Genomic DNA, 121,896 nt, shown 5'->3' with positions numbered 1-121,896 from the left:
ATTATTTATTTACATATTAAAATCATCTTTACATCGTCGTACTTCGTTCTGTCAACTCTTTCAATTATTTATTTAAAAATAAAACTTATGTATTAGGTCCTTACATGTAAAATTAACGTTTTGTCGTAGTGGCCACTTTGATTTCAAATATCTCCTCTTTGGTTATGAATTCCAATTTCAAAATTGTGAAAGTTCCATTAAAATCGGTCAATCGTTTCAGAGATTAGCAAGAACAAACATACGGACATTTTTTTAATGTTTGTATCGAATTTGTTTTTTTTTAGACGTTCATCAGGTTATTTTTTTTGTAGATGTGTGACGAATATGAAATTTTAGAATTTTTGGAGCTGGATTACCAAATGGAGAGAAGAAGAAGACTACGTCGTAAAAGGAAAATGAATGATGCCTTAAAAAATAGACAACTGACTGCATATGGGTAGGTATATCTTTTATATGAGCCAAGGTTCGAACTCCTAGCTGTGCCCTCAGACTAAAGTCGTATCCGTCAGGCGGGAGTTGGCCTTCAACCGCTCCATAAGTCCTTCCTTTGGTTTGGAGTGCCATCTGTACGGGGGCGTGTGCTGTAAACAGCATTACAGTACTCCGAAATAAATAAAATATAAATCTTATTTTAGTACTAGCTTTTGCCCGCGGCGTCGCTGGCATTAATTTATCCCCTTAGGGGAGGAATTTATCAAAATCCTTTCTTAGGGGATGTCTACGTCATAGTAGCTATATGCATGCAAAGTCTCAGCCCGATCGGTTTAAAATTGACAAAGTTTCATACAAACTTTCATCCCCTATTTTATCCCCTTGGGGGTAAATATAATCAAAATCCTTTCTTAGCGGATGCCTACGTCATAACATCTACCTGCATGCCAAATTTCAGCTCGATCCGTTTAGTGGTTTGGGCTGTGCGTTGATAGATTACTATATCAGTCACCTTTGAGTTATATATATTTAGATATTATAACTAATACTAAAGTGCAAGCTATAAAAAAGAAAAATAAACTATAGTTTAGTTCTAAAAAAGTATAAACAATGAGACCAAAACAGTTGGGAATCTATTGAATAACATTATACACATTTGTTGTCCAAATGTATTAAAATAATACAGAAAGTGAAATAAAATTAATGGAAAAAAAAACGAGTACAAAAAATGTGCTGTCAATCTTATGAAAAGTAACTAACGACTACTACTTAGTTTAATAACTAGCCTGTTCATCCGTTTTGTTAAGTTGTTCTTTGTGATTGAACGATTAAACTACTTTATAGTTCACAGTTACAACTAGTTTTTTATTTGTCGACTGGTTGATGTATCTGTTACATCACGTTGATCGCCGACGATCGTGACGTGTCGGTCGATACGGTCGCTCCGACAACGTCAATTGATAATCAAGATTTTTATTAGTTTACATTTACCAATTCTGTTTGTTAAGAAATAGTCTTTTCGTCGATATAAACTAAGGGACTTGCGACTCTGAAGTGGCAATGGGCAGGGCACATAGCTCGTAGGACAGATGGCCGTTGGGGCAGTAAAGTCCTCGAGTGGCGACCACGGACCGGAAGACGCAGCGTGGGAAGGCCTCCAGCAAGGTGGACCGACGATCTGGTCAAGATCGCTGGAAGGCATTGGATGCGAGCAGCGCAGGACCGATCGTCGTGGAGATCTTTGTGGGAGGCCTATGTCCAGCAGTGGACGTCTTCCGAGCTGCGATGATGGTGATGATGATGAATAATAATAATAATAACACACACACACCGAAAACCAGCAAAAGCTGAGAAAATGTAGTGTAACTATAATAATAATGATAAAAATGTAGTATACGTCGCTGGGGCCCATTGCTAGCAATGGTAAAGACAGTGAAATGACATATAATTTTATTTTATAGTGTTTGATTTGAGAATACAAAGAAATAAGAAACAGAATGCTGTAGTGACTAGCATATATTAAAAGAATATTACAAAATATAGACTGTTTTTTAAACTAGTTCATCGTTGACGGTAAACAGTCGTCTTGAGTCGACTAAAATCGTCAAACCAACACTATTGTACAGTGCGCTGTCACTGCAGTCATTTTGACTTTGACATTATTGACATTGGGCATTATATTTTTTTTATACATCAGACACAGCAGGTCAGTATATAACCTATTTTATAAATATGTATTAGCAGTTATAATTAACTTCTTATCAGTTAGAAATACATTTTTATCTTAATAGAACATAAGTACCAATCATAAATTCATAATAGTCCACTCCGTGATACGGGTAACTTTTTTTTTTATTAATTTATTTTTTATTTGGATTGGATGATGAAATTTGTAATAAATTGTTACTAAGATTTTCCAAATTTCAATAATAAAGGTATATGCTTTTCTAATTCATTGTGTGATTTATCGTAACACCGTGATTTTTTAAAATAGGATGGTTATATTTGGTTAAAAGAATAGGTTAAGTTTATAATAACATCACTGTTCGTACTATTATTTAAATATTATTTGTGTATCCAGTTTTGTTAGGAACTTAATTTTATCATACTTATACATACTTTTATTCATACAATTTTTTTTTTCATACAAAAAATTTTTTTATTGGGTATTGGCGGGAAGGCTACGGTTAGCCGTAGCCTTCCCGCCAATACCCAATAAAAAAATTTTTTTTACTGTGAGATAATAAATAAAAAAGCAATAATGTTTTATTGAATAGTGTACATATTTATTGTCTTTTCTATGGTAATTTGGTTTTATTTTCTGTGGTTTCATTATATTTTCTGTGGTAAAATTCTTTCTCTAACTTAAATCTATTTTATCCGGAGAGGTAAGCTGATGAGAGTGTGCCAGAAATATTACATGTGTAATGTTCTCAGGTTAACTTTGATCTCTTTGCAGATCTTCCAATATGGTTGTATCAGAGACACCAGTACAGGTGGAGGGCGACACAGCCGCCAGTAAAAAGGCGGCCAAGAAGGCTGCCAAAGCGGCTGAGAAACAACAGAAGAAGGCAGAACATAAGGTAGACTTTATACAAATTTATCTACATGGGTACTAAAGTGGGGTAATAAGTGAGATAGATAGGTAGCTCTCTCTGTCTCATATATTTCAGACACCAAGCAACTTGTTTTGTAAGTTGTATTTTTTTATGATAATGGGATAGTGCATTGTTTGCATTGTTATTCTGACATGTAGCACTGCAACCTACATAGATCTATTGTGCTTGCCCTGATCAGACTCATCAGGGACAACAATTGAAGGATATTCTTAGATGCGATGGTTTTTATCTCCTCAAGATAGTGTTAATGTGTCCTTAATATATAGTATTATGAAATATGTGATGATGATGAAATGTGTGTATAGTGTATGAAATATTATAACAATATGCTATGTAGGTTGTATCACTTTATGTAAAGAACATATAGTGCCTTCCTACATTAATACACTTTATTAATAAACTAAGTATAAAAGTAAGTACCCACAGCTATATCATTTTGTTCATACATGAGTGGGCTATGACCACATAGGATGTGTGTATAGGTGTGTGTGGAGTTTCCTCTTAGCTAAGGTCTAATTTTGCCAAGTGGTTATTCAATTTACAGTGTCCAATGAGGGCCCGTTCCGTATTTCGTTTATGCATACATGGGCTATAATCACATACAGTGTGTAGTGGAGTTACCTCTTCAACTTGGCTTTTACTATATATTTCCAGGCAGCGTCTGCTCAGCCACAAAATGAATCAGAACCAGATACCTCCGAAGGGCGGTATGGGGTGCTCAAGTTGATTCAGTCATCTGGAGACCACAGGGGCCGAGTCTACACTGATGTCCAGGACTTAGGGGTGAAGATTGATAGCCAAGAAGTTTGGGTCAGAGGTACTTATTTATAAAGTATTCATTGCCCTAAACATTTTACACAAAAATTATACAGAAAAGAGATATAGATGTACCAAAGGCGGTCTTATCGCAGCAAGCTGTCTCTTCCAGACAACTTTAAGATAGAGAAAAAATGACAGAAGTGGTAGGTGGTGCATGAATAGCATAGAAAAATAATATAGGTACAATAATTATAATGTCTCTGAATTATTCACACATCGCCATATAGTCCCAAACTAGGCATGGCTTGGGTTATAGGTACTAGACAACTGATATAAATACATAAATAATTTTTTTTTTAACCCAGACATTAGATGATTAGAAATTATCATACTCATGAATACAAATGTTTGTACCCGCTACCATCTGAAGTAAGGTGGTGTGCTAAACTGCTACACAATCGAGGCTGTATAGGCGTTACCACTTAGCATCAAGTGCACTTTCAAAGTCAGAAAAAAAAATATGTTCACACCTTCCTTCCTTCCCTGTCGCCTCACATTCAAGGTGGTCACTTTAAAATTCCAAATTGTTATCTGTGCAGAGCAGCTTTTTTGATACTACTAGCATACCTGGCCACGTGTTGCTGTAGCAAAGGCAATAAAATAATATTGCGACTATAATTTGAGATGTAAGCTATTCTGTCTTTCAAGTTGGATCAAATTACACACAATGTGCAAATCAAATTTGCAATCGGTTCAGAAGTTTAGGAGTCCATCGCGAATGGACACACGTGACACGTAATTTTTAAAGATTTTTTTATTATCTATTATTTGATATAGAAAAATGTTATATTGTCATTACTATTCTTCTGTTCTATTCTGTTATTTGCTTTACTTTTTATACATACAATTATACAAATCTTATTCTAAAAACAGTATTTCCATAATTATATTTACAATACCAAATATATATACAACCTTACCCTCACAGTTATCAATTAATTTGCTACCATGATTGCAGCACGACTTCAAACGTCAAGGGCAAAGGGGAAGCAATGCTTCGCCGTGCTTCGACAGAGCTCGAGCACAGTGCAGCTTCTGGTCAGCGTGAATGAAGAGCGCGCTATCAGCAAGCAAATGGTCAAGTTCGCGGGCAAGTAAGTGATTTTCAATATTTATTTATTTTACTTCAGGTAATTTAATAGTTTATATAACAACTAGCAGACCCGGCCACGCGTTACTGTAGCTAAGGTAACTATAAATTGAGATGTAAGCTATCCTTTCAATTTTGATTTGCAAATTGTGTGCAATGTGTGCAATGTGCAAAAAGATATTGGACAATATGTATACAAATACCTTAAGTAACATATATAAGGAATATAAAATAAGAACAAGAGTACAGCAACATATATAACAACATAAACTTGACGTTCATAAGCGGCTAAAATGTCCTACATGAATAAATGATTTTTGAACTTGAATTTGAATTGGAATAGAAATAGTTTTTCTTTTGTGTCTATCCTGCAATCAGTCGAAGACTATGAACAGATATGGTAAAGGTGTTACGTCGTGGGTAGAGTGTGATTCCCAGCAGGATCATCGTCTCTTTTGGTGGTCCTGATTAATCATCAGGTCCCAGTAGCCTACGCCTTTTAAGTCAACGTATGTTGTCAGCGACTATCAGTCGGTTAGCCAGCACATTAGGATGGTTTACTAGCCGTGTCTTGTACTTGGAGTAGTGGTGTTTTATCTCTTCGGCTACTGTGTTTGTGTTGAGATACTCATGAATAATATTTTTACAAAGCATGGCACATTTCTAAGCTGTTTCAAGATGTTATTTTGAGCCCTCTGTATTATGCTTATGTTGGAATTTGCAACAGAACCCCATAATTGAAGCCATAGGTCAAAATTTTCAATATAGAGTTGTAGAGGAGAAGTTTGTTGTCAAGAGATAATTTTGAATTTCTGCCTGGCAACCAATACATCCCACAAAGAAATAGTGAATATATATATCACTATTTCTCTGACGGCCTCGGTGGTCTAGCGGTTTAGCACGCCGCCTTACTACCGATGGTCGCGGGTTCGATTCTTCGCACGGCACAAACACTTGTATTCATGAGTATGATTGTTTGTATCGGTCTGGGTGTTTTCTATGTACAATATGTATGTATTTACGAAAAAAAAATCTATGTATTTGTATCAGTTGTCTAGTACCCATAACACAAGCTTTAGCTAGCTTAACTTGGGTCTAGATGGTGCTGTGTGAATTGTCCCGACCTTATTATTATATATTTTTTTATAATTGTTCTAAGTGTGTATGTATGTATGTGTATATGTATATATGTATATGAGTGTGCGTGTGCATATGTATATATATGTAAAATGTACCTTAGTCAAATGTGTAAATGTAATAATGGTTGTCAATAATTGTTTTTCTTTCTTTCTTTCATATATACATACATATTCTTCAAAAATATATTCTATCCTATTGATGATTTTGTTTTTTACATTTGCAGTATTACAAAAGAATCCATAATTGATGTACGAGCGACCGTCGTGAAGACAGCATCACCAGTGGAATCATGCACAGTACGGAATGTGGAACTGCTGGCAGTAGAAATATGGACAGTGTCCGCCGCCCGTCCGCAGCTCCCGCTCCAGATCGAAGATGCTGCGAGGCCCGAGAAAAGCGACGTGAGTGCTATGTTTTGTAATTGTAAACTAAAAGAAGTTACCTGGGATTATCTATATATTAATACGCGAAAACTTTTAATGTTATATTTGTATATTTTTGATAAAATAAAAATAAATATGACTTCAAAAATTTCGTAAAATTTTAGCCTAAAAAAATAAGTTTCAAGAGGCTTTAAAATAAACGATCCTTCCATACACCTCGTATTCTCCCTTTTCAACCCTTTTTCGCATTATAAAAGTAGCCTATGTTCTTTCTCTGGGTCTAGACTATCTGTACCAAATTTCATTTAAATCGGTTCCATAGTTTTGGTGTGAAAGCGCGACTGACAGATAGACTTACTTTTGTATTTATAATATTAGTAAGGAAGTAAGGATAAGCGCGTCGTCTCACGCTCACGCAAAATACCGGTACCTACGTGGATATCACTTTTAGTAAGTTTATAAAAAAAAATGCAAATTTTAAATGCGTGCTCCATACACTTTCGCATTTTGTTTGTACTATCCTTTTGTTCTTGTGAAAATAAAACAAAATTTTATAAAGTCAAATAATGAAAAAATCTTGTATTTTCCCTGCAATGATTCAGCTCAGAATGTCAAATTCAAAATTGGAATATTCTATGTTTTTTTAAAGTTATATAATATAACTAGCTTTTGCCCGCGGTTTCGCTCGCGTGGTAGTAAGTATTATTATTAATTAGGTCTAGTTTTTGCGGCTTTACTTTCGTTTAGCGTATGTAACAAATTAGGCCCTACAAAATCTAAAAAGATTTATACAAACTTTCATCCCCTATTTTATCCCCTTAGGGGTGGAATTTATCAAAATACTTTCTTAGGAGATGCCTACGTCATAGTAGCTTTATGCATGTAAAGTCTCAGCCCGATCAGTTTAAAATTGACAGTTTCATACAAACTTTCATCCCCTATTTAATCCCCTTGGGGGTGGAATTAATCAAAATCCTTTCTTAGCGGATGCCTACGTCATAACATCTACCTACATGCCAAATTTCAGCCCGATCCATCCAGTGGTTTGGGCGGTGCGTTGATAGATCTCTATGTCAGTCATCACCTTTGAGTTATATATATTTAGATGTAGCAAAGAGGTTACATACACTTATAAGTAACAACACCTAACGTATTAAACACGTTTGTAATATTAGTAAGGATTGTTTCAGGACCCTGAAGCGCTGAGAATCCGAGTAAACCAAGACACACGACTGGACAACCGCGTGCTGGATTTGCGTACTCCGGCCAACCAGGCCATATTCAGACTCGAGGCCGGCGTGTGCAGACTGTTCCGTGATATACTCACTAGAAAAGGTATTATGTTTATAATTAACTATCAACCTGTCCCGACTTTTCATGGATGCATTACAAATCTTTGTATTTCTCGGCTTGTTCTATACTAGAGCTGTCCAAACCATGACCCGCAGATTGAATTGATGCAGCCAGCTAAATAACTTTTTTTCTTTATTCAAATAGCAAAAGGCTTTAATTGATGCGGCCCAGCTAAATAGCAGCAATTTTTTCTTAGTTTAAATTACAAAATTTTTTTTTTAATCCCAAATGTTTAATGTTGAAATTATTTTTTCTTCTACTCTTATAAGTATGCACTGCGTACACTACTACTACAAACATTGATAGAATTGTAAATGATTAATTTAATGAAAAAGTAATGCAATAATGAAATTATATTATACCTGCAATTTGTTTTTACAAATATAACGGCCTCGGTGGTCTAGCGGTTTAGCACACCGCTTTATTTCCAAAGGTCGCGGGTTCGCTCCTCGCACGGTGCAAACATTTGTATTCATGAGCATGATAGTTTGTAACGATCTCGATGTTTTCTATGTAATTACAAAAAAATGTGTTTAAATATTTCTATTAGGTGTATAGTATCCATATAAGGGGGAAAGGGATTGTTAGTAATGTGGATTAATAACCCCCTTGCTAGCAATGTCAGGTTGACCTCCATGTGGAAACCATGTTGATAAATTCATGCTGAATTTGTCACTGGGCTAACTGACCCGACCTCAGGTTCATCTTATCATTCTTCACTGGTGCCCCGCCAGCGTAAACCGTTAGCGCAGGCGGGTGCACCATTCCATTATCATCCATAAAAAACATACGTAGAGATATATTATAGAAACTTATCTGTCTGATTAAGATTCAGTAGATATATATACCTACCTAGGTAGCAATAAATACAATTTATCCTTGACTAGCTGTTTCTGCGACTTCGTCCGCGTGGAATATAACTTTATTTTTCTAAAATAAAAGTAGCCTTTAGGCTACTTTTATTCTAGAAAGTAAAGTAAAAGTTCTTTAGAACTAAAAATTATTTTGTTCGTCTTAATTTATTCGTTCCATTAGGTAGGTACCTACCTACTGATAGGTTCAAACTAATACATTTACATCCTGCATCATCCCTTATTTTATCACATTATTTACGAACGGTTCCGAAATAGCCGTGATAGCTTTCTGTATTATATATTGTCTTAATAAGACAATACTAATTCATTAATTCCTTTCCTTCGGTTTCGGTTAAGACAAAGGGAATGAAAAAGTTGGTCTGTTACCGATCTATCACCTAAGACGCTCTTTTCTACTTAAACTTGAAATAATTGTCTTTCGACCCACTCCGTAACAGTGCATCATTCCATAACTATCCATACCACAATCTCGGCTTATCTGTTGTCTCTCTACAGGTTTTGTTGAAATTCACACACCAAAAATCATACCCGCTGCATCGGAAGGCGGCGCTAATGTTTTCACCGTGTCATACTTCAAGTCCTCGGCCTATTTGGCTCAGAGTCCGCAGCTGTACAAGCAGATGGCAATAGCGGCAGACTTCGATAAGGTGTGTGGTCAAGAAGTTGAGACTAAGTGTGGTTATTTTTCAGAGAGAGTGGTAAATTTTGAGAGAGTGTGGTAATTTTTGTGAGTCTGGTAATTTTGACAAAATGTATCTATGTATATCAGTTGTCTAGTATTCATACCACAAGTTCTATAGTAGTTAGTTTGGGATTTTGATAAAACTTTACAGTAATATAATTTATGCATCAGTATAACACATAGGCTATATTTTTTATTGAAGTTTAACGCAGATGAAACTGCGGGCACAGATAGTTATTAATAAAAAAAAATTACCACTCTGATTACAGGTGTTCACCGTGGGTGCAGTATTCAGAGCTGAGGATTCAAACACACATAGACATCTGACGGAGTTCGTCGGTTTGGATCTGGAGATGTCGTTCAAGCATCATTATCACGAAGTACTGGACACTATTGGGACCACGTTCACTGAAATATTCAAAGGACTGAGAGACGAGTGAGTATAGTTAATATTAACAAGAAAGAAAGAACATTTATTGATAAATCATCATCATTATCATCGCAGCCCGGAAGACGTCCACTGCTGGACATAGGGATCCCCCAAAGATCTCCACCACAATCGGTCCTACGTTGCTCGCATCCAATGCCTTCCAGCGATGTTGATAAATATTACATTCAAATATTCATATAATATACAATATTTAAATTTCAGTTAGTATGTCATTTTAATTTATATTTGGTTTATTCTATTTAACTTTAAAATTATGTATGTAGTTTATGTAAGTGTATCTAGTTTAATATATGAATATTATTATGTACATAAATTTTAATTCATATAATATTTATTATTATTTTCCTTCATCATCATTATAATTATATTTGTTACCCTTTAGTTTTCTCCTGTTCATGTAATTTTACCTACCTGTTCGATATTTCAATCCGTTTCCTTAGGGTTGCCTTGAAAAGATTGCTTTTAGCAATAAGGCCGCCTTATTGTAACGATACATGTGTCCTTTGTTATATTGTTTGTGCTTCTTCTTTACTGTATGTTGCAAATAAAGTATATTCTATCTATCTAAATATTCATATAACAACATTCATTCATTCATTTATTCATAATTTGACGACCTCGTTGATATAGCGGTTTAGCACGCAGTCTTTATTATTATTATTACACGCAGTCCTACTTCCAATAATTAGTGAGTAAGGCTTCGCTCAATAAATATGATTTCACTGATGTTTTAATTTTATTTAAAAGTACTTGCAGTTGGTATCTTTTTTGTAAATTTTTATACACATTCTCATAAAAGACACATTGACTTTTCTAAACGATGCTTCATAATAATAACTCAGGACAATTCACACAGCGCCATCTAGACCCAAGTTAAGCTAGCTAAAGCTTGTGCTAAGGGTACTAGATTACTGATACAAATACATAGATTTTTTCGTAAATACATACATATTATACATAGAAAACATTCAGACTGATATAAACAATCATACTCATGAATACAAATGTTTGTACCGTGCGAGGAATCGAAACCGCGACCATCGGTGCTAAACCTCTAGACCACTAAGTTCGTCAAACACACTTAAGAACAGCAAGTTAGTCTTTAAATCTAGTATTAATGTTATCAATCAAAAAATACAAACAGATACGCGGCAGAGATAGCGACAGTCGGCCAGCAGTACCGAGTGGAGCCCTTCAAGTATCTGGACCCTCCATTGCGCCTCGAGTTCCCGCAAGCAATACAAATGTTGAAAGAAGCGGGTATGTAAAACTGGTTTTCTTGTTTCAACGGTTTATGATGGCGGGGCACCAGTTTGTATTTTAGCAGAATCATTAAAACGGTCTACCTATCTATTAAATGTGAGTCAAATAAAAAATCACTGGTATAACAAATTGTGATCTCCCCAGGAGTAACGTTGGGGGAAGAAGACGACCTGTCCACGCCTGATGAGAAGCTGTTAGGAAGACTGGTCCGCGCGAAGTATGATACAGACTTCTACATCCTCGACAAGTACCCGTTAGCTGTGAGGCCCTTCTACACCATGCCGGACCCTAAGAACCCGGTAAGTACCCAGTAATTATACAGACTTTATATTCCTTATTAAGTACCCGTTAGCTGTGAGGCCCTTCTACACCATGCCGGACCCTAAGAACCTGGTAAGTACCCAGTAATAATACAGACTTTTATATTCCTTATTAAGTACCTGTTAGTTATGAGCCCTTTTACACCATGCCGGACCCTAAGAACCCGGTAAGTACCCAGTAATAATACAGACTTAATTCCTAATTAAGTACCCGTTAGCTGTGAGGCCCATCTACACCATGCCGGACCCTAAGAACCCGGTAAGTACCCAGTAATTATACAGACTTTTATATCCCTAATTAAGTACCTGTTAGCTATGAGACCCTTCTATACATACCGGACCCTAAGAACCCAGTAAGTACCCAGTAATAATACAGACTTTTATATCCCTCACAAGTACCCCTTGAGATACATCGTAGAAGGGCTAACAAATACCCCGTAGAAGGGCTATGCCATGCCGGATCCTATAAACCCGGTAAGTACCTAATAAAATTTATTCACAGTACAATTTACACAGCGCCATCTAGTCATAAGTGAAGCAAAGCTGTGAGACCCTTCTATAGTAAGTACCCAGTGATAATACAGACTTTTATATCTTTGACAAGTACCCGTTAGCTTGAAGACACCCTTCTATACCACGCCGGACCTTAAGAAGCCGGGAACTAGCCGGTAAATAATATATGCGGAGAATTCCCACAGCGCCATCTAGTCCCCAGCTAAGCAAAATTTTGAAACCTTTCTACACCATGTCATGGTGGAATGGCCTTTCAGAAATGGTATTTTTGAACCGATACGATATTGAAACCTTCAAGAAAAGAGCTTATTCCTTCTTAAAAGGCCGGCAACACACTTGCAATTCCCCTGGCGTCGCTCCTCATGGGCGGCCACTCGTTTGTCCCCTATGCTATAAACATGTTTTTTGTTTGTTAATTTTTTGTCTTGAACTATAATTGGTGTTTTCAGAAAACGTCTAACTCATACGACATGTTTATGCGAGGCGAGGAAATCCTGAGCGGGGCGCAGCGTATACACGATCCGGACTACTTGATAGAGCGGGCCAAACACCACGCGATAGGTACGTATCAACACTGAATTTATTATTTATTATAGAATAAACAGAGCTATGCTTACACACACTATAAAACGCACTAAGCCTCTGACAGGCTGTCACAAATAATAACAGAATAATTATTATATTAATACGTGAATAAACTTTGCCCATAGTAACTTTATAATGTTCAAATTACATAATATAAATTGTTACAGAATAAATAAATATTAAATATCAAAATTTATAGGAATTTCGATCACTAGTACATATGATGACGTATTCAGGCCACGAACAAAAAAACTTGATTTGTTAAGGATAACTCAAAAACAACTGATCACATTTTGTTCAAATTTATATGAGACCATCCGAGAAACAGCAAAAATTTACAAATTCAGAATCGGATCACATAGAAAATAGTTGTGCAGTAACACAGATCAAAAATGCAGTTTATATCGGCTGAAAACACTTGTAATTGCAAATTAGCTTTCTCGAAGTACTAACAGTATGCAGACACAAAGTCCGTAGCATCGTCATCATAGTATCTATATATATATATATATATTATTAAAGATAATGGAATGGTGCACCCGCCTGCGCTAACGGTTTACGCTGGCGAGTGATAAGATTAGTATGAGGTCAGGTCAGTTAGCACATCGTGACAGATTCACCAGGAATTTATCACGATGGTTTCCAGTAGGGACCGCGTGGAGGTCAACCTGACATGGTACATTGCTAATAATGGGGTTATAAGTCCACATTACTAACAATATCCTTCCGTATCGTAGTATATTAAAAAAACGACTCTTTACAGATATTAACAAAATCGCGGCTTACATCGAATCGTTCAGACTGGGCTGCCCTCCGCATGCAGGTAAATAATAATTTTCTTTATCTTTACATATTATTGCAATAAAATCGTGAATAGAATGAAATTAGCTTGAAATTTTAACTATAGTCTCTTTTTAATTCTCGGAGACTTTGAATTGACATGTGTAAATGTAAAATTTTCACATAATGGTACCACTTATAGCGGGGTAGTGCTGTACCTGACATACCCATTTGTTGTTTTTGTTTTTTATATATAAAACTTCCCAGGCAGAGTCCACAATACATTTTTATTTTTTTACGTACACTGTACACATGTTTCCATTACTGTGTTTGTATTAAACATAACAAAAACGTTTTTTGTAGTTTACGGATATATTATTGTGCTATTAAGCTACAAATCAACTGCTTTTTCTTTGAAACAGTTAAATATTTTAAATAGGTGTATGTTATAAAATATAACACCCTACGAAGATTATTTGTTTTATAAAAAAAGCAGTCTTTGATTTGTGAAATGTCAATAAAAAATACATTTTAATACAACAATTCTATACATATTATTACCTTATAAATACTTTATCAATTTTGTGTTAATATTTGTTTTAAATAAACATCCACATTGTATTAGTGAAACCGATATAAATCGGTAATTCATATTAATTTCCGATTGTGCCACAACACTATATAAGAATCTCAAAAAGCTGCCAACATAGGTAATGTCAAAGTTGTCTCTAAGATATAAAGACAGACTATAGTAAGCAGATAGACACCTCCAGTGCCCATTACTTACAATCACACTAAAATAATTAAGTAGGGGTGCTACTTAATTATTTTATTAAATCCTATTGTAAGATACGATTGTGTTTGCAGGTGGTGGTATCGGCTTAGAGAGAGTAGTAATGTTGTACTTGGGTCTAGACAACATTCGCAAAACATCCATGTTCCCAAGAGACCCGAAGCGAGTCACACCTTAAATTAATACAAAAAGACTAACAAATAAATATATATTGTAAAATTGATATTCTAAGTTATTTCTGTATCCATTTTGTATATTATAAAATTAATAAAATTGTATTTCGGATTAATTTCTTAACTTTATTTTCTTTATCCTGTCTTTGGCAAGCATATTTGATTTTATATGAGTGTGACTATATATATTAAGTATTTACTGAAATTAAAGTATATATGTATTTTTATAACAGTTGTCTAGTACCCATAACACAAGCTCTGCTTGGGACTAGATGGCGCTGTGTGATTGTCCTGAGATATCGTTATTATAATCTGCACCCTTACAATCGTACCACAGACTATAAAGCAAGCTGCTTGGCGGCTGAAATAAGTGATACAGGGTTACCCATAATGACTTCTCTGTACGATAAAATAAAACAAAACGATGCAGTGTAACATAAAATATATTTCTTAAATTACATTTAGATTTAATATTAGATTCGTAAAACTACTCAATTAAAATTGCCACGTGCTTTAACAATGCTACTGCGTAATGAAAGAAATAAACAGATCCTTAACAAGCAACTGTAGTTGGCTGTATTTTTAGGCAATTATGCGTAATTAATAATAATAACTCTTTATTGCGCACAGACGAACAAAGAACAATAAAGAAATGAAGAGTCTTAAACATTCTTCTAACAACCGACTTTTTAATAAAAGCTCTACATTATCAGGCTGTATTTATTGTTATTAGTCATCGACGGTTTCCTTTGATCTATCCACTGATCTACATACACGAGGCTCGAACCCCTAGCGGTGCCCTCAGACTAAAGTTGTATCCGTCAGGCAGGAGTTGGCCTTCAGCCGCTCTATAAATCATTCCGCGGGTTTGGAGTGCCGCCTGCACTCGCCCCCTATCGTCTAGTAATGACACTTTTACTTATATATAATTATAAATTATATGTAATAGTCCCATACAAAATGTTGAACGGTAGAAGTCGGTTGTTTTGTGAAATAGATTATTCCTTTACTTATAATATAGCGTGATAAGATTTTACATAGCCAATATTTCTAATATATATATATATAATTTTGAATGGAATGCAATTTTTTTATTTGATGATCTCGGTAGTCCAGTAATTTAACACACTTTACTTACGAGGGTCGCAGGTTCGTTTCCTCGCACGGTACAAACATTTATATTCATGAGTATGATTGTATCAATCTAATGTGGAGATCAAACTAATTATAATCCATTTGCTAGCAATGGAGACAGTTTTGTCAGATCAAAGAGAGGTTTCTCATAAATGTGACAAACTGTGATAAGAGGGAGTGTGACTATGAAATTTATTGGACAAAATTTATCGAATTTTCAAAATTTTGTCCCTTTTGATTTGTCAAAAAATACCCCCTTAATATCAAGTTGGAGAATTTACTGATAAGCCTTCCCTTGCCGTTTCTTCTTCTTTTTCTTTCTCCTCACTTCTGCAGACTCGTATTCCATAGTATTCCCACTCAAATCCTGATACCCATCAGTTTTATGAGTCTCATAATTTGGAAAATTCACACCATCCGTCTGTTGGTAGTTCTCTGTAAATGATTCTGAAAATTTTGTACTTAGGGTCTCCGAACCGAAAAACTTGCTGTGGAAATTCTCGGTTTTGTGGAGGTTCTGGTATTTCTCGTTCTGTGGGTAGATTGTGTTGAGGATATTGGTCGCTATGGCAACGGGCGTGGCGGGGTATGCGCCCTGCTGTAGCGGTCAGAATTTCAGGTCCTGAAAGTAAAATAATTATTTATTTTTTGACGGCCTCAATGGGGTAACGTTTAGCACACAGCTTTACTTCTGATGGTATAATATGTATGTATTTACGAAAAAAAAGCTATGTATTCGTATCAGTTGTCTAGTACCCATAAGACAAGAATTGTCCTGAGATTATTATTATTTTTTATATATGTATATTTTATATATCTCCCTTTGACGGGGTGATAGACTTGTTATTGCGGTTGAAAATCACCAAAAAATGACAACTATAAAATAAATGATGATGACAAAAATTTGCAAACTATTCTACATGTGTTCAAAACTACAGCCTTCTGGAGAAATATGAAAATAAGTGGAAGAAGATGTAATATTTTGAGGCTAGTGTGTAAGGATGTTGGAATGACACCTGTAGATGAGAATGGATAAAAAGAATGAGATGGGAGAATTTTCACTGCTTTTGTTTTATTATTATTATTATTTTATATATATTTTATACATCTCCTTTTTTACGGGGGTATTACGTTCAAAAATGCGGGCCTTAGCCAAGCGTGGACGAGTTTCAAAGTTATACGAGGATGATAAAAGTGATGACTAAAGAAATTTCCTTTGCAATACAGCATGTGTTGAGAATGACGGCTTTTTGTAACAGTTCTATTGTAGAGAAGGGGATTTGAAAATTTGCTAAGACTTCTTGGAATAATTTCTGTAGATGACAGAACTATTAGTACTTTATCATTATTATTATACCTTGATGGCTTGCGGCAGGTCTGGTAGTTTCATGTCTCGCAGTTGCTGCGGTAGGTTCATGCTCTTGACTGCAGACACGGCGCGAGCAGGCGCTGCCGATATACCCGCCTGGAGACAACATATTTATAATTTTTTAAGGCTAAAAACAGTAAATAAATTGAGTTTCATGCCAGTTCTTCATCCCAACTTCATGCCATCTGCACTCGCTCTTTATCGTCCGGTGAAACTGTAAAGGCCAGCTGCGGCTAACAGCATTAGAGAAGTCCTAAAGAAGGTGGTTTGTAAATTTTTTTTAATTAATAATTTTTTAAATGACGTGTGTCATAAATTGTAATTCAATAATTACATTATAAGCAAGTATACATTAATTGCAATAAAAAAAAATCCTCACCTCGGCCTTCTGCATCTTGTTCTGCTCCTGCAGCCGGCACAGTATATCAGCCATATTAGTCTGTAGCACCATGCCGCCCATCACCAGCTCATCCAGCACCTGGTGAGCTGCGTCAGCATGGAATATCAGGTCCAACTCACACACGTTCTCGAAACACTTGTCTAATGTCTCCACGAATACCTGTATAAAACAAATACAGTTCACATACTGGAATATAAAATAATCTACATGAATTTTAATTTAGATTTCAATAAGTCTGTAAGACATTGCTTTAAACAAAAATATATAGTATTTTTTTGTGTGACAAAAAATATATTATTATTACATTGTCAACAGTATCATGGCCTAGTTTTTTTTTAATAACCGGACATTTCAGACATCGGGGTCTAGTCCCAAGCTAAGCAGAGCTTGTGTTATGGGTACTAAACAACTGTTACAAATACTTAGATATTGTTTTTTTGTAAAAACGTACATAACATACATAGAAAACATTCAGAGTGATACAAACAACCATACACATGAATACAAATGCACCATATGAAGAATCGAACCTCCGACCATCGGAAATAAAACGGTGTGCTAAACCGCTAGACCACCGAGGCTGTGGTCAAAAACAGTTATAAGCCTATGACATGTAAATTTTTAATACCTGAATGAGATCTAAGATGCCCAGCTCACTTTCCGAGGAGTCGACGCAAAACACGAAGTACAGTGTTGCATAGTGTCTATAAATTAGTTTGTAGTCCGACCCACCAATAAGGCTGAAATATTAGTAACGTTATTTATAAATTAATAGTATATAGTTGAATTTACTCATTTTTAGGCTTCTGCCTAAAAAACTTTGCTGTATTCTGGATGACAAAGTAATTGGAGTAGACATTGGACGAGTTGCAGCTTATGATTTAGTTTGTTTTATACTAATCTTAAAAGATTACATATTAAAAAGTTATAGGCGTACAAAGTTGTGGGCTCAGACAGTAATAAAAAAATATATTACCTGCCACCTTCGAGGAAATTACAGACATTGTCATCCCTCTTGGAGACGAGCTGGAATGTCTCCTTAATGATCTGCTGCTGCATATCCTCATTCTGAAAATATTCAATAGCAATACATGTATAATGAAGTCCTTTTTGGAGGTTCAGATTAAGTGATAGAATCACAAACTTTTTTTTTGGAATATCTGCAATCAGTACCATAAGCAGGTGAGTTGTTGGAAATTGGCATGGGAGGATCTATATCCATTGACAAATTCACCATACATCAGCTAGGTAGGTGAATCATGAACTGGGAGATAAAAAGGAAGACTACAGTAAAAAAGTAAAAGATATACTATTAACTTTTATGAACATATTCAAGAAAACCCTAAACATACCACAGTATCTCATTAATCAAGACTTGACAAAATCATCTACTGCATTTGGTGGAAATCATTCAAATTAAGTGCAAATATGAGATGGATAAAAACTGTAACCGAGTGGATTCCCCACTATAAAATGAAGCAAAGAAGCAGAAGACAATACAAAAGATGGTCAGATGACATTAGAAATATTGTCATCTCACTGTGGCTCCAATTATGAAAAAATATATGGAAAATGCTAGCAGAGGCCTTTGTGTCTAAAGGACACATTAACTCAGAGACTGATGTGCAGAATTACTAATAATATACATATATACATATATTGTATCTATTTAAACTTAAATAAATATTTCTTAAGATTATATGTCAATTAATAAAGGCTTTAAAATTAAAATTTGAATTTAAATTAAAAAAAGATATACCATTGTGAACAGATCATTCTAAATGCAGTTGGACAGGGCATATGTTAAGATGCAAAATGAACAAATAGAGCATATAAGTGCCTCTGATATCCTAGAAATTGAACCAGAAGACAGGGACACCAGAGAACATGTTGGAAAGATGACAATCTGGCTCTGGGTTAAATATTTTATAACTAACCATAGTTGGTATGTAATAAACTTAATTCCAATAGATAAGGTGAGGGGATTGTTAGTAATGGGTATTAAGGACACAGATAGCTATGTTCCATGGCAACTTGACTTCCACTAGGTAATTCCTGGTGAATTCATTATGAGCTAACTGGCCTGACTCAGCCTATCATCCTCCACTGGTGCCCCGTCAGCGTATACCTTTAACGCAGGCGGGTGCACTCTATCATTATCAGATTTAAAAACAGAAATAGTCATATTCATGCCATATTATAGTAACATTAAATAATTTATTACAGATATAAATTCATTTTAAAAAGACTTTCACTCACGAAATATTGATAGAATTTTGATAGCCGTGGTTTTCCATGGTTGTTGAACACTAAAATTGCCTTAATCATTATTAAGTGGTGTTTTTGATTAATTTCTTAAACAATGAACGTAATCAATACATTGATTTATTTTATAAATTACAACTTTAAGAAAATATTAAAAATAAGAATATGTCTATGATATTTCAAATTAAATAGGGCTACCAACACCTTGGAATATTTACCCTACAGCCCGTTTTTAATTTTTAGTCACACTTTTTTCACAGTGTTTATACCAGTATAACTTGTACAATCACAAATTATGTATATAAAAATAATAGTTTCACAGTTTTAACTGAGTGTAATTTAACTCATGGTATTATATATTCACGGTCCGAAAGACGCAGCGTGGCAAGGCCTCCAGCAAGGTGGACCGACGATCTGGTCAAGATCGATGGAAGCCATTGGATGCGAGCAGCGCAGGACCGATCGTCGGGGAGATCTTTGGGCCTATGTCCTGCAGTGGACGTCTTCCAGGCTGAGATGATGATTATATATTCAGTTTTATATGAAGGTGGTTCTGTAGTAGCATATAAAATAATATTACAGATTAGTAGATTCTTTTCAAGTTATGTGCTATTCCATGCCACTTTAAACAGATACATTTATTTTATTCGTATTAGTCTCTGTACGATTTATAATATACTTAATTTCACCAAAAAATTATGTTTGAATTAAATTATATCATAATTTATGACATATTTTAAGGAAATTGAAGTAGTGACTGCTTACCTTGAATGATAATTATTTAATCACTATGGCATGAATAGAAATAGAATTTGATTTTTGTATTGGCAAACCTAATAAGGAATAGAAAAGTTAAATATGCAGCCGAGTCGATATCCCTTTCGAAGTTGGTTACAATTAAAACGTGATATGGTGCATTATATAAGCAGCTAGGAAGAAAAAGAATTTATTTTCTATTTATATCTTTTTTATTTCATAAATTAACAATTGAAAAATAGAATTAGACCTAAATGTGCATTGAATAAACACGGAAATATTGGACAATCATAATAATAAGCGTAAATAAGTTATTACAGAGTTTTATCCAAGTGCGCGCTTTTGAAAAATAAATGTGAAATGTTATATTTTTCTCTATAAGATTTGAAAGCCAAAAATAAGGGTAAATACTTACGAGTTGTGAACCCTACGTCAAAGTCATTTTTGATTTGACGTTCCAAATCCATTCCATTCAATTTCGTTTCATTTCATCCAGAAATATTCAATGGACTCTTAGGAAATGTAAAGTAACTGAAAACCAGGATATAATAATAAAATATAATTTCCATTATTACTTTCCTATTTAAATCATGAATTCCTACCCTTAGTGATATATATAATTCATTATAATATTATACATTTACATTTTGAAATGGTAATTTAGTTACATGGTAACATTGTCAATCGTGGGAGACTTGGGACTGGAAATGGAATGAAATTATGAAAATATCAAAATATAGGAATGAAACGCGTTCCGTGCTTGCGTCCGCTGGTTTCATGAATGTCACAAAATAAAATCGTGAATACTAAACATTTTAATGTCTGAAATAAACTGTGTTTATAGTTGTTAAAAATATTTGTTGTGTGAACTCTCAGATGGAATCTCATTTTTATAGCACAGGCATCGTGAAGTCTATAAACAGGTCAGTAAATGTTCCTAATGTCATTTGTTGTCTTTATTTGGATGCCGGGCTATTCTCCAGCGGTGTCGTATGGCAGCATATTATAATGTCTTTTCATTTAGTAATTAAAAAAAAAAGATGCACGTAATTATTTCCCGCGTTACATCAACAAAATTACTTTCGGTTTCTATCTTTATGATGAATAATTTTATTTTATTAGAGCACTATGCTGTTGGTTATTTGTGTATCGTAATTGAATGAAGATCAATTTGAGACTGCTTTAGAGGTCAATGGGCATAAATCGCTTCTCTAAAGAAGGAAATAAGATGCTTTTTGTCTAAATAACAATTAACTGAAAGTGTTTTTATTTCCTATCAACATAATAGTTTCCTAATTTTTTACAAATATAGATACCATATGGAATTTAATTAACTAGATAGTAGTTAGTAATATAATATATAATATGTAAGATTTGCAAATTTTTTAATTAGCATTAAAGATATTGTGTACAATGTTTTTTTTACATTCAGCTTTGAATATTAAACTTATTTTGTATATTAAAATGTTTCTGAGTCAATACAATTGTTGGTAACTTTATTTGTGCCTTAGGTTTTCCATTATGGTATCATGCCAACATGTTTGTTTTACAAATTAGTTGTAAGAAGTGAAAGTGCTATGTTATGTCTAGATTCTCTATATAGGGGGGGATTGGATTGTTGATAATGGTGATATATATATTATTAAATTAATAATATATCTATCACCATTGATACTGTATTAAATAATGAAATCAAAATATTTTTATTCATGTAGGTCCTATACAAAATGAACCTATCCTCAGTACACAATGTACTGTTAAAACAAACATTATTTGCATGAAACTCTTCTTTTCAAATGATATTGTATTTTATCATAATACAGTTTAATGTTTAAATTAAAGTAGGGCATTTGGAAAAGGGAAAGGAAGGGACTTGGGATAAGATGGACAGCAATATGATGAACATGAGGTCAGGTTAGTTGGCACATTGTGACAAATTCACCTAGAATTTATCACAATGGTTTCCAAGGGGAACCACATGGAGGTCAACTTGCACTACATTGCTAGCACTGGAATCATCAGTCCACATTACTAACAATCCCATTTCTCTCCGCTGCAGAGGAGTTTTAACTATGCTCTTTTTGTCTACAATTTTTATTTTTATATATTATTTATATAATTTTTATGTTCCATATGATTACAATTTAAAATATATATTTTAAGTTTATTATATATGGTCCCATGAGTAAAATCATCCTCCAACTTGCTCTATGATTTTATATTCATAGCTAAACTCCATCCATCCCTGCTATTTCTTTGATGTCATCGGACCATCTTCGATATCTACCTGCTCTCCTTTTGCCTACCAGTCCTAGCTATTTTGTTGATTGGTTTTATCTTCAATATGGCAGTGTAATTACAGGGTATGGAGGCATAATAGTCCTCTGCAATGGTCATATATGTACCCTGGGGACCACATGACAATTTTATGTCCTACAAAGTTCAAATCAAATCAAAAATAGTTTATATTTCATTCATATAGGATATTTTTGCCCCCTATGAATGTCAAGTTTTTAAGTATATTTTTTCCCCTATCATCCTGTTCAGTGTACAGATTCAATTCAGAAGAACTGGTACAAAACAATTATATTTAATTTTTTTTAAAGCTAGCTTTTTCTTTTTTTTTATGTGTATATATGATGATTACCATATACCGCCAGAAGGGTCGTCAGCTTGTTTGCTCTACCTTATATAAAAAATGCTCTAGGAGTTTCGTTATATATAGTACATAAAAAAATGCTGTTCAATAATTACATCCTGTTTTCGCGAACGTAGACGCGCTATGAGCTAGTACGGGATAAATTAAGACTGCACTGAGTATTTATTTTTAGACGTGAATCGCATGTATTTTCATGTATTTATAGACCACCAGGTGTGGGTTCTATTCTCAGGAGTGCTACTATCTTTTTATACACAATGACAAGTACAGCAAGACTGAAGAGTAATGATTTTTTAATGGATTAATAATAATAATAATAATAACAACCTAGAACAATTCACACAGTGTCATCTAGCTCTAATCTCAGGTAAATTCCTGGTGAATTTGTCACGATGAGCTAACTGACCTGATCTCATGCTCATCCGATCATCCTACACTGGTGCCCCGCCAGCGTAAACTGTTAATGCAGTCGGGAGAATAGTTCCATTATCATCCTTTAAAAAAAAATCTAAGCAAAGCTTGTGTATTGGGTTACCTACTAGATAACTGATATAAATACTTAAATGCATTTTTTTTGTCAATACATATATAATAAACACCTAAATCAATACAATCATACTTATTAATACGAACGTTGGTTTTCTGCTATAATCGAATCTGTGACCATCCGAAGTAAAGCGGTGCGCTAAACCGTTAGACAACGGAGGCCGTCAATTATAATGTATGTATTATAATAGAATGGTGCACCTGCGCTAACGGTTTACACTAGCGGGGCACCAGCGGAGGATGATAAAATGAGCATGAAGTTATTATCTTGCTTCTTACTAATGTTATGAACTTGAATGTTTGTGAGTATAGATGAGAGATGAAGATGGATGCATGTTTTTTACTCTTTCACGCAATAAATATTAAATGGATTTTGATGAAACTATAGTATACTAGCTGTCCCGGCAAACGTTGTTTTGCCTTAAAATAAAATAAATAAAATTAGGGGTGGACTACCCCTAACATTTAGGGGGATGAAAAATAGATGTTGGCCGATTCTCAGACCTACTCAATACGCTCACAAAATTTCATGAGAATCTGTCAAGCCGTTTCGGAGGAGTATGGGAACGAAAACTGTGACACGAGAATTTTATATATAAGATATAGCTTATACACCAGAATAACACATACGCTATGTTCATACTCATACTACTATAGTATTAACATCGCTATACAGCTATAACGCGGTCGTCGTCCAGATGCAGTAATCTGTGCACCGCGCAATATTGCGCATCTGTGGTGCATTACGTATTACCGCGGGAAAAATAAATAGATAACAAAATGGCATCTTCTGCACACATACTGATTAATTGTTGTGCCTTTATTATTAATTATTTTATACTATTTATGGTTGCAATTTACTCTTATTATAATAATATACATAACCAACCTGAATATAAAAGAGCCCCTACTATCATACCAAATCACTATAATTTAAAAAGATATTACGTAAATTGGGCGAAATGCAATGATAGTCAGTCTAAGACGAACTATTAAAGTAATTAGTACATTATTAAAGCTATTACGATGTCCTGCCTCTGATTCTGTAATTTCACTGCCTAGTCTGCACCCTACAACCGAAACAGCTTACAAAGCAAGCTGCTTGGCGGCTGAAATAGGTGAGACTGAGGTTACACACGCAGACGAGTTTTTACACAGTTTGGTAGTTATTTTTTATACCCCAATGATGGCAATCAAGCATATCTCCCATTTGATGGTAAACAGTACCGTAGCCTATGAAATCCTGAAACACCAGGAGTGTCACGTGCACGTTGCCGACCCTTAAGTAACCTAAATGTACTCTTCTTGAAAAACCCCATGCTGTAGTCTCTAGAGAAAACGTCCGTACACGTAGACGACTTTTTTGCTACTGCGATCCGTCCCCCGTCCAATTCAACACCCCTAGCGAGGTCAGAACCCCTAGCGGTGCCCTCAGACTAAAGTCATCCATCAGGCGGGACTTGATCTTCAGCCGCTCAATAAGTCCTTCCTTTGGTTTGGAGTGTCATCTGCACTTGTCCCATGAAGCTGTAAAGGCCAGCTGCGGCCAACAGCATTAGAGAAGTCCGAAAAAGACGACTTTTTCACTCTAGTTAGTGTATACGTAACTAAACAATTTAAATATATATAACTCAAAGGTGACTGACATAGTGATCTATCAACGCACAGCCCAAACCACTGGACGGATCGGGCTGAAATTTGAAATGCAGGTAGATGTTATGACGTAGGCATCCGCTAAGAAAGAATTTTGATTAATTGTACCACCAAGGGGATAAAATAGGGGATGAAAGTTTGTATGAAACTTTGTCAATTTTAATCCGATCGGGCTGAGACTTTGCATACATAAAGCTACTATGACGTAGGCATCCCCTAAGGAAGGATTTTGAAAAATTCAATCCCTAAGGGGATAAAATAGGTGATGAAAGTACTGTAAAGCCGCAAAAACTATACCTAATAATAATATTTCTTAACGCGAGCAAAGCCGCGGGCAAAAGCTAGTCTAGATACAAAACCTAACGATTGCTCCACGTATTATGTAGTAATGATAGTATTATTTGAATAAGAATGACCGACATTGACGCCGACCCTGACCGCGCAAGGTCACCGGTTCGATTCCGAAAGCGATATATATTATCGCGATAAGATGTATACAGTACACTAGACAGTTAAATATTTAGTGAACGAGGATTTTTTTATATATCTAATTGGAATGGTAAGCAAGTGGATGGTCCATGGATGGTAAACGGTAACAGTCTATATACATTAGGGTTGCCAAGCACATATTTAAAAAACTAGAATTGAAAGTAAAAAACCAGGACTATCCAGTTTAAAAACAGAACGCAGTATTAGTGTTGCAATAGTTATATTAACATGTAGTCAAATTGAAGTAATTCTTTTTGTTCCGGTTAATCTCTGAAATGGGTGTACCGATTTTGACGGGAGTTTTATTGGCAGATAGCTGATGTAATAAGGAGTAACTTAGGCTACTTTTATTTTAGAAAAATAAAGTTAAATTCCACGCGGACGAAGTCGCGGTGCAGCTACGATATAAATATTAATCGACCCAAATACATAAATGATGTTAGCGCCATATAAATAGATAACCAACGATTTTGCAGCATTGCAATATCATTTTACGATGTCGCTAAATTCTAAGTAACAGATGTAAGACGATATGTATTCAATACTAGCTGTTCCCGCGACTTCGTCCGCGTGGAATTTCACTTTATTTTTCTAAAATGAAAGTAGCCTAAGTTACTCTCTATTACATCAGCTACCTGTCAAAAAAAGTCCCGTCAAAATAGGTCTAGCCATTTCAGAGATTAGAACAAACAGACAGACAGACAAAAATTGAAAAAAATGTTGTTTTGGTGTAAGTTAATACAAAGTATTTAATAAGATTACACTGTTGAAAATCGGTAATTAAGAGGCACGCACATTTTAAAAACCCAGGACGCTGCCCAATAACTATTTAGAACTTCCCAGGACACTTCACTAACATGTCCAGGACGGTTGGCAACTAATATACATGAACATCACGTTATCACGTGACGTCCGTGATACCATGAATAGCATTTCGGAGGATTTTTTTTTTGTGGATGATAATGGAATGGTGCACCCGCCTGCGCTAACGGTTTACGCTGGCGGGGCACCAGTGGAGGATAATAAGATGAGCATGAGGTCAGGTCAGTTAGCCCATCGTGACTAATTCACCAGGAATTAAACACGATGGTTTCCAGGGGGAACCGCGTGGAGGTCGACCTGACAAGGTACATTGCTAGCAATGGGGTTATCAATCCACATTACTAACAATCCCCTTCCCCCCCATTTCGGAGGATTATATGTTATGTCACTTATGCTTGATGACTCCAACTTTGTAGTTGGTCATCCTGCACCCAAAACTTGCAATTTATTCATGGGTCAATTGTGTGTTGGGTTCAAAATTATATATGACTATCCGTACCACGGTTTTTACCGCGTTAAATTTCGATAAAAAATGCCTATGTGTAATCCATAAGCTATTATCATTACATAGTATAAAACAAAGTCGCTGTCGCTGTCTGTCCATCCCTATGTATGCTTTAATATTTAAAACTATGCAACGGATTTTGAAGCGGCATTTTAATAGATAGAGTGATTCTAGATGAAGGTATCTATATATAATATATGTACACCCGTGGCGAGCAACATGGCGAGTAGCTAGTATTACTATAAAGTTTCATCAAAATTCGTTCAGTAGGTTTGCGTGAAAGAGTAACAAACATCCATACTTACAAACTTTCGCTTTTTTACTTTTTTTTTTATAACACGGGACAAACGAGCATGCGGCTCACCTGATGGTAAGTGATTACCGCCGCCCATGAGCACCCGCAACACCAGGGGAATTGCAAGTACGTTGACGGCCTTTTAAAAAGGAATAAGCTCTTTTCTTGAAGGTTTCAATATCGTATCGGTTCGGAAATACCATTGCTGGAAGGTGATTCCACAATGTGGTTGTGCGAGGCATAAAGTTTCTAGAAGCTTTATTACTTTTTTAGATTAAGATGGGATAACGTGTCAGTCAGTTGTCAGTTTATATCTCTTTTTTTGCGATTTTTGTACATAAAATGTGACGATGACAGTCCCATCGTACCTATATTTCTCTTTAATACGGGAATAGGCTTTCACGCAGGAAAGAACATGCATGTAAATGTGGAGAAACAGAACGAGAATGACCGCGCGCGCCGATATCTCGGCCAATCCCGCGTACTAATGTCGTAATTGCTTTGGCGTCTTTTTGAAATAATCAATTATTATTGCAAATGGCGGATATCTAACTATAGAATAAAGGGGCCGTTCAAGTATTACGTAAGCAGATTTATTACAATTATTTACCCCCCATCCCCCTTGTCAGAAATAATAAGCAAAGCTCTTACCCCCTCCCCCCCCTGATTACGTAAACATTTTTCAATTAATGTATTGTGTTTTTAGCAAAGACAATGTGGGGGTTGCCATTCGTGTAAAAAAGTAAATAACTGCCGATGACGTAATCATCGTCTAAACTTCCTTACCCCCCATGTCATCCAAAATAAGCAAAGTAACACCCCCTCCCCTCCCCCCGCTCCAACATAATGCTGACGTAATACGGCCTACTTGAACGGCCCCAAAGACATAATTATAAAGTATTGATAAATCATAAATTTTGAAAGTGTCTTTGAAAAAAAAATGTCCCTCATTAAAAAGGAGATGGACGATATGGGAAAAATAATGTCTATGGAAAATAAAATCTGTGGAATAAAAAATAAAATTTTAAAAGAAAAAGAAATGACTTGACTGACACGTTTAATCACGCGTGAAAGTCAGCGTCAGTCAGCGCACGTAATCCTCACGTATGTTCCGATTGCGTGGGCTGTCTTTCCCGCGCTAAATTGCGCGCGCTCTTGCAAGCGCGTGAAAGAACGTTTCTTGTAAAGACAGAGTGCGGACAAGTTGGGACAGGTTCAACATTTTTTTAGTAATACATTTGTTTTCTTAGTAACAGTTTTAGAATGCATTAACACTCACCTTCACTACTTGTAGTATCCTCCCAGTCCCAACTAATGCCTACAATAACAACAATTACATTTCTTTTTTAGTTTTTATTATAGCAAAACACTCTAACCTTTTGCTCTAAACTCTCGTTATGTCAGTTCAATCAATCGAGCCTAATTTTTTTTTTGGTTCGGTTTTTCCCTTTTTAGGGAAAGACAAAAGGACTCAGCCCATACAGCCAATTCGATCTTAAATAATTATGACATTGACAACTAGATTTATGCTACTTGTCAATGTCACAATTATTTAGGCTCTGGCCTCTGGCGTTCCGTTTCAGGTTACTCTGAATGCCTTAAATAAAGAAACATGATTATTGACTTTACCATTTTTATTTAACGGTGTCTCACACCATATGGAGAAATGGGGGTTAGCGGGTAAGGTAAGTGGACTGTATGGAATTGAAATAAAGGGGGATGCACAGTACGTACCTGCGACTGTAGAGCGGGTGTATTCTTGCACAGCTGCTGCACTCGATGAATACTAAGTTTAACACAGGCACGCACACAAAGTTACTTATTGTTAATGTCAATATTATATTAATTAATTTAAAGCGGAGCGGTTGGGACGAGATGTCACCATTCACGTTAGTAGACGAGGTCGTCGGGCGACCTCAGTTGACATACTGTGCGCGGGAAAGGGATTAGGATTTGGGGAGTAGTACCATACCACTTGATATGTTTATAAATGGCGCGAACATCCTCCCCCGCCTTGAGAAACTAAGGGTTTCTCAAAGAAAATACAAAGAAGAGCAATATATGAAGCGGATGTACATTATAGTATATATTCCTAACATACTTATAATTAATTATAGAGCGTAATATAATAAGAAAAACTTAATAGAATACACCTAGCGGTAAATAATAACTAAATGCGGTTTATAAGAAACATAGAGTTTATTGAGAAGGTAAAGGGCTTAATTTAACGATTGGTCGCTTGAGTAAACCATTTTGAGTTTTAACAGATGCTACGCGTGCAATACCATCTGAGCCTGGATATATTTTCACAATGATACCCATTGGCCACCGAAGTGGTGAGACGTTATCATCATGTATAAGCACTACAGTACCAACCTTAACATTGTCTGTATTCTTAAACCACCTTTGGTGAATTAAAGAACGAAGAAGAATGGCACCTGTGTGACAGTTAATGCGGTGAAAATGATCTATTATTAAGTAAGTAATATTACTTACCATATGGTCGCGCTTAGGCAATATGTTTGGGGATGTTTTGCCTCGAAAGGTAAGTTAGCATTTAATAATCTACCTATCCTAATTATGCTATCGTCATCAATAAAAAGATTTAATTTACGCAGAGTTCCAGAAGGTAAATTACCCTTTTTAAGATCACTAATAACATGATAAAAATGAGCGACCTGAATTGCGGTAAGTATATATTTTTCAATATATTTAGAGCGGGGCAATACGCGTATATATCGCAGTATATAAATAGTAATTCGTAATAATTTGTTCCAGGATGAAACTTTAGATGCAAGATCACAAAGCGGTGAGACTACAGTATTGGAAGCAGCAGTAACGAACGTCTTAGTATTATATTCAGGTAAGTTTTCATATTTTTCAGGTGTAAATGACTCTACCAGCCAAGAGCAGACGGGGCTACTCAGCCACGCGGGACCGTTCCACCACAACTCATGGGTATGTAATTGTTTAGGCAGTAAACCTCTTGAAAGACAGTCGCTTGGATTATTGAATCCAGCCACGTGATAGAAATGTTTTGATTGTAAATTTTCCTGACATTTAGCCACACGATTGCTAACGAAGATATTCCACCGATGTGGTGAAGAATGAATCCATGAGAGTGCAATTTTCGAGTCAGAAAATGCATAGACGTTCTGTACAGACGTGCGTGAAGAGTAAGCATCGTAAACTAGTTTAGTTAGTTTAGACATTAAAACGGCGGCGCAAAGTTCTAGTCGCGCAAGTGAGACTACCTTAACGGGTGCGACTTTTGATTTCGCACAAACTAATCTCACGTATATATTGCCTGCGGGATTTGTCACATGTAAGTAAATAACGCAGCCGTAAGCTTTTAAACTAGCATCCGAAAACGCAACGATATTTATTATACAGTCTTGCGTGACAGATAAATGACGCGGTATTTTTAAATTAGCAAGAAGCGGTAATTGTTGTTTAAATGTAGTAAAAATAGCGGTTATATTTGTCGGAGGTACATCATCCCAACCGACTTTCTGCAGCCAAAGATCTTTAATAAGTAGTTTAGCGGTAAGTACGACAGGCGCAGCAAAACCTAATACGTCCCATAATCGGGCAATTAGGGAAAGTATGGTACGTTTTGTACACAAGCGGTCATCACAATTGATTTTAAAAACGAAAATATCATCTTGCGGGTTCCATTCGAGCCCTAATATCTTAAGGGACTCACGTCTATCAAACTCAACTTGCTGTGCAAGTTTCAGCGGTGTAGGAATGCTCTCTAGTAGGTTCTTTGAATTACTAGACCATTTAACTAATTGAAAGCCACCTGACTTAAACATATTAATTAATTGAGCGGTAGCCTCGACAGCATCAACCTCATTTAGTATAGACGTAGCTAAATCGTCCATATACAGTTCCCTTTCAGCTATAGATGCAGCCAGCGGGAAGTTATCGCGTTCATCATCACAAAGCTGACGAATTGTACGCATGGCAAGGTAACGACTTGACTTAAGACCAAATGCAACTCTATTAAATTGAAAGGTACGTATGGGTTCAGACGTATTAAATCGGTACAGTATTTTTTGATATTTACGATACTCGTCGGTTACTAAAATTTGTAGGTACATTTGTTTTATATCCGCGGTTATAGCGATTGGAAATAAACGAAAATTTAATAAAAGTAAAAATAAATCAGCTTGGAGATTAGGACCCGTATGTAAAATATCATTTAGAGAAATGCCGTTATGACATTTAGCACTTGCATCAAGGACTATTCTGACCTTGGTGGTGTCTTTATCCTGCCTAATGACAGGGTGATGCGGTATGACGTAACCGTCATCCATATTATCGGATGTATTTAAAACTTCAGATAAATATTGGTTGTCTATATAGTCTTTTATGATGGCATTATAATCAGCGCGCAAACCTGTACTTTCTAGTTTGCGTTCTAGCGATAGCAAGCGACGAAAAGCGGTGATACGGGAATTACCTAACTCGCTAGGATCCTTATAAAACGGTAAAACAGTACAATAACGACCTGACGAGTCCCGGGACACGGTAGAAGAGTACATTTGCTCGCATTCCTTTTCTGCGGGACTTAAATATTTATTTATAGGAACCTCCTCTAATTCCCAGAATTTAGAGAGAGAATCATTAAGATTATTTTCAATACATATTAAGAAAGCAGAGGAAGATGAGTCTTGTTGAGGCGCGGTATGATCACGATCAGATGTGGTCGCATTATTACAGGGAACGTCACCAATAAAAACATAACCAAAAATAGTTTCTATGGCTGGCGGTGCGGGTGGACTTATTATTTTTCCACTTAAAAGAATATAAGGGAACAAATTTGCTCCTAATACAAGTTCGATCTCACCTGGCATATGCCAGTGAGGATCTGCAAGCGGTAAGTCGACTAAATGACTTATAACAGACGTATCTATATATTCAATAGGTAGCCGATCGGTAATACAATCGACAACTAACGCGGTTATAGTGAAGCTTTGTTCGTTATGTTTATCGGAAATCATTAATTTAACATGGCCCTTTATAGGCCTCGTTGTTAATCCGACACCTTTTAAAAATGAATTCGTAAGCGGAATAATGTTTAAGTTTAATTGTTTACAACAATCAATCGTAATAAGGTTATGTTGCGAAGCATTGTCTAAAAGGCAACGAACAGTACGTATTATATTTTTGTTATAGTTACGAACAATAACAGACGCTGTAGACAGAAGTACCTCTGTACGCACTTTACCCGTTGGACATACAACACCAGGCATGGCTGCTGTAGTGGTAGGTACTCGAGTGCACAACGACAAAGGTGCGGGCATCGCGATTTCAATGGGCGCTTTTGAGTCCCCGTCAGGAGTCAAATTACATTGCGTTGCATTACGACAGGGGACTGGTGGGAGTGCGGGAGCGGCGATCGTAGATCGATCACTCATCACATTAGATCGATGAGTGCAGAGCGGTGTATTATTATTTTGTGCCTTATCTAAATGTAATAAGGAATGATGTCGCTTATTACAAGTTCTACATTTGTATTTAGAATTACAAGTGGACACAGAATGCGTTATACTAAGGCAATTTACACAACCTCGTTTAGATTTAATAAAATCTAATCGATTTTTCGGCAGCATTGATTTAAATGTGGAACAGGTATATAACTGATAATGTTCCGAAGTATTACACATAGCACAAGGAGCTCGGTGACCAGAAGTGTCACTTCGTGTAACAAACGAATGTACATTTTGCGGGCGGTTGTTTTTAATATTCGTTAATGTGTTGTGGCTTACTGAATTAATATTATTACTCGTGCGGTCTAATATTTTCACCTGACTTTTTATAAATTCCACAAAATCCATATAACTCGGAATATCTTTATTTCTAGCGGCCATTTCGAAAGCATGTGTAGTACTTAAATCCACCTTTCGTAAGGCTAAGTTCAATAAAATAAAATCTTGCATATCATCAATCATTAATTGACGCATAGCAGCTACAGCGGCATCGAAAGTTTCGATGAAATTATTTAATGAAGCGGAATTATTTGTGGCCGATTTAATGTTAAATAATGTAGAAATATAATATGAACCTAAGGCCCTTTTATCCTGGTATTTCTTTACTAAACTTTCCCATATGGAAGTATAATTATCACCAGACGGAATTATACCGGCCATTATTTTTTGAGCGCTTCCAGTTAATTTACTAAGTAAATACTGAATTCTTTGTGAATCGGTTAAATCGGTGTTACAATGAATATTACTCCTAAAGGATTCATAAAAGCTAGACCACGTGGACATATTCCCGTCAAAACAAGGAATACAGAGGGGTTCTAGTTTGATACTAGATTTATTATGCGGTACCGATTGTGAAGACGAAGGCTTATTCGCTTCGCTTAATATTAAACGACATCTTTTTATTCGACTAAAAATATCTTCAAACGTTAAAAGTGCCTGGTAATCAGGTTCAAATTTAGGATTCAACTGCATTTGTAACTCGTTTATAGAATCTAAATTTTGTATATATTCATGGCGCAGTGTATCAATGGTTTCACTGTCCGCCATGAATGCCTCTGCGGAGCGTAAGTCGATTGACGACGGTGACAGATTTTTAGAAGTATCACGCAATCTTATAATACGTTGAAATATAGCTCTGTTTTTAGCTTCTAGCATTTTTAAATTCGACTCCATTATCGTTACGATTATTGGCGTTGAAAAATACAAATTAATGTAGGTAGGTATGTACGCTTACTGCGTAATATGTATTATACAAATAATAAAGTATTATTATTAATTAAGCGGTAATTATTAGAAAATATACCCAAGACTAGGCTTATAGGTATGGCGTACTAATATATTAAGTACAGAAAATGCGTATGCGCGGGTGAATATACGAATAGGTACAAAGAAGCGGTATTGCTTATAGCGGGCGGTATAATATAATGAAATTATGTACCTATCAATGCGGGGATGTAAATCTCGTCCTAATTATAGTATTTAAGCGGTAGGTATCCGGTTCGAAGGCGTACCATGGAGAAATGGGGGTTAGCGGGTAAGGTAAGTGGACTGTATGGAATTGAAATAAAGGGGGATGCACAGTACGTACCTGCGACTGTAGAGCGGGTGTATTCTTGCACAGCTGCTGCACTCGATGAATACTAAGTTTAACACAGGCACGCACACAAAGTTACTTATTGTTAATGTCAATATTATATTAATTAATTTAAAGCGGAGCGGTTGGGACGAGATGTCACCATTCACGTTAGTAGACGAGGTCGTCGGGCGACCTCAGTTGACATACTGTGCGCGGGAAAGGGATTAGGATTTGGGGAATAGTACCATACCACTTGATATGTTTATAAATGGCGCGAACACCATAGTTAACAATATGTTAAGAAATTGTTACTGTTGAAATGGACTATGTTGTCTAACAACAAATTATTATTATATAATAACAATTTTAACCTTAAACCTAACCAAGGTTGTACGCAAAATCAGCCTGATAGTTGATAGGCTCGATTTGTCGGATGTCGTGCGCGGAATCTATACATATAAATAAATTTGGGGTGTCTGTTTGTAATATTGAAATAACCGTTTTTTACTACATGCATATGAATGTAAATACGGTACATGTATGTGTCTGTGTCTCTCTGTTTGTTCCGGCTAATCTCTGATATGGCAAGACCGATTTTGACGGACTTTTATTGGCAGGTAGCTGATGTAATAAGGACTAACTTAGGCTACTTTTATTTATTCATACAAACAGACAATCCAATTTTATTGATATGTATAGATAAAAAATTTGACCATTAAACCTAACCAAGGGTGTACGCAAAGTTGGTATCGAAACAGCCTGATTATCGGCTCGATTTGTCGGCTGTCGTGCGCGGAATCTTTAAATATAAACCTCAAGTGACTCGTAGTATTGTGTTGTAGAATAAAAAGTGACCTATTCGGCGTCATGCCAACGTATTATAGTAGTTCTACAAATTGAGTATCACAGATGAGTGCGTATATACAACACTAGTTTTTAACCGCGATTTTGTCTGCATGTAAATAATTTATTTATATAACTTTAATGCGCGAAATATACAGGTAAAAACTACATATTTCATTATCGTCCATAAACAAAAAGATCGGCCGACATAAAAACACTTTAGTCAATTTCTAATGTAATATATTTATGATTAAAAAGTAGCCTATGTCCTTTCTTTGGGTCTAGACTATCTGAGTACTAAATTTCATTTAATTCGGTTCAGTAGTTTTAGCGTAAAAGCGAGACAGAGTTACTTCCGCATTTATAATATTAGTAAGAATAAGGAATAAAGATTAATTTTCCGGTGAATTTGAATTATAAAAAAATCGATGAATAGAAATATTTTTAGAATCGATTATCTTTACATTATTAGTTCATATTATCATATGTGTGCAAGATATACCAAGCTTACCATACCTCGGGACTTCGAACATATCTTAGTCTCATATGAGTGTCCTCATATCACATGAAGTGTCACATGGGTGTCACATGATAACGTGATGTCCGTAGTACGTTCATGTATACAGGCGAAAGTTACCACTTACCATCACGTGGACGTCAACTTTTTTTCTACTCTAATGGTAAAAGGTTACTGTAGTGTATGGACGCCTGAGACACCAGGGGTGTCACGTGTACGTTGCCGACCCTTAATAAACCTTACCTTCTTGAAAAAACCCAGTCTCGTGAGAAAACCTCGACAGGTAGTTCATTCCAATATACCCTTCTTGAAAAACCCCATGCTATAGTCTCATGAGTAAACCTCAACAGGTACTTCATTCCACAATCTAAGTACGCGGGAGGAAGCTCCTTTGAAACTGCACTGTCCGAGACCACTTAGGTTCTAGCGTGTGGGGATGAATTCCCTGTCGACCAACGCAACGGATTTTTTACTTTGATAAAAAAAAAAATATTCTGAGTGATGCAAGCCTGTAAGAATTAAGTATATTTTTAATCTGTAGTATGTTACGCGCTCATCGTCATGTAGCTATTCATTTGATTTTTCATACGAATTGTATACAGTCTATTCAAACATTTAATTGGTTTTTGTCTAAACCACTACGCAATAAAAGAAGTAAAAACTATTGTCTATGACAACAAAAGGGCGATAACAATTTACCTAATAGAGCGTTTGTATTTGAAATTGGAAGCTCTGTAAAAACTCATCCTTCCTGCTTCCGTATTGGTCGGTTAGGTTTCCCGCGCTTTTTAATATAAAATAACGGACGCTTAGTGGGTTTTTCTCAGTAGTGGGGTAGCTGCTATCCCGTCAGGTCGTCCTGGTTTCTGTGTCTCTGTTTTATGCAACGGTATATAAATTCGGTAAGTTTATTTATAGATTTAATTTTTACATTATTATGTTTATATTATTAAGTTTAATTATATGTACATTTTATTTGCTCTTTTTTTTTCGTTTGTTGTTTATATTGTATTTTTTACATTGCACTGAATAAAATATTTTTCTTTCTTCTTTCTTTCTTTCTATTCTAGAAAGCTGTTTTTACCAATTTTGAACAATAAGTTAATATTAGGGTATTAAGGTTATAAGAAGTCTTAAAAAAAGTGTCAAGGATAAAAGGGGTCAAAAACTCATAAAATTAAAAAGGAAAGGGGAAGAATCCCCTTTTCTATAGCCTTCCTATAGTGATGGAGTCATCAGTCACGACTCCATCGCTATCAATGTTACCATGTCAGGTTGGCCTCCATGCGTTTCCTTCTGGAAACCATCGCGATAAATTGTTGGTGAATTTGTTGGTTGGCCACAATGGGGTAACTGACCTGATCTCATACTCATCTTGTCCTCCACTGGTGCCCCGCCAGGGTAAACCGTTAGCACAGGCGGGTGTACCATTCTATTGTCCTTAAAAAAATCAGGATATTTTCAATCCATCACCAGTTAATTATAATCCTTTTAAAAGTCATCAATTTTCGTGTGATGTTGGAAATTCAAAAACGTTCCATATTCAAGCTTACTTTCCAAAGTCTAGATTTTTTAATAGGTGATAATGGAATGGTGCACCCGCCTGCGCTAACGGCATACGCTGGCGGGGCACCAGTGGAGGACGATAAAATGGGCATATCAGGTCAGTTAGCACATAGTGGCGAATTTAGAAGTCATCTAGTTCCAAGGTAAGCAGAGCTTGTGTTGTGGGTACTAGACAACTGATATAAATACTTTTTTTGTAAATACATACATGATATACAGCGAAAACACAGATCGATACATACATTGTAAATAAATTATTTTATTTACAATAACTTATAACTTTTTTTAATAAGCTTTTAAAAAAAAGTAATTCAATTGAGTTTCTTGCCAGTTTTTCTCAGTTGGATCTATATACCGAAGTGGACGGTAGGGAAAAAAATATAATGTAAAAACTTGACGTTCATAAGCGGCTGAAATGTCCTACATGAATAAATGATTTTTGAATTTGAATACAATTATACTTTTAAATACAAATGTTTGTAACATGCGAGGAATCGAACTCGCGACCATCGGAAGGAAAGCGGTGTGATATACCGGTAGACCACCGAGGTCGTTCGAAGTATACAACCACAAGGTGGTCCCGTCATCTGAGATACAGTTCTTTAATATCACAATTGGTAGTAATTTCATAAATATGACACTAAGTTAGTCGAGTCGGCTACATAATAGGCAATGATTTGGTTTCATTGCTATGCTGTACATAGTGACAATATAATAAGAAGAGAAAGAATATATCGCATATCTTCTAAATATATATAACTCAAAGGTGACTGACATAGTGATCTATCAACGCATAGCCCAAACCACTGGACGGATCGGGCTGAAATTTGACAATGCAGACAGATGTTATGACGTAGCCATCCGCTAAGAAAGAATTTTGATTAATTCTACCCCCAAGGGGATAAAATGGGGGATGAAAGTTTGAATGAAAGTGAAAGTACTGTAAAGCCGCAAAAACTATACCTAATAATAATACTTCTTACCGCTAGCGAAGCCGCGGGCAAAACCTAGTCTAGTACAATACTGGTGTAATTCAGAAATTTTAAATGTTTGTAATTAGACTTTAATTCCACAGTTATAAAGTGGACTTTCCAAAATTTATAATTTTTGTGTTAAGACAGTATTATAATAAGTGGACGATATATTGACGGCCTCGGTGGTGTAGCGGCTTGGAATACCGCTTCACTTCCGATGGTCGCGGGTTCGATTTCTCGCACAGTGCGCTGCCAAATAGGTATCCATTTGGCAGCTTTGAACGATTTTGTTTTTCTTTATACTACAACTAGCTTTTGCCCGCGGCTTGGCTCGCGTTAATTTATCCCCTTAGAGGTGGAATTTATCAAAATCCTTTCTTAGGGGATGCCTACATCATAGTAGTTTTATGCATGCAAAGTCTCAGCTCGATCGGTTTAAAATTGACAAAGTTTCATACAACCTTTCATCCTCTATTTTATCCCCTTGGGGGTAGAATTAATCAAAATCCTTTTTTAGCGGATGCCTACGTCATAACATCTGCCTGCATGCCAAATTTCAGCCCGATCCGTCCACTGGTTTGTCCTGTGCGTTGATAGATCACTATGTCAGTCACCTTTGAGATGGTGGGAAACAAGCATACGGCCTATCTGATGGTACACAGTTACCGTAGCATATGTATGTCTGAAACACCAGGTGTGTCATGTGTACATAGCAAAATTTTAATTTACACTTTATTTTTCTTTTACCAATGATTACACATGTATAAAGTTGGACTCCATTTTCGGCCTCTATTTTGGGCCGTTGTGTAGAGTCGAGACTACTGAAGTAGCGCTAAGCTCCTTTTAGTGTTTTGTATTAATATTTGATTTCCTGTTTTGTATAGTGATTTCACACGGCTGCACTATCCGATACGGATAAACATTTGGCAACTTTTAATTTTATTTACATAAATATGATTTTTCTTTATATATATAATGTCGAGGACATAATCTATACATGTAAATAAAATTGGAGTGTCTGTTTGTAATATTGAAATAACCGTTTTTTACTACATCCATATGAATATAAATACGGTATATATACCAAAATAACATTTTTTACAATTTTTGTCTGTCTGTCTGTCTATCTGTTTGTTCCGGTTAATCTCTTGTCTGTCTATCTGCTTGTTCCGGTTAATCTCTGAAATGGGTGTACCGATTTTGACGGGAGTTTTATTGGCAGATAGCTGATGTAATAAGGAGTAACTTAGGCTACTTTTATTTTAGAAAAATAAAGTGAAATTCCACGCGGACGAAGTCGCGGTGCAGCTACGATATAAATATTAATCGACCCAAATACATAAATGATGTTAGCGCCATATAAATAGATAACCAACGATTTTGCAGCATTGCTATATCATTTTACGATGTCGCGAAATTCTAAGTAACAGATGTAAGACGATATGTATTCAATACTAGCTGTTCCCCGACTTCGTCCGCGTGGAATTTCACTTTATTTTTGTAAAATAAAAGTAGCCTAAGTTACTCTCTATTACATCAGCTACCTGTCAAAAAAAGTCCCGTCAAAATCGGTCCAGCCATTTCAGAGATTAGACGGAACAAACAGACAGACAGACTGACAAAAATTGTAAAAAATGTTATTTTGGTGTAAGTACCGTATTTATATTCATATGCATGTAGTAAAAAACGGTTATTTCAACATTACAAACAGACACTACAATTTTGTTTATATGTATAGATGAACACGATATTGAGGCATCGTTTTTGCATGTAATAGAAATAATCTTTATTCAAATAAACTTAATATAAGCACTTTTGAATAGTCACATGTTTTTGAATTAGTTATTGTACATTAGACTTTTCAATACATTTATAATATGCACTTCTATTCAAATGGGGATGGAAATTACGACTTCCTGAACCGAGGTTCGAACCTCTAGCGGTGCCCTCAGACTAAAGTCGTATCCGACAGGCGGGAGTTAGCCTTCAGCCGCTCCATAAGTCCTTCCTTAGGTTTAGATTGCCATCTGCAATCGCCCCCTATCGTCCGGTGAAACTGTAAAGGCCAGCTACAGCCAACAGCATTAGAGAAGCCCGAAAAAAAATCTATCGGCCTTATTACAAAAAGATAAACCTGGTTTAGCACTAGTAATAAACCATTCACCAATGTATTCCTTATTACAAAATGAAGTTTATCTCTAAATCGTGATTCGTCTATGGTCTAAAGTTAGACCTGCGATGCCCCTAGTTTAACAGTGGTCTAAATGCAAAAAGTCAAACTCCATTTTAAAAATTCTATTGTAAGTTGTAGTTTTTGGAAAAATATTTTTACTAAATTAAAAATATATTAACTAAAAATATTTAAAGCAAATTTTACGACAATAAAAATATATAGAAGACGTTATTTGTTATTTTTTCACTCATTTGACTTTGAAGTAGTCACCATTCGAACGATCCAATAAAAATATCTCGCCGTTCCTTTTCTCCGTATAGGATTCCTACTTGTAATTTAAAACTGATTTTCAGTCTAATAGTACATTAATAAATATTATATATTAATGAAATAGTTATAATGAAGACATAGATAAATAGAAATAAATTTATTTTTAGTTTATACATTTTTCTTTGAACTAATATTATTTTTGATCTTTTCAGTTTTCTGGTAAAATGGAACGTAATTGTACGGTGACAGACATGAGTGACTGATTTCTGTATGGAATACATAATGAACGATTTAACTGTAGTACTAAGTAGTCCTCTGTTAGATCTGGATTCGTAATAATGTTAGGTTTATTCCAAGTATTAACTTTAGGAATGGTTTAAACCACGACCATTTAGACCACGTTTCGTCCGAGTTTTAACAGATTTTTTGTAATAAGACCGTATGAGTTCAGGTGTTAGATCATCGTTGTTTTTTTTTGTTTTGATGATAGTGGAATGTTGCACCCGCCTGCGCTAACGGTTTACGCTGGCGGGGCACCAGTGGAGGATGATAAGATGAACATGAGGTCAGGTCAGTTAGCACATCGAGGTAAATTCACCTGGAATTTATCACGATGGTTTCCTGGGGGAACCGCGTGGAGGTCAACCTGCCATGGTACATTGCTAGTTATGGGGTCATGAGTCCACATTACTAACAATCCCCCCCCCGGACATCGTGGTAAATTCAGCAGGAATTTATCACGATGGTTGCCAGCCACCAGCAACCACGTGGATGTCAACCTGATATAGTATATTGCTAGCAATGGATAACCCTATTAGGCTACATTACTAAGAATCCCCTTTCCTTCAGAGGTTGCCTACACACATGAACATCACGTTATCATGTGACACCCGTGATAACACTCATGCATTACCATTCTAGAGTACTAAGATGTCATGCCTCTTATCCTGTAATTTCACTGCCTAATCTGCACTGCACCCTACAACCGAAACATCTTACAAAGCAAGCTGCTTGGCTGAAATAGGTGAGACTGAGGTACACACAGACGAGTTTGTGTAAAGTCATCTCGGTTTAAAAAGGCTAACATCATTTTGGTGCGAGAATTAACTTATCAGATGCGTCTGAAATTAGACCTACATCAACAAAGATTATGATTTATTTTTATCAAACATCTGTTTAATCACATTTATTGAGCAAAGTCTATTACTCACTAAACGATTACTTGAATGACAAACGGCATGGCTATAGTTGTTCATGCACGGGATTTTCTTTTAGACAAACTGGCTTTTAAAAGAAAAATATATTCAGGCGAGTTTCCTTCCAGTTCTTGTCAATTCAATACTGAACTATAGAAATTCACTCGAGGTTCTTTCCAGTTCTTGTCAATTCAATACTGAACTATAGAAATCCAGTCGAGTTTCTTTCCAGTTCTTGTCAATTCAATACTGAACTATAGAAATTCAGTCGAGTTTCTTTCCAGTTCTTGTCAATTCAATACTGAACTATTGAAATCCAGTCGAGTTTCTTTCCAGTTCTTGTCAATTCAATAGTAAACTATAGAAATTCAGTCGAGTTTCTTTCCAGTTCTTGTCAATTCAATAGTAAACTATAGAAATTCAGTCGAGTTTCTTTCCAGTTCTTGTCAATTCAATACTGACCTATAGAAATTCACTCGAGGTTCTTTCCAGTTCTTGTCAATTCAATAGTAAACTATAGAAATTCAGTCGAGTTTCTTTCCAGTTCTTGTCAATTCAATACTGACCTATAGAAATTCACTCGAGGTTCTTTCCAGTTCTTGTCAATTCAATAGTAAACTATAGAAATTCAGTCGAGTTTCTTTCCAGTTCTTGTCAATTCAATACTAACCTATAGAAATTCAGTCGAGTTTCTTTCCAGTTCTTGTCAATTCAATACTGATCTATAGAAATTCAGTCGAGTTTCTTTCCAGTTCTTGTCAATTCAATACTGAATTATAGAAATTCAGTCGAGTTTCTTTCCAGTTCTTGTCAATTCAATACTGATCTATAGAAATTCAGTAGAGTTTCTTTCCAGTTCTTGTCAATTCAATACTGATCTATAGAAATTCAGTAGAGTTTCTTTCCAGTTCTTGTCAATTCAATACTGATCTATAGAAATTCAGTCGAGTTTCTTTCCAGTTCTTGTCAATTCAATACTGATCTATAGAAATTCAGTCGAGTTTCTTTCCAGTTCTTGTCAATTCAATACTGAACTATCGAAATTCAGTCGAGTTTCTTTCCAGTTCTTGTCAATTCAATACTGAATTATAGAAATTCAGGCGAGTTTCTTTCCAGTTCTTGTCAATTCAATACTGAATTATAGAAATTCAGTCGAGTTTCTTTCCAGTTCTTGTCAATTCAATACTGATCTATAGAAATTCAGTCGAGTTTCTTTCCAGTTCTTGTCAATTCAATACTGATCTATAGAAATTCAGTCGAGTTTCTTTCCAGTTCTTGTCAATTCAATACTGAACTATCGAAATTCAGTCGAGTTTCTTTCCAGTTCTTGTCAATTCAATACTGAACTATCGAAATTCAGTCGAGTTTCTTTCCAGTTCTTGTCAATTCAATACTGAACTATCGAAATTCACTCGAGGTTCTTTCCAGTTCTTGTCAATTCAATACTGAACTATAGAAATTCACTCGAGGTTCTTTCCAGTTCTTGTCAATTCAATACTGAATTATAGAAATTCAGTCGAGTTTCTTTTCAGTTCTTGTCAATTCAATACTGACCTATAGAAATTCAGTCGTTTCTTGCCAGTTCTTGTCAATTGAATACTGAACTAAAGAAATTCAGTCGAGTTTCTTGCCAGTTCTTGTCAATTGAATACTGAACTAAAGAAATTCAGTCGAGTTTCTTTTCAGTTCTACTCAATTTCATCTGTATACAGAACTGACCGGAAGGGAAAAAAATTGATACAAAAATTTGATGTTCATAAGCGGCTAAAATGTCCTACATAAATAAATTATTTTTGATTTGATTGATGGAGCTGTGAAAAAGTTGTCTTCTGAGGTAAAAGTAAAACAGACGGTCTCAATTCTACGGCATTATTTTTGTTAAGATAAGATAAAAAATTATCTAATATGTTAATACGTTTTGCCAAACAGAAGAGGAAACGCCACTACACATCCTATATGGTTGTAGCTCACGCATACATAAACGAAATGTCTCCTTTGGAAAGTATACACTCTGTCATGAGGAGATAAAAACCATCGCTCCTAAGAATATCCCTCAATTCTTGTCCCTGACGGGCCTAGGTAGCGTGTTTTGAAAAAGGGCGAGCACAGTAGGTCTAAGTAGGTCGCTGTGTTAGGCAGCCCCCCAATTCGCTGGCCCCAGGGGGAAAGAGGATTGTTAGTAATGTGGATTGATAACCCCATTGCTAGCAATGTACCATGTCAGATCGACCTCCACGCGGTTCCCCCTGGAAACCATCGTGATATATTCCCGGTGAATTTGTCACGTTTGGGCTAACTGATCTGACTTCATGTTCATCTTATCATCCTGCACTGGTGCCCCGCCAGCGTAAACCGTTAGCGCAGGCGAGTGCACCATTCCATTATCATCCTTTAAAAAAAAAAATTCGCTGGCCCCGGAGGTGTGCGGGTACCCACACGCCTCCACAATGGAGTAGGGGGAAATAGGTCGCTCTAACCGTAACGAGATGGGGCCTGCCCTACAACGTTTACAAGGCGGCCGTCGCAGTCGGAGCTGGGGTCGAAATGCACATGCGAATCCCCTGGCCCCGGCAAAGGCGTTGGTACACCATGTGGTTTTTGGTGAGTAGAAGTCTCACACACCGCCCCGCCCACCCTCTGGCGGGGTGACGGTCTTTTGAAGATTTTCCACACGATAAAAAAAAAGGTCGCTGTGTTACAGGTGGTAATCTGACAGTAGCCTAAAACCCTGAATAAAAAAAAATAATACGAGGATCAAAAACTTTGTACCCCTTATGAAAATTGCGCAGACGGAGTATAGTATGAAACTTTGCGCACATATATTTAGATATTTACGTAGAATAAAATGTAGTTGCTTCCGGTGTCTGTTCGCTTATGTCTTTTAAATTATGCAACGGATTTTAATGCAGTTTTCAGCAATAGATAGAGTGATTCCAGAGGAAGGTTTATATGTATAATACATGCGTGTTATAGTATAGAATAAGACGAGAAATTCAAAGATTTGTAACGGCATCCGGGACCGGACTGGATGCTAGTCGTTTATATAGAGACTAGCTATTCGCCCCGGCTTTGTCCGTACCTGTATTCAATATTTATTTATTTATTTATTTATTTATTTACGTCACACTAAGTGAGCTTTACAGTTTCCCAATATGCCCACTTAGGAAGATTGTATATATATACACACACTTATAAAACACTAGTTACTAATACATACACTAATTACACAAGAAAAAAATAAAATAATAACAATAATAATAATCTTACTTTTCCATACTACTTATATATAAGCCGTCCTCTTGAATAACTCTATCTATTAAAAAAATTGCCTCAAAATGCGTTGCGTAGTTTTAAAGAATTAAGCATACATAGGGACGGACAGACAGCGACAGCGACTTCGTGCAGAAGCATGCAGTGTAAGAGATATTCTTTGTAATCGGTTTTTGAGTTTATTCGTTACAAACATGCATAAATACAAAACTTACCTCCGTATAGTAAATGTAATAATAACATATTGCGCCAACCCCAAATAAATGGGATAAGGAAGAAGCAGATGATGGTAGAATAAGTGTTGTAAATATGGAAGATATATGAGAAAAATTTTCTTGGAGGACTTTAGAAACTATTTGAGGCCAAAATAATGATCTTAATATCAAGTGCCGCCAGTTTGTTTGCCAATCAATTATTAAAAAAAACGCATTAAAATCTACATGAATGACTCATACAATCAAATATAATCTAGAATAGACGTAGTTAATCTAGTCTAGTTTTTTTGTACAGTACAATAACCTCAGTTAAAAATTTTGACTTCGCCCGGTCATCGAACTGCCGACGTTTTTGCTCAGTCCAAGGACAGTCAGACACACATACTGGTTTGATTGTGTTTAAATGGGTATAGCGAATTTTGTGCTACGATTTTGATGATTCTTTTGCAATTCGTTGCATTTATTTTTACGCTAGTATGTATATATATGTATACATAGAAAACACCCAGAACAATACATCAAGAACTAAGATATCTCGTTATTCATTCCCTTTCCTGCTATATCATCTTTCACTTACTAGTGAAAAAAGTTTGTTTAATATACTACTTAACATCAGGCGAGCCATCTTGTGTGCCATTCCCTATACATACATAAAACAAACAATTTCAGAAAAAAAAAGTATTCAAAATCTAGATTTCTATGTATGGAGGAATCTAGAACCTTCTACTTCATGAAGTTGGTTTAAAATACTATTACGTGGCCGCTGATTAGCCTCCATTGTTTTTCCGCGCACGAGTGGCTGTACCTGGCATAGAATATAATACCCACTGTATTTACAGACGGGCAATTTGGCATTAATAGGTCATTTATGGCCTACACAGAGGCTGTGGGCCATATTGCCAATAAATAACCTACAAGTATAATTTTGTGTGTGCAGTGTGTACATGAACAGATATATAGATAGACCCCTATAGCCTAGAAGAAATTACAAGCAAGAAAACCACAATAAATACGTTTATAGCACATATACAATATATCATCAGCGTATAAAAAAAAAATAATCAGACATAAACCAACTTTAAGTGACTGATGGTCGGTGGTTGGTAGTACTTTTATACTAACTTAGTATAATTGCGCTGCATGCTGTTGGCCCAGTAAAAATGTAACAAAATTATTAATTTTGAGTTTCACTCCTAATACTAGCGAGCGTATACCAATAGCGCAACAGCTGTATTGAAAGGAGATCCAATATATAACCACATAAATAATAAAAAAAATAGATAGATAGACCCTTTCATAATATTATTATGGATAATTACCTCAGGCATTATAAATACAAAATGTTTGTTGACAGGAGCGTGAAATTTTAAAGATCAAATTTGCACTCTTTGTAACGATACTCCTCCGAAACGGCTTGACCGATCGAAACCAACCAACCAACTTCATCCAAGGTCCAACTTCGGGTCTTTACCACACAAAAAAATTACGAATGGTCAAAGTTGAGTTTTAAATGGTAAACGCACTCCGCACAATATATGACCTGGTGTGTAATTAACACATTGGTAACAAACCTATTCTATTGCAGTATTACAAATATATAAAGCACATAATACATACAGGACGTGGTCAAGGTGTTAAAATTATTTTATGATGCCCTAAAAGGGTATTGTAATATAGGCGTATTTATGGGATTTTATAGTAATTAGTATAGTTATTATTAGTAACAGTTTTTAGTCTCTCAAGAATAGTTGCAAGTGCCTGAATTATTGATTTTCTAACTACAACGATAATCCGAGATAAATATACATACTGTATGTTGATTCAGGTCGCAACTTGCATTTGTTTAATTTTAATGCATACGTGCACATATACAGAAACGAATACTTATAGTGGTGTATTGAAAAACATTTATAAAACTATTTGTTACCTATATTTTTTTTAATTTTATTAACTTGTACGTTGACCCATACTTAACATATGGTTAAAATGTCAGCATGCTTTTTTCTCCCTTTCTCGTCTGGTGCAGGTGTAAAGGCCAGCTATAGCTAACGGCAATAGAATAGTTCTACAAAATTAGGAACAAATTAAACGTCAAACCGGGAGATTTCGTGACGATTTATTTTAAGATTTAATTAAAGACGTGAGTTGGCACACATTTCTCGCTGTCTATCTCTTCAGAGATTTGGCGTGAAGATAGATATATTGAGGATACCTGGACAGTACATCATGACGCAATATCTGTCGCATATAAATACCAGTGACACATATTAGTCTGTTACAAGTAACATTGCGAGTTGATTTATTTTGAATTTGTTATAAGATTGAGTTATGGGTGTCAGCATTTAGAAATACTCAATGATATAATGTTATATCTGTATAGGAGTGCGTAACTGCGTATGTACCATGAGTGGTGCAGAGAATGATTGTTGGCGGTGCACTAATATAAATGAGATATGTCAAAAAAACATGTAAAGAAATATGTATTTATAAAAAATAATACATATATATAGTTAAAAATGTATATGAATAAGTACTTAATGAACTGACAATCAAATTATAAGTACAGTCTCAAATGAAAGTAAGAAAAAAAAAGTAGTAACAAAACAAAAATCTGAAATATTCGAGAGAACTATAGGGAAATAAAAGAAAAATTAAAAATAGAGAAGAAAAAAAGATTAAGAAGAAAGTAAAAAAGAGAAGTTGCAAGTTTAAATAATTTACTATTACTAAAAAGCGACTCAACCGCAGTGTGGGTAGTTAGTCACGCGTTCCATCTGCGCGTATATTCTGTGGCGTAACGAAATGCGCAGACGTCGTTATTACGAGCCGAGCTAACGGCGCGCGTTATCGTGCGCGATACCTTATCGCAGTGAACGTTGTACGCGTTTACGGTGTTCCAATTTTAAAATATACGAGTTCTGTTTTTGAAATTCAATTGTATTCGAATTTTGTTACGGACGTAGTGTAGCCATCTTTGTGAGTACTTTTTTTCTATTTTTGTAAGGCAATGGAATTAGTTACATTCTGCTTTTGTATCAGATATTTTTTTTATTTTTGTATTAATTTTCTAATCATTGTGATAGTTATTGTTGTTCTGATATTGTTTAAGGGTTTTACTTAATACAATATGATTTATTATCGCGCTGCCCAGGTGATTTGAGATGTGGATTGGGTTTTATTTTGAAACGGCTATTTTTTTAAACGATACTGTGTTTACCATGCCGAAAAAGATGTGCCATAATAGGTATATGAAGGTGATTCAGTTTATAGTATATATTAAAAAATACTTCGATTATGTTTCAAGGCTATTTGGAAATTTGTCCAATTTATTTGTTCGACTTTTTATTTATTTTGTTATTTTTTTTGGAGGTTGTCAATATAACACAGTGCCATCTAGTTCTAACCTAATTATATAAGTATATATTCTGAAATGAATGATGATTGAATGGTGAATCTGCAAGGATGATAGGATAAGGAGTCAGTCAGTCAGTCACTTTGACTATTGTAATTCACCAGTATTTAACCTCAAAGGTTTCCAAGGGGAGCGAGTGGAGATCAACCTGATATGGTACATTGCTAGCAATGGGGAAAGTAGTCCTAATTTCTAAGAAACCCTTTTCCCCGTAGAGCTTGTAGGAACTTAACAAGTATTTATTACTTATAGATTTTATGGTATTTTTTTCACAAGTTACATTAACAAAGTTTTCGTATGGGATTCCTAGCATGTTTGAAAATATTCTATCGCCTATGTTTATCAAGCATAATCTATGATTCTAATTCAATGCAAACAAACAAATAATCAGATATTTCCTTTTTATAATATTAGTACATATATTTACAATTACCTATATAGTCTCAGGAATATAAAGACTTATTTTGCGCAATTATCAAACTCGTGACCATCGGTATGTGAGGCAGCGTATTAACCACTGAACCATCAAGGTCGCCGTAAATATAGTAAATAGATTAGATATAATAGTGGTTTATCTGAATTGTACATCGATGAGGAAGTAATGGTGTTTGTATTGATTATTTAACAAACGTCATAAGTAAAGAGGGGCGGGGGTGGGGGGGCGGGGGCGGGAGAAGACTTTGAATATAGTGAAAAAAGCATACGAAGTAGCGAGTAACGGCTAGTCTTTACATAGTATAAAATGAAGTTGCTTTCGCTGTCTGTTCGTAGATCTTTTAAACTACGCAACGGATTTTAATGCAATTTTTATAATAGACTAGTTGTACCCGCGACTTTGTCCGCGTGGATATTAACTTTATTTTTCTAAATTAAAAGATTTTTCCTAAAATAAAAGTAGCCTAAGTTACTTCTTATTACATCAGCTACTTGTAAATAAAAGTTCCGTTAAAATCGGTCCAGCTATTTCAGAGATTAGCCGGAATAAACAGACAGACAGACAAATTTTGTAAAAAATGTTAATTTGGTGTATGTACCGTGTTGATATTCATATGCATGTAGTAAAAAGCGGTTATTTCAATATTACAAACAGACACTCCAATTTTATTTATGTCTATAGATGTATAATACATGCGTGTTATAGTAGATATAGAACAAGCCGAGAAATTAAAAGATTTATGCATCTGTGAGAAGCCGGGGTGGGTAGCTAGTGTTGTATAAATTAAAGTTGTTTATACAGAAAACATTACGCGCCTTTTAGCGGCTGTCGAGTAAATAGTGATATGGTCATTGTTCCAACTGACAACAACATGTCAATATAATAATGGCTGTCAATCTATATGTCATAACACAACTGTAAAACCTCAAGAATACATTTCTAAGTGTATTAGCATTACACTATAATATAAATTGTAATATATCTTATATATAAAATTCTCGAGTCACAGTTTTCGTTCCCATACTCCTCTGAAACGGCTTGACCGATTCTCATGAAATTTTGTGAGCGTATTGAGTAAGTCTGAGAATCGGCCAACATCTATTTTTCATCCCCCTAAATGTTAGGGGTAGTCCACCGCAAATTTTTTTTTATATTTTTTAGACAAAATTTTTAGTTTCTATTTTTTTATGATACAACATACAAAAATACATACAATCCTAAATTTTCACCCTTCTTTTATTATATATATTATATTTTAGCCCGATCCGTCCAGTGGTTTCGGCTGTGCGTTGATAGATCACTATGTCAGTCACCTTTGAGTTATATATATTTAGATGCATGTAGTAAAAAACGGTTATTTCAATATTGCAAACAGACACTCCAATTTTATTTATATGTATAGATGTACAATACATCATTCATCTCCCTTTCAACCTCTTACAACACTTTTTTTGCATTAAAAAGTAGCATATGTCCTTTCTCAGGGTCTAAACTGTCTGTGTACTAAATTTCATTTACTATTATTATTATATATATATATATATATATTATATATCTCCCTTTGATGGGGTGTTAAACATGTCATTGCGGATTATCACCAAACAATGACAATTATAAAATAAATGATTAGGATGACAAAAATTTGCGGACTATTGTACAGGTGTTTTGTTATGATTTTTTTTTATATTTATTAATTTTTAATATGATGGATCGGATCGATGATGTTGTGGATAAAGATATAGGTTCCGGGCCAGCGGGTACATTGTCTGACCACTCATATAAATAATAGATAAATGACATCTTCCAATCAATCTACTAATTATATAATATTGACGACCTCGGTTGTCTAGCGGTCTAGCACACCGCTTTATGACCGATGGTCGCGGGTTCGATTCCTCGCACGGCACAAACATTTGTATTCACGAGTATGATTGTTTGTATCGGTCTGGGTGTTTTCTATGTATAATATTGATGTATTTACGAAAAAAATATCTATGTATTTGTATCAGTTATCTAGTACCCATAACACAAACTTTAGCTAGCTCAACTTGGGTCTATATGGCGCTGTGTGAAATGTCCTGAGATTATTATTATTCTATAAGGAAATTAAAATATTTTAGTAAATCAAGAAAGAAAATATAATGTAACTTTTTACAATAATATTAGGAACAAATTTATTATATACACACAAAATACTCAGACTTATATAAACGATATATATATAAATATTGTTGTCTGTTTATCCAATCGTTGACAATTTAGAGTAATATATATACAATAACATAATAAACACATTATTGTGACTAATAATTTATTTATAAGTTTATCCATTAATATAATTACCGTACATATATAATTTTATATCTCCACTTTTAATGTATCTCACACATTAAATATATTTACATTTATATGTAATAATAATTCCAGTCCAATCCAGTTTTGAACCGAACTACTCGCTCCTAATTATATTATTATATTGATTGTAATCTGTTTTGTATACTAATAAATAAATAAATAATTAAAACATATAGTACCATAAATAAACATATATATTTGCATATTAATATAATATATTTAGTTTTGTATACACGTGTATTGTATATTTATATTGTATACTAGTTGTTGCTGCGACTTCGTCAGCATATTACTTTGACTAAATAAAAAGAAATTCAATAATCTAACCCAAAGAAGGCATCCATCCAACCCAGACTTCATTGCACCAGAAATAACATAAATAGATATTAAGTGATATCGCGTAAGCAATCTCTTCTAGACAACCTTTGGGTAGAGGAGAGATGACAGAGTAGATCTTAGTCTTCTGGAATGGTGATAACGTGATGTCATAGTGATGTTTATGTATAAAGTCGACGGTTACCACTTACCTTTAAGTGGAAGTCAGTTTGTTTGCCATTCAAAGTACATAGAAAATGTTAAAAAAAATATTGCGCCATCTATTTAAATCCATATGGGTGGACATACCGTTTTCCTCAAGTAACGAAACTCGTTATTCGTTTAACGAAGTCTGATTCATGGAATAATAATAGCACTATGATGTTTATACTCTCGAATTCAGCAGCCTCACTCATCGTAGACCTTATCTGTATGGTAATAAATCATATATTCGCGTGCATTCGTCGTTAACGTTGTGTGTAGTTAACTGAAAGTGTGAATTCAATTTAGGCGTAGCGTCCAGTGGTAGCGAAGCGATTGCTTGCTATCTAATTGTATATTAATGTATTCATGTGAATTTTAAAGCGTAGTGTTTATTGCACTAATCATTTATATAATTGACGACGGTTGTAGATCGATGACGGGTATATTAGCTTTCGATAATAAGTGTGCAGGTTCTGTTCTGAGTTCGGTTAATATTGCGAAATATTTTATTTTATTTGAGTCGAATCCGATTGGTCAAATGGAAATAAAAACGAATTAGTTTTTACTCTTGACTCGTTATGCACTCTCTTCTTTGTCAAATTTAATTGATTGAGTACAATAGTGAAATAATTATTTTCCGTTCAACAATATCGGGTCGCATTAATTGGCCGCGATAAAAAGTATGTCTATATCTTTTATATTTCAAATGCTATGCATACTAAATTTTACGTCGATTGCTGTCGTTAAGATGCTGGGAGATAACTAACAAATATACAGAATGTCTTATTTTATAATGTCCTATCCAGAAATTCTGTCCATTACATGTTTATTATTATTTTAATGTATAGATTTTTAGTAAATTGATTTTTTTATGCAAATAAAACTTAATTTTATCAAATAGTAATTGTTACACGCGACTTCACTTGCTTTTACTGAGTTTGTTTACAACTATTCATGTTTTACATACCCCATACAGCCTTACATCCTCATCTATTTCACTTACCGTTGAGTCAAAAGGTAACCATACATTATAAAAAACAGTTCAGTCAGTTCTAGGTCTGTTTCTATTACGGAAATATAAATTATTCATAGCTAGACATCGCCTCGCTTAACCACTGTGCAACCGGGTTTAGCGCTGGAATATTCGTTCGACGCATTGGCTGGCAATTCGCATGTCGTTATATACGCACACACATTCATCTCGTATTCAGTCGGCGTTGTCACAGTGTGCGCATCGCAGTGTAACAATTTCTCCTTTTTGCCAGTGCGCCAATACGTCCTTAGTGTGTAAGTATAATTAGTATACTGGTTTTTTTTACTCGTCTAAGGGATACTAGCTGTGCTAGCTGCGGTTTCATACGCGTGAAATTTATAGCTAAGTGTTATTCTGATGTAGCATGTAAAGTTATGTAGTTGTAAAGTTTCATTAAAATCGGTTTAGTAGTTTTTGCGTAATAGAGTCACATCCATACATCCACACTTAGAAACTTCCGGGTTTATAATTAACGCGCTGTCATCCGCGTTAAATTTCAGTAAGAAATATATGTATATATATTTATATGTCATTCTGATGCATAAGCTCTATAGTAAAGTAAAGTTTCATTAAAATCGGCTTAGTAGTTTTTGCGTGAGAGTAACAAACATTCGTCCATCCGTTCACTCACAAACTTCCGCGTTTATAATACTAGCTGTAAAAAATATAGCCTGTATGTTATTGTAAAATATAAGCTATATTATTGTAAAGTTTCATTATAATTGGTTTAGTAGTTTTTGCGCGAGAGTGACAAACATCCATCTATGCATCCACACAAACTTCCGCGTTTATAATATTAGTAAGAGCGAGCTGATATCTTATCTGATGGTAAGTGGTGACCGTCGCCTATATACATGACAGCACAGCACTACTGACATCACGTTATCATGTGACACCCGTGATACAACTCATGCGTTGCCATTCCGTAGGATCTTTTTCGGATTACTCTAACGCTGTTGGCCGCAGCTGGCCTTTACAGCTTCACCGGACGATAGGGGGCGAGTGCAGATGGCACTACAAACCAAAGGTAGGTTAGTAATGTGGACCTTATTGCTAGCAGTGTACCCCGTCAGGTTGACCTCAACGCGGTTGACCCCGGGAAACCATAGTGAGTTTGTAACGATGGGCTAACTGACCTCATGCTCATCTTATCATCCTCCACTGGTGCCCCGTCTGAGTAAACCATTACCCCGGGGGGGTGCATCATTCCATTATCATACATAAAATTGTTGGTACAGAGAGAGAAGGGTATTGTTAGTAATATGAACTAATAACCCCATTGCTAGCAATGCACCATGTCAGGTTGACCTCCACGCTGTTCCCTTAGAAACCATCATGTTAAATTCCTGGTGAATTTACCACGATGGGATAACTGAGCTGATCTCATACTCATCTTATCCTCCACTAATGCCCCGCTAAGAGGTTGTACCATTCTATTGTCCTTAAAAAGTAACCCAGGACAATTTTCACAACGCCATGTGTTATGGGTAAGTACTAGACAACGTATAGAAATACTTAAATACGTTTTTATTTGTAATAATCGAGACCGTTTTTATCTCATACACATGCTTCAACAAATGTTTGTAGTGCGAGACATCGATCCCGCGATCGTCGGTACAAAAGCGGTGTGCTAAACCGCAAGACCACTGAGGAAATCTGACCTTGGCAGTTCGATAACCTTATCCGAACCAAATATAATGCATATATGTACATATTATTTATCATATGCGCATAGTGGATTTATTGTAATTTTTTTATACCTCTCGTCCCTCAATCGGAATGTTGTTCTTGAAAAAAGATAGCACATTGCACAGTGAATTTTTATTTGATTACTGCGAGGAAATTTATATTTTGTCTGCATATTAGATATCTTTATATTTAGGCATCTATACTATATAATACTAGTTACGCCCGCGATTTCGACCGCGTAAAATGACGATACTTCCATAGAACCTTTCATATTCCCTTTCAACCCCCTTGTAACCCTTTTTTCACATTAAAGTAGCCTATGTCCTTTTTCAGGATCTGGACTATCTGTGTACTAAATTTCATTTAAATTGATTCAGTGGTTTAGGGATGAAAGCGAGACAGACAGACAGACTGATAGACTTACTTTGGCATTTATAATATTAGGAAAGTATGGATTATAAAGCTGAAGAGTTTGTTTGTTTGTTTGTTAGAACGCGCTGATCTCAGGAACTACTGGTTCGAATTGAAAAATTCTTTTTATGTTGGATAGTCCATTTGTTGAAGAAGGCTTTAAGCTATATAACATTACGCTAAGACCAATAGGAGTGGAGTTGCAATGAAAAACATTGCAATGAAAAACAAAGGTGGGGAAATGAAACGCGGACGAAGTTGCGCTGGTCAGCTAGTAGTATATATTTTTTTTAATGGATGACATTGGAATGGTGTACCTGCAAAAAAAATATCTATGTATTTGTATCAATTATCTAGTACCAATAACACAAGCTTTAGCTGGCTTAACTGGGTCTAGATGGCATTGTGTGAACTGTCCTTGGGATTATTGTTCTAATTTTTATCTTTTATTTTCTCTTTTTTTATCAGTTTAAAAGAAGGTAATACTCGTCCACACGGGCCCTAGCCAAGTGTGGGAGAGGTTCCGGCCATGTGAAAGATTGATAAGTGAAGATATTATTGAGGAAGTCGGAAATTTTCTAGTTATGCGACAGGTATTCAGTATTGTGGTATTTTTGTGGTGAATATTTTGTACTTCATGGATTTATATGATTTTGTTTAATTCCGCTACAATTAGCATCTTAGAGACCACACATATTCGGTGTGGATACTTGGCTGCCGTTACGACCTTCTCTAATGACGATCAAATTGAGTCAACAACAGGCTTCCAAGCTATATCCAAACTCTATTCAACGCCTGATGATGCCTCGTTCAGAGGCGAAACACGTGTCGCAATATCGGTGTAGACTCAATAACGGTCGGAATTTGATCATCGATAGAGAAGGTTGTAACGGTGGTCAAGTTTCCACCGAATATTTGTGGTCTCACACATGTTAATTGTAGTGGAATTAAACAAAATGATATAAATCCATCGAGTAGTGAAATGAAACCTGATTCGATTAAATATTGAGTGCTGTAGTGAATATTTAGTGTTTGCAGGCTATTTTCAAGTACTTTTTTTGTGTTTTCATTTGTTTTTTATTATATATTTATTATTATAAATAAATAATATCTATTGCCTACTTTAAATGATATAGCAAGTATTCAACACTTGATAACAGTAAACTAGATCATGTCATCTCACCTGAACACTGATTCACAAAACGTGATAGTGTTTATCTAATCGACAACTAATATTTTGGATTTCATACTGATTACAAATATCATATATTTACGTTGCATATTTCGATGAAATTCTATTTTTAATACTCTTTCCTACAGGAAGTTTGTTTTGGTGAAGTAAATATTGTAAAAACTCGTCTGCGTGTGTACACACACCTCAGTCTCACCTATTTCAGCCGCCAAGCAGCTTGCTTTGTAAGATGTTTCAGTTGTAGGGTGCAGATTAGGTAGTGAAATTACAGGATAAGAGGCGTGACATCTTAGTCCTTTAGAATGGCAACGCATGAGTGGACCTATTACGGGTGTCACATGATGACGTGATGTCATTTTCATCATGCCCGATATATTGATTAAAATCTGATCTGTTTTAGTTTTCTTTAATAATATATCTAGTTTCGTGGTATGAAAATGAGGTAATTATTTTTTTTAATTGATGCTAACGGAATGGTGCACCCTTTTGTGTTAACGGTTTACACTGGCGGTGCACCAGTAGAGGGTGATAGGATGAGCATGAGGTCAGGTCAGTTCGCCCATCGTGACAAATTCAGCAAGAATTTATCAGGATGGTTTCCAAACGGACTTATAGAGGTGAACCTGGTGATTCCATAATGTGGTTGAGTGGCAAAAAGTTTCTGGAAAACCGCACTGTGGAGGACCGCCATTAATCTAGACGATCAGGATGGTATTTCAGAAACTGACTGGGCTGAGAATCGAACCCGCGACCAATTGCAGTAAAGTAGTAAGCCTTGACAAATTCACCAGAAACATAATCACAAAGGTTTCCAACGGGGACCATGTAGAGGTCAACTTGGTATAATGCATGAACTACCTGCCGAGGTTTTCTCAGGAGACTACAGCATGGGGTTTTTTAAGAAAGATATATTAAAGTTTCTTAAGGGTTGGCACGCACGTGACACCTCTGGTGTTTCAGGCGGCCATAGGCTACGGTAACCGTTTAATATCAGATGGGCCGTATGCTTGCCATCTACGTGGTATATGAAAAAAACATTGCTCGCAATAGGTTCATTAGTCCACATTACTAACAATCCAATTCCCCGCACGGTACTAGTACCACATACCGTCATGTCCGCATGCTAGTGGTGGTACCATAGACGCAGTGGTGCCGACGTCTCCTTTCTAGTTACGAAGGTCAAGTTTTTTAGGCAAAGGGCAAATCGTATAAGGCTGCGGAAAACCTTGCACATCTATATTTAGATCAACTAGGGTCGACACTATTAGGTATATATGGGTGCACCCGGGGTATTTTTATTTATTTACAACACTACTAGCTGTGCCCGTGATTTCGTCCGCTTGGAATAGTGATCTTGACTAAATAAAGAAAAATATATTCAATAATCTAACCTTAAAAAACCCAGACTCTTCATTGTTCTAGCTTCGATGAAATGATGAAACGATGAAATTTTTTTTTGGATTAGATTTTCACCCAATAAAGTAAAAAAAAATTCATCCATCTAGCTTCAAAAATGACGAATTTCCATACAAACTTTCATCCTGTCATTGTAACTTTGAATGTCATATTTATTTATATTTAATCAAGATATTACAAAACAAGTTTTCAAGCTTCTAACTTTAAAATGACGATACTTCCATACAATATTTTATCTGTCTTACAATCCCTTACAACCGTTTAAAAAGTAGCCTATATCCTTTCTCAGAGACTAAACTATTTTATGTACCACATTTAATTTTAATCGGTTTAGTAGTTCTGGTGCGAAAGCGAGACAGACAGACAGACCGAGTTACATTTGCATTTATATTATTAGTATGTAAGTATTGCACCAATGCAGACGAGACATGAACAAAATCAAAATATCTTTGCACAGTATAAAACAAAGACACTCTCACTTTCTGTACGTTTAGATCTTTAAAATTACGCCACAGATTCAATAATAGAGTGATTCAAGAGGAACGTGTATTTTTCTGACGTATAAGCTATATTGTTGTAAAGTTTCATCAAAATCCGTTTAGTAGTTTTTGCGTGACAGAGTAACATATATCTATACCCACAAACTTTTGCATTTATAATATGAAAAGAAATGATATTTATTCAGTAGATGTTAAAAAAACTAAAACATACATTAAACAAACAAAAAAAACTCAATCATTGCAACAATTACAAAAAAAATTGTATGATGAGGTGTAACATCAACACATCAATTGTATCACGAGTGTATCAATTGTATCACACACATTAAATGATAACGTGATGTCCGTAGTACTGTTCATGTATAGACGACGGTTACCATCTACCATCTTGTTTAACAATTCAATTACATAAAACAATGATGATCTAAAACTGTTACGAAGTCGCGTGCGATCGTTACTGTTTAATAAATTAATAGAGGCCCTACCACGAAACGTGGGGCCTAAATTTAGGGCACAAATCTCGTATAGACGTTTATTTTGAATAAAGATAAATATATGGTAGTGTTTTATGAGAGGAGTGAGGGGGGGGGGGGGGTTTGATAGTAATGTGGATTGATGACCCCATTGCTAGCAAATGTCAGATTGACCTCGCGGTTCCCTCTGGAAACCATAGTGATAAATTCCTGGTGAAAATCACGATGTGGTAACTGACCTGACATATGTTCATCTTATCATCCTCCACTGGTGCCCCGCCAGCGTAAACCGTTAACGCAGGCGGGTGAAACATTCCATCATCCATAAAAAAATTACAGATTTTTTTGTATCGTTTGTAATTTCATGGTAGGGGGGCAGGTGAGCACGTGCGGGACTGTGACGTCACAGCACAAGGTTATGGCCTACTACGTCATATTGAAATGGCCCCCTGAACTAGACACCTGCGTGTAAATATACAAGATTTCATTGTGAATCTCCCCTTCGATCGATCCCCCGTCCAATTCAAACGGGGATCGAAATTACGACGGCCTGAGCCGAAGTTCGAACCCCTAGCGGTGTCTTCAGACTAAGTTGTGTACATCAGATGGGAGTTGACCTTCAGCTGCTCCATAAGTCCTTTCTTTGTGTATGTATATGTATATATGTATATGTGTGTGTGTGCATAGGTATATAGATACATATGTAAAATCTACCTTTGTCAAATGTGTAAATGTATTTTTATATCAGTAATGGTTTTTTTTTTTGTGGATGATAATGGAATGGTGCACCCGCCTGCGCTAACGTTTTACGCTGGCGGGGCTCCAGTGGAGGATGGTAAGATGAAATGAGGTCAGGTCAGTTAGCCCATCGTGACAAATTCACCAAGAATTTATCACAATGGTTTCCAGGAGAATCCGCGTGGAGGTCAACCTGACATGGTACATTGCTAGTAATGGGTTCATTAGTCCACATTACTAACAATCTCATTTCTCCCCTATCAATAATGGTTGTCAATAAATGTTTTTCTTCTTCTTTGGTTTGGAGAGTCATCTGCACTCGCCCCTATCGTCCGATGAAGCTGTAGAGGGCAGCTGCGGCCAACAGCATTAGTATAGTCCGAAACAATTATGAATCTTCATTTTTAACCTTCGACGCAAAAAGAGGGGTGGATATCTGCATTGTATCTTCTAAAGAATGGATAGATTTTTAATAGGTTTTATAAACTGACGTGAAACGAGATGGTTCTTAGAATAGAATAGAAAATCCTTAATTGAAATATGCTTCATTAAGCACTTTTAAGATAGGTTGGTTTATGGTTTCTTATGGGTCGGCAAGCACGTAACACCCCTAGTGTTTCAGGCATCTATAAGCTACGGTAAGCGTTTACCATCAGATGGTTGATGCTTGATTGCTACCATCGGAGTACAAATAAAAACATAAAAAACCACCAGTTAAGGTGATAGATTCAGGTCAGAAGATAAGTGAACTGTCTCAATAATATTGGTAACGTAATAGAAGAATGGAAAATCTTAGGACACTTGATACGGCACGATGAATTTATGAAAGTTATTATTGAGGGAAAGATAGAAGGAAAGAGGGGAGAGGAACACCAAGATCGATCAAATTAAAAACAAAATTGGAGTCGTGTCGTATCAACGTTTAAAGAGTATAATGGTAGATCATGGAAAGTGCCAAGAACTCCGACAAAAGCGTCGCTCTTAAATAATAAATAAATGAATAGAACAATCGATACAGTAATTCACACAAACATCGAGTCGGATTTACCGATTACAATCAGCGTCGAGTCGAATCGATTGGTCATCGGCGACAGTTCGACCGTGACGGATTGAGCCTACGAGACCAATCCATTCCACTTACAACTGGTAGTTTGTATTCAGACAATACAGCTTAATAATGTAAAGCTACAAACAAATTATTAAAAAGAGCAACATGTAAGTTTCTTGCTCGTTCTTCTTGTGATGAGACAGCTTTCCGAATAAGCGGTAGATTAAAAGAATTACTATTTAAAAGTGTTTCAATGTAAATTTATTTGATTAAAGGAATTTCTATTCTATTCTATTTAAAAAATAATATTAAAAAGAGCAACACGCAAGATTCCTGTTCATTCTTTTTGTGATGAAACAGCTTTTCGAACGAGAGGTAGATTAAAAAAAATAGGTGATGACTATTGAAAGTTTATTTGAATAAAGAATTTTATCTTACGATCTATTTCAATTCATCCTTCTTTTTACTCGACCATTATAATTTCGATTCTCTATGGAACGGGAAAAGAATCAATAGGAGAGATGTGCCGGTATAGACGCCTCGGCGCCGTCAGATGCATCCGCCAGCGCTAAAGGTACACTAGCAGGGCACCAGTTGATGATAGGATGAGCGTAAAATCAGGCCAGTTAGCCCATACACTAAGAATTAACGACTCTGACATTAAGGTTGTGGTTAGGGCCGACGTCCTCGTTGCCGAGGACGGTGTCGTGTGTTTATGTCAGAGAGAGGTAGCGACGGAGCGAGAACTGTAGGGTCTTAAACCGTCTTGTCGTTATAGGATTGTCGCGGTGAAAAATAGTATGCCTCTCGCGGCGCAATAGCTATAGTGATTTCTCTCGAAATTCTTTTTAAAGGGGATCTATTGCTCGGCATGTAGTGGAACATATCCGTTAATACGTCTCCAATAGACCATAGATATTTAGAACAAGGTCAGCGTTCATACAAATATGAACTAACAAAAAGTGGAGTATAAAGCGTCGTGGACATTGACGTGGTGGATCACTACCCGACTTACACCCAAAAGATCGTGAGTTCAAACTTGGCTATACCATATATTTATGACGTATAGCGTCATCACAGATCGCAGGCTTAAAGAATTTATTCAAACCAATAACATGTTAAACGTAAAACAACTACATAAAAAAACTGTGTTGCATATATTTGGGCCCATCTTCAGAGCAATGTGTACAATTTAAATGATAATATATGAGGATATGATAATTTAAATGATATTAAAAGATGAGAAGGATGTGACGTAAATCACTGCGGAATAGTAGCATAAAATCTCTTACGTCAGTCCTCTCCGATTTGCCGTTCATTTCAAACAGGATCGAACCTCTAGCGGTGCCCTCAGACTAAAGTCATATCCGTCAGGCGGGAGTTGGCCTTCAGCCGCTCCATAAGCTGTGTGAATTGTCCTGAGATTATTATTATTAAACTATACTATTGAAATAATATTAAAAGGGCGATTTTTAACAATTGGTAAACGAGATTTTCGTTTGTTTACATTTATCAGTTGTTTATACGAAGAAATAGTCTTTTCGACGACGACGTAAACTCGAAAATGATACTGTTTTTAAACCGAGGTCCGAACCCCTAGCGGTGGCCTCAGACTAAAGTCATATCCGTCAGGCGGGAGTTAGCCTTCAGCCGTTCTATAAGTCCTTTCTTTGGTTTGAAGTACCATCTGCACTCGCCCATTATCGTCCGGTGAAGCTGTAAAGGCCAGCTGCGGACAACAGCATTAGTGTAGTCCGAAAAAAATAAATATCATCCATATAACCTATCTGCCTGTATGTCTTGTAGACTCCTAAACTCGTGACATCCGTATCTATAATACAATTCGCAACACCGACGCTGTATGTACAGGTGTACCCACATTGTCGTTACAGCCTTGTAATTATCACTTAATAGCCCATTAGATAAGCTAGTTATCTTTACAAGACATTGAAATCATAGGCGAAACAAGATGATTTTACACGGTACTGTCTTTAGAAATAGAAATATTCTTTATTCAAATAAACTCAGTACAAGCACTTTTGAATGGTCATATTTTTTATTCTACCACTCATTCGGAGCGCAAACTCATCACAAGAAGAATGACCAAAAAGTGGAGCATAAAGTCTTAGGGTACCGCTAGGGGTTCGAACCTCGGCTCAGGCCATAGTAATTTCGATCCCCGTTTGAATTGGACGGGGAACCGATCGGAGGTGATGGATGATATGTCTTTTATAGATGTCTCCTCTTTTGCTCAGATTTGTTTAAAATGATGCTTAAATAATTTAATCAAATAATAATATTAATAATATCTCTTACAATTAACACAGCGCTATCTAGTCCCGAGCTAACTTGATGAAACTACGGTACTTACATCAACAAAATTCATTAAAAAAATTGTTATCTGTCTGTTTGTTGCTAATGTTTGAAACTGTTGGATTGATTTCGACGGGATTTCCATTCGCAGGGAGCTTGTGTTATAAGAAGTAACTTAAGCTACTTATATTTTAGAAATTTTAATAGGGCGCCATTTTGTGCCCAATTGCTTGCGAAAAACCGGAAGTGATAACAGTATTTCATTTTTTGTCCGCAGGTTAAGCAAGACATCATCGCACAGAACGGTCCACCGGATGGAACATAGTTAAACATAAGTCTAACTAGTTTAAGATCAAAATGTCGCGACATTTAGTAACTGTATGTATGTTCTGCCTGCTCTGTGCGGCTCATACATGTGGCTCACACATAGACATACAAAATAATGGGATCCTAACCTACGATCCAAGCATAGACGCGGAACACACTATAGTCGATTTAGAAGAAAAAAGAAGAATAGATTCAAAAGCTAGATATCATCAGAAACTCCAAAAGATTCGACATCGAGACAGATCAAAAAGAGAATTGAAGAATTCAAACCCTAATACGTATTACGTAGAGCAGATTTTCAGACTGTACGGTGATGCTCAGAGCATGACCATGAATTTGACAGGGTTCAACAGGATGTTGGATAAGTTAGACTTACATAAGCTGATAGAAGGAGGATCTGAAACCACAGACAATATAGGTTATATCGGTCAAGTTGGTGCTAAACAGGATGTTATTAATGTAAGTGATTCTTTTTTTATCTATGATAATTAAATTTGAGTCGTGAATGTTACTTAAAAAAAAGGAAGTTTTATTCTATAATTTTATTTCATCTGATGCAAATTGGTAATTGTCCTGTTTGGTCATTTAATTTTAAACATTAATAAAAATTTTAAAATTAATAAAATTTATAACAGTCATTTAGTGAGTATTTAAAAAACTAAAATTACCTTTGAACATAAATTTCTTAATCAGTAACTGGAATATAACTTACAGACATTGCTGCCGATTTTATAATCGTAGTAAAGTAAAAGTAGTGTTTAAACTAGGCTAAGCTTGTATCTCAGACACCATTGCCCTCCTGAAGATAATATGCAGTTGTTTTATAATTATAATTTACACAACATTTTCAATTCCAGTGTGTCAGCAGTGCTGAGCTCATCACAACAGTGAACACAAGGTTAAAACCCCACGATCATGATCATGAACACGCACACGATGATCACAACACAGACCAAGTCTTATCAAAAGACACTCTACAAACCATATGCCCTATACTTTTATACCAAAAACTCGCGAACACGTCTATAGAACAATTAGGGTGTGTTAAAGAAAAGAATCTACCCAGCAGAAGGGTAGATGGTAGAGAATTAAAGCATGCAGACGAAGCAGACGGCAAGAATATGTACGCTGTTTGGTTATATTCTTCATTAAGTATAGCAGCCATTAGTGCTTGTGGTCTACTGGGAGTAGCCGTGATACCTATCATGCATAAGACCTACTACAACCACCTATTACAATTCCTAGTTGCATTAGCAGTCGGTACGTTATGTGGTGATGCATTATTGCATCTAATGCCTCATGCAATGAGTCCAATTGAGCATGACGATTCTGCATTAGCAGTTCATTCACATGATGATGGCATGTGGAAAGGCTTAGCAGCTATGTTGGGTGTGGTATTCTTCTATTTCATGGAAAAAGGCCTAACAGTTGTAGTAGAGTGGAGGAAACGAAGACAGAAGTTGGAAGACGACAAATTGCCGTCAAGAGTGCGAGTATTGAAGGATGATACGACAGGTGGGTGTTCAGGCGGCTCTAAAGCACCAATAACGAATTCAACCTCGAACTCTCTAATGAAGATCTTCAAACGAGATGACAAGGGAGACCCCACAACGATGACGTGCAAACACAAATATTCCGGATATCCGTATTGTTATGATGAAATCGACACGGATACGCATGACGATCATCATTTAAGAGATGGCCAGATACCGCCAAGTCCTAAAGCGAAGAATCATAATAATTCTGTGAGTGTTGTCTCGTCGAATGCTCTCAATTCAGAGGCGAAAGAAAGTGAACCAACAGCTAAAGATTGGTTGTTGAAAGCTGAACCAACTCCAGCGGTTGTTGAGATGAATAATATCAAGCATAAGGAAGAAGGCGCTAAAGATTTGAAGGATGGCGATAGTTACACTGTTATATTGAGGTGAGTAACAATTCTATTCATAGATACTAGTAATTCAAATGTGACTAATGAAAATGCATTGGGTATCATAGAGCATTATGTACTGCCTATGGTCCCGTTCATAGCAGTATCCGATGATTAATACTATTAAAATATCAGCGCCGCAACAGTTAGCAGTCATATATTTCTGACTGACTCTACAATGAATATTACGATATCAAGACAAAAATGAATCCGAGAGACGTCGGTAAGCTTGTCTCTGCCATGTCGATTCAAATATACGCGAAATGTGTTTACAACGACGTAGATTATTGAGAAAATTAAAAAAAAAAACACCTCTGACTACCCCTTCCGGTAGTCATGACGGTATCTATTGTTGCGCCGAAATAAAAATCGATTTTGTTTTTTCCAATTCCACTCCTAACATCTTGTCCCAGGATAAGTAGAGCTTGTGTTGTGGGTAATAGACAACTGATATGAATACTTTTTTTTCTAAATACATACATAATATCCATAGAAACCACCCAGACCGATATAAACAATAATTGTGCTGAATATAAATGTTAGTATCGTGCAAGGAATCGAACTCGCGACCATCAAGCTAAACAGTTATACCGTCCAATGGCATTTTATATCGCATTATGTAAGTTTTATTGATGCTACTGGCGCCCAACGTGGGATCTTAATGCCCATAAAAATGACTATAAATATCGCTGCAAAATTTATAATGTATAATGTAGGAAAACTGTATGGCGTTCTGAATGCAGCCAATTTTTAACTGACTTCGAAAAGGAGATTATTGAACTGTATTCTTTATAGGTCACCTATGACCTGAAATAGTAAAAAAAGAAGTTACTACCATATTATGCATCAAATTTTTATATGTCACCTCTGTCCATAGATGACATACATATAAAAATGTGGAGCTCTTGCTCTTTAAAAATTTGGTAACTGAAATAGTAAAAAAAAGTTACTACCATATCTCACGCTTCAAATCAAAGCACAGCTTATAAAGCTAACTTTCGTCAGGATTAAGTGTTGATGATAAGAATGATGATGATGATGTTGATGATGCTGATTTTTTATATAACTATCTTAATAATTCTGTTAGCTTGTATGCCATTACAAGCAAGTTGACAGGCAACCTGATAGTAAGTAATAATCGTCGCCTGTATACATGAACAGCATATTAATAATTATGATGATGATAGTGGTGACTGATGATGGTGATGATGATAGTGATGATGATGATAGTGATGATGATGATAGTGATGATGATGATAGTGATGATGATGATAGTGATGATTTGAAATGTATCGTTTGCAGGGAACACTCTCGAGCGCACCACGGTCATTCGCACGCGCACGGTCACGTGCACGCTCCCCCATCTTCCATGTCGTCCGTAGCGTGGATGGTCATCATGGGCGATGGACTTCACAACTTCACCGACGGAATGGCCATAGGTATGTACTATACAGTTTTAAAATGTGTAAAATGGAACACGTGTTACAAGAACAAAATGATGGCCCGGTTGTCTAGAGGTTTAGCATACCGCCTTTCGACGTTCGCGGGTTCTATTCTTTGCACTGTACAAACATTTAAAATTTTTCATTTTTAATTTCTAATATGAAAGTAGTCTAAGTTATTCTTTATAACATTAGGTATCTAATAATAATAATCATTTATTCAGCATCATAGTACAGAGTAAAAAAAGAAAACTTAAAAACTAATATTTCGCTATGCTGAAAAGGCTTCCACTCTGCTGGTGCCGTAGCGTATCACTACAGCGCTGATTTTCAGTGGAGCCACTTGAAAAAAAGAAATATCTGTAAATGAAAGTTCCTTCAAAATAGGTCCACAACATACATTTTTAAAATAATTTCTCTTGATTTCTCTCTATACTTTCATATACATTTGGTGCAAAGCTGTTAATCTGAAATGTTGGTAAGTACTTCAAGATAAGCAGCTTTTCACTAAGTGCATATGAATGTATGTATACTTAATTTTTTTTATTTGTATGTATAAAAAAATCGCTTTCAGGCGCAGCATTCGCATCAAATTTAGCCGGGGGCTTCTCTACGGCTATTGCAGTACTCTGCCACGAGTTACCACATGAATTGGGTGAGTTGACTAATTTGTTTTAAAAAGGACTCCGATCTGATTTTCATATAATGTTAGACATAAACACCTATGTAAATAAACTGGTTTAAAAAAAATAAAAGAAATTTAATTGTATTTCTTGCCAGTTCTTCTCAATGATTATGATTTTTAATGAATTAGTGCCAATCGGTAGTTTGTATTCACACACTTAAACTTAAATTGTAAAATAAGAATAAAATTATTTAAAAGAGCAACACACAAGTTTCTTGCTCGTTCTTCTTGTGATGAAACAGCTTTCCGAATGAGCGGTAGATTAAAAAAAATGTGATGACTATTCAAAAGTGCTTCAATGTAAGTTTATTTGAATAAATGATTTTCTATTCTATTCTATTCTAATTGAATCTATATACTGAACTGTAGGTAGGGAAAAAATTATAAATTAAAAAATTTATGTTCATAAGGGGCTAAATTGTCCTACATGAATAAATTACTTTTTAATTTGAATTTTACACGACACATTCATTCATGCGTACAGTGTGCGCAATTGTGTATAATAGCAATTTTAAGTCGTTTGTGGTCCACCGACATGCGGCCCATGTAGTTTTTGTCTGCATCTTCTCCGTATAAAAGATTCACGCCTTAAAATTTTACCTTTACACGTAGCGTACGTAGCTGGACGTACGTACAACTAATGATATATGAGTTGACGGATACAAGTTGACGATGATAGACGAGTTTGATTTCTCGCACGGTGCAAACATTTGCTACTATTTGTTTAGTTGTTTTATAGGTATGTATTAAAGACGTTACAGATGTTTTCACTTGTATTTGTTTTGTGCGGCAGGAGACTTTACGGTGCTACTGAAAAAGAGCATGTCTGTAAGACTGCTGTATGTAGATACGCTGACAATATCACACACCGCCCGTGTGTTACAAAGTTATATTGTTAGGGTATAATATAAGTGTAGTGTTATAAAAGATTTTGAGGTGCTACTCAAAGCGGTAACGTCCGTAAGACGGACTGTCTGTTACAACATTATATTGTCAGTGCATATTATTATTATATGTATGTATATTTGTATTGTGTGGCAGGAGATTTCGCGGTGCTACTGAAGGCTGGCATGTCTGTGAAGCGCGCGGTGTGTTATAACGTGCTGTCGTCGGCGCTGTGCCTGGCCGGCATGGTGTGCGGCGTGCTGGCCGGGGACACGCCCGCAGCCACGCGCTGGCTGTTCGCGGTGGCGGCCGGGACCTTCCTCTACATCGCACTCGTCGACATGGTCAGTTGTATCCCTCTCTCGTATCATCACCATCACTTACACTGACATCAGTTGTGTCCCTCTTTCGTATCACCACTCTCATTTACACTGACATGGTCATTTGTCTCCCTCGTAACACCACCGTCGCTTATACTGACATGGTCAGTTGTCTCCCTCGTATCACCACCATCACTTATACTGACATGGTCAGTTGTATCCCTCTCTCGTATCACCACCCTCACTTACGCTGACATGGTCAGTTGTGTTCCTCTCTCGTATCACCACGGTCACTCACTTACACCTTGTACCACTTCCTTGTTTCTTTCTAGTTTGTATTCACACATTTGATTCTAAAAATATAAAGTTACAACAATTATTTAAAAGAACAACACGTAAATTTCTTTCTCGTTCTTCTTGCGATGAAATAGCATACAAGAAATAAATAAATTATGTTAAGCAAACTACTAATTAAAAAAAAAATTACATTGCAGATGCCAGAGTTAAGCACGTCCCACAGCAATGAAGGTACTCTCTGCCAGTGCATCCTGCAGCTCATGGGACTGGCCAGCGGCATCGGCATAATGCTGGTCATAGCGATGTACGAGCATGACTTGAAGAACTTGTTCGGTTAGTGTACTTCACAAGTGAACAGTGCTCAGAAATGATTAAGTAATTACATCATCAACAGTGAACAGTGCTAGGCCTGTGATCAGAAGTGATTAAAGTTAAGTGTTACACGATCCGCAGTGTATGAAGATGTTTGCGTGGGTACCTCTGTCTCAGCTATTTGAGCCGCCAAGCAGCTTGTTTTTCAAGCTGTGAAGGTGAGTTCTTGTATTCTACAAGATGCGGACATGACATCTTAGTCCTCAAGTATGGTTAACGCATGACTGGTATCACGGGTGTTACATGATAACGTGATATCCGTAATGCTGTTCATGTATATATGCGACGGTTGGATAAAAATTTGATCATAAATGAACAGTGAATGTGTGATCAAAAGTGAAGAAATACTATGTTAGTGATATATTAAGTAATATCATGATCAGAAGTGAACAATGTTAGCTGTGATCAGATAAAAGCATAGTGACTGTTGATCAGAGGTGAACAGTGATCAGTGGTGCCAATGGAACTGGTGATGATTAATTTTGAGGTTATATATATCAGTAATGGAAACAAATGTAAGGAAAACAATATATCTAGTTTTTACAATCTTGTAATTTTCGAAATCTTACAATTGATATGTGGTATTGTAAAATGAAACTTAGTTATTACTAGTAAATCTATACATGCGCGTATTTTTTTGTTTATAAACTGATTGTAATGAAACAAATAGTAAATTTTATGATTATTTATAGACCAGTACTCTTCATTACTAATAATACCTCGTCTATTTTTGCGCTTGAAGTTTAAATTTAGGCCTAATTTTGTACAGATTTATTGTCAAAATTTAACCCTTAATCAGATTCTTAGACTTTATCAATGCATGAAACAAACTCTAAAGTAAAATCATTCAAAAGTTACTATGTTAACTCGAATTCTAAGGTTATATTTTCCATAATTTTCCCTAATACATAGTATTTCACTTAAAATGTAACAATTACTTAACTGCATAACAAATGTGGGGCTGTCCATGTATTACGGTACACGTATCTCATTATATTTGATTTTTTTAACTACTCTACATGTGACCAGTTCACATTGACAACTGACAAGTCCAGTGTGACAAGGACGAGAGCAGGCCTCTTTGACCTCTACTCAGTGGTCCAACTAACTTATAATAAGGACGAGAGGAACTCCTCTCGTTCTTATCATAAGCCATCTCCCTAGTGTGACGTCACGTATTTCAAAACTGGAAATGATTAAATTATTCAAACAGCTGTTTCAAATTATTATTATTAAAATTAAAGTGCAATATAAATTATATCTCCTCTAAATCCTTGTCACAGTATCATGTGTGAGTGATACTGTGTGACATGGGGTGATGGTCAATCCCCTTCTGTGACGTGTAACATAATACATATATGACCCCTTTCGATTCTGTCATTTAAGTTACGTATTATCATTTAAGTAATAATGCAGTCTTTAAGTGTCTCAGTCATTTTATCTTGATAAAATGACGTCCAGTGTTGAACTTACAAATGTTACTTAATTATAAGTTTACAAGTTACTTAGCTAACTTTACAGTGAAATTGTTTATCATTACTTAAACTGTAGTACTTAAACAGTATCTAAGGGGCCATCTATACTTACTTCACCCGTTGGTAGATAAAGTGTGACATTGTATTGGTTTTTACGAGTGGCAAGATAGACAAAGTGTGACATTGTAAAACAAGGGGTTTTTAGGCGACACAAAGATACATACTTGTGTAAAAAATATGAATCCTATCCTATTTTTTGGGGGAAGTCACATTTTTTTTATTAATACATGAACTTTTAATTATTAAAATGTTACCAGCTGTGAATAGGGTAGAGTTGGGGAGAGGTGGAGGGGGATAATTCGGGTGGCCCCAAAACATGTTGGTTTAATTAATAAATAATACAGTTGTATAATGCAGTTATTATTAAAATATGATTTTAAAATGGCATTTATTTTTGGTCGATTCTACTTCGTTTAGGATACAGGGTGAAGTTTAAATTATTTAATATTAATTATGTACTCATAATAATCATTATATACCGGATTAAATGATATAGAAATAATTATCGACAGCAACAGGACCCCTCCGATCGATCCCCCGTCCAATTCAAACGGGGATGGAAATTACGACGGCATGAGCCGAGGTTCGAACCCTTAGCGGTGCCCTTAGGCTAAAGTCATATCCGTCAGGCGTCCTTTGGTTTGTAGTGCCATCTGCACTCGCCCCCTATCGTCCGGTAAAGCTGTAAAGGCCAGCTGCGACCAACAGCATTAGAGTAGTCCGAAAAAAAGGTCCAAGATACGAGGCGTGACATTTTTGTCCTCTGGAATGGCAACTCCTGAGTGGTATCGCGTGTGTCACATGATAACGAGATGTCAGTAGTGCTGTTCATGTATATAGGTGATGGTTACCACTTACCATCAGGCGGGCCGTCAGGTTTTTGCCATTACAATTACATTAAAAAAATAAAACTTCGTCGAGTAAATCAACGTATTAAACTGATAGGTTGTAGAAATTACATTCTGTGTACATTTTTAATTTTAAGTACATCTATTTGTAAATTTCATCCTGTATTGTATAATTCATATGGATTATTCTGGAAATGTTACGCATGTAAATGTAATATGGACTCTATTCTCCACACTTAGGCTCTAATTTTGCGTGTAGAGCAGAGACTACTAAAGTAGCCAGCCAAGCTCCTCCGAAAAACAGAAAATGTTACGCATATGAAAATACTGGATATAAAACAAACGTATCAGTAAATAATATATGTTAGTTATTAGTTATATTATATTATTAAAGTGTCTACAGACTATACAATTTGTTATATGATCTGTAGGGTCGGGGTCAACATTGTAGTCCAGAGGCCTTCCCAACATTTGTCAGATACCCAACATATCGCCCAACTTATCGGATGACAAGTTGTATCGTGCGTAGACATTCAGTTCGAAACTGACACTACTTATAAATAAGTGAAATAGTTCATAAAATATGTTTATTTTTACATATTAATACGTAGATAAAACATATTTCTTGTACTTAAAAATGTTCCTTTATCGAAATTAAGTGTTAATATAATGTTAACTGAAAACTAACCTCCTTACTTATAAACGCTCAAAATAAAACGATATATATGTACTTTAAAAAATGCATTTTAATTAGTCACCGAATATTTCCCGCCATTTTGTAAGTAAGAAGGTTATATTTGAAACTCATATTATTATTCCAAATCCAAAAAAAGAAAAATAAATATTGTTCCAAATACAAACTTTATTTCTTCGATTTCGGCAAAGAATAGACTTGTTTTGTTTTTGTTTTCATACCGCTAATAATGGAAAGTATTATAAACATTATATTTCTTATAAAATTTGACCAGAAAAATAAAAAATTGCTTTGAAATATGTTGTATTTTTTTCCTATTTAACAGGCAACTGGGGATTGAAATTACGACGGCCTGAGTCAAAGTTCGAACCCCCAGCGATGCCCTCAGAGTAAAGTCATACCCGTCAGGCGGGAGTTGGCCTTCAGCCGCTCCATAAGTCTTTATGCTGGTTTAGAGTGCCCTCTTCAGTCACTACATTTTCGACCGGAGAAGCTGTAAAGGTCAGCTGTAGATCTATTCTGTAGCTGTAGATATATTGCTGTGAGATTGTACATAGGTATTCTGTAAAACTTAATAGCGACTGTTGCGCCACACGCTCGTGAGCGATTTCCGATTTAACTCCAAGTAGTTTATTAACTCCTAGTACAAATAAGTACTATCATAATCATTTCTATGGGCACCTTTCCATTATATACCGCGGTGGGTTAATTATCTAAGTTCAAACGCAACGATTTTCGTATGTAACGTAGTTAAAATTACGTCATCTGTCAATAATGCGATTATATTGACGCCATTTGACGCTGTCAACTAGCATTGCAACGTAAACGTAACTTTACATATGGATAAAAAATATTTCTACGGATATATTTTCTTCAATGATTGGACTTCCGATTTAACTTCAAGTAGTTCATGGACGCCTGGTACAAATGAGATGTACTTTTTATATATGTATATATATTTATTTTACAATACCTGAACCGGGCGGTAGGTTTAACTCTACTAAGTAATTTATGCACTCCTGGTATAAGTAAGCGCTTCATTTCTATGAGCGGATATTCTTCTATGACTGGACTTTCAATTTAACTTCCAGTAGTTTATGGACGCCTGGTACAAATAAGTACTATCATAATACATATTTTGTATTTCTAAAATACCTGAATTCCAATTTAACTCCCAAGTACTTTATTCACGCCTGGTATAAGTAAGCACTATCATAATAATTTCTATGGACATACACTACACCGGGATATTCTTAAATGACTTAATATTTAAATGTAAGTACTTTATGGATGCCTAGTATAAGCAGGCACTATCTATCCTTTCATTACATATAGTGTCATGAAATCTTTAATGACTATCTTCAGATTTACCTTCAAGATGTTTATGCACGCCTGGTATAAGTAAGCACTTTATGGGACACATTTGCAACCCAATGACTAAATTTCCGATTTAAAGTAATTTATGTACGCCTAGTTATGGTAAGAGAGATGTCTGCGAACTGAGATGAATGGAAGAGATATGTTTTTGTTGTACCCCAAATAAATGGAATAATGAAGAAGCACATGATGCACACCTAGTATATGTAAGCACTATCATAATAATATCTCTTCGTTACCACAGTTAACATTCTTTAAATACTAACTTCGGATTTAACTTCAAGCAGTTTATGGACGCCTGGTACAAAATAAGTGCTGTTATAATATCTTTTAAATTTTTATTAAACAATTGTCTGATTTCGGATTTAACTACAAGTAGTTTATGCACGCTTGGTATATAATATAGTAAGCACTATTATAATCATTTTAGTGCCTAAAATGCATTACACCGGATATTCATCAATGACTTCACTTCCGATTTAACTTTAAGTAGTTTATGTACGCCTAGTATACGTAAGTACTATCATTATAATATGATCCAGTTTTATTTGCATACCCTTGCGAATTATTTATTACACGCAAAAATATTCTTCAATGACTGGACTTCCGATTCAACTTTAAGTAGTTTATGAAGGCCTAGTACAAATAAGCCCTATATATAATAGTAGCCCTATATATGTGTAATATAATATATATATATCAATAAAACACCAAACAAAATATAACATTTTTATTAACTCAGGATCTCCTTGCATTGATGTGAACCTGGTACTTTAAAACATCTACTTTCTCTGTCGCACCTGTCTTAAAGAAAGAGAGAGATAATATGATAACAAAGGACAAAAACTGCAACAGACAGCCGGGCGTCACGCTAATTTATAGTTGTAAGAACTCTTATTAGGTCATGTAGTGCTGGTGAATCGATAATAACATTAGTCAAAATTATCTTTGGTATTTGAGGAATATTGTGTAGTTTTTTTATTGTGTAGCTTATTTAGTCTCTGGAACTCTGGATCTACCTATATATCCCTCTTTCTCGCGCCATTCTATCCCAAACAGAGCAAAAGGGACAACTGCAGTATATCTACTACAAAGAAACAACAACGGTTTCTTACAAAACTGACCGAATTTTAATAATTTCCTCGAGCATAATACAGAAAGGACTATGCCTTTGTGTTTTCTTTTATATTTACATTTATCAATATTGTAATAAAATAGAAATTTCCCGGTATAGATCGGGTCTTAAAAATATTTTACATTAGAAAAAAATAATTCTCATCATACAAATCAAACTTGCGACCATTGAAATTATTTGAACTACTATTAAGTAGTCAGATATAATTTTGTCATCAGACTTACAGATGGCGCTACTATAGACAAAAGCGCCGTCTATTGACGTGTTATAGTAATAATTCATTATCTTGATAGTGTTACTATTCGATAACAGATGGCGCAATTTCACAACTGGTTCATAGAGGTCGCTATTAATGAAAAATAAATGTAAAACACGTAAACCAAAGAAAATTTTTATTTTCTTTTATTATTCTTCCTACAGTGTGTATAGAATATTAATTTACTTACATTAAAAGAAATTTTAAAATAGCGGACTGAATGCTAGATGCTGGGAGCGTGGACTTAAGGATGTTGGTAAAATATTATAAAATATCTTGTCTGGAATGGTCCAGACATTTGATTAAATATAATAAGTATGGACTTATTATATTTAACCAAATAGCACTTTATAGATTACACTAAGCAAAGTATGCTATGTGAATCGTGGAGAGAACTAGAGAGAGAACAAAACAATAGTCCCTCCCTGTGGAACTTGTATCTTACCATAGACAACATATAAAATAATTATTTGTTTCTGGCAATACATTGAACTGTGAACTTTTGGAATAAACAATAAGTCACGAATGTGGTAGTTGATTAAAATAAACATGCGAAATTAGTAAATAAAAAAACAATTATGACAACAAAAAATTATAAATATATCATGATTATTTGTCAATATTTTCTAAATTCTGCATATTGCATATTTAGTAGAAGACCTCCACGAGGTTCCCCCTGGAAACCATCGTGATAAATTCATGGTAAATTTATCACGACGGGCAAACTTACCTGACTTCATGATCATCTTATCATCCTCCACTGGTGCTCTGCCAGCGTAAATCTCAAATAATAAAAAAAGTGTTACTAAAACCCCTGTTAGTAACACTTTTTTTAGAAGGACTGAAGTTCTAAAAAAGTCTGCTACAACTGTCTGTCTATCTTTTAAGGTTAACTCACTTAAACTTTCTTATGGTACCAAATTTCTTTTAAAAGAATGCATTATTGGCAAAGATGTTTTTATGAACATGATATTAGTCCTTATAAATACCAAATCCAAATAAATATTTTATTTATTATAAATAATACATGTACCATGCGAAGCTGGGAGGTGCAGTTAGTATACATACTTAACATTATTATTATTAATTTCTGACTTCTTCTTTCAAAAAGTACTTTTTAAACTCAATTACGATCAGGCTGACCGTATGCTTGATTGCTACCTTCACGAACAATAAAAGACAGATGCACCGTACAAAACAAACATCGTTATTTCATTTAAAAAGTTTCAATACCACATAACAGGACTTCGAGATCTCTACCCATTATTATGGGCATATCAAATACTGACCACAAGATTCGCGAGCGGTGCCGCCGGACAACACATGTCGTGACCACAAAGTAAAGACCCGAAATTATCATGTTGACTGCATCAATTTCATCTCATTATGTACAATTGAGTTTTTTTACGACGATTCTTTGTATTAGAGACCAGACCATTTAACCAGAGACAAACCCTCTGTGTACCAACTCATCTAGAACATCATCTGCTCCTAATTCCATTTATTTGAGGTCGGCGTAATATGTTTTTATCTTTCTTTCATCCCTGTTCGCAGTCATCTCGTTATTCACTCCCTTTCTTACCATATCATCTTTCACACAGTCCATCCATCTCTTTTTCTGCCCTTGTTATTTATCTCTCTGCCATTATACAGGCGATTCACATAGTCCCTATAAGTTCATTCATAATATAAGAGCCATGTTCTTATCGGTGGAGCTGTTGCTACTTTCCACGTTCTTCCATCATGCTCTTTAAATGTTGATTTGACACGACTCCAATTTTGTGTTTAAATTGCTTGTAGTAACTGTGCCTTGGTCTTCCCTGCCCTCTCCTTCCTTCTATTTTGCCCTCAATTATAAATTTGATAAAATTATCGTGCCGTATCAAGTAGTAAATAGTTATCTATTAAATATTCAACCATACACATTTCAACATCATTTTTTATTATTGAATAATCAACGTTTTACCCAAATCGTTTTCAAACAGCACGACAACAATGGATGATTTATGAATACATCATTTGCATTATAATAAAATGAATAAAAAAATATATAAATTAATTTATCAAACAATAATCAAATACTTTGACAATGGTATATTTAAAAGTTTTTGCGACAACTTTGACCACCCACGCGTAAAGGCGCCGACGGCAGTATGCCTTGATATATGAATGTACAGGTATCTATTGACGTAACTAGAAAAAAAAAAGTTCTACAAAGTCACCGCGCGCAATAAATTTCAACAAAATGGCCGCACCGAAATGTCAAAACATTGTATGAACGAGTGAATAATTGCGGGGGGCATTTTTTACGTGTGAAAGTTTTTATTTGTTGAATTATGAAGATCTCGGTTGTTAAATACAATATATCTATACAGACGAGGAACTTGTGTCGATCTGAATGTTGAGATAACTATTAGAATAAAAGGTTCCACTGAAACTCAGCGTTTGGGCATTACAGCCTAGACACAACGCTGAGTGGAGACCAATTTGGTCGCTAAGTAGAGTAGATGTATTTTTAAATAATCTATACTAATAAAATGAAGCTGAAGAGTTTGTTTGTTTTGTTTGAACGCGCTAATCTCATGAACTACTGGTTCCAATTGAAAAAATATTTTTGTTGAGGAAGACTTAAAACTATACAATATTTTTTTTTATGTGATAATGAAATGGTGCACCCGCTTGCGCTAACGGTTTACGCTGGCGGGGCACCAGTGGAGGGTGATAATATGAGCATGAGGTCAGGTCAGTTAGCCCATCGTGACAAATTCACATGTAATTTCTCATGAATGGTTTCCAGGGGGAACCGCGTGGAGGTCAACCTGACATGGTACATTGCTAGCAATGGAATCATTAGTCCACATTACTAACAATTCCCTTTCCCCCCACTATACAATATTACACTATCACCAATAGGAGCGGAGCTGCAATGAAAAATATTGCAAAAGGTGGGGAAATTAAACTCAGACGAAATTGCGCGGGTCAGTTAGTTAATTAAGCTTAGTGATAAGACCGTCCGTTTTGTATCACTTAATGTATTCTCTTTATTATTTTAATTTTTATTTCTTCTGTAATTGGTGCAATAAAGATTATAAATAATATATATATATATATGATTTGAGAAAATTCTTTTATTAATAGAAAGTCATGTTATTTCAGAATGTCATAGGCTATATAACATCACGCTACGACCAATAGGAGCTGAGCTGCAATGAAAAATATTGCAAAAGGTGGGGGAATGAAACGCAGACGACGCTGCGCTGGTCAGCTAGTACTATGTAAAGAAGTTGCACAGATAGATATAAGAATAAAGTAGAATAAGAATAGAATAGAAAATCATTTATTCAAATAAACTTAATTTAAGCACTTTTGAATAGTTATAACTATTTCTTTTTTATCTACCACTCGTTCGGAAAGCTGTCTCATCACAAGAAGAACGAGCAAGAAACTCGTGTGTTGCTCTTTTAAATAATCCTTGTAAGTTTACATTTACAAGTCGAAACGTGTGAATTCAAACTACCAACCAACAATTTTATGAAAATGTAACTGACATTTTCATTATAACTAGTGGTCGCCCGATGATCTAAATTCGACTATAATTAAGTTAAATTATATGTTTGAACATTATTCAGGTTATATTGTCAGACTATAACTTCTATATGTAATCTGGCAATCAATAGACAATAAACAAAAGAGCGTGTGTCAAGTACATAATAGTGAGTGTAATGTATTTTTTTATTGATTTAATGTACTTTTTATAAATAAATAATAAATAAATAAATAATCTCAGGACAATTCACACAGTGCCATCTAGACCCAAATTAAGCTACCTAAAGCTTGTGTTATGGGTACTAGACAACTGATACAAATACATAGGTATGTTTTTTTTCGTACATACATAGAAAATACCCAGACCGATACAAACAATCGTACTCATGAATACAAATGTTTGTGACGTGTGAGAAATCGAACCCGCGACCATCGGAAGTAAGGCGGTATGCTAAACCGCTAGACCACCGAGGCCGTCAATTATATGAATAATTAAAATAAAAATAACATTCTGCACTCCTTCTCTATATAACCTGTAAGTGTGCATTTATATAACTCCGTCTGCGCAATTTTTTAAAAAGGGGTACAAAGTTTTTGCTACACGTATGAATATTATCTAAATATATATAACTCAAAGGTGACTGACATAGTGATCTATCAACGCACAGCCCAAACCACTGGACGGATCTGAAATTTGGCATGCAGGCAGATGTTATGACGTAGGCATCCGCTAACAAAGGATTTTGATTAATTCTACCCCCAAGGGGACAAAATAGGGGATGAAAGTTTGTATGAAACTTTGTCAATATTAACCCGATCGTGCTGAAACTTTACATGCATAAAGTTACTATGACGTAGGCATCCCCTAAAAAAGAATTTTGATAAATTCCACTGCTAAGGGGATAACATAATGCGAGCGAAGCCGCGGGCAGAAGCTAGTAGTATATAAAAATCATGATAAGTGTAATATTTATCATGATTTTTATATACTTATTGTTTGTCCAGTGTTGTTTATTTATTTATACACATACAAATAACTCAGCGCCATCTAGTCCCACGGTAAACAGAGCTTGTGTTATGGGTACTAGATAACTAATATAAATACTTAGATATTTATTTTTTATCAATACATACATAATAAACATAGAAAATGCCCAGACCGATACAAACAATCATACTCATGATTATAAATGTTTGCACCGTGCGTGGAATCGAACCCGCGACCATCGGAAATAAAGCGGTGTGCTAACTTGCTAGACCACCGAGGTAGTCAAATGGTGTAATTATCTATACATCTATACGTGTAAATAAAATTGGAGTGTCTGTTTGTAATATTGAAATAACAGTTTTTTACTACATGCATATGAATATATGTAAATACGGTACATACCAAAATCACATTTTTTACGGAGTAATAAGGAGTAACTTAGGCTACTTTTATTTTAGAAAAATCTTTTATTTTAAGTAAAATAAAGTTATAATTCACGTGGAAAAAGTCGCGTGTACAGCTAGTATTTATATGACACATGTTAAGTATAACTTTTATAATGTTAATAGTTATATTTATAATGCTTAAGTTACAGTTAAACTTAATGAAGCAATGTAGGCGGAAAATGTATGTATTTCTTTGATAAGATTATAATTATTCTCTCATGTGATAATATGAACTTACCATAATAAATTACGGCGGCCCACCGGCATCTAGAAGTGGAACCCATAATGTAAAAAAGCCATAGATAATATAGAGTCATCGCGTAGAGCCGTAGACCATAGATTATATGAAGTCATCCCGCGGCTACAGATTACCGACGCCATTATTATTGTAAAAAATCCAATATGGCGGACTGATTTGATTGTAGGGTGACTATCAATATGTAATATTGAAGATAAATATACGGATATGAAGGCTTCGGTGGTCTAGCGGTTTAACACCCCGTATTACTTCCGTTAGTCGCGGGTTCGATTTCTTGCACGACACAAATATTTGTATTCATGAGTATGATTGTTTGTATCGGTCTGGGTGTTTTCTATGTATAATATGTATTTACGAAAAAAAATATCTATGTATTTGTATCAGTTATCTAGTACCCATAACACAAGCTTTAGCTAGCTTAACTTGGGTCTAGATCGCGCTGTGTGAATTGTCCTGAGACTATTATTATTATTTATTTGTAAGAAATATTTTTTGTTTCTTTTATCATAAATAAATGTCATAATAGGTTAGTGGTCCATATGATGGTAAGTGGTGACCGTCGCCTATATACATGAACAGCACTACGGACATCACGTTATCATGACACCCGTGATACCACTCCTGCGTTGCCATTCTAGAGGACTAAGATGTTCTTATCACATACCTTGTTATTTAATAATAACAAGATTATTATGAAATAATAGTAATAATAATAGTGGCGACCACGGACCGGAAGACGCAGCGTGGGAAGGCCTCCAGCAAGGTGGACCGACGATCTGGTCAAGATCGCTGGAAGGCATTGGATGCGAGCAGCGCAGGACCGAACGTCGTGGAGTTTTTGGGGGAGGCCTATGTCCAGCAGTGGACGTCTTCCGGGCTGCGATGATGATGATGATGATGATGAATAATAATAATAATAACACACACATACCGAAAACCAGCAAAAGCTGAGAAAATGTAGTGTAAATAATAATAATAATAGAAATATAGTATACGTCGCTGGGGCCCATTGCTAGCAATGTCAACCATGCTATGTCGACCTCCACGCGGTCACCCCTGGAAACCATTGTTTTTAATTCCTGGTTTCGCCACGATGGTCTAACATCCTCCACTATATTGTGTATATAATATATAATATATAGTGTATATATTATATATATATATAATATAATTGGTATATTTAAATTCCTGTCTGTACCTGTTTTCCCCAAAATTGTAGTCACCCTACATTTATTTTAAAAGCAACCAAAAAACGAAACATAGGTCTACAACGTTAATTATTATTTTACACGACCCAACTAAATTATATGTTTCATATAGAACTAGAAAACGATTATAAACACCAGTCCAACTTGGACTGGGAACTCTAACACTTTCTTCGAGCAAAGCGTCCAAGATATGATTGTGTTATATAAATTATTAATTTTCTTGCCCACCATTTTGGGTGTGAGCGAAACAGGTAGAGTTATTAGTGTGGTGTTAGAAAGGGACGGGTGGGTGTGTTTTTAGTGTATTCGTATAGGCGGCGTTTGTTTGACCATTATTGTTTTTTATATACAGGTTGATTAAAAATAGACAGCTATGTAAATCGACACTCAATATCTTGTTTTTTAGTAATAATGTATTATATATAAACTTTTCGTCTCTGTTACTTTATGTGTCAGAATAAAGAGAAAAAAAAATCTGAAATACCTACAACAATTTAAAAAAAATTACTATTAAAGAGCTTTTCCGTCGTGTTAATTTACTGATTTGTTTTAAACCACACAAGACATCAAACTTCTGTCTACACCCCTCCAATCGATACCTCATCAAATTCAAACGGGGATCGAAATTACGACGGCCTGAGCCGAAGTTCGAACTCCTAGCGGTGGACCTCAGACTAAAGTCGTATCCGTCAGGGCGGGAGTTGTCTTTCAGCCGCTACATAAGTCCTTCCTTTGGTTTGGAGTGCCATCTGCACTCGCTCCATATCGTCCGGTGAAGCTGTAAAGGCCAGCTGCGGACAACAGTATTAGAGTAGTCCGAAGAAAAAATTCTTCAGGAATAGAGGCTTGAAAGGTACTAAATGCATATAATGGAATCGTGCACCGTCTGTGCTAACGGTATACACTGGCTGGGCACCAGTGGAGGATGATAAGATGAGCTCATGCTCATCTTATCATCGCGATAACGGATTACGATGGCGGGGCACCGGTGGAAGATGATAAGATAAACATGAGGTCAGGTCAGTTAGCCCACAGTTGCGAATTCACCAGGAATTAACAAGTTTAGTATGACGGCTTTTTGTAATAGGTCTATTGTAGAGGAGGGGATATGCAACGTGTCTAGGTGTTTGTTCAGACTTTTTGGTATAATTCCTGTGGATGACAAAACTATGGGTACTATGTGGATGGTGTGTGCTTTCCATTGTTTTTGTAATTCTATTGCTTATTATTATGTATTGTATTATTTCTCAGCATAGCTGGTTGTGTAGAGACAAGGACGGGTTTTTTACCAAGTCACTTGTTCTCATATTTTTTTTTTATTAATATTTTTAACCCCTTAACTTGACCATGTTAGTGGAAAAAGTCTCTCTTTCTATTTAATCAGATTCTCTCATTCTTATTACATTACTAGCTGACCCGCGCAGCGTCGTCTGCGTTTCATTTCCCCACCTTTTGTAATATTTTTCATTGCAGCTCAGCTCCTATTGGTCGTAGCGTAATGTTATATAGCTTAAAGCCTTAATCGACAAATAGAAATAGAAATAGAAATAATCTTTATCCAAATAAACTTAATATAAGCACTTTTGAATAGTCAAGTTTTTTTATTCTACCGCTTATTCGGAATGCAGATTCATCACAAGAAAAATAAGCAAGAAACTTGTGTGTTGCTCTTTTAAATAAATATTGATTTAATTATATTTAATTAACAACAAGGATTAGGCATGCGACAATCAACATAGAAACCGCTACGCACTTAATCTCTGTTTGGACTATCAACACAAAAGACTTTTTAAATTCGAACCAGTAGTTCCTGAGATTAGCGCGTTCAAACAAACAAACTTTTCAGGTTTATAATATTAGTATAGATTTCGGCTATAAACTTTCTTATAAGAAATATGTACAGCCTGTATACAAGTCTTATAGAGAAAATGTGATAATTTGTAGCTGTGCGCTCACAGACAGACAGACAATGTAATGTTTTTATTTATAGCTCACCTATTTTGTAGCGGCTTGATTTATATAGCTATGCACCGCCCCGCGGCGCCGCACGTTTCCTATATGCAACAATTGTGAGTTAGGTTAGTGTTGTAAGTTTTTGTTGTTTTAACATCGTGATGGGTTACTTCAAGATCGAAATTAAGTATAGCGGTCGGTGATTAACGAGGTTAAGCTACGCTGGGTGCGGTCATAATTTGGATGGGTGGGCGGTTATAACTTCTTATATTCTTACCTTGGAATTATAGCACATTATTATTTATGAAGCATAAATACATTTATTGTCAAATCAAATATTACTTAACTTCTGTAGTAATTTTCTTTTTCGTCTTTGTTCGTTTCTGTTTTTTTTAATATCAACTGAAATGAAATCAAAAATCATTAATTGAAATAGGACATTTCAGCCGCTTATGAACTTAAATTTTTTTGTATTAATATTTTTCCCTACCTTCAGAATACAGATTCAATTGAGAAATTCATTTAAATTTCTTTATTTAAAATCTAGGTACCTACTTTGTTTCATAATAATGTTTGATAAGATCAGTTAATGGAAGGAATGAAACACTATGATTTTCAGAGGGGACAGAGAGGATTTTGGTAGACATGGTAGACTGGTAGGTGCTACTTGTTCCCAGTACTAATAATCCCTTCTTCCTGATATGTATTCTTTCAGTCATCATATTTAGTTGCTACCTACCGTTATCACAAATACTCCTATGGGGGGAATGGGGGGGGGGGGTTATTGGTAATGTGGTCTAATAACCCCATTGCTACAATGTACCGTGTCAGGTTGATCTCCACGCGGTTGCTCCTAGAAACTATCGTGATAAATTTATCAAGTTTACCACGATGTGCTAACTGACCTGACCTCATGATCATCCTATTACCCTCCACTGTTGCCACACCAGCGTAAACCGTTAGCCCAGGCGGGTGCACCATTCCATTATCATCCTTAAGGGGGGGGGGGGGTTAATGTCTGATAACCCCATTGCTACAACGTACTGTGTCGTACGTTGTAGCAATCGTACTGTGGTTGATCTCCACGCGGTTCCTTCCAGAAACCATCGTGATAAAGTAATCGAGTTTACCGCGATGTGCTAACTGATCTGACCTCATGCTCATCTTATCCTTCATTGGTGGGTGCAACGTAAACCGCTAGACCTGGTGGATGCACCACTCCATTATCAACATTAAGAAAATGCCAATCAGACTCAAATTGCAACTTCAAAATTCAAATTGAAAAATCATTAGAAATAGAAATAGAAATAATCTTTATTCAAATAAACTCATTACAAGCACTTTTGAATAGTCATATTTTGATTCTACCACATTTATTCATGTAGGACATTTTAGCCGCTTATAAACGTCAAATTTTTACATTCTAATTTTATTTTTTTCCCTACCATCCAGTTCGGTATATAGATCCAGTTGAAAAGAACTGGCAGGAAACTCAATTGAATTACTTTTTTTTTAAAGCCAGTTTATTTACAATGTATATTTATATAGGTGTCTATGTCTAACATTAAATGAAAATTCAGTGCATGAACAACTATTGCCATGCACACTCGTCATTCAAGTAATCGTTTAGTGAGTAATAGGCTTTGCTCAGTAAATATGATTTGACAGATGTTTTGAATTTATTTAAGGGTAATTCAAATATATCCTCTGGTATCTTATTGTAAAATTTTATACCTATTCCCGTAAAAGACCTATTGACTTTTTCTAAACGATACTTGGGTACAGCAAGTTTGTCTTTAAATCTAGTATTAATATTATGAATATTGCTGTTTTTTTGGAACTCTATCGGAACGTTACCATCCGGGCAACCTGACGAGAGACCGGCTGTATATCAGCAGCCTAACAGACACGACCGTGGGATACTCCAGTTGTAATAGCTACCGTAAATAATTGAGGGATTAAAGTTTTTGTTGAACTTTATTATCTATTTAACTGCTTTGTGAGAGGTATCGTGACTAAATGAATTTTTTTATACCTACTGATAGAAATTAAGATAAACAAATGGTTTTTTTATGTGGACAGCACTACGGCTATCACGTTATCATGTGACCGTGATACGACTCATGCGTTATCATTTAGGCCGACTATATAATTTATAATCTCAGGACAATTCACACAGCGCCATCTAGACCCAAGTTAAGCTAGCTAAACCTTGTGTTATGGATACTAGATAACTGATAATAATAATTATAATATTTCAGGCCAATTCACACACCGCCATCTAGTCCCAAGCTAAGCAGAGCTTGTGTTATGGGTACTAGACAACTAATATAAATACATGGATACGTTTTTTTTTTAAATAAATATATATTATACATAGAAAACACCCAGACCGATACAAACGATCATACTCATGAATAGAAATGTTTGTACAGTGCGAGGAATCGAACCCACGACCATCGGATAATAAAGCGGTGTGCTAAACCACTAGACCACCAAGATCTACATTTTTTAAATATAAGTAAGTAGGTATATAAAAGAGCTTCCAACAAGTTCAGAAATAACATATAAAAATTTATAAAAAGTATTATAGGCAAGCCAGCAACATTTTTATTTATTTTATTTATTTATTCTTTATTGCATTTAAAAATTGTACAATTTGGCGGGCTTAATGCCATATGGCATTCTCTATCAACTAACCATTAGGTAAGAACAGAAAGCGGTTGATGGGCAGTGGTGGGAAATACTAACCTATAATTTTACCTAACATAGGTAAATAGGTCTTTAAAATACTTACAAATATACATACATAAATATAAATATATACCTACTATAATACATATATATATACTATTATTATGTATTTATAAAAACTACCGTAATAGATTGTATTTATCTATGGCAAACATTTTACTTTAATGTAATATAATAATAATGTAAACACCATAGAATTGTTGTCAAACATATTCAAAAATATGCTCACAATACAAATTATTTAAATAACAAAATAATACATGTCTTATCGCATCTAAAACATGTATAATACAAACCATAATGGCATGTAATAGCTTATTTTAAAAGCAAACAATGAAAAACCAACGATCCGTTGTCTATGCATTCAAAAACAGAATCAAATTCTTACATAATACCCCGACACTACTCAACCGCAACGATTTTCTATCATAAAATACGTACCGGACGTAATAAAGTAGCATTATGGTGCGATTATACAAGAAAAAAGTTTTAACTTCCGTTAAAATACTGTGACACGAATAGAAATGAAAGAATTAAGTTTCAGATAACGTTCAATGGGTTGCAACCCTAATTCGGCCAGTATTAATTCCTTTATCTATGGTTGCAGCGCAAAAAGCGCGCGAAAACAAATGTCACAGTGACAGTGACACTCGTAGAAAATAATGCGGTCAATTAATTTTGTTTATATTCTACGTGTTTGCGCATAAGAATTGATTTAAAGAATTTTTAAACTATGTCATGCTAAATAGATCTTAATAGTCATGTTAGTAAAGTCTATTTAGATATTACAAAATAATTAATTGGAAAATAGGAAGGATCATGATTCGAAATTCAAAACGTGAATTTATTTATACCAGCAACGGAATGAGGCCATTAATAAAGCATTTTTAAATTAATTAAACAAATAAAATGAAGTTTTTACTAAATGCATGTTATAAATATTTAAAAAATTGTCTGACTGTCTGTTTGTTCTTGCTAATTAGTGAAACGACTGGACCGATTTTTACTGGACTTTCAGTCGTAGATAACGACTAATGTTATAAGAAGTAACTAGTATAATTTCATGTAAGATTTTAGAAATTTTAATTATTTTATTTCCACACAAACCAAGGCGTGGGTGGGGTTACTGCTAGTATTTAATATGAATATAATTTCCTTTAAGCATTTGGATTAATACTGTATTAGTAATTTAATGTAATTTTATTAGTGAAGTAAAAAATTATTATAATTTAAAAGCCTCGATGGTCTAGCTATTTAGCACACAACTTTACTTCGAATGGTCGCGAGTTGGAATCCTCTCACGGAAATATTTGTATTCATTAGTATAATTCTTTGTATCAGTCTAAAAAAGTAGACCTTGGTTGTCTAGTGGTTTAGCACACCGCTTTACGTCCGATGATCGCTGATACATTTGTATTCATGAGTATGATTGTTTGTATCGGTCTGGGTGTTTTCTATATATAATATGCGTGTATTTACAAAATAATATATCAAAGTATTTTTATCACTTGTCTAGTACCTGTAACATAGGCTCTGCTTAGCTTGAGACTAGATGGCGCTGTATGTGTTTTCCTGGGATTATAGATTTCAACTAAGATTCTAAGAGACATCTTAATAAAACATGACCCACAAATATTGGGACCGTGCGAAGTCGGGGCGGTTTTTTAGTTTCATGACCGTTTGGGCATTGGCCGTCCATAAGCTCGTTCCGTTGCAATAAGTGCGTATTATGTACTTTCATTATAATAAATAAAATGCAATAGTTTCCTTGAAGTTTCCGTTTGGCGCGTTGAATTGCCGTTTACAGGGTTATGAGTGCAAAAAGTATCGTTTCCAGATACCTAAATAAGGAGGCGATGATGATACATTTAAGTTAATTGACGTAACGTTTATTCGGTAGCCGCCGCGCTGGATACGTGCCTGATCGCGAATCGTGCATATTTCGTGCGCGCCGTCGACGTGTGCGGTCCTCGTTTAGCGCCAAAAGCGCATTCGAAATTTAAAATGAATCGTTCTATTTGACGTTCGTTTTTTGAAACGATTAGCTCCGGATTATTCACTATGGTTTTATGAATGCCAGTTAGTTTTTGTGATGGAATTAAAATAGTTTATATTAACAGATTAATTGCGTCTACGTTATTGCATTTATTTTTTTATTTTTATTCATTACACATATTTTAATAACAAGTAGCAATTTGTATCTCTTATGAATTCACTTTGTTATAAATTTCAAAGAATACAGTATAAACAATAAAAAATACCTAATACTGACACTTTTAACATACTGCATTTATGTTCTTATGAACATATTTGGAGCTGTAATCTTAATTTCGAATGTCACCTTAATACAAAGTTTCGAACTCGTTTGGCAATTCAAACCCGTCGGTAGAATTCAATCAGTGCGTAATTGGACCGATTCGGTTCCATTTTCAAATCATTGGCCGCAAAAATCAACACCACGGAACGCCGAACGAGTCTAAAAAAGAAAAATAAAAAGCGAACAACGCGTTCTAAAATTCAAAAAAGGAACTACAATTGGGTCGTCTAGATACTTATCTACGGGTTCCTAATGGGCCATTGTCTTCCGAATGTCCGTTCGGAATTTTGAATTTGGAATGACTTTTTCTTTCTTTAGTTTAATTGCGGTAATTTTTACGGATGTCACCCGATGCGGTAAAGCTTTTAGTGAACACGTCTTTTGGATATTGTCTATGGATTCGTGTCTATAGTCTGTTTATCACTGACTTGTCTTCTTGATTGTTTAACTGCGTTTTAAAAGCCGTAGATTAATGATTTGACGATAAATAAAACTATACTTACGTACATTATAAATGCGAAATTGAGTCTGTCTGTTTCTTTGACCAAACTACTGGATCTTAATAAAATTTGTAGTGAAGATGGATTGTACACAAGGACGGACATATCCTTTCTTGTACATAAAAAAGTAGACTTAATTATGGTAGAGAACTAGTTATAATAGAAGATAGCTAATCCAAATATAGTCAATCCTAAAGCACTGACTTAAAAAAAAAATTAACTGAAGCTGTACCTTTACTGGTTTTTAATAGCACAGGCACAAACGAGCTTGCGTCTCACCTGATGGTAAGTGATTACCGCCGCTCAAGCACCCGCAATACCAGGGGAATTACAAGTACGTTGTCAGACTTTTATAAAGGAATAAGCTCTCTCTTGAAGGTTTCAATATCGTATCGGTTCGGAAATACCATTGTTGGAAGGTGATTCCACAATGTGGTTGAATGTGGCAAACTGTTTATGAAAAAACGCACGGTGGAGGATGGCACCATTCGTCCAGGTGGTCAGGATGGTATTTAAATTTCTGGCGGGTAGTCCGATGGTGAAATTCAGATTGTATTTATCTATGCGGTAGAAAAGACACACAGAACAATTTTTTTCAAAATGACAAGTATCCATTGTCCTGAGAAAATTTCAAAATTAAAAGAAAAATATCAGTATCATTTATTTATTTATTGACTTCAAACTAAGCGAGCCTTACAGCTTCCCAATATGCTCACTTAGGAAGAAAATTACAAAATATAAAATATTAATATTTCATATTTTGTAATTTTAATTACACAAAAAAATATATATTAAAATAATAATAACCGTCAATTTTACGTGTTATATAGGAAATCCATTGCCATTCTGCTAAAATTCAACAAGTCACATGTAATTACTTTGTAAAGGTTCATCATTCCATAGAGAGTAGAATTACTTGTTTATTTTATTTTCTATTTTTTAGGTAATTAGATAGCAATGTAACTAATATACACACAATGTTTGTATTCACACATTTCAATTAAAAAATGTAAATTTACAACAATTATTTAAAAGAGCTGTTGCAAGTTTCTTGCTCGTTCTTCTTGTGACAAGACAGCATTCCAAAAGAGCGGTAGTTTAAAAAAAATAACTATTCAAAACAGCTTAAATTGAAATTTAATAGAATAAATAATTTTCTATTTTAATTTTTAATCTTCTATTTAATCTAATATCAGAAATTATCTATTAGATTATTGATTTTTTTGTGTAGATACTTATCTACATAAAAATTGTCTAAAACCGCAACTTCGAAGAGGTGTATCTTTTTTATAAGCAAACCGATTGTTATTCAATTAAAACAATAACATGGTTGACCTCCACGCGGTTCCCGGTTACCTGAAAACCATCATGATAAAATCCTGATGAATTTGCCATTATGGGCTGAGCTCATACTCATCTTATCATCCTTCACTGGTGCCCCCGCCGTTTTAAGCCGTTTTTTTAAAGGATGATAATGGAATGGTACACCAGCCTGCGCTAACGGTTTACGCTGGCGGGGCACCAGTGGAGGATGATAAGATGAGCATGAAGTCAGATCAGTTAGCCCAACGTGACAAATTCACCGGGAATGTATCACGATGGTTTCCAGGGAGAACCGCGTGGAGGTCGATCTGATATGGTGCATTTTTAGTCCCCGTTTAAACCGTTAGCGCAGGCATCAATCCATTAAGATTCATTTAAAAAATATATGGAGAATGTTAAAGATATCGTGGAGGGATAAAGTGCGAAACGAGACTGTTCTCCACAGAGTACAAAAAAAGACAGAAGTACTAAACACTATCAAACGCCGTAAACTGCTACACCTGGGTCACATAATGCGGAATGAAAATACAGTCTTCTGCAATTAGAATAGAATAGAATAGAATAGAAAATCATTTATTCAAATAAACTTAATTTCAGCACTTTTGAATAGTCATAACAATTTGTTTTTTATCTACCACTCGTTCGGAAAGCTGTCTCATCACAAGAAGAACGAGCAAGAAACTTGTGTGTTGCTCTTTTAAATAATCCTTGTAAGTTTACATTTACAAGTCGAAACGTGTGAATACAAACTACAAACAAGCACTAATTTTTTGGGTCAATTATAATCATGCAATAAGATTAAATCAGTCGTAGTGATAAGACAAGGAAGAATCCAGGGTTGGTAAAGACCAGGCAGACGCCGTACTTCCTGGTTAAAAAACCTCAGGCAGTGGTTTGGGATGAGCACCAGGTCCCTTTTCAGGACCGCCGCGGACAAAGTAAAGATCGCCATAATGATCGCCAACCTCCGATAGGAGATGGTATCTAAAGAAGAAGAAAAAATATATATGTACGTTACATTTTCATATAAAATACTTAGGATAGATTTTATATCTTAGCAAACAATTGAACTGTGTCTATTTGGTTATAGTGTTTAATTTATTCATAACTAGACACACGCCCCGGCTTCGCACAGGTGTACATGTATTATACATATAAACCTTTCTTTTGAATTACTCTATCTATTACTAAAAACTGCATTGCAATCCGTTGCGTAGTTTAAAAGATCTAAACGAACAGATAGCAGAAGCGACTTTATTTTATACTATGTGAAGATACTTAATATCGCTTGGTTTGGGTATGAAATAGGAGTAGGTAATCGTTCGACAATTAAATTTATTGTTGAATAGCTGTCCTCGCGATTTCGTTCGTGTGGAATTTAACTTTATTTTTCTAAAATAATAGAATATTTCTAAAATAAAAGAAGCCTAAGTTACTCCTTAATACATCAGCTATCTGCCAAAAAATTCCCGTCAAAGTAGGTCCAGCCATTTCAGAGATTAGCCGGAACAAGCAGACAGACAGACAAAAATTGAAAAAAAATATTATTTTGGTGTATGTACCGGTATGTACCGTATTTATATTCATATGCATGTAGTAAAAACGATTATTTCAATATTACTAACACACACTCCAATTTTATTTATATGTATAGATTATCATAACAAATTGCAACACTTTTTTCATTTCGATTAAAGACATAAGTTTATATAAACAAACGAATTAAACGAGTATCCATCGCTATAAATTAAAATTAAAAAAGAAAAATCAACAGATACTGGCTGCAAATAAGTCGGTAAACACTTTATCGCGAGTTGAGCTAAACGTCGTCTTAAATTATTAAAAAAAGAATGTCCTCTACAAATTTATACGCGTCGGCAAGAGATTTGAATTTCGAATGTTATGTTTCTTTATTTTTCAAATGGATTTCGGGCAGTAATACCGTGCTGGTGTTTGTGATATAGAGACGTCGTCAATTATTTTTTTATCTTTGCGTTATTTTTTTACCTGTGTTGAGCGTTCGAATTTCGAATATAAAAAGATTGGATTGACTGAATTATTCATAAATAATTATTTATTTGTTATTATTCCCCTCTAGATTTTTTCTATATATCTAATGAAAATGACTTTGAAAGTTATATATGGGCAAATAATGTTGATAGAATCGTAATTGTTATTTAGTCATTGTGACCTAAATATACCTTACTTACTAATAATGTAGGCACCTCAGCATTTTTTTATAGGAATTTATTTTTAAAATTATTAATTGAATTATATATATAGTAGAAAAACTTATTTGAAGTCTCTAATCTTTTTATTGTTCTAAGCAGTTCTTAATTTCAAAATTCAGTAGGGCATTACGCGTATCGACCGCGATTTCTCATTGGCCCCTTTTAAAGTTCGAATTCACTTATTTTTTTGTAATTTTTTACTGCTCCGGGTTCCAGGTAGGTAACAGTTTCTTTATGTGCGTCGGCGTGTTTTCAAATATAATATATTTTTTTATGTTATTTTTGTATGTTGATAATTTTAATTTATTAAGATGGCGGTTGGCTGTAATTGACTTTTGTGATTTGACATACCAGTTTGCTTGATATTATTTGAAGATGCGCTTTTTATGCGACTGCTTAAAAGGTTCTTGGTTTATATCGCCAGTTTACATTACTAGGTATAAATTTATATCTACTAATAATATAAATGCAAAAGTCTGTCTGTTTATTATATTTTAGAACTAAACGGCTGAATGGATTTTAATAAAATTTAACATTAAGATAGACTAACATTATCAGGACGGACATAGCTACGTAGGTCTACCTCTTAATTATCTCAAAAAAATGGAGGAAGTCGCGGGATACTCGTATAGTACCTACTCGTAGCTCTATATTGAGGTATTAGTTTACTATTTTTATCTAAGTTTATATATATTCATGTAGGTATAAAATAACTCTGTAACTATTATCCCATCCCAATATTATGAGTGCAAAAGTGTGTCTGTTTGTTTGTTTGTTACCTTTTACATCTAAACAGCTGAATGGATAACGGTAACAAATATCTCATGCAAAATATTGTGAGTTGCAAATATTAGTGACATTACATAAATCACATTCCATCAGGTGGGCCACTGTCGGTCTCCTTTCGCTCGCAACATGAATAGTATACATAAAAAAATACAATGATAGTAACAAAATTACAACGCTTCAACGCCCCGAGTTCCTTTGCCCGATTGCTGAAAAAAAAGTTAAACGGACGACAATCCGTCACTATGGTACGCCACAATGGCGGCTATTAATGTCAAAATATTTTCAAAATACGAACCCGCCCGCAGGGCCGCGCTTTGCAAACGCCGCGTAAGTGGATTTGGTTACCTTTTTCGGGCCGATCATCTCTACCTTGCTAGATACGTTGGGTTTTTATATTTACGTGTTGTAATTGTATTTCCTGTACTGCGTTTAACATATTAAAAACATACATCATCAACTAGAACAAAATTTTATTTTTTTAGGTAGATCTAATAACAAAATGTAATTCTGAACAATATATTTAATTTTAAAGACAACAATACTAAACTAATTATATCATTTACATAACTTAATTATACAACTACAACCTAAAATTAAAAAGTTTAAAAAATATAATACAATAACTAAAATATATTATTAAAAGGGGTCCCTTTAGGCAAAGTTCCGAAGATACTGGCAGCGTTCCCTCTTTGAATGGCTAGACTAATTCTTTGTCCGAGGTAGCTTATATTATATATGTATATATACACATATAACACTACAATAATAAAATGTACGCTCACAGTTCTTAAGAAGCTGAATAAGCGGAAAGGTGGAGCGTGGTTCTCATGCTCAGTGATGGTTTGATGGGGCGTGTCGTATCAAGGAATCACAAAACTACATTTTTGTGAAAAAGGAGTGAAACTTCAGCCAAAGTGTATCAAAACACAGTCTTGGATCATTTTGTGAAACTTCTCAGCGATACACTTTTTAAAAATATACCGTGGACTTTCCAGCAGGACACTGCACCTGGCCACAAGGCACGACCTACCCAAGCCTGGCTTTAAACCAACGTTTCGGACTTTATAAGAGCTGAAGACTGGCTCTCATCTAGCATCTCATCAGACCACAACCCTTAGACTTCAAATTATGGTCAGTTTTAGAAGACATGGCCTGCTCTAAAAGACACGGTGATATCGAGTCTCTTAAAAAAACTTTTCAGCAAGCAGTGGCGAAAGTTCCCTTGGAAACGATGCGTAAATCCATAGATTCATGGCCGAACAGATAAAGCCCTTTATAAATGCCAAAGATGGCCATTGCGAATAGGATATTTTTTTAGTTTTTGCTGAGACTTTAATAAATATGTAGGTATACATTTTAATAACATTACATTACTTCAATAAAAAAATGCTTTTCCACTTCTAACAGAACTTATCTCTGGATTAGGTATAGAGATAGATAGATAAATTCTTTATTCACAATTACAGACACATAGCATACATGAGATACAGAAAAAACACGAATTGATAAAGAAAGAAATGTAGGTGACTTTATGTTCCGCAAAAGTGAAAAGGCAGCCAACTCAGTACAATGTTACAGATAACTCTGCAGCGCTGATATTCAGCATGTAATAGCACAACAAATTGAATGTAATAACAATTGAATGTAAATAAAAATGGCGGATACAGTTAGGTACATACCTAATGTATAAATATGAAAAGCGTTCGTCCGAGGAGCTATTAAATTGAATACAACATGGGTGGTACTTGCATCCCTAATGCAGGCACAGTGGGGTACTTTTGCGTGAGCCGAAAGTGGCTCACTGTATAAAATCAATGCTGTTTTGATGTTTGCGGCAGGTATATATCTGACACTTAATGTGTGCCATAGAGTATTTGATATTTTTTAGGGCGCAATAGATTAGGCATTGTTATGTCACTGATACAGCTATGTTTTATTAAAGGGAATGTTGTTGACCCGATTATTTTAGTGGGTCATGTAAGTATTTGCGTTTGTAAAATGCTTGTAATAATTTTTTGAAATAACGTTTTTGGATAAATTGTATTAACGTGCCTACGATATATTTTTACTGTTTTTTTATATTTAAACAAATCGTCTGTAATAATATGAGAATAAAGATATTATGGAAAATATCGTAGTAATTAATTTGACAGACTTAAAAAACAATCAGGCAACAATTTAAGACACAGACAAGGTTTTAGAATATTGGCAGTTTATTTAATTTTAAATCCAAAAGGAAAACATACTAAAAAATGTTTAATCCGAATTATGTACCTACGGATATCTAAGTCATTTTTAGCATTGAATTAATAAAGATTACATCTCTTCGGTTCTACTATTAGCGGATTTTACTATAGGATATGTCGAAATAAGAAAGTTCCTTGTTGGACTGTTATTGATAAAAATGGCAACATATTGACATTATTACAGGTCACCTGGATATGAATTGTTTGATCGAGAGAACACGTGTCCAAACATTACGTAACAATACCAAATGACACTAATACACAACACCAACTTCGCAGGAAATGGCTGACCGCTGCACAATTCCTTTGCTTTCTAAAAAAAACATATTTATGGTCACATTTTGACAGCTGTCGTGTTCCCGCGCGCCGGCAACGTCAAAGTAATATGGCGCGTAAAATTTAAAGTCACAATTTTACCTTTTCACGGCGATACAATACGAAAATGCAAATAAATAAAAAGGATACTCCAACAAATGGACAAATATCAGCTGTCAACCGCAAACTGACCAGTAATGACTATAATACAATGCAAACAATTTTGTACCTATTGTTGTAAAACAATGAATTGACCATTTTAAAATGACCTCGTCCACATTTGAAATGTTATACTAAACACAGTTCATTTTAAAATAGGACATCGTCCATTAAAATTTGATCTCGACTGTTAAAGAAATGGTTTAGAAATAGAGGTCTAGTAACAAAAGATTTGTTGTTCATACATCCATTTTGTCTTGAACTTCTTATGTAATATATACTTAAGAAATTGAAGCTCGTTTTAAACTGGTTACAAAGCGTTGAATTTTGTTTGAAAAATGGCGCGTGCCACAAAAGGTGTTTGCTTGTAAATATAATAATGCTCTTGTTTTTACATTTCTTATCTTATTTCCGTGACGGTAGAGATCAAAATTTAATGGAGAGTTGTTGCAATTGTTTGGCAAGCAAACAATGCAGGTAAATTGTGGGGCTTTTGTGAATAATTGTTTTCAAGTAATCCGATTTAGCTACCTCAGTTCCGTGCTGTATTTACAGTAATTTGAGACTTGACGTGATATTTTATTTACCGGTCAGGTTAAGTAATAAAGCACTTATACTGTATATGGTAAGGTCGATTTTATGGTTAGTTTATTTTCATCTTTTTAAAAAGTTGTGGTTAATTCTCTTAATACCACTTTTAAACCTCTTTTAATACCACCTTTCTTGTAGGAAATGGTATTAAAATAAAGAAATATTTCAGTCCTTAGAAAATTGAATAGAAATATAAATAATCTTTGTTCAAATTAACTAAATATAAGCACTTTTGAATTGTCGTTTCATTCTACTGCTCATTCGGAACTTAGACTCATCAATCAACTTGCGTGTTGCTCTTTTATTTTTCTCTGTTGTTCTTCTCTTCTCGTGTTGATCTAAGTAAATATACATTAATTTTCTATTTATTTTGGCAACAAACAGTCGTTATGTAAACATATACAAATAAACGAATTTTTACAATAGACATTGTGTGCTGAAAATTTTCACATAATTTTGGTGAGCCTAGTGGACTACAATAAAAATAAAATAATACAACCAATAATACAAATATCTAAATAATACAATCCTTGTTAATTGCATTTTCTAACGCATTTTCCCGCGTGTTTTAACGTAAAAAGGGAGTTATAAAAAACATATATATATATAAATAATAATAATAAAATGGAAAAAACCAGCAAAAGTAAAATAATAAAGTGGTAGGTAATAAATCAGGGATGTTATGGATATGAAATTTCGGATACGGATAGGTTTCGCATATAGGAATAATTATTATACCGGATACGGATACGGATGCGGATATTAAATTATTTCGGATTGTCCGTTAGTTTCGGATAATTTCGGTTACGGATATTAATTTTTTAAGGTATTTCAAAAGGAAAATACAAATAGATAATAAAATGGTTACATAACGTGTCTCAATTAGGCTCCGCTCCTATACGATATTATCCGAAACTTTATCGGATTCGGTTACGATTACGGATTTTTTTTATATCGGATATCCGATAGTTTCGGTTACGGTTACGGATATTTTTTTATATCGGATATCCGATAGTTTCTGTTACGGTTACGGATATTTTTTATATCGGATATCCGATAGTTTCGGTTACGGTTACGGATATTTTTTTATATCGGATATCCGATAGTTTCGGTTACGGTTACGGATATTTTTTTTATATCGGATATCCGATAGTTTCGGTTACTGTTACGGATATTTTTTTATATCGGATATCCGATAGTTTCGGTTACGGTTACGGATATTTTTTTATATCGGATATCCGATAGTTTCGGTTACGGTTACGGATATTTTTTTAATCGGATATCCGATAGTTTCGGTTACGGTTACGGATATTTTTTTATATCGGATATCCGATAGTTTCGGTTACAGAGCTCCTTAACATCCCTGATATAAAGTATATATAGAAAGCGTAGAAAGCAAAGGCTGAGAAAATTTAGTGTAAACAATAATAATAATAATATTTATTTCCACAATAAAAATATTGTATAACCTATATAAAACAAAACAATTATTTCTGAGGGTATACAGTTAAAAGAGGTTTCAATATACACAAGAAAACCCGCAGTAGTTAATTATATTATACCGGTTAGGGTGTCCATCACCCCATAACACGTTCATGGGGATCCCATGGGGATTAACGGGGATTGGATGTGTACAATAATTGTTTTATTATGATAAGCAATATCACGGCGCGGCCTGATAAGTGAGTGAGGAACACTTAATTATTATACATAAACCGACGTCAGAAAAAGAGGGTTACAATTGTGTTTTTTTATATGACTAGCTTCATCTTCGTCTGCATCACTCTTATTTGACATTTATATAATTATACAAGCTGTGCCCGCGGTTTTATCCGCGTTAAATTTCAATATAAAATAACGTCTATATGTTATTCTGATGTATAAGCTATATTACAGTGAAGTTTCGTCAAGATCTGTTTAATAGTTTTTGCGTGAAAGAGTCCATAATAATAATGAAATATCCATACTGACAAACTTTTGCGTTTATTTTTAATTTTTAATTAATAAGATAAAATGTGTTATTCTAATGTATAAGATATATTACTGTAAAGTTTCATCAAAATATGTTTAGTAGTTTTTGCGTGAAATATTAACAAACATCCATCTATCCATCCTCGCAAACTTTCAGGTTTATAATATAAATAAGATAAGGAGTCTTATTCTAATGTATAAACTATATTACTGTAAAGTTTCATCAAAATATGTTTAGTAGTTTTTGCGTGAAATATTAACAAACATCCATCTATCCATCCTCGCAAACTTTCGGGTTTATAATATAAATAAGATAAGGAGTCTTATTCTAATGTATAACGTATATTACTGTAAAGTTTTATCAAAATATATTTAGTAGTTTTTGCGTGAAAGAGTAACATCCATCCATCCATCCATACTAAGAAACTTTCTTTTTATAATATTAGTAATATTCGCAAATCGTTTCTCCATTTCTCTCTAGTGCATAGTTCTGCTCTCTTTCTTTTGTAGTTCCCGAGATCACACTTCATATACAAACAGACAACTTGTTAACAGACAGGGCTGGTTACAATCAATTTGTACAGTACACTCACCCTCTTAGGGGTTGTCTGTTTACAAATTTTACACAGCACACTCTGCCCGTAATGGATTTTCGTGTGGTATGGTATAAGTTATAAGAAAAATATCAATTTATGTGTAATCATTAAATAGGGGTTTCGGAGGACCCCTCTAACCCAGAGTCTTTAGGTTCCAGCGGTTTTTTTAAACTATTCTAATGCTGTTGGACTTTACAGCTTCATTGAACGATAGGGGGCGAGTAATAATGGCATTCCAAACCAAAGGAAGGACTTATGGAGCGGCTGAAGGCCATCTCCTGCCTGACGGATATGACTTTAGTTTGAGAGTTAGGGGCTCGAACCTTGGCTCAGGCCGTTGTAATTTCGATCCCTGTTTAAATTCGACGGGGAAATGGAGGTGCTGAGAGGTGCCAGCATGTGGGGGATATCTCTCTGTCGATGTCGAGTGGTGTGATGGTAAAAGGTATCCAAACACATTATAGATAGAGTATAGTTTACAATAATCACAACCATTTATGCCTTGAGCACGCTGAGGTTAGTCTTTGGCATCATCATTACATAGTATAAAAGTTGCTGTCGCTGTCTGTCCCTATTTATGCTTAAATCTATAAAACTACGCAACGAATTTGAAGCAGTTCTTTTTAATTGATAGAGTGATTTAAAAGGACGTTTATATATATAATACATGTACACCCGAGCGAAGCCGGGGCAAGTAGCTAGTTATAGATAAATTATACTGATCGCTACCTCTTATGCCTTGCGCACTCTGAGGTAAATGCCTCCCTTTGAAGTGATTGTGAATATTATCTGTGAAGACGTGAGGGTACTGTGGGGTACGACTGGGGTAAGAATCTACATTCTCCTAAGTGTAGCGTTTATTTACGTATATTTAGGGGATTGTAACAAAAACTGTATTATTACATCTGAGGTTACTGGTCAAGTGGCATAACTTGTTAGTCCTTACTATTATAATGTATGCCAAAACCAAAGTAAATCTGTCTGTCTGTTTGTCACACGTTCACTCCAAATATACTGAACCGATTTAAATATACTTTGGTACACAGATACACTAGACCATACAACGAAATCAAATCCTCGGAACGGTGAGGTCGCTCCGAGAAGCCTGCGAAGACACCAGGAGACTTCTGCGCTTCTGGGAGGAGCTTGGCTGGCTACGCTAGTAGCCTGGCTCTACACGCACAACGGCCCGAATGAGAGGCCAATTGCGGAAAAGGGAGTCCAACCTACACTACACTACACTATTACACTAGACCCTGAGAAAGGACTTTAACTATTTTAATGCGAAAAAAGTTTGTAAGGAATGGAAAGGGAAGATGGTTGTATGGAAGTATCGTCATTTTTAAAGCTAATGATGAGTGAGAGATGACCTTGAGCTGATGACCTGAGATGTCCTTCGTGGAGCAATATACAGATACAGATATTCTTCAACTTCATGGCTGTAAGCGACGCGTTCTGTGCCTCAAAAAACAAAATAATTAAAATGATGATTGTCTATGTTATTGTCTCTGCGTGCGGTGTATTGGTCGAAAAAAAACTTTTAACCTGCGCAACGGACACCACGCAGTCTGTACCTAGATGCGATCGACACCACATGTCTTATCTGTAATTAACTTTTATAAGATTTATGTGTCGAAAATAAAATCGAATTGTCTAATAGTCTTCGTTCTTTGCCATCACCGTGACCTGCCATATTCTATACCATACAATGGCAATCGTTTATATATAGTATCCGTATTGCTAGTATTTATCCTATATTTTCTATTTAACTATGATCATCATCTGTCATCTAATCCATTTATTCATTTATTTGTTGTCGTCGTAATATGTTTTTCTCTTCCATTCATTCCTGTTCCCAGTCATCTCGTTATATACTCCCTTTCTTGCTATATCATCTTTCATACAGTCCATCCATCTCTTTTCGGGCTTTCTTTGCTCTTATAACCATCCACATATGAATGTGACGTATATGAATCTCTACTGAACTGGACGGTAGAGAAAAATTATAATACAAAACATTCATAAGCGGCTAAAATGTACATATGAATGTAACATCCTCCTTAAATTATCTCTCGTATTATTAATTTCCTATTTAACTATTACATATATCAAATCAAATTAAAAATCATATATTCATGTAGGACATTTTAGCCGCTTATGAATGTTTTGTATTATAATTTTTCTCTACCGTCCAGTTCAGTAGAGATTCAATTGAGAAGAACTGGCAAGAAACTCGACTGATTTTTTTTTAAAGCCACTTTTACATTGTTTACTTATATAAGTGTCTATGTCTAACATTAAATGGAAATCCCATACATTAACAACTATTGCCATGTATGTTTGTCATTCAAATAATCATTTAGTGAGTGAGAGATTTTGCTTAGTAAATATGAAATGATGTATAAAATTATTCCGAACTGACGGTAGAGTCTGTAATAGATCTACATGAATAATAATACATCACAGAATACCGAAGAGCTGGCAGCTACCTCGGACAAAGAATGAGTCTAGCTATTCAAAGAGGGAACGCTGCCAGTATCTTCGGAACTTTGCCTAAAGGGACCCCTTTTAATAATATATTTTAGTTATTACATTATATTTTTTAAGCTTTTTAATTTTAGATTCTTAGTTGTACAATTAGATTATGTAAATAAATTGATAATACAAATTATCTAAAATATATTATTAAAAGGGGTCCCCCCTTTTAATAATATATTTTAGATATTATATTATATTTTTTAAGGTTTTTAATTTTAGGTTCTTAATTGTACAATTAAGTTATGTACATTTCATAAAGATATTTTGAATCTTCTATATATATAAAAATGAATTGCTGTTCGTTAGTCTCTCTAAAGCTCGAGAACGGCTGAACCGATTGACAGGCAAATTTTAGTCTTGAAATATTCGTGGAAGTCCAGGGAAGGTTTAAACGGTAGATAAAATATGAAAATTTGCATGTAAAATTTTATTTTTCCATACAAACTGCTGATATCTGTCAAACGCACCCTGCGTTCAGAAATTTATTGCGTAACTAAACTTCAAAAAAACTTTGACATATTTAAATCAGTAAGAAAATGAAATAATTTTCATAAAGTAATGCACTATAAAGGTTGCATAACACGTCGATCTAAAAACTTTTCTGTCCATACAAGAGTCGGGTCGGTTTCAATTAAATATTGTTCGCACAATTGCCTTTGAGACGTCAGCGAGCCACCCACAGAACGATCACAAATTACGTGTACAATTTACATAGAAAAAGTGACAACGACACCGCAAAACATTTGTTAGCCCCCATTGTATCGCCAAGTATTATATCGTGGATCGGGCTGTGCAAAAAACTTATTTATATTTATAATGTTACTGTATTTGGCGCGTACTAACAAGATGTCGGCCGGGTGTCAAAAGATTCCCGCCGAAATGAACGACTTTTTTCCACCATAGACAACGCTCGAGTTTTCTTTTCGGCCAGTATTGTTGCACAGTGTAATCGCAAAATCACATTTTGTCATCGGATTAGGTAACTGATCTGCGTTTTCAGATTGATATTCAATGTAGCGAGAAATTACACGCGACTTGAGGCGAAGTGGTTTTTGAAAGTTTACGCTCGTTTGAATTTGAAGTGTCATTGTTTTTTTTTTCGCGGTATTAGAACGTGTAAAGGAATAATGTACCTAATTTGTGCGTTTATTTGGAAGTGGGAATTACATTATTTTTTGTTCATAAATAAATCGTGATTTACACGAAATTGGAGATTAAAGCGTTGTATTTTACACTTTATGAATGTAAATAGATGATGAGAATAAATGTAAATTTGAACTTTAGGTTAAAAAGAGTGGGTGGTTTTAGGTCGTAAAAGTGCATGCTCATACAGATGACTTTTTGGTAAAAATTTTAACTTACTAGTAACTTCTGACTCTACACGGGTGCTCATAAGTTTGAGAATTTTATATGTATGTATGTATGTGATTAAAACATCTTAAGAATTAACTGTTGTATATTTAATCCACAACGCAAAAACAGAGGTGTTATATGTTTGACATTTTGGTGCATCTGTTTGTATGTCTATTTGTAGTTCCTTAACGAATAGGCCGATTTTGATGCTGCTTTTATATTTGCCGACTTGATGGAGATGGTTATTAGGTGTCTACTTTGATTAGAGATTTTTTTATACTAAATATTTTGTTTATTATTTATTTATTAGATATTCTTTATTGCACCAACAAAAAAAATATAATATTTAGTGTATAAAGGTATAAAAAGGCGGTCCTATCGCTGTTTGTATCTTTGGGTAGAGAAGAAAAGATAGAAGGTGGATGGCGTAAGATGGAATGAAAGAAACATCAATAATAATAGTAATATATAAAATATATACACATATATATTATAAGAAAGAAAAGAAAGAAGAAAGAAAGAAAAACATTTATTGTCAACCATTATTACATATACACATTTGACAATTGCACACACACACTCATATACATACTATATACATATATACATACACACTTAGAACAATTACAATAATTCATCTTATATTATTTCTACATATGGTTGGCAACATGGCTGACACTGAGCATATGCCATGACAGCTAACTGTCACGGTGCATATTATACATAGTATATAAATAAATTATATATATTTAGGTATAGTTTTTGTAACTATAAAAAGAATTTGTAACCGCATGTTACATGAGCGAAGTCTAAGTTAAGATGAATAAAGAATAATGAGAATAAAATAAAGCTAAAATAAGAAAACGGAACCACCAGTCAGCACGCTGACAGAGCAGTTTGTAAAGAAAACCAATTTCGCGAAAGATCTTAGTCAGCAGCCGAATCCAATAACGCCTTTGCCGCGATGATAAATAAAAGAAAAAAAATTGTCTATGGCGCGAGACCGCAAAGTGCTTGTGCACACGTGACGCCCATGGACAATATCGCCGCTTTTATTACTTCGAATAATGGAAACATGCCGCGTATTGTTTATGTAACGTTACCTACGAGTATATACATAAAGTTTATCTGTGGTAGATAAAAAAAATGTTATGACTATTCAAAAGTGCTTAAATAGATAATCATTTATTCAAATAAACTTACATATATTTGAATAAATGATTTCCTATTCTATTCTATTCTATTTTTGTAGTCTAGGCGGTTTAGCACACAGTCTTACTTCCGATGGTCACAGGTTCGATTACTCGCACGATACAAATATTTGCATTCATAAGTATGATATTTTGTATCGGTCTGGGTGTTTTCTATGTATATTTATGTAACTATCGTAAGTGTTTGTATTAGTTATCTAGTAGCCAAGATCTGTATAGCTTGAGACTAGATGGCGCTGTGGAAATTGTCCTGGGTTATTATTATTATTATAACATAATGACGTTATCGTAATATAGTCAGTCAGGAATATAAATTTATACTTGTATTTACTATTGCAATTTAGATTTGTATTCACTACCTATTGGATGTAATATAGAACAGTAAACCAATAAGTTTAGTGGTTCCCTAAAAAAAAGAATCTAAAATTATCAATTTTATTTTTTATTATATCTTATTAATATTATAAACGCGAAAGTTTGTAAGTATGGATGTTTCTTACTCTTTCATGCAAAAACTACTGAACAGATTTTTATGAAACTTTACAGTAATATAGCTTATACATCAGAATAACACAGGCTATAAATGTCATGCGGGTGGAACCCGGGCATGGTTATATCATAATGGCGGTTTATAAATGTAGTCAGTCAGGAATATAAATTAATACCTGCATACATATTTTGTTGGTTTTGGCCCAGATTTGTACTCACTATCTATTGATTCTTTTGATTTCATTTGATTTGATTCAGTGTACCTAAAAAATGGGGCAGTAAACAAGTCTAAGTGTCCTAAAAAAATATCTAATTATAAATTTAAGTCTAAGTCCTCATGATTTAGACTTAAAATCATATTTAAAATTTGAAAAAAAAATGTTTTAATATTATAAATATGATTTTATTAAGATTTAACTGGAATTATGTACAAAAAATTTACAATAACGCAACTTGTCAACCAATGGCGGGCTACGTAAAATTGTATTAACATACAAATTATTGTTTGTGTTGCGAGTCCGACCAAGGGTAGATAAGGCACGTTCCACCCTCCAACCAAGGTGGGGGATGCTACTTCACGTTATAACGTTATTCATTTAACGTCAAACTGTTTGAGGAATAAATGGTCATATATTATATTTTACGGTGTTTCAACTATAGATAATATTTAGGTATTTATTAACTATTGAGCTAAATATCTTATACAAGATATATTGATTACAAAAGGCAAGGATATTATTATAAAATGTTACTTCTTACAATAATAATAATAATAATAATCATTCCAATCGTTATGTCGGTGAACGGTCTTATCCCAACCAGTCTGGAGCAACACCTCAGACGGTTGGGATTCCGGGGCGGCTCACTCCCGGTAAAGATGCAGAAAGCGGTGCTGTTAGATTCTGCCCGCATTGTACGCCGGTTTCTGTCCCTGGGGCCCTGAACCCCGGCCGACTGTGCTTCTGCCGGGGGTATGTTGCCATCTCCTCTCCTTAAGAGGGGAGATGAGAATTTTTGGAAATAAAAATAATAATAATAAAACAGTGAAAACTCTCCCAATTATTATCTCGTCCACAGGTGTCATCCCAGCATCCCTACACACTAGCCTCAAGATATTACAACTTCACTCACTTACTTTCATCCTTCTCCAAAAAGCTGTAATATTAAACACTTGTAGAATAGTCCGCAAATTTTTGTCTTCCACTTAAAAATTATCCATCCTGATCATTCATCATTTATACTATCATTGTTTGGTGATTTTTACCCGCAACGATCAGTCTATTACCCCATCAAAGGGAGATATATAATATATACTAGCTGTCCCGGCAAACGTTATTTTGCCTTAATATAAAAAAAAAAATTAGGGGTGGACTACCCCTAACATTTAGGGGGATGATAAATAGATGTTGGCCGATTCTCAGACCTACTCAATACACTCACAAAATTTCTTGAGAATCGGTCAAGCCGTTTCGGAGGAGTATGGGAACGAAAACTGTGACACGAGAATTTTATATATAAGATATAAAGAAATAATAACAATACTTTTATCATCCTAATATAACTGAACTAAAGATGAACATGAGGTCAGGACCGTTTGGAAATCATCATAACAAATTTACCAAGAATTTATCACGATGATTTCGAGATGAACATGAGGTCAGGTTAGTTAGCCCATCGTGACAGATTCACCTGAAATTTAACACGATGATTTCCAGAAAGAACTGGGTGGAGGTCAACCTGACATGGTACATTGCTAGCAATAAGATCATCAATCCACATTACTAACGATCCCCTTTCCCTCCATGCCGCATGGCTAGTTAGTTGCATTAGGGCTATGTGCGGACTCCACTATAGGGACTCGTGCAAACCACTATTTAAAAAACATAGATTAATGACCTTAACTGGAATGTACATTAAACAAATAGTGTTATTTGTAATTCAAAATCCAGATATATTTCCTAAAAATAAAGAAATGAGCCAAAGAAGTCAAAGATCTAGAGTAGGAACGAAGCTGTGCATACATGGAACGAAATTAAGTATGGCCAAAAATAATGTCTTCCATATGGCGATAAAAATGTATAATAATACCAGATGATATAAAGATACTTCCACGAGAACGATTGACATATAAATTAAATAGTTGGTTACTCGACAAATGTTTTTACTCCGTAAACGAGTTTTTAAATTAATAATAATGTAATAATAATAATAATATGTATTTATAATTCTCTGATGACAATTGATTTAATAATTAAATAATATTTAATATTTATATATTTTGCATGCCTAATGAGGCAAAACATAATGGGACATTATATTACAATAACAACCAATGTAAATCTATGTTTAGTGCAAATAAATTTGATTTGATTTAGAAAAGTCCTCCAAACTGATCAGACCGTTATAGACATAAAAACATAATATTCTTCTGTACGTAGCAAAAATACCGGTGAAAGCCGAAGACAAAAATAATGAAAAAGAATTAATATAATACTAAAGATCAAGGCACAGTTACATCAAGCAGATTAAAGACAAAATTGGAGTCGTGTCGTATCAATATTTAAAGAGCATGATGGAAGATCGCGGAAAGTGGCAAGAGCAACGGGACAAGAGCGTGGCTCTTAAATTATGAATGAAACTTTTTACAATCTATACCTACATATAAATAAAATTGGAGTGACTGTTTGTAATATTGTAAATAGCCGTTTTTTACTACAAGCATATGAATATAAATACGGTACATACACCAAAATAACATTTTTACAATTTTTATCTATCTATTCGTTTCGGTTAATCACTGAAATGGTTGGACCAATTTTGACGGGACTTTTTTTGGCATGTAGCTGATGTAATAAAATTTGAAAAATAAAGTTAATTTCCACGCGGACGAAGACGCAGGTACAGCTAGTATTTAATATGGGTGTAGACTCAATAACGGTCGAAATTTGATCACCATTAGAGACAGAGTACCTTCCTTCGCTGAATGTTTGCGGTCTCACACATGCTAATGGTAGCGGAAATAAATAAGATAATATAAACCCATTAGGTAATGTTTCGTTATCATCATCATCATTATCAGCCCATTGAGAGGAACGAGAAGACAAAGATACAGCTATATATATTAAGCTAATAAAGGAAAAAGTTGTAGTGGTGTCGTATCAACTAAAGAGATTGATAGATCTTGGAAAATGGCAAGAACTCTGCCGACAAGAGCGTGACTCCTAAATTATGACTTAATGTTTTTGTTAAATATTGAATCATCATTATTATCAGCCCATTGAGAGGACCGAGGAGACCAAGATGCAGCTGTATATATATATAATATATTTATATATTATATATGATTATACATATAGTATGTATAATTATTAAGAAAGATGTTACAAATGAATGTGGATGGTTATAAGGGCAGAGGAAGGCCAAAAAAGAGATGGATGGACTGTGTGAAAGACGATATGGTGAGAAAGGGAGTAAATAACGCCATGACTGCGAACAGGGATGAATGGAAGCGAAAAACATATTACGCCGACCACAAATAAATGGGATAAGGAAGAAGCAGATGATGATGATATAGTATGTATAATAATATATAAATATATATGCTAAAAAGTTGCAGTCGTGTCGTTAAATATTGAAATAAGTAGAACTATAAAACACATCCGTACTTTGAAATATTTATTCTCAGAGAAAAAGCAACGTTGTTTTTAGTCCCTATTTTAAAAATACTGTACTATATTACCTCAATTACAGTTTTCATTACCGAAGAATAAGTCAAATATTTAAATTGACTCACAAAGTTTTCATCAGCCCTTTGGGCATTGTTAAGGTCGATATTGATGATTCTTATGTTATTAAATAGAGCTGTTATTCTGCAGTGTCTAATAATATAAGAATCATCACAATCGATTCGAGCGACGCCTGAAGGGCTCATCAATGTCAAGCTTTAGATACATGAACAATTTTAATGTTCTGTGTTGTGTATCACAAAGCATTTCATTGCTTTTTTTCACATAAAAATAGGTACGACATGTGTGTAAAAATAGTGTACGCCCCACATTATGAGCATAGACAATATAGAATTGACAGATGTAGCTAATGTTGCCGCCATTTCGGGCCGACCAATCGCAGAGCGCGATAGTTTTTTCATAGACGCAACAGCTGCGCATTTTCGGCCAGTGTTTATGTGTTATTGGTGTTTTTATAAATATGTTCTGTGGTAGGGTACCGAAATGTCGGGGGTTGGTAACCGCATTGTTTTTTTTGTGTGATGATTTGTGGGGCCCAATGATGATGTTATTTTGATAGGGTAAATTGGATTTTTGTTGCGCTCTCTCGATTTGTATCTTGATGTTATGTTGATTAGTTTAAAATTTGAATTGTTAGAATGTATATTTTGATTATTACAAGGATTACAAAACTCAGTCGCTGTTATTTTACTGTTTTTTTTTTTATGAAAGGGTTTAGGCTCTAACTCGGTGCTAAAGAGACCTAGCATTTTCTTGCAGTAATTTAGTGCTTCCTGCTTAGTTATTTGAGATGTCATATATTTAAGCATCTTGGCTTAGAAGGTTTCAGGTCCCTGTTGGGTGGTTACTATTCTATTAATTATAGTTGACGTCTTCGAAGCTACGTAATTTTTTTATGTAGGTTTTTAACTGGAATTGGGAAAAATTTATAATATAAAAAAAAAAGTTTGTAAGCCGCATAAATGTCATGTATGAAAAAATGATTGTTGATTTGCGTTGATTACAAGCTCATAGTATAAGGTGGTATGTCCCTTACACTTCCGCCCCCAAAACGTGTTACTATGAACATTTTCTACAATAAATAAACCCGATGAAATTTTATCCATATGATAAGATTACTAAGCCGGTAAAGATGACGGGATGATTCAAGTCTATGGTGAATAGATTTCTTCTGGGTAAGCGCGCTACATCCTAGGTCTTGCTATCATTTACCATCAGATGATTTAAGACCAAGCGCAAACCTATTTATAGGTAGGTAAAAAATATATTCACTTTTTATTTGATTGTCACTCAAAAATTCATTTTCAGAGCAAAATATTAATTAAAAAAAAATCTTAAAGACGTATTTTGCAGTAAGGTTAGTTGTCATATTATGTGTAGGTAATTTAAAAAACCCTGTGTTTTCTACATATATATTTTATGTTTGTGTATCTATATAGATGTAAATAATGACCTAAATTAATTGTATATTTGCGTGACATAACTATTAATAAATTTAAATATAAGTTGTATCAATAAACTGACAAACGATGGCTGTACACGCGAGCAGTGTGATGCGTTTCCTTTGTTCACAGTTCGTGTTATTAAAAAAATATTCCGTTCAATTAATCAATACATTTCGGAAATGCATATCTTTTGTGTTTTGGAATCTGTTCTTTTATCAATTTGAAATTCAAAAGTTTATACGTGTGTACAATTCGAGATTTGAAATCCTATAGTAAAACTACGTAACATAACAAAACATTATCTGTGGTAAAACTAAATATTGCGTACCAAAAGTTTGCGTTTCCCGCCAGTTAAGTTTGTTCCCTGTTGGTACTATTAGTATGAAATCTAAATTGAATTACTATGTACTAGCTTACTTGCGCAACTTCGTCTGCATCGCTTACTACTTGACATTTATTTATAATTCGCGTAAAATACATATTTTTTTAAGTTACAGCCTTTGTGTTATTTTGATTTATAATTTATATTACTGTAATGTTTCATCAAAATCCGTTCAGTAGTATTTGCGTGTAAGAATAACAAACATACATCCGGCAATCCATCCATACTCACAAACTTTCGCGTTTATAATATTAGCACAGATAACATAATATATGATATTAGTAAGAAGTAAGATAAAAGAGCTATGCTAAAACTAAATATTCTCGCCAATTAAGTTTCTTCTATGTTGGTACTATGAGAATAGAATAACTGAATTAAATGTATGCGCCAAATAATGTCGAAAAAAAATAATCTGAAAAAAATTTTGGCGCACTTCTATACAAACTACCTATATTTTATTTTAAGTGGACAGGACTTTATTTAATTTAGTCAATAAAGTTATTTAAATAAATAATATTTATTTTTAATAAAGTACGATAAACCTAATTTAAAAGAATTAGAATTCTAAATTTGATCTCTTTTTAATAATTCCAAATTTAAAATGATTTTTATTTCTCTATTTCATTTTTTGACTCCGGCGATTAATTTGAAATGATAAGCCCAATTTAAAATAATTTGGAATTCCAAATTCGAACTACTTTAATAATTCCAAATTTGAAAACATGTCTAAAGAGGACTGTTTAATGCGATGTAAGCGAACACTGATGCCACTGAGCAAGTAATCACTACATTTGTTGCCATACAATAAACCGTTCCCGCGAGAATCGGGACTCGGGGACTGTACTTATACTAAACGGATTATTGGGATTACGATCATGTATTAGTTATTTAATTTTGTGAGGGGGCAACACTCGTAACGACAGAGGGTTGGTCGGTTCACACATTAATAAAGATTTCGGTACTTACCTATTTATCTACATATATAATAATGTTACAGATCTGTCTGTACATGGAAGACATGAGAATAACTGTTATTAGGGGATAATAGAACACAATATTATTGGGGAACTATAGTAAAAACAATAATTGTTAGAATTTTTGTCTGTTTATATATTTTTTTACTTATCATTACTCGCAATAATAAATATTTTCATCCTGGTTAATATCCCGTTTATTTAATGTATAATTATGTCCGTTTGTCTGTGCGCTAATCTCAGAAGCAGCTTTTTCAACAAATGAGAACATGAGTACATGAGTGTATTTGTCATTTTTATGAATTCATTCAGAGCATGTTGTTATATATCTATAACCAGCTAGCTGACCCTGTAAACGTTATTTTGCTATATAAATTAAAACCGCTATTAAAAAATAGGGGTAGATGGTAGAAGGGTGAAAATTTAGGATTGTATATATTTTCAAATACCACATTATAAGTAAATAAAAAAAATTGTTAAAAAAAAATGTTAGGGATGGACAACTCTTATCATGAAGGGTTTGAAAAATAGATAGTAGACGATTGTCAGACCTACTGAATATGCATATGAAATTTCATAAAAATCGGTCAAGTCGTTTCGGAGGAGTATGGTAACTAATATTGTGACACGAGAATTTTATATATAAGAAGATGTCATGAGTTTTCTAGGCGTAAAAATATTACAATTTAGCGCTAAAAAGGTATACATTATCAAAGCAAATATTACTTCATTTCATTGCATGAAAGAAAGCTGCAGACAGTAAGCCCGGAATTATTAGTCAATTGATATAGGTAAGTAACTTAATGACCATCTTACGCAATAGACCAATACTATCCAGTTACGACCACAGACAATTAAAAGGCCATTTTTCTTAATTCTCCCAACCGACTTTATCTGTGCTCATCAAGAAAAATTCCCACCAAAAAGTATCCGATTCCGACCTCCTTAAAAAAAAAGGAAATCTTAAAATAAGCTATGCCCTCACCTACTTTATTACTGGCCGATAACAAACTAATCTTCAAAGGCAGAAACCCTTATACTTAAGGAGAATATTTAAAAAACTATAAAAGCGATACACACACCGACGTCGGCGCATCAGAAGCGAGGCAACCTAATAAAACAGCCTAATTTATGCTCTCGACCAAAAACTCGTCCGTAATAACACGACCACAACAACATTATTCGGCTTATAATATTTCGAGCTGGCAACCCCGAGAGGCGTGTGTGGTTGGCTCTATGTATAAAGCTAGTCTACGCCACAGGTTAAAAAAACGATATTTGAAAAAAGAAGCCGATGATGAGGTAACGAACGAGGCGCGGTTGGCGCGTTCCTTTTTTAAAAGCCCCGCCGCGTCGACGTGTGTGGTCCGTTGGGAGGCAAAGGAACAAATTTTCAGCTTTATTTCCCCGCCATAAATGTTAATATCGCGTATGTGGTATGAAATCACATTTTCCGCTTGTCTATGGTATGTATTAAAATTGAAAATGTTTTGGTGCAAGTTAATTGGTTTGAAATTGTACGTAATCACTTGTATTGAATATTTTATTATTGTTTCGTTTTTAGACGTATGACTCAATACAACCCTTTATCTATAAGTAATTATATACTTTTTAATTGACTACTTTTTCAATTAACAATTATGTAATTTGTTATTCTATTTTTTTTTTAAGATAAAAAAAATATTGAATTTATTGTTTATGGTTTTTTATGGATTTAGGTAATTGGAATGTTAAACAAGCGACCACCTGATGGAAAGAGGTAAGATGATGTAGCAAGAAAGATATTTAATAACGCGATGACTGTGAATAGAGAAGAATGAAAGTAAAAAATATATTTGACGACCTCGGTGGTCTAGCGGTCTAGTACACCGCTTTACGACCGATGGTCGCCGGTTCGATTCCTCGCACGGCACAAACATTTGTATTCATGAGTATGATTGTTTGTATCGGTCTGGGTGTTTTCTATGTATAATATGTATGTATTTACGAAAAAAAAAATATCTATGTTCTTGTATCAGTTATCTAGTACCCATAACACAAGCTTTAGCTAGCTTAACTTGGGTCTAGATGGCGCTGTGTGAATTGTTCTGAGATTATTATTATTATTATTATATTACTTCGATCCTGAACGTTTTTCTGTAATGTTATAGTCAAATTGGCAGCCATTTAATGGTAAGTGGTAACTGTCGCCTATATACATGAACAGCACTATGACATCACGTTATCATGTGACACCTGTGATACAACTTATGCGTTGCCATTCTAGAGAATTCAGATATCGTATCTGCGTACCTAGTGATTTCACTACCTTATCTCACCAACACAGTTAGTAAAGCAAGCTGCTTGGCGGCTGAAATAGGTGAGACTGAGGTACACAAGCAGACGAGATTATACAATGCTAGCTAGTCGCCCCGGCTTTGCACGGGTGTACATGTATTATACATATAAACCTTCCTCTTAAATCACTCTATCTATTAAAAAAACCGCTTCAAAATCCGTTGCGTAGTTTTAAAGATTTAAGTATACATACGGACAGACAGCGTCAGCGACTTTGTTTTATACTATGTGTAATGGATACGTATATAATATATAATATACGTATATAATATATAATATCCTAGCGCTATAAGACTTTTCAAAGAAATAACGAAAAGGTTAGTCGACATCACAGAAGACCGAAGAGCTGGCAGCTACCTCGGACAAAGAATTAGTCTAGCCTTTCAAAGAGGGAACGCTGCCAGTATCTTCAGAACTTTGCCTAAAGGGACCCCTTTTAATAATATATTTTAGTCATTATATTATATTTTTTAAGCTTTTTAATTTTAGATTCTTAGTTGTACAATTAGAAAATACAAATTATCTGCATTATTGTAAAAAAAAATATGACAATTAATATATTTTATATTAAAATACTGTTGCGAACTGAAAGGACAATGAGAGAATAATATACAATAAGTGAAGTATGTCAAAATAACATCATCACCATCATCCCCGCCCGGAAGACGTCCACTGCTGGACATAGGCCTCCCCCAAAGATCTCCACGACGATCGGTCCTGCGCTGCTCGCATCCAATGCCTTCCAGCGATTCAAAATAACATGACATATACAAAAATATAAATTTAAAAATAATATAAATATCAAATGAGTTTGGTGGTCGGTCGCCAACACTGTGTAATAATGACTAGTTGTGCCCGCGCTACTTCGTCTGCGTCACAATTACTTGACATTTATCTTTATATTTCTCCTAATTTACATAATATCTTTTTAAATTATAGCCTGTGTTATTTATTTATTTATTGAACTTTAATGCACACAATATAATATATAGTATAGTGCATTTGGCGGACTTAACACCATGCGGCATTTTCTACCAGTCAACCATAGGTGGTGCAGAGAATAATTATTGTTATTATGATGTATAAACTATATTACTGTAAAGTTTCATCAAAATCCGTTCAGTAATTTTTGCGTGAAAGAGTAACAATCATCCATACTTACAAACTTTCGCGTTTATAATATTAGTAAGAAAGATTTACCTCGTTGAATGCACACTGTCCTATAGGAACCCTGGAATAAGGTCGCGAGGTTTATGATTGACTAGCCGTACACGCGACATCGTCCGCATGGAATTTAACTTTATATTTCTAAAATAGGTATAAGATTTTTTTCTAGAATAAAGGTAGCCTAAGTTACTCCTTATTACATCAGCTACCTGCCAATAAAAGTACCGTCAAAACGGTCCAGCCATTTCAGAGATAAGCGCGAACAAACAGACAGACAGACAAAAATTGTAAAAAATGTTATTTTGGTGTATGTACGGTATTTATAATCATATGCATGTAGTAAAAAACGGTTATTACAATAATACAAACAGACGCTCCAATTTTATTTATATGTATAGATTAGAAGCCGATGGATCCCTCAATTCAAAAGGGAATCGAAATTACGACAGCCTGAACCGAAGTTTCGAACCCCTAGCGGTGCCTCAGACTAAAGTCGTATCCGTCATTGAGGAGTTGGCCTTCAGCCGCTCCATAAGTCCTTCCTTTGGTTTGGAGTAGTGTTGCCAGACGTCCCGTATTTCCCGGGACGTCCCGTATTTTAGGCTTAGTTTAAAATGTCCCGGCGGAACTGACTCTGTCCCGTATTCGAATCGTGCTCCGTTTTTTATTATAAAATCGATTTTTAATAGATAGAGTGATTCAAGAGGAAGGTATATATAATACATGTACACCCGTGCGAAGCCGTGGCGAGTAGATAGTAAACAATAAGAAAGTTCGTTAAGTTTTTATCTCCTTCAATCATATGTCCCATTAATGCAGACAGAGTCACAGTCTGAGCTTGTAATTATTAATTTCCAACATGTCATAATAAATCTCTGATGGTTGGTGTATAAAAATGCAATTATTCCATTATTTCTACGTTAATCACACATTAAGCATCATTTAGTGCGCTTTCGGTGTAATCATTGGCGGCCATGTTGGATGTCAATTAGATTTAGGGTTGCCACAACACTATTCTAGGCTAGTCAGTTTTTTTTTATTTATATTACGACGTTGGCAATCATACGGTTTATCTCTTAGTATACGATAACCGTAGCTTTTTTATTTATATTACGACGTTGGCAATCATACGGTATTGGTACATGATAACTGTAGCCTATGTGTTAAGGACTCTTTGGTTTATATAAAGAAAATATTATATTTGAAAAATATATACGTTCCTTGGCATCTTTGAACTTTAGAAAATAAAGGATTGTAAATTAAGAATTCAACGCGAATTCGTGAAATGTATTACTTTTCTCTTTTATTGCTGCATTATCTTAGAATCTAAGTACAATTACAAATAATTAATAGTATATATATAACAGCTGTGCCCGCGACTTCGTCCGCGTGTTATAGTGATCTTGACAAAATATAGAAAAAATAATTAATAATCTAACCCAAAGAAAAAAGATTCTTCTAATTTAGGGCTTCAAAAATTACTATTTTCTATACAAATTTTCATCCCCTATATTTTACCCCCTTAAGGGTAACAATTTTACAAACTTAGTCATATTTATTTATATTTAATGAACAACCTAAAATAAGTATAAGTTTCCAGATTTTAAATTTAAAAATGACGAAACTTCCATAGAACCCTTCATCTCCCCGTACCACCCTTTATTCTGTGCACCAAATTTCAATTAAATGTATCTGTATTATTGTAAACATGTATAACATTTGAAAAGAGTACGAGCTGAGTTTCTTGTCAGTTCTTCTCATCTCGAAATCATTCCAAACTGACGGTAGATTTGGCATATCATAAAAATCTGTAATAGACCTACATGAATAAAGATATTTTGATTTGATTTTGTTTGATATCTGTACATATAAATAAAATTGGAGTGCCTGTTTGTAATATTGAAATCACCGTTTTTTACTACATGCATATGAATATAAATACGGTATATACACCAAAAAACCACTTTTTAAAATTTTTGTCTGCCTGTTTGTTCCGGCTATCTGAAATGGCTGGACCGATTTTAACGGGACTTTATTTGGCAGTTATTAATATAGTTAATACGAATAATTTTATAGTAAATAAAACTATTTACCTCTCTCGACGTATCGCCCCCTAGCCGTGGTCACGAACCGACTGGAGCAACAACGATGTCAACGTTGATAGATGCCAGCAGTTTCTTGAACTACCGTCATTAGATTTTTCGACGTCACGAATATCACAACACACAGCACTCACGGTATCAGTACACTTATTGACCATCATCGCTGTCAGGAAGACGTCCACTGCTGGACATAGGCCTCCCCCAAAGATCTCCACGACGATCGGTCCTGCGCTGCTCGCATGCCTTCCAGCGATCTTGACACTTATTGACCGATGCTATCAAACTTTCGTTGAATTTAATAATCACTGTGTAATATATTTCACGGCCTCGGGGGTTTAGCGTTTTAGTACAATACTTTCCTTCCGATGGTCGCAGGTTCGATTCCTCGGACGGCACAATCATTTTGTATTCATGGGTATAATTGTTTGTATTGATCTGGGTGTTTTCTATGTATAATATGTATTTACGAAAAAAATATACATTTAAGTATTTATATAAGTTGTCTAGTAACTAGCTAAGCTAGCTAAGCTAGATAGCTAAGTTGTCTAGTAGTTAAGCTAGCTAAAGCTTGTGTTATGACAAGCTTTAGCTAGCTTAACTTGGGCCTAGATGGCGCTGTGTGTGTTCTGAAATTATTATTATTCCTTTTTTTTGCACGTAAAGATCTTTAAACCATCTTCCCTTTTAAAAATGGGGTATACCTATGTTTAAATGACTTCTTTTAACTTCTTAGATTATAATAGATATTCATTTATTCAAATAAACGTAATTTAAGCACTTTTGAATAGTCATAGTTATCATTATTTTAATCTTTTAAAAGTCTCTTAATCCATTGAAGTCCAGTCTAGTGTGATGTGACATGATGATGAGGTATACCATCAGATCTAGCTGCAATATTCCATATTCATGTAAGCAATAATAATATTCCCAATAATGGATAACTTAATATTGTTCACAAATAATTTATTGAATCCATTTTCAAGTGTAATCTTATTACATCATAAAAACTGATCCATTAATTCATCTATCCACCATTTGCGATGTAAATTGGTGGGTATATTACATTTTTTATGTGCATTCATATAAATAAGCGGGTTGGCAGCCCTAATTAGCATGGTAATTGCACTGTTGGCAGCGCTGTAATTATCTTATTACGACGTGACGTGCGCAAGCGCATTATTAGCGCGGGGAAGCAATATTTTAAGGTTGGTATGCGGGCAACACTCAGGGTTGCCAATTTATAACTTGTATACAATAAATTAATATTTATAGTTTGAATGTAATTAATAAGATTATTAAAATATCGTGATAGCGTAGTTGTTTACTACTCTGATTCTAAAGGTCGTGTGTTCGGATCTGGACCCTAACAAAATGTGTTTTTTTGGAACTATTCTGATGCTGTTGGCCGTAGCAGAGTTTTGGGCGAGGAAGGACTTATAGAGCGGCTGTCCTTAAGTCCTTCCATTGTCCAGTAAAGACTACTGAATGGATTTTAATGAATCTTTACAATAATATAGCATACAAAATAACACATCGGCTACAAATTTCAAGTTTCTGAGTATAGATGTATAGATGGATTTTTGTTAGTCTATCACGCAAAAACTACTGAATGGATTTTAATGAAACTTTACAGTAATATAGGTTATAGATCAGAATAATGTACCTTTCAACAATATAGCTTACATATAGGTACACCAGAATAAAATTTATGGCACAGTTATAAAAATTTCAAATTTATAAATATATATATATAGGTCCTATATGCGGCTGAAATATCCTATATGAATTCAGCCGCTTATGAACGTATTTTTTTTTATATTATTAATTTTTCCTTACCGTTAGTACTAATATGTAATATTATTGAAATAGAAATAATCTTTATTCAAATAAACTCATTAAAAGCACTTTTGAATAGTCATATATTGATTCTACCATCCATTTGGAACGCAGATTCATCACAAGAAGAATGAGCAAGAAACTTGTGTGTTGCTCTTTTGAATATATTTTTATATATAAATAATTATACAATAACAAGTAAGAGGCATGCGATAATCAGCATAGAAACCGCTACGCACTCATTATTAGTGTAATCAATAATATTGTCAGTGCTATAGATTTAAAGTTTTTCTATAAAAACATTATTATCGTTAACGAATTCTTCAATTTTGTAGTAAGATCTTTTTGCAAAGGAAGTGTTTTATATGACATTTAAATCTTTTCAGGCAGATTTATAATAGACTGGTATTTTGTTGCAAAACCTTATAATAATAATAATAATCTCAAGACAATTCACACAGCGCCATCTAGACCCAAGTTAAGCTAGCTAAAGCTTGTGTTATGGGTACTAGAGAACTGTTAAATGCATAATATATTTTTTTCGTAAATACATATTATATATAGAAAACACCCAGACTGACACAAACAACCATACTCATGAAAACAAAATGTTTGCGGCGTGCGAGGAATCGAACCCGCGACCATCGGAAGTAAGGCGGTCTGCTAAACCGCTAGACCACCGAGACCGTCAATTCAGTGTTATAATGAAATAGATTACGCTGCTTACCAAAATATGTTTATCAGTGTTACTAGTAATAATTTATTGACATCAAATTAACACATTTACAGTATTTTTCATTATATACCTATGCACCATACATTTCAGAGAATTTATCACTAATATGTATTTAAACTAGGCCGATGCTTATCTATACACATAAATAAAATTGGAGTGTCTGTTTGTTATATTGGAATAAACATCTTTTACTACATGCATATGAATATAAATACTGTACATACACAAAAATATTTTTTTTTGCAATTTTTGTCTGTTTGTCTGTCTGTTTGTTCCGGCTAATCTCTGAAATGGCTGGACCGATTTTGACGGGACTTATTTTGGCAGTCAGCTGATGTAATAAGAAGTAATTTAGGTTATCTTTTATTTTAGAAATATAAAGTTAGATTCCACTCGGACGATGTCGCGGGAACAGCTATTATTATATATAGGTAGATACTAGTTTATTCCAGTGATAATCATCTGCTTCTTCCTTATACCATTTATTTGTGGTCGTCGTAATATGTTTTTCTCTTCCATTCATCCCTGTTCGCAGTCATCTCGTTATTTCCTCCCTTTCTTACCATATCATCTTTCATACAGTCCATCCATCTCTTTTCGGCCATCCTCTGCCATTATAACCATCCACATTCATATGTAATACCTTCCTTATTTCTTTACACCAGCGACTTTCATTCATTCATTCATAATTTAAGAGTACTTGTCGGTGGAGCTCTTGCCACTTTCCGCGACAGCGACGATATGTAAAAATTAAAATGTTGGAAATACGTGGGTACATTTATATATATATTTTATATTTTAACTTAGTGCAAAATATTTTGTATGTTGCATTGGTATCTAACAAGGTACTTATAGCTCATAAACACTTTAGAAGTGAAACTAGCTTATGCTCTCGCTCGCGTTAATTTATCCCCATAGGGGTGGAATTTATCAAAATCCTTTCTTAGGGGATGCCTACGTAACATAGCTTTATGCATGCAAAGTCTCGGCCCGATCGGTTTAAAATTGACAAAGTTTCATACAAATTTTCATCCCTTATTTTATCCCCTTGGGGGTAGAATTAATCAAAATCCTTTCTTAGGGGATGCCTACGTCATAACATGTACCTGCATGTCAAATTTCAGCCCGATCCGTCCAGTGGTTTGGGCTGTGCGATGATAGATCACTATGTCAGTCACCTTTGAGTTATATCTTATATATAAAATTCTCGTGTCACAGTTTTCGTTCCCATACTCCTCCGAAACGGCTTGACCGATTCTCATGAAATTTTGTAAGCGTATTGAGTAGGTCTGAGAATCGGCCAACATCTATTTTTCATCCCCCTAAATGTTAGGGGTAGTCCACCCCTAATTTTTTTTTATTTTAAGGCAAAACAACGTTTGCCGGGACAGCTAGTATATTTATATTAATAGAAATCCAGATTAATCATCCTTATGTATTGCTAATTTAGTTGACGAGAATGTTCTCAGTCAACTCGTCAGTTTATATTGATTGTGTATAATATAGCTGAATCGGTGGTGAGCCTTTGCTAGTTGTTGGTAAAAAAAAATATTTTGACAGGTAACACAATGGTTTCCAAAATGGGGGCCTCATGCCGCGCCGGCGAGGTTAGGTAGCGGTTACACTATATTCAACCAACTTAAAATATAAGTAAAATGAAATGACAGAAAAAGAAAAAAATAAATAAAAAAATTACTTCTAAATATTCCTTTTCTTTCTCTCTCTAAATATTTATGCGTCCGTCTTATTTGTTTTTTTTTTTGCAAATTACTTATAGGATCTGCAATGAGAAAGGATGAAAAAAACGTGATGTTAGGTATAGTGAAATAGAAATAATCATTTTTCAAATAATAATATATGCACAACAGCTTCACCGGACGATAGGCGGTGAGTGCAGATGGCACTCCAAACCAAAGGAAGGACTTATGGAGCGGCTGAAGACCAAGTCCTGCCTGTATCCGTTAGGTGACTTTAGTGTAGATGTTCAAACCTCTGCTCAGGAGGCCGTCGTAATTCCGATCCCCGTTTGAATTGGAAGCGGAAGCGGAGGGGTAACCCTCTGTGGCCAACAGCATTAGAATAGTGTAAAAAATAATAGTTCGAATAAACCGCTTATACACGTATCCGCTCCGCTCGTGCCTATATCCGCGCCCTATTTCGGATCATTTTAGAAACACTTGTAGTGTTTTGTTCGTTCCTTTGCTTTCACCGTACGTAATTACCCGCCCCATGGGGGTTGTGTTCAAACATGTTATTGTATAAACCATGATGTTTTATAGAAAAAAATATTACCCGACTGTGTTAAAAAGAGTACCGGCCAAACTAATACCAATTTACCAACATGATAAATTTCTTGAGGAAACTGAATGAAGATCATATCTTAAGGTAGGTGTTACATATGAATGTGAATGATTATAAGGGCAGAGGAATACCGAAGAAGAGATGGATGGACTGTGTGAAAGATGATATGGTAAGAAAGGGGGTAAATAACG

The 121,896-nt window shown here is 34.9% G+C and overlaps 3 protein-coding genes across 6 annotated transcripts; 2 read left to right on the top strand and 1 right to left on the bottom strand.

The window, feature by feature from the left end:
• The first annotated feature begins 311 nt into the window (after positions 1 to 311).
• LOC131852280 (aspartate--tRNA ligase, cytoplasmic) lies at positions 312 to 14,377 on the top strand. Of its 3 annotated transcripts, none has more exons than XM_059202941.1 (13): positions 312 to 436; positions 2,891 to 3,014; positions 3,705 to 3,867; positions 4,828 to 4,963; positions 6,323 to 6,500; positions 7,673 to 7,817; positions 9,206 to 9,357; positions 9,662 to 9,828; positions 10,988 to 11,103; positions 11,251 to 11,405; positions 12,389 to 12,500; positions 13,288 to 13,347; positions 14,172 to 14,377. In XM_059202941.1, the coding sequence occupies exons 1-13, from the start codon at positions 312 to 314 to the stop codon at positions 14,273 to 14,275; spliced, it is 1,737 nt and encodes a 578-aa protein (XP_059058924.1). In that variant the 3' UTR covers positions 14,276 to 14,377. The 3 variants fall into 3 exon arrangements, with proteins under 3 accessions (XP_059058924.1, XP_059058926.1, XP_059058925.1); XM_059202943.1 differs by lacking the exon at positions 312 to 436 and adding an exon at positions 2,117 to 2,137; XM_059202942.1 differs by lacking the exon at positions 312 to 436 and adding an exon at positions 2,150 to 2,270.
• Positions 14,378 to 15,747: 1,370 nt separating this feature from the next.
• LOC131852282 (AP-3 complex subunit sigma-2) lies at positions 15,748 to 19,643 on the bottom strand. Its single transcript, XM_059202945.1, has 6 exons — positions 19,433 to 19,643; positions 18,150 to 18,241; positions 17,802 to 17,913; positions 17,153 to 17,332; positions 16,762 to 16,869; positions 15,748 to 16,026 (listed from the first exon to the last, which is right to left on the bottom strand). The coding sequence occupies exons 1-6, from the start codon at positions 19,499 to 19,501 to the stop codon at positions 16,012 to 16,014; spliced, it is 576 nt and encodes a 191-aa protein (XP_059058928.1). The 5' UTR covers positions 19,502 to 19,643; the 3' UTR covers positions 15,748 to 16,011.
• A 1,297-nt stretch (positions 19,644 to 20,940) lies between these two features.
• On the top strand, positions 20,941 to 69,200 carry LOC131852279 (zinc transporter foi). 2 transcript variants are annotated; one of them, XM_059202939.1, is made up of 7 exons: positions 20,941 to 21,117; positions 63,074 to 63,582; positions 63,981 to 65,047; positions 66,353 to 66,489; positions 67,067 to 67,147; positions 68,219 to 68,406; positions 68,877 to 69,200. In XM_059202939.1, exons 2-7 carry the CDS (start codon positions 63,154 to 63,156, stop codon positions 69,015 to 69,017), a joined length of 2,043 nt encoding a protein of 680 aa, XP_059058922.1. In that variant the 5' UTR covers positions 20,941 to 21,117; positions 63,074 to 63,153; the 3' UTR covers positions 69,018 to 69,200. The 2 variants fall into 2 exon arrangements, with proteins under 2 accessions (XP_059058922.1, XP_059058923.1); XM_059202940.1 differs by lacking the exon at positions 20,941 to 21,117 and adding an exon at positions 53,231 to 53,270.
• The last annotated feature ends 52,696 nt before the right edge of the window (positions 69,201 to 121,896 follow it).

The sequence above is a fragment of the Achroia grisella genome, unplaced genomic scaffold, assembly GCF_030625045.1.
Source record: "Achroia grisella isolate CSIRO2021 unplaced genomic scaffold, CSIRO_AGI_Agris_v1 utg841, whole genome shotgun sequence".
Taxonomy (NCBI): Eukaryota; Metazoa; Arthropoda; class Insecta; order Lepidoptera; family Pyralidae; genus Achroia; species Achroia grisella.
Note: the sequence above shows the minus strand (reverse complement) of the source record. Positions and strands in the feature narration are given on the sequence as shown.

Bases quoted from the DNA above. Each gene is read 5' to 3' on its own strand.
- LOC131852280 (XM_059202941.1), top strand. From the start codon at position 312: ATGTGTGACGAATATGAAATTTTAGAATTTTTGGAGCTGGATTACCAA. The intron at 437-2,890 runs GTAGGTATATCT...ATCTCTTTGCAG, and splicing joins AGACAACTGACTGCATATGG to ATCTTCCAATATGGTTGTAT. The intron at 9,358-9,661 runs GTGTGTGGTCAA...CTCTGATTACAG, and splicing joins TAGCGGCAGACTTCGATAAG to GTGTTCACCGTGGGTGCAGT.
- LOC131852282 (XM_059202945.1), bottom strand. From the start codon at position 19,501: ATGATTAAGGCAATTTTAGTGTTCAACAACCATGGAAAACCACGGCTA. The intron at 18,242-19,432 runs GTGAGTGAAAGT...GAATATTTTCAG, and splicing joins CAAAATTCTATCAATATTTC to AATGAGGATATGCAGCAGCA. The intron at 17,914-18,149 runs GTAATATATTTT...CTAATATTTCAG, and splicing joins AATTTCCTCGAAGGTGGCAG to CCTTATTGGTGGGTCGGACT.
- LOC131852279 (XM_059202939.1), top strand. From the start codon at position 63,154: ATGTCGCGACATTTAGTAACTGTATGTATGTTCTGCCTGCTCTGTGCG. The intron at 63,583-63,980 runs GTAAGTGATTCT...TTTCAATTCCAG, and splicing joins CTAAACAGGATGTTATTAAT to TGTGTCAGCAGTGCTGAGCT. The intron at 66,490-67,066 runs GTATGTACTATA...AATCGCTTTCAG, and splicing joins CACCGACGGAATGGCCATAG to GCGCAGCATTCGCATCAAAT.